The sequence below is a fragment of the Panthera onca genome, unplaced genomic scaffold, assembly GCF_046562875.1.
Source record: "Panthera onca isolate mPanOnc1 unplaced genomic scaffold, mPanOnc1 haplotype 2 h2.h2tg000212l_path, whole genome shotgun sequence".
In the NCBI taxonomy this organism is placed as follows: domain Eukaryota; kingdom Metazoa; phylum Chordata; class Mammalia; order Carnivora; family Felidae; genus Panthera; species Panthera onca.
The window spans coordinates 1-144,179 of NW_027675841.1; the positions used below are offsets into that span (position 1 = coordinate 1).

The 144,179-nt window shown below is 43.2% G+C and overlaps 2 protein-coding genes and 1 pseudogene across 3 annotated transcripts; all 3 read right to left on the reverse strand.

Moving 5' to 3' along the window:
• Positions 1 to 10,489: 10,489 nt before the first annotated feature.
• LOC132665658 (tricarboxylate transport protein, mitochondrial) lies at positions 10,490 to 13,910 on the reverse strand. Its single transcript, XM_060612993.3, has 9 exons — positions 13,654 to 13,910; positions 13,206 to 13,313; positions 12,947 to 13,046; positions 12,730 to 12,868; positions 12,168 to 12,252; positions 11,922 to 12,026; positions 11,602 to 11,717; positions 11,440 to 11,513; positions 10,490 to 11,221 (listed from the first exon to the last, which is right to left on the reverse strand). Exons 1-9 carry the CDS (start codon positions 13,736 to 13,738, stop codon positions 11,107 to 11,109), a joined length of 927 nt encoding a protein of 308 aa, XP_060468976.1. The 5' UTR covers positions 13,739 to 13,910; the 3' UTR covers positions 10,490 to 11,106.
• A 509-nt stretch (positions 13,911 to 14,419) lies between these two features.
• On the reverse strand, positions 14,420 to 117,069 carry LOC145715225 (clathrin heavy chain 2-like). 2 transcript variants are annotated; one of them, XM_081794918.1, is made up of 32 exons: positions 116,890 to 117,069; positions 106,046 to 106,253; positions 93,284 to 93,552; positions 76,420 to 76,581; positions 73,950 to 74,063; positions 69,443 to 69,616; positions 68,044 to 68,241; positions 66,824 to 67,024; positions 66,571 to 66,723; positions 65,844 to 65,966; positions 64,382 to 64,519; positions 60,701 to 60,865; positions 59,955 to 60,135; positions 58,454 to 58,617; positions 56,973 to 57,098; positions 56,293 to 56,435; positions 55,680 to 55,914; positions 53,550 to 53,672; positions 50,552 to 50,697; positions 39,790 to 39,973; positions 37,469 to 37,661; positions 36,691 to 36,848; positions 31,008 to 31,172; positions 29,562 to 29,669; positions 26,679 to 26,846; positions 26,453 to 26,602; positions 22,898 to 23,029; positions 22,420 to 22,530; positions 21,981 to 22,151; positions 18,833 to 19,054; positions 15,764 to 15,839; positions 14,420 to 14,958 (listed from the first exon to the last, which is right to left on the reverse strand). In XM_081794918.1, exons 1-32 carry the CDS (start codon positions 116,929 to 116,931, stop codon positions 14,840 to 14,842), a joined length of 5,022 nt encoding a protein of 1,673 aa, XP_081651044.1. In that variant the 5' UTR covers positions 116,932 to 117,069; the 3' UTR covers positions 14,420 to 14,839. The 2 variants fall into 2 exon arrangements, with proteins under 2 accessions (XP_081651044.1, XP_081651043.1); XM_081794917.1 differs by lacking the exons at positions 76,420 to 76,581; positions 93,284 to 93,552; positions 106,046 to 106,253; positions 116,890 to 117,069 and adding an exon at positions 15,175 to 15,214 and having other exon boundaries at positions 14,857 to 14,958; positions 73,950 to 74,064.
• Positions 117,070 to 137,623: 20,554 nt separating this feature from the next.
• On the reverse strand, positions 137,624 to 139,210 carry LOC145715224 (small ribosomal subunit protein uS12-like; annotated as a pseudogene).
• Positions 139,211 to 144,179: the final 4,969 nt, after the last annotated feature.

A 144,179-nucleotide genomic window follows, 5' to 3' on the forward strand; every position in this document is an offset into this window, starting at 1 on the left:
AGTTAATATTCTATTTTATGATAAAATGTTGGACAATTTTTTCCCCTAAGATCAGGAATAAGAATAAGGATGTCCACACTCACTACTTCTATTCAACATTGTCTTAGAAGTCCTAGCCAGTGCAATCCAGGAAGAAAAAGACATAAAAGCTATGAAGATCAAAAAGGGAAAGGTAACACTGTCTCTATTTGCAGATGACATAATACTTATGGTAGGAATGTAAAAAAAGAACAACTACTATAGAAAATAGTACGGCAGTTTCTTATGGAGTTAAGGATGCACCCATTCCATTCCTAGCGATTTATCCAAAAGAAGTGAAAATGCAGACTTGTGTTTGAATGTTAATAGCAGCTTCAAGCAAGAAATAACCCAATGTCCCACAGATTGATAAATGAATAGAATTAAATACAATGAAATACTACTCAGAAAAGAAAACTATTGATATAAGCACAACATAGATAAATCTCATAATCATTCTGAGTGAAAGATACTGGTCCCCTTCCCCCCTAAAATAATATATACTATATGTATCTTAAAAGTCTATAAAATGAGAACTAGGAATTTTGGAAGTGATGGTTTCATGGCTGTATACATATGACAAAACTCACCAAACTATACATTTTAAATGTATGTGGTTTATAGTAGTTGGTGCCTTAGTAAAATTGTCTCAGTAAAATCATTAAAAAAAAAAAAAAAGCTGTTTGCTAATTCCAAAATCTAGATCATCCTGGGGCTGGGCTTCATTGATTGGCTTTCCTCTTACACATGGGTCATTATTTTCTGTATCTTTGTATGTCTGATAATTTTGGATTGTATCCTGGACATTGTGTATGATCTATTGTAAAGATTATAGTATCTGTTATGTTCCTCTGAAGAACACTGATTTCTTGTTTTAGCAGACAGTTAATTTGGCTGAATGAAAACTGTAAAATTTGTCACCCTGGTAGTGTAAGGCAGTGGAACTCTTTATCCCATTATTTTAGCCTCAGCTGGGGTACTCGAAATCTGCTCTGTACATGCATAGTTCAGGCATTACCCAGAGATTTGGGCAGAATTTATATACAGAGTTTGGGGCTCTCCCTCTTTGGCTCTCTCTTTGTGACATTACTTCCCTCACTTTTCAGCTGCTATGGTTCTGAAGTCAGCCTCAAATTGAATGCCTCTCAGAAACAGTATTATCTTCCAGGCTCTGGTCATATTCTAGTCACTCTTACTGGGGACTTTCTGCTAATGGAAAACTCATGTTTTCTTCCATGTGTTGACTCCCTATCCAACACTATGCCTGCTCACTATCCAATGTCTTCAGATTTTAAAAAATATATTGTCCAGAGTTTATCATTATTATCCATAGGAGGATTGGTCCAAACCTAGTAGCTCCATGTTTACCAGAAGTGGAACTCTTCTCACTCATTTTAAATATTTTTTGAAGCTTATCTAAGTTGCTAAATACTATTCTTTAAGCCATCACTATAGATCCTGTAGTCTAAGCCTCCTTGACTATTATTCTATCTGGCAATCATCAATAGAATAATTTCCACTTTGCTCCTAGCAGTTAATTCAGCACCTGGCACCTGCTACTCTAGGATCCTGTCATCTCCTTTCCTACTAGGAAGCCAGTTCTGTAATGGCATCGTCCACATCACCCATGGAGGACAGCAGTGGCTTCTCACAAGTGCACTCCTTTGTGCACTTCAGGCCCTCCTGAAGATCTGGGGGAGCTCACAGGCAGCTTGTAACTTTTCTAATCATAAACCCAATTCAACATGCCCCCTTTCTGAGTCTTCTGACTTCTTCCTTTGCATTTTTTTCATGGCTGTTCTAGCATCTCTCTTTTGTTTGTTGTAGACCATGACTTTTCCCAAGGGCCATCCAGGCAGCATATAGGAATAATTGTTTCTTGGGGTTCCTGCCAGAGTCTCCTATGTCACAGGAGAGTACCCATATGTTGACCAGCTCTTCCTTATCCATTTTTGTGTCCTACTCCCTTGATCCATTGCCTTCAGGGTCCATATCAAGACATCCTCTTCTGGTTCTTGCCAGCTCTGCTCAGACAAACCTATAGCTCCCTTGCATACCATCTGTGCCCTCTCAGTGGTCCCAACATTTCAGTTAGTCTATGCTGAGATATGATCCTAGTTTGGGGTGTGGTGGCCTACAGGGGAGGTGGGGGCAGACCCAGAGACAAACATTATCTGATAAGGTGTCTGCCTCTTCTGAGGTGTGTGCAGAGTTCTCATGTAAGGTGGGACCATTTTATTCACCAGAGGTTTCAGGGGAGTCTGGAGTTCAAAGTGCTCAAGTGCATCCACCCAGATATCCCCACTCCATGTTAGGGTTCCATTTCTTCACCATCAGGGCCCTAACTTCGATGCAAAGAGGCTTGACTAGGTTGAGGTACCTACTCTGCAGTGCCTCATGTTCATCTTCCTCAGGCTGCAGTCTCTTGATATGTGCCAGGTGGCCTCTGACTCTTACTGTTGATTAATATCTTTGAACTTGCCATGCTCTTTCCTCAAGAAGTCAATAATACTTTGTGACAGCCACTTAGCCCCTTAGCTTTTGTAGTTACCATTTCCTCCTTACCTCTCTAGTGCTGGAGAAGTGCACTGGCTACTGCCTCCCTTTCCACTTGTCTCCCATCCCAATTCTCCCAGATGACAGTTTTCACCATCACACTGCTATTCAAGCCAAGGGCTATTAATTCTACACATGCCATAAGTGATGGTCTTTCACTGCCACCCAGCTGGTTAGTGATGCAATTTCAGAGTGCCATTGTTAGAGTCAGTTTCCCGGGACCACCCACTTCTGGTACCAACTGTTTTAGGCCAAGTTCCCTAGGAGCAAAGCCTGACATAGAGATTCTTATCCAAATGACTTATTTTTGAGGGTGTGCTCTTAGAAGGAGTGAAGAAATCTGTATTAGTTTTCTAGGTCTTCCTTAACCAAGTCCCACAATCTTTGTGGCTTAAAACAACAGACATTTTCCCACAGTTCTAGAGGCCAAATGTCCAAAATCAAGGTGTCAACAGGGCTGTGCTCTAGGTGAGACTCTGTTTCGTGGCTTTTTCTTAGCTTCTAGTGTTTCTGGCAATCCTTGGTGCCCCTTGGCCTGCAGATGCATTGCTCCAATCTATGTCTATCATTACACCATGTTCTCCCTGTGTGTCTGTATCTTCATGTGGCTGTCCCCTCTCTGTGTGTCTGCCTCTGTCTCTTCTCACTTCTTATAAGCATGTCAGTCATACTGGATCAAGGGCCCACCATGACCTCATTTCATTTACATCTTAATTACATCTTCACAGACCCTACTTTCGGATAAGTTCACATTCCATGGGTACCAGGGCTTAGAACTTCAACATCTCTTTTTTGGGGGACACAACAGAAGCCTAGGGTAACCATTCTGGTTTACGCATTGAAATTTGCCTCCTGGCAAACTCTTTAGTGTCAGGAAACTGAGATGGTTGGTCACCCTGAAAGCAGGACAGGGCAGGGTAAGGAGTGGAGAGTGCTAAACAAGATAGTGGTCTTGGTTAGGGCCAGTTTCCTGTAATCCAGTAAGGAAGCACTGGGGGCTTCACAGATCTGAATTGCCTTGAGGCAAAGCAAGGGTCAGCCTTTTATACCCTATGCCAGTCAGTCTTTGGCTAAGCTCTGTCCCCAGCTGCTGTATGGGAGGCTCCATCACCAAGGGTAGTGTTTCAAGATGGAGGCAGCTGTGCTCCATTAGCTGCCAATACTCAAAATGGCCGGACAAGTGGGCTGACCACCAAAGGGATCTGGACAGAGCCCCAGCTGCCTCCAGGATGCCACCCACAGGCGCACACACATCCAATTGTACCCTTGGTAGATGGTCCACCTTTCTACTTACCCACCTGGATAAATGCACATCTAGACACCTGTTCACCTTGGTAAATGCACACCTGTCCATTCAGGTTAAGTGGTCCAACCATCCACTTGTGCACCTTGTTAAATGTTCACCTACCACAGAGCCATCCAATCCTCAAAGTGAGTGAGCCTGCGCAGAGGCAGCAGTGATCTCTACAAACACAAATCCAATCATAGTGCTCCCTGGCTTCAAATCTCAGGATAAGAGGATCCTGATGATTAGTCCCCTTGTCTCTGTGGTCTTTCAGCCCCTGGACTCTGCCACTTCCGTCCATCTGCCCCATTGGCCTCTCCCTGCTCTCCTGCTGCCCAGGCTCCAGGTCAGCTCCTCCAACAAGCCGAGCACACAGCCAGCCTGGCCTCTCTCAGCCCCACCCTGGGGCTCAGAGGGGCCCTTCCTGCTCACCCCACCTGCAACACTGGAGACCTCAGGTCCCCTTCCCCTGCACATGCTCCATCAACAATCCTAGACGACACTGGATGCTCTCACTTCTGTTTTCCACATTGAAGAGCAGACCCGGCTGCTTCCAGGACTGGTCAAAGCTGGTCAGTGCAAAAAGAGAAGGGCAGTTGGGGGAGCAGGGCCTTTGGGGGGGGTCGGGAGGTGTTGAAGGAGTATCAGGGGCCAAGGGAGGAATATATCTGCAGATGAGCTGTGAGAGATCATTGGCCTTGGACAGTCAGAGACTGGAGTGCAAACAGGCCTAGCAAGGCCCAGGGTGGGTTTGGGAGTTAGGTTTCAGCAAGTGCAAAGATGGTGTGGTGTCAGAGGGGAGGGAGTATGCGGTGGCTCAGCATCCAGCAGAGATGGCAGCCAGGGTGGAAGCAGGGAGGGGGTCCTCAGCACAGCTCAGGGCTGGGGAAGGCAGACTCAGAATGGAGGTCAGGACTCTGGCTCCTTGAGGCAGCACCCCTCTCTCTTTCTCCAGCCTTTCCTCCTACCACCCCTCCCCTTCCAGGACCCCCTTTCTTGCCTCCCTCTCAGGCCAGGCAGGCGAGGCCATCAGGATTCCCCTGATTGCTTTCTTTCATCCCGGTGCCTTTCTCTGCAGCAAACGCCGCTAATGCCTCCTTTATCACGGAATTAGGGGATTTAGGGCCGATGGCACAAAGAGGCCCTCGATAGCGGCCGTAATCAAACGCCAATCGGCCTGATCTTGAGCGGGATGGGGAAGAAAGCGAGCGCCGGGGATTAGCGCGGGACCGAGTCCGGGCCGGTTAAGATAGTATCGGCGCGGCCACGGGGCTGAAGCCGCCCGGAGGGCCTGGCCGTGGCCGAGGAGAAAGGCCGGCTTAGCTGCTCTGCGCCAGGGATTCTGAAGCCATTAGCGGGGATTAGCGCCTGGGTTAATCTGCTTTGGCAGCTCAATTGTCAGCAGGGAGCGCGAGAGTGGTGGAGGACACCTCTGGCTGGAGTGGCCACGGGACCTCTGCAGTCCAGGCCCAGAGGCTGGTCTTGGTTTCCCCAGCTGACTGAGCTAAGCTTGGTCCTGAGGACCAGAGGGAAAGATGCACACCCCATCAGGACAAAGGGCTGATGCATGGACCTGGCTCACTTGGTGTAAGTGGAGCCAGGCGTTTGGCTCCAGCTTTCACCTTTTCCAGGCTTCTTGGGAAACCAGGGGACACAGTCCCTGACCATCCTTTCCTCCCTGGCCACCCTTCCCTTCTGTCCTTCCCATCTTGTTTGCTGCCTCCGCCATCCCTCAACCTCTGGCCTTGATCACCCCTTGGGAGCCCTGGGTGACAGCTTCCCCACTGAGTTTGGGTTCCTTAGAAAAGCACCCTCCCCATCATGCATGGCCAGGAAGCAGGTCAGACTGTGCTGATGGAGATAGGTGAGGAGCCACTGCTTGCAGACCTTCCATCTTTCCTTTAGGGGTCCCTTCTCAAGGTATGGATCCCTGAGGGGCTTATTTGTTGATTTAGTCAGGACTGATGTGATGCCACCTGCTGCCTCCCCACAGCTTATCTCCAGCCCCCTCTCACTAGCTGAGGCAGGGTGGGACTGTGTAGGCGTGGGCCTCCATAGATCAGTCCTTTGTCTCTGCTGGGGTTTTCCCCTCTGAGAAACAGGGCTGACTGAGAGGAGGAAAGGTCTGGCTAGGAGGCATCACTGTCCAGTTGTGCAGCCTGTACTCACAGGTTCCTTCTGTGAGGACCGCCCCCCCCCCCCTCGTCCCCATGCCCCTTCCTGGGTTGCTAATGAACAGGCCCCTGGAGTGGGAGACTCAGAGGGGTGTCTCTGACCATAGGCCTCCTCCTCCTCCATGGGGATGCGGCAAGGACGCTGCCTTATAGGAGACCATGGCTGGCAACAGATAGCTGGTCTGAAGCTGGCTAGGCAGGCAGGATGGGGAGGGAGGTAGCAGTGGAGAGGCTGGTGGAGCCCTCTTGGTCCCATCCCCTGACCCTATCCCCTTTCTTATGGCTGAGATTGGGGCATTGAAGTAAAAAGATGCAGAGGGAGGAAAACACACAGTCGAAAGTCCTTTCTTCCTTCACTTGGCAGACATCTCACCAGCCCAGGCTGTGTGGAGTGGTGACGGGTGAGCCACATGGGACTTCCTCACGCGCTACTATGTCAGCAGCCCTCGGCAGCGTCCAGCATGGGCAGTCGGTGGCCGGGTCTGGCGCTTCAGTGACTCGGGAGTGGACGACGGTGGTTGGGCTATTCTCACGCCTAGTGTTGGGGGGCTGCAGGAGAGGTTAGGGCAATGGCAGTGAAATACAAGGGCCAGGGACTGGTGGCAGTGACCTCGATCCGCCTCCCGACACCCTGGCGGCTCAGACAGCACAGCCGCCAGAAGCCGCTGGCACGTGCCGCGCCCCCCGGGGAACGCGTGTGCGAGCCTACGCCAGCCGGGAGCGCGCCCGTGACGCCATCAGTAAGAGCCGCACTGACTTCCGGACGCGGGTGTTCCCGGCCTCCGGTAGCCTCGGCTCGTCTTTGGACGCGTGCGGCGTAAACTGCTCTCACTGCCTGTCCTCGGGAAACCTCCTGGGTACCTTTTGCGCCCAGAGGCCCCTGTTCCCGGACCTCCCAATGAGGAGTGCTGAGAGAAGCCCTGATGGGTCTGCGGCCTTTAGCAGCCTGCCCGGGACGCAAACGAGTGACCATGAGTGTGGACCTTCCTCTCGGCCCTGGCAAGCACAGCCCCTTTCCCGTGACCTGGTCTGACCGGCCAGATAAGCCTCCGAGTCACAATTGCGGGCAGTTTATTTACCTTGACCCCATCACAGCCCTGGGGCGGGGCGGGGCGGGGGGGAGGTCCTCGCCAGGTCATCGGCGGCGTGGGTGGGAAAGGCGCTGCGGGCTTCGGTCAGCCTGTGTAAGGGTACCCAGGGACAGACAGACTGGCCAGAGAGCTTCGGCGACCCCAACCCGATCAGCGTGGGAAAACTGCCCAAAGCCCCAGTGCCTTCAGTGCTTTTCAGCCAGGGGTTGGGTGGCAGGCTACATTTGAGCACCGCTTAGGAGCAGAGGGGGTGGGATGGTTTATCCCTTGAAGTCATTTAAAGGAGAAGACACCCCAGTGGCCGAGCCTCCCAGGTCAGGCCTACTTAGTGGAGGATTAAGTGGGAGGTGGGTGTGGCCTGCCGGGAGACAAAAGTGACAGCGGTTGGGGAGGGTCAGGGCCTGACCCAATCTGAGCCGGGGAGGCGGGGCGGGGAGTTTGCCCTCAGGGATATTTGCCAGATAGGAGGGGATACACAAGACCACACCAGGGGCCACCAGGTTTTCCTTGGGTCACGCACATTGTTGGTCTAGGTCGAATTCATTTACAGTCCTGAGTGTCGTGTGACCCTCCCATTGTTCTTTCAGGCATTTCTTCATTGTGCATGCATCTCTGTCCTTGTCCCTGGGGTGTTCAGTCCCTGTTCCCAGATTTTGATGTGGCAGGAGCTTCTTAGACCCCCTGATTCTGTGCCCCTTACCAAAGACCTTCGTCCAAGGAATCTGCAAATATGTAGGAAGTAAAAGGACAAGAAAATACTCTGGCATCCTCAACTGAGATTGTGTTTGCTATAAAGGCTAAGGGCACACCCCGAAGAAACAGAATTCTCTTTGTTGGCTAAAAGGAGACAGACCTATTTGTCAGGAGTGACTGGCTTTTTTGTGTACTAAACTCTGATTGCCATTCATCACCTACACAAGGACATGGAAAAATCCAGGGGATGCCTGTGCAGTAGTGGCAGGGGTGGCCGGTGGGTTCAAGGAAGCAGGGAGCAGGGAAGACAGCTGCTTGAGGGCCTCTGACTAAAGCGTGCAGAACACTCATCTTCAGTCTCACAGTGGTGAGGACAGTGCTGGAGGTTGGCCAAACCTTGCCCCAGGAGTAGCCACCACCTCAACCTCTGCTCCCTTGCCTGGTCTCTGAGGCCATTGTCCCTCCTGGACACATTACATTATGATCCCAGGCTTGAGGCCATTGTAGATGGTGAAGGCTGCCTGTGGCTTCCAGCCAGGCACAGAGGCTCTGGCTGTGGATGGGATATGGTGAACTGGAGTCTCCACACTCCTCAGCTTACCTCTCTGATATGCAGACCCAGCCACCTCCTGGGGTTCCCTCCCCCCCCCCCCAGCCCCCTCCCCCACACCGCTGGTCTGTGCGTCTGTTTGTGGAGGGCCAGGCTGGAAGTTGAGTCTGTTCTACCTCCCAGTTACTTGGAAGATCTGTACACATCTCTGCCCCTTTGCCCCCATTACCACAAGGGCAAGGGGCAGCTGCCATCAGCCTCCTCTCTGCAACTTATGAGGTCTTGGTTAAATGCAGCTGGGCTCCTTCCAGGTCCCTGCCTGCCTATTCAGCTGCTCTCTGCCTGCTCACTTCCCTCCAGCCTTGCTGGCCTTCTCTCAGCCTGGACACCACAAGCACTTTCCTGCACACAGGATACCCCTCCCCTCCTGTTCCCCTTTCCTCAGGTCTTTGCTCCAAGAACTGAGGCTGCCTACTAATGCAGGTGATAAATGAAGGGGGTGGGGTTGCCTCCACCAGGGTGGGTGGCTCTTTTGTAATCACAGGCCCTGGGGACACAAATCCAGTTTAGTCTTTTCTGGCTGGGCTACTTGCTGTCCACGTAGTGCTGTGTGACACAGGAGAGGACACTTGGACTATGGCAGGGTCCCTGCCCCTCCTGGAGGGAGAGGAATGGGGGCTAGATTGTTCATGGGTGGGAGTCCCCATGCCCTACTGTCAGTGCAGCCTCAGCCCCATCCTCTCCGTGAAGGGTGAAGGGGACAGGCCTCTGGGATGCTGGTGTGCAGTCAGTGAATGGATACCATTCCTGGAGGTCACTATTGAGGTCACTGAGTCCCCTCAGGGCTCAGCTGCTGGGCTTGGCCTGCTCTAGAAACTACCTGGAACTTCTGCAAATAACTTCCTGCAACCCCAAGAAAAAAAAGCTACATGTTCAAGGGTTTACGGTGTTAGACATTGTTCTAAGCACCTTATGGGGATAGGTGGGTTCTTCTGTCAACCCAGTTCATATTAGGAAACTGAGGTTAGGTGACTTGCCCAAAGTCGCATAGTGACGAAATGAGAAGCCAGGGGTCTTTCTGTTCCCTACCACTGCCCAAAGATGCTGCCTGCTGTATATCTTCCTAGCCTTGGTGGCCTGTGCCACAGGCCAGCACTGCCCATCACAACAGCAAAGTTCCTGAGGCCCAGAGCCAGTGGCCTATGGCTGAGCTTGCATGCCCTGTGTGTGGGGGAGACAGCCTGTGGCCCCCGTGGGCAGGCAAGCTTTGCTGTGGGGCCCTTTCTCCTCAGTGGTGGCCAAGATTGGTTTCTCCTGAGAGCATTGAGTGTGCACAGCCAGTCCTTCAAAACTGTTTCCCTTGTGCCCCCTAAGCCCACAACTGGCCCTCAATCTGTCCCAGATCTCCTGTATCCCCAGAGTCCAGGGATCTGGGTGTTGTGTAGATTGTGGCAGTGGGACACTCTCCCCTTAAAGGAGCAGCTCTAGAGACCAGACCTGCTTACTGACAGTCTCTGTTGGCAAGTTATTTCCCAGTCTGAGCCAAACCCTTGAATGACTCTTACCCATGGATCATTTGGACAGGAAAGTGCCTTCTGCCCCCACACAGCCAGGGGCCCTGGTTTATCCCATCCTACTGTAGGGTCAGCCAGGGTAAAGGAGTGAGGAAAGGCCCCCTGCTCAGAGACTCAGGGGACCAGAAATTGGATGCCCCAAGCACTTCCCCAGAAACAGACCACTTCACAGAGAAACCATGGGTGGGGGAGGGTGGCGCGCCCAGCAGCACTCTCTCCCAGACTCAAACCCTGGTGTGGGGCAGTTCACTCTGCCCACTCAGTGCTGCCTTCCAGGTGACCCTGAGGGCATGCCCACCTGCTGACCCTGCAGGACCTAGCTCACAGGCCACAAACATGGCCTGGACAGAGTCTAAATGTTTCTTGGTTTGATGGTGCCAGGTCTCTTGGGGGCTAACACTGGCCATAGCTGGCTTACCCACCAGCCTGCCTGCTGCCCTGCTTCCCTGTCAGTGTCCTCAGGTGAGGGGGTATGCCTGCTCTTTGCAGAGGCAAGGCCGTCATTATTCACCTGTGCACAGATGGGCCCACACAGGGACAGGAAGCTGCAACAGGATCCGGTTTATTCGGCCTTGGGAGGGTGGTCCTGAGAGTGGCGGGTGCCACCCTGTCCCGGGCAGAGGGAGGGCCCAAGGGCCAGTTAAGGCCAGTGGCGGGAGAAGCAGGGGGCACATAGCCCCTGGAATGCGGTGAGGCCAGGCTGAGGCCCGGAGGCAGCTGTGGTAGGCCGGGACAGGTGCCCCTGCTGCCCAGGGTGGAAGGCACCGGGCTGGGACCGGGCCATGGCTACAGGGCCGTGGACCCAAGCCACATGGGCACCCCGGGGAAGCGGGGCACAGGGTCACATGACACAGAACATGAAACACAGGCACACGGCTCATGAGTAAGCACATGGACAAGTGGGCACAGATTCACAGGCCAGAGGGTCACCCAGCCTTGGCCAGACACATGGACTCAATGGTGGTGTCATACACACCACAGGGGACACACAGCACTAAGGGACATGTGGACTCAATGGTTACAGGGTACAGACCCAGGCCATGGAGTGCAAGGAATAGGGAAAAGGGGCCTTTTGGCACGACTGCACTGGAATCGTGAGACGAGGGCAGTGGGGACTGGTCTGGAGGTGCCTGGGGGCAACCCCCATGCAGACCCCCTAAGGGACTCAGTCTGTCTTCCACACTTTGTTGAGAAGCTTCACCACTTCATCATAGATGACAAACACGATGGCCACATCCAGGCAGACCCGGCCCAGGCGGGGGATGGTGCCCTTGTAGAATCTGGGGTTGGGGGGAGGTAGGAGGTGAGGAGGCAGAGGAAGTACAGCGTCCCTGGGAAGTGAGGGTGGGTCCTGACATTGGAGGGACAAGGGCAGGTGCCTAAAGGTAGGAGCCCTAGGGGATAGCCTGGGGCTGGCAGCAGGAATGGGGTGAGGCCCGCTTAGAAGGCCAGGGAGGGTCTGGGGTGGGGACCACAGCCCTGCCCCTCCCCCACTCACGCCTTGAGCCCCTCATTCCTCAGGATCTGCAAGCCACAGTCCCATGTGTTCCGGTATTTGTGTGCCTCCAGGCCCTGCAGGACAGCAGCACAGCACAGGGCTCAGTGGCTAGCCCAGCCCCTCGAAGCAAACCCTCCACCCCCTTCGTGGTCCCACCCCCACCTGCATCCGGGTCTTGATCACGTCCAGAGGAGTGTTCCCGAAGACACTGGCTGCGCCAGCAACAGCTCCAAACACTCCGGTTATCAGTGGGTTCATGGGCTTGTTGGGGTTGTCCCCTGGATGTGGGTGGGGGTTGCAATCAGAAAATTATGGGAGGGCAAAAGGGAGGGTTCTTCAGGGCTGGGAGGAGCATGCACCGGAGCCAATGAACGTGGGTGCCCCAGGAGGCAGGGTCCTGGCAGAGAGGACTGAAGAGGAAGAGCCTAATTCAGAGTGGTTGGAGGTGGAGTCTTGGGGCAGCGGACCCAACAGATACATACCTCTGTACCAGTTGCGCAGGGAGGTCATGACGAAGAAGCGGATGGCCTGGTTAGACCCCTGCTTCAGCACGGTGGCTGTGAGGCCCTGGTAGGTCCCCTTCAGCCCTAGGGGCAGGTAGGCATCGGAGTTACACTGGGGCCTTCGTGGGGGAGTGGCACACCAGAGCACCAAAGCAGGAAGGGGAAGTGCAGGCTGGCTGGCCAAGGTACCTGACCCTACCTGAGGAGGAAGACATTACAGCTCACCTTGTTCCCGAATAATCTCCCTGACCCCATGGAAGAATCCTCTGTACTTAGGGTTTGGGGAGGTCTGGTCGTGGATGAACTTCACCTGTGAGAGGGAAGCAAAGGCACTGGCTTCCAGGACGCCACTGAAGGGCATACCTGGCCCATTGGCTTGTGGGCCTAGGGCCCACAGAGATCAGACCAGGGCTGGTGATGCAGCTCTTCACCTGGAAAGAGCCACCCAAAGCCACCGAGGGACACAAGGCCCCAGGAAACAAGAGGGTTGGCCTTACTAAAGAGTCTCTGCAGTTATGTTTGCTGGTATTTGCCACAGCTTAGGCAGTAAACATGTGTTATCTTATGCTTTCTGTTTATAAAAGTTTTTTTAAAAACCCTAATGTCAGTTGTCCCATTGCCTTCAGGACAGAGTCCAGTCTCCACAGGAGGCCCTTCCTGCACACTCTGCCCAGCTTCTGCAGGGCACTCTCTACCTCGATGGTCTTCATGGAGCACTAGGGCAGGATGGTCCCCGCCACCCCATCACCCCTCTGCACACCTTATCACCTGCTGAGACCCTCCCCACCTTGATGGTCTCCATAGGGCACACGACCACCACGGCTTCAGCCACGCCGGCACCCAGGCCACACAGCAGCCCCCGTGTGCTGTCCAGGCGTCCCTGGGGATCTCGCATGTGGTTGCTGAGGAACTCAAACATCCCGAACCTGGGAATGGGAGGCAGTGGGATGAGAAGGGCAGCAGCCGCCAGGATGCCCTCCCTCGGCCACCGGAGACCACCTCACCTGACGGCCGCTTTGGGGATGGAGCCGTAGAGCAGGGAGCTGAGGCCTCGGTACAGGCCCAGGACGCCATGGCTGCGGACCGTCTGCCGCACGCAGTCCCCTGGAGGAGGGGGCGTTCAGCGACCCTCTACCGCCCTAGAGACCACCTTTCGCACCTCCCCACAGCCCGCCTCGTTTGCCCCCCGAGCGCAGGTCCTGGCCGTACCCTCCGGGTGCCAGCCCTCTCGGTGCCGTCCCCTGCCAGCAGCCCTCTACTCACCGATGCCCCGGTACCGCGGCGGGTGCGAGCGCTCGTCCAGCTGCAGCTGTGTCTTTACATACTCGGTGGGGAAGGTGATGCAAATCTCGATGCCGCCCGCCAGGCCGCCTGCGGGGACCAGAGACCCGGACCCTGAGACCACCTTCTGGCGGTCGGACTGCCCCGCCCACCGCCGCTGGCGCCCCGGCCCCTCCCCCGCCCCGGACTTTGTCCGGCTCCTCTGGTGTAGGGGAGGCCCGGCAGCCTCCCTCACCCCACCCACGTTGTCCTGGCTAGGTTCGGCGGGACTACCCGCAGGCTGAGTCCCCACGCTCTGGCTGAGGACCGGGGCCGCGCCCCCCGCCCGACCCGGAAGTGAGGCGGGGACTCTGCGTCCCGGGCCCACCCGGAAGCGCGGCGGGGCCGATGGAGAGGGCAAGCTGGGGGTCCGCGTCCCGGAGGGGCCCACCTGCCAAGATCGCCTTCCCTGGGTGCGTCAGCTTGGCTTTCCCAGACGCGGGCGCGGCGGCCGCCAGAGCGCGGGGCGCGGCCATGGCAGGCGGGGAGGCGGGGCGCCCGGCGTCGGCTTCGGGTCCGAGCCTCCGGCTCTCGGCGTTCGGTCGGCGGCGGCGGCGGCGGCGGCGGCGACGACAAACGGTTATGGCCCGGAGGGCGGGGCGGTCGCGTCAGCTCCCGGGCTCCGCCTCGCGTGGTCCGAGCCGGGCCCCGCCTCCAGCCCGCCCCGTTTTGCCGGCAGGGAAACTGAGGCCGGGGCGGGGCAAGCGAGGCAGGCGCCTGGGCGGGGTCGACAGCCCAGCCAATAGCGGAGCCCGGGGTCCTTGGGAGGCGGTGCTGTGCCGGGCCTGGAGCTGTGGGTCAAGGTGCAGTTTCTAAAACCCGCCCCGGCATCAGGCAGAATCCGGCACGAGAAGGAGCAGGTCTCATTGCAGCTGCCTGAACGACCGGATCCCCGGTTGGGGGTGGAGAGAAGGGCCGACCCACCCCGGGGACACAGGGGTCTAGCCCCATCCCTGAAGTTTGGCATTCCCACACCCGACGGTCTGTGAGGCTACCACTCCCGCTACGGGATTTGGAGCTCCGTGCGGAGCTCGCAGGAAAAGACCCCCAATATACCCTGGCTATCTCCCCCTGGGCAGACGCAGGTTCTCATCCCCAAAGAGGCCCCAGCCAATCTTTTGTCCCCTGCTACCCACACCAGCACCAAGCAGGGAAGCTTTGCCTTGATAAACCGACTTTAATATTCATGATAAGTAGGAGGCTCAGAGCTAGTTAGAAGGTTCGTTCAGTTGGGTCTGCAGAGTGGCCTGGAGGGGGCAATTCTGCCAGTGCTGAGTGAAGACCAGGTGTCCCTCCCACCAAGGGCAAGAAATCCTCGGGGAGAACGCCCCAGGAATGCCTGGCTCCAGCCAGAGGACCTGGAGGCAGAAGTCCACCCAAGTTGGTCTTCTTGGGCAGTGTCTCCCCTGGCCTCCTCAGGGTATTCCGGATGGCTCAGAGGCGGCCATCCCTGAGCCTCAGCAAAAATAAATAACGTCCAGGTGTCCCTGCCGCCCATCAGGGTCCTCTGTGCTTCTGCAGTGACATGCTCCTTGAGGTTAATAACCCCATAGAGGCATGTTGCCACTGAGCGCCCACTACACGCTGAAGCCGTACACAGGAGGCTGGGCGAAGGCAGGTGCAGCAGCATATCCATAGGGGAAGCCAGCAGGGGCAGGGCCTGCAGCAGGGCCTGCTGTCAGCATCAGCTGCTGGCCTGCAGAGGGAGAAGCAGAGGGTGAGCAGAGCTCCTGCTGCCCAGGAGAGGACAGGGGCCCAAGGAGCAGCGTGGCAGACCAGCCCTGACCACCCAAGGTTCAGGCACTGGAGAACAGGTGCCTGGGGGCAAGGACAGTGGGAGTTGCTGTTGTGGGGCCAGCCACAGAGGCTGGCCAGGCTAGAGGGTAAGCTAGTCCCCAAATGGGACACTTACTCAGCTCAACTGGCTGGGTCTCAATCATGCCCATCAAAATCTAAAAAAACCAGATTGACATTAATGGTGGTGGTGGTAGGGGCACAATGACCCTGAAGAAGACACAGTTGGCAGGAGACTTGAGACCAGGCTCACTTGCTACGTGCTCACCACACCCTCAGGCCTTTGTTAGTCCTGCAATGCACTCCAGAACCCAAAGCGCCTTGGTGCAGTGGACACCAACCAATTTGTCTGCTCAACAGCCAGGCCATCCAGGCAGGCTCTCAAGTCAAAGCCAGCAGCAGCCTTGCTGCCTGGGACCAGGCAGAGCAGCACACAGCAGCGGCTCAGAGTTGGGCAGTTGCTAGGCACAAGGAACAGGCAAGGGCACCCTCACAGAAGGCAGGTGCCCTCAGAAAATGGAGGACAATGGCCATGCTTCTTCAACATTCCTGGATACACTGACCTTCCCCACACCCAGCAGCCATGTGGTCCTTCTGTCCCCCACCCTGTCCATCCCCTCTCTGATCTGAAGCCCAGTCAGGGAATCACTTTCCCTACTCTTCCCTCCCTAGGAACAGGGGACTAGGGGCAATGGGGTGCTACCTACCAAACAAGAGAGGGGCGGGCTCCACCACATGTTCCTCTTGCTTGCGTAGGCTCTCCGAGGCATCCAGTCTGTCTACCTGCAAAGAGGCAAGAGCACTCGAGTGCCTGCCTGACAGGCTGCCTGCAGTCTGGGCCAGGAGGTGAATGTGGGGCCGGGAGGCAAATACACAGCCTCCAGGAAAGTCAGAGCTGAGGGTGGTTACAGGGCAGATGCTATATCTGCAGTGACCCCTGATCCACAAGGTGAAGCCTCTGTAACTGGGTAGACATGGAGTGCCCACTGGGGCCCTGGTGATCCCTAACTGCAATTCCAGCCCAGTGCTTTCCAAGTGGGCACTTGACTGCTTGGTGCACCAGAGCAATGGCCAGTGACTGCAGGCTACACATGCAGCACAGCTCACAGGGCTAGGTTCTCCTCTGGATACAGGGGTACTGCCAAGACAATGTAGCACTTCTTACATCCAGCTAGTCCAGGCTGCCCACCCCTTCAGAGGAGACCAGTCACCTCATATCTGGGACATCCCACCTGGCAGGGAGGATGTGTCACCTTAGAGGTGGGGGCAGGGACAGCCATCAGAGGTCAGGCTGCCTCCCTGCTTTTCCTCAAGGCTTCACAAGGGGCTGTCCTACGTGGTACCCACAGGCTGCAGCAGACACATGGATGGAGAGGGAACAGAGCAAAGTGGTGCCAGGGACCTGAGGAGCAAACAGCACTATGCGAGTGGGGGCAACAGCAACTGTGCGTCTGGGACCCCCCTAAACAAGCACTCAAGTCAGAAAGAAGAAAAAATTATGTGCCCTGTGTACACTCAGACCTGGGAGAGATCAGGCTAGGCACCAGAACCCTAACAGAACAGCCCTGTCACTGGCCCTGTGCGCTCCCCTCCCTTTCCCTCCTTGGGACCAGAGCTGAGGTGAGGAAGGAACAAGACAGTGCAATGGACTTGCAATCTATACTCTCTGCCTTCAGTTGGCTGACACTCAGGCTGAGGTCTAAGCTAGGCCTGTACCCTCCACTGGGAGAGCCAGGGGGTTTGGGCATGTGAGTTTTTCTCAGACGGATGGCCCTCAAGCTTCCCAAATGAATCAAGAGGCTCTGGGTGAAGTTCTCCAGTCAGGAAGGGGTGTGGTCTTCTTGTCTGGGCCCTTCCACCTCCGAGCAGTCTAGTCTGTCGGGCCCCAGCCCAGATCCCAGAGCTGCCTAAGAAACCCATATGGAGTCCATCCTATCCCCAACATGATAGGCACCAAGCCTGGTGCTGGTCGAGAGGCATGTGGGGCAGCAGTGAGACCAAGCGCCACAGTAGCTCTTGCCTTCTTCAAGGACTAGGGGACATGTCTGGGGACCCTGGGCCAGGGAGCAGTTCCTTCCAGCAGGAAGGCAGCTTTAGACCAAATACACTGTCCCATTCTGAATTAGCTATGCAGTCACAGTGTTGACCAAGGTGACACGGTTGCCAGGATGACCTCCATCACTACAGAGAGGGAGTGTGTTCCCCCCAAGTCCTTGGGGCTCCCTGGAGGTCCCAACCCCTGCAGTAATGAAGGTCTGAGTGGCACAAGTTCCTCTTATGTTAACTCATGGGCCTTGACTCTAGGAAGAGACTCAAGCCATATGCATCCTTCTTTATTCTGGAGCACAGCAGACAAACTGCTTCCAGGTTAAGACAACTTCTGGATGGGAAAAGCAGAAACCATGGAGCACTTTCTGAAGACAAGCTCCAACACAGCACAGACACTTCCTTTGAGGAGCTGCCATCCACTGTAGTTGAGGAACGAGGGACTCTTGTAAATCCAACCAGTCTATGTCCCCTAGTAGCCTGAAGATGGTCAGCACATGGTCAGCACTATCTCTCCCCATCCCCTGAAGAGTCCTGGGAGACCTCCCACTCAGATGTGCTGTGTAAATGGGACTAGGACACACTCTGGCATTCCCTCCTCCAGCAGCAGGGAGATGGCCTTGCACCCCTTGACAGGGGCTGGGCAGCTCCCAGGAGGCTCTGCAGGTGGCAGACAGAGTAAGCCCTTACAGGCCAAAGCTGGCAGCCAGACCCCACCACCACCCCACACCTGTGCTTCTTGTTTCTTCCATAAACCCCACACTAACTCCTAGAGGCCACTCTCCTCCCTCACACTACTGAAAGAGGCCCTAGCCTAGTGGCTTCTTGGCATCGTGGGGTGTCCTTGTGGCTAGAAGAAGGATAGGTGTATGGCTGGATGGGCCAGTAGGTGCTGCTGAGCGTCAGCTTTTCTGCAGCCTTAGAAACAAACCAGATTAGGTGACAAGGGTCTCTGGACAGTGCCTCAGCTAGGTCCCAGACAGGGACCTAGGGCTTCAACACACAGGGAGAGTTAAAATCAGATACTCTCATCTTGTTAAACAGCTCATCAACCTGCAAAGAAAGCCAGAGTGGGCCACCAAGGCCACAAACTGACATCTAGAGTGGCAGAAGCAACAAAGTAAGACATGAATATGGCCTCAGGACCAGGGAGACGTGGGTCTGAGCCCATGTCTTCATCTATCAGCTTTGGATCCGAACCCACACCTGCAGTCATAGAGGGGATGACTACCTACCTGTCAAGGTGTTAACATTCCTACTAAGTGCTTGGCAAAAGGGGGGTTACCACGACAGGTCTGCCAATGAATGCACCCCAAAATCCACTGGAGGCGTGCTGAGAGGTAAACAGACCACACAGAGCCCATGGACCGTGTGCTGGAGCTCTGCCAGCTGGTGCCACTGTTCTCACCCCACAGAGCCCTGGTCTGTGGGCAAACACACCCACTGTGTGCCCTGGCAGTGTGCGGGAGACCTGATGCAAGTCCCCTGTGGGGAGGGGCTCAGTTCTACCCAGAGCCCCCAAGGTGATTTTCTAGAAGAGGTTAATATTAGGCACAAAACCACTCAACTGTGAAGGCACGAGGCATCTCTCAAAGGTGGACAGGGCTGGTTGGACAACCTGGATTGGTCCCCCAGAGGCCACGGGCCATCAGAGGACCTCTATAGACCTGAGCTAGAGTCATAGCTGTGCCACATGGTGGCAAGGGAGCCACAGCAGAGCCCACACTTACTTTGCTAAGATACTCTCTCATCACCTGGATGAAGTAGGGCATGGCCAGGTCAACGAGGTTGTGTCTCCAGGCCAGCTCCAGCACCACATCCGGAGGAAGCAGGTCGTAGCAGGTGAAGAGAGAGGCCACGAAGCACTCCCGCTTGCCCTCTTCCAGGAACCACTGCAGCAACTTCTCAGCCAGCTCGGCATCTCTAGACTCTGCAGCATGCTGCATGGCATCCTGCAACCAAGGCAGACGCACAGCTCAGGTCCACTCTGCCTTGTGCTACCTGAGGCACTTTCTGAGTTGGTAGGACACAGAATGGTGCCAGGCCCCACAAAGGACATCCTCGCCTGCAGAAGGGTCCCTGTGCCTCGGCTGCCCTCTGGTAGGCTGGAGTACCAGCTCCAGGAGAGCCATGGAGGGCACCAAGCGTACTCCTGGCAGCAGACTCTCACAGACCTGCCGAAATACCAAGAGGGAGGTGGCACACACGGGTGCAGGTGCCCTGGGAGACAGGCTCTGGCCTTGCAGCCCTACTGGCATGCAGAGGGGGTGCGTGGGGTTGCCCATTGAAAGGGGATGGTAACAGAGCTAGCAAGGCTTCCAGTAAAGGCCGGGGTTATTATGCTTGGGTCAACAACCAGCGCTACCCTTCTGGACTCAACATGCAGCAGCTACAAGGGATAAAGCCAGTGCTCAAGAAATAGCAATTTTCAGGGGCGCCTGGGTGGCTCGGTCGGTTGAGTGTCCGACTTCGGCTCAGGTCATGATCTCACAGTCCGTGAGTTCGAGCCCCGCGTCGGGCTCTGTGCTGACAGCTCAGAGCCTGGAGCCTGTTTCAGATTCTGTGTCTCCCTCTCTCTGTGACCCTCCCCCGTTCATGCTCTGTCTCTCTCTGTCTCAAAAATAAATAAAAACGTTTAAAAAAAATTAAAAAAAAAAAAAGAAATAGCAATTTTCCCTTTCTTCCTGACATAAAAAAAGTACCTTCAAAAGTCCCTAATCGCTTTCACATTTGCAGATTTGTCTAAAACATAAAGAATCATACCCGCCTAGTGATAGCCATCAGTAAATTAGTAATTTCTATTTTCTAGCCACAATGGTGAGAAATGAATGACCTAAACTCTGCCAGTGCACGCGTTAGCTCTCTACCTCATCCCCATCCCTCAACCTCCTTCCCAAACCACTGGCAGCACTTGCCAGGGCCCTGCTCCAGGTCCTTGCCCTGCCCTTCACCATCCCTAGCCTGTGACTATACCTCTGCAGAGTGTTCTTCACTCATGGGCATGAGGGCCCCCTAACCCTCACTTTCCCATGTCCTGACATGTTCCCTCATGCCCCTCTAGTCTTGTGGCTCCTCAACAGTCCCAGCCTCCCACATGCAGTTACTCTGCCAGCTCCTCAGGTAGAGTGCACACTCTCCAAGGTGGCTGCCCTGATGGCTGAGTGACCACTGGGCTTTTACACCCAACCTCTGCAATCTGGAAAGCATGCTTATTGTCTTACAACTGTCCTAGAAGCCAGCACCGGCCACTCACTAACCCCCCAGGTGGCACACTGTGAACCACCCATCCTCCCAGGACTTCCATGCAGGGTGGGCTCTGCTGCCAAGGCATGACTGACACTTGTGTGTAGGGTCGGGGCCTGTGCATCATAGGCTCTGCAGCACCACCTTGGCCTCCACCTACTAGATGTAGTACCACACCCTCACGTGTGACAACCAATCCCCTGGGGGTCAGAGTCACCCTTGCTGAGAACAAGGGTATTGGAATGTATGCCAACATTTTTCTGCCTGTGGCTTTGTCCTTGTGGATTCTCTTCGTGGCACACGTTGCTCGGAGTGGGACTGGTTTGGAAGAGGACAAATGCCCTTTTGGCAGTTCTCACACACTGCTCACTTGCTCATTGTCCGGTTGATAGGGGTCATGCACTCAAGATGCTGGCGTGCACACTGGCAGGTTGGGGCAGCTGGGACCCCCTACCTGGGGGCAGCTTCCCTCTGGTGTGTTGGAGCCCTGCTGCCACCTCCCAGAGTCAGCGTGTGAGTACCCTGATGAGCTGTCTGTGAGCTCCCTCTGCAGGGTCCTGTAAGCACCCCACGAAGGACCACGAGCACTGTCACGAAAAGTGAAGAGATGTTACCTAACAGTCCCAAACTGGAGGTAACAACTTGGGATGAAGCCTGACATGCCCCTGATGTCCAGAGTTCTCTAGCCTCAGCCCATGTGCTATGAGAGAGAGATGCATGCCCACATCCTAGGAAGGTACTCAGGGAAGCCAAGGACAGTTCTGGGATTAACACCTTTAGGTGAAGCTCATGGCCTTGAGAAAAGGCTCCCCAGGGGAAACAGCACATGGAACCCTTGGAAATCAGCTTAGCCACACAGCACATTACAACAATGGCCCTCTTGTGCAATTGCACTTTACCCCACTGGGGAGATGTTGAGGTCAGGTGGAACGAAGGTAATGCCTTCAAGGGCCTGGGATCTCTCCAAGAAGCCCACCCTGGCTTTCAGATGCCCAGATCCAGATCCAGACCTGAGGATGGTACTTAGCCACTGCTTAAGGGCAGACACAAGTATTTTGAATTTGATTTTCACTTTGGTGTTTTTATTCCCCACATATGGATTGATCAAAAACAAAATAGGTGCCAAGTGAATGCTGCCACACTGTTTGGGACAGCGAAACTCACAAACAACTGCCAGGAAAGATTCAACTCCATGGGAGCTATTCTTTTGATCCAAATACCATTTTAAAAAAAATGTTATTTATTTTTAGAGACAGTGAGCAAGAGAGAGCACATGTGCATCCGTACACACAAGCAGGGGAGGGGTACAGAGAGAGGGATGAGAGAATTCCAAGCAGGCTCTGCGCTGACACAGGGCTCGAACTCAAGAACCATGAAATCATGACCTGAGCCAAAACCAAGAGATGGAAGCTTGACCAGTGGAGCCACCTGGGCGCTCCTTAATCCAAATAACTTTAAAGAAGCTCTATATTAATGACAGATAAGGATCCTTAGTCTGTGTTCTAAAAACACTTCCTCCTTAACATAATCCTCCCTGTCGCCCCACAAATGTCTCCTGGTAGGGGGCTGTGACCATCTCACACCCCCCAAAACATCAGGAAGCACACAGGGTGGGGAGGTCATTGGGACACCAACCTTGTAGAGATGGTCCTTCTTGCAGAGCTCCACGCTCTGGGCCCACCGGTTGTTGCCCTTGTATAGATAAGCCGCAATGCGCCTGAACTCAATCAGCTGGTGCTTCTCCAACCTCTGTGCCAGGGCAATGTTGTCAAAGTTGTCGTAGGCATCGATAGATGCCCTCAAACCCTAGAAAGAGGTGGCCTTTCCGTGGGTGAGGGACATAGTGGAACAGGCAACCAGGAATTACTCACTGGCCTCAGAAAGGCCCCTCCCCATCCATCCGTGGGGCCTATGGGGCCCACAACCCTTCCTCTGCAAGGTCAGCCCTCTGAGAAGAGGGCTGGTGCAGAGAAGGGCTCTCTAGTCCCCGAGTGCCCAACACTAGCTGCATGGGTCCCTGAGGCACAGAAGGAGCTGCAACTTCCCTCTGATAGAACACACACCCCACACCCACCTGGTAATCCTCCTCTTCTGTCAGTAGGTGGTTGAGGGCCTCATTCACACTCTTGTTGTTGTGGCTCTGGACTGACCGCAGGTAAGGCTTCACTAGGGGCAACTGGCCTGCCTGACGAGTCAGGAGAATGGTTAGGGCACTTGGGTAAGTCATCAGGGCACTAAGTTTGGGGCCCCATGGCACACTGATGGACCAGCGTGTACAGCCCAGTTCCAGGTCTCCTGGACAACTACAACTGGCATGCTCTACACACACTAACACATGAAGAGCTTCCTGGGTTACTGAGTAAATGTCAATTTCATTTATGAACATTTTGGCTGAAATACAAAGCTACATCTGAAACCTAAAAGCAGTTTGATACATTTAATATTTACATTTTCTGGGGACTGATTTAAAAAATTGATTATTAAGGTATTATCATTCACATGACCTTGGCCCAACACACCCTTCTCTGGCCCTGGGATGCTGGCTGACTCACCTTTGAAAAGAAGCCAACAGTCCGGGTATGGTCCAGCCGGGGTGCAAGCACAAGCAACAGGTCATTTATGAGCAGAGGTTTGTAATCCAAATAGAACTGCAGGGCTTTATAGTAGAGCTCCACATTAGCAACCTGCAGGTCAGGGAAGAGCTGAGGGTCAGCCCATGTCAATCCCCGGGTTGCCCCACTCACCTAAGATGCCGTACAATCCACCAGAACTTCTGGTTTTTGCCCAGGTGCACTTTATTAGTGAGGCTGGACTGCCCTTTTTAAGACCAAATGTGCCCCGTTTCCCATCTCTGTGACATTTTTCTCCTCAGCACTTGCATCTCAATGACCTAAGAGGCTGGCCTTTGTTTCCTGATTCATTGCAGTATCTGACGTGGGGTCGATGCTCAGCTAGTATCTGTTGAGTGAATGCATGAGGGGTAACAAGCCAGGATAAACCCAAACACCAAAACATGGTTTTATCCAAGCAAGATTCCCCCAGTCCTCCCTGGGAAGCTCAGGCTGAGCAGCAGCAAATCCTGTTATGTTTCCACTGCTCTCAGACAAGACACCACGATGTTCAGACCAGGCATCCTGGTAGGCAGAGGAGGGCTGAGTCTCTCCAGGCTGACCCTGTGCCCCCAGGAAGGCCACCCTCCCAGGCTTGCTGACTGTAGGGCCTTGTGTTCAGAGGAGAGCAAGGTGACTCCTGCCTCCAGAAGGACTGTGCCAGGTTAGTGGTGATGAGCATGTCCAAAGGAACATACAAAGGTGCAGGGGTACACACAGGGCATGGGAACACTAGAGCCATACTGGGTGGAGGGGGTGGGCGCATGGGAGCTCTCTAGTAATACCAGGTCCAGGTGAGCTAGCAGCAATGTGGGCCCGTGACATCTGCAGACCAAATGGTGGGGGAGATGACTGTCCATAGCTCTGCCCATTACTGGTACTCTTGCTGGTTACTGACTTTACCCTCCTCTCCCCTCCCTAACTTCGATGTGCCCCTCAGAGCAGAGCAGTCACTGTCACCACAGATTCTGACCTAGAATGGCCTCAGGGTCCGTGGTGCTGCCCTTGTGGGTGCAAAGGAGAGCAGTGCCCCCCACCCCCTCCCCTGGGCATACTGCATCAGAGCTCTCGAACTGCTAATCTTCCGGCCAGGCCCTTTTACTCAGTGGTATCTGGACCCGATCAATGGTCGCCAGCCAGACTAAATGTGTAATAAGCAGAAAGGACTGTGGGGACATAAGGTGGGGTGGATGGGCAAGGGCACACTGGGTAACTTTCCTTGACTTTTGATCAAGTCCTTGCAGCCTTCATTAAAGCATGACCAGAGTGTCCCATATCCTTCTGGTTGGATGGCTTAAGACAGAGCACAATTGGCCATGCTCTTCCCCCACTGCAGTGACTGTGAAGCTGGACAAGAGCCGGCCCCACCACTCTGGGTGTGGATCAATGGACATGTGTTGTGTTGGACTGAGCTGCTGATCTGGAGGCATCTGGCACCCTCTAAAGAATCCACTGCTCCCATCTAGGGCACTGGCATCTACACGGCACCCTCCTGTGGAGCCATGTACCAGGATGAGAGCACCAACACAGCCATACCCACTTGTGCAGTTGGTAAGGATGGCTACTACTACGCAAGGCCTAGGGACAGGGCATTATTCCTATTTTGAAGAAAAGAAAACTGAGGCTCAAGGGTGACCAGCTAGGGTGCGCTGGTTCCTGACACTGCGCTACCTGTGAGAGGCACCTGCTGTTGGCTGGGCACTTGCCACTGAACACTTGGCAGGCAGGAAACGTGTCCATTTTATGGATGGGGTCACCGAGGTTGATAGTGATGACACCAGCTCAAAGTGACAGAGATAGCAAATGGCTGAGCCAGGATGTAACACTGGTCACCCCTGCCTGGCCCTCCACCACTCAGTCCTGTGGCCAGGCTATTCTAAAGCTCTCCTGTTGTGTACCCACAGTACCAACAATGTCCTCTCAGGCAGGCCACCATGCCTGCTGGTGTCCTCCACCTCCTTCTCTCCTCCACATGTTGAGCTCATAGGAGTCTCCCACATGGCAGACAGGCAGAGGCACTGGTGTTGTACTAAGAACAGAACTCAGATGTCACCTGCATGAACACTGTTTTCCCACAAGACAGTCTCGTCCATGAGCATGTGACCTGGGACCCAAGACGCCATGCTGACCTCCATCTCTCTTCAGGAATCTGCTGATCCTGACCACCATCAGGGTAGATTGCACTTGGGTCATGGGCCACATCAGCTGCCTGGACAACTCCAACGCTCCAGACACCACTAAGAAACAAAAAGTACTGCCACCTCAACCATGGCACATCATCAATTTTAAAATGCACCCTGATAGCATTCAAGTTAATGTGAGAAAAGCACACCTAGAACTGATCAGGTATGTGTTTTCCAGCATGTTATTCATGTGTGCTAGGGCCTTCTCTTCTATTAGCCTGCCCTTCCATTAGCAACCTGCAGACCCTGTACAGGGTGGGATGTGTGTCAAATGGCCAGTGATCTCACTGATTATGCTGAATAGCACTGATGTGTGTGACCTCAGATGCTGAGACCTGGGTAGGTACCCCACCTGTCACCCACACCTCCACTCAGCAGTCATATGTGGAACAGAAGACAGATGGCTCTCTGATCCAGATGTAAGGAGCCCGTGCCCCCACCTTGGGAGCAACACGACAGAGACATGGTCAGAATGCTATCTTTCACTGACAGACAGCAAACAGGAGACCTGTGGGCAAGTTATTCATGAAAAGCCACTGGAACAAAATGAGGACACTCAAAGCAAAAGACCCAGAGACTGATGACAGAAAGCTTCACCTCCTAGGCTTCTAATATACACACAGAGCTCGCAAAGAAGGAGAGGCTTGGAGGCAAGGCCCACTCTGATCCCAGAAACAAAACAGCAGAGGCCCGCTTGGTGCATGCCCCCAGACCTGACCTCTTCCAACAGTATCTGGCAGCTAGTGGAATAGCCTGGCAAGCACCCTGGTTTAGCATGACTAGACTATGGGAGGATAGAGGCTCCTAGGAAGAGTGGGGACCCAGAGGCCAGTAGATCTGGGCTCATGACTCCACCTCTGTCAGGAGCCTGTGTTCTCTGGAGCTGGAAGTTTTGGAGGGGGAGATATAAAGAAAAAATATGCCAGAAGGTAGAAAATATGAAACAATATGATAGGAAATGATATAGACCGGGTCTGGAGGTGGGAGTCCCTCCAGAGGGCAGAAGGAAGAGCAAACGCCAGGGTCTGGCTGTCCAGGACCCTGTGTGAGAGCAGGGTGGGGAGAATGGTCCTGGACCTCACCCCCTGCCTGTTGCCTAGCTGTGGGGCCCTAGGCCAGTCACTACCCACCCTAAGCATCTGTTCCCTGTTCCCTTTGTGCAGATGGAATCACCACCACCTGCACAGAGGGCAGTGAGACTCTGACAAGATGATGGCAACATGCCCTGAGGTACACACACTGGCATTTGGCCCACCTGCCCCCAGGACAGGCTGGGCAACAGCAGGCAGGAGCGGATGCTTGGGCACTCTCTTACCTTGGCAATGACATCCTTGAATTGCCCTTCCCTCCAGGCATCAGTAGGGTGATTGATCATGGTAAGGACGGCATTATCGTACTCTTCGTACTTGTCATAGAGGAACACCAGCTCTGCCCAGAGGTGCGCCTGCTCGGCAGCTCTCAGCACCTGCAGGGACAGCCATGGGTTAGGCTTGTGCCACACATGCACATGGCAGCTAGAACCCCGAGGATGGCTAGATTACCTTTGGGATGTTGACTCGGGACCAGAAGAGCTCCAGGTGCTCTGGCATCTTCTGAGGCTTGAATTTGGAGTAGAGGATGGCCAGTTCTGTGAACATGCCCATGTGGGCCCGCTCCAGGCCCAGGGCTGCCTCCAGCAGGGAGATCAGTTCCTCAAAGTAGCCCCGATCCTGACAGACCAACAGATATGCTTGGGGTAGGGGTAAATGCACCTGGGGTGGCCAGCCTTGCTCCCTCTCAGTTATACACTCTGGTTCCAGCCTGCCAACATGCCTGAGCTCAGTCTGACTGGTTCCCATCACATTAATGCCAGAAAACCTCAAGGGTCATCCCCAGAGGGCTATTTCACACCCTCCTCACTCCCTGTCTTCACTCTGTGGATAACCTTGTTCCTGCTTCACTGAGAAATGGAAGCCATCAGAAGCAAAAGCTTATGTTGACCCTATTAGCATCTGTACCTGTTTGTGTTCCTGCTTAGGATCCAGCCAGCCTGGAACCCAGGCCCCAGCTCCTGCCACCTACTGGGGCTGCTGGGCCAGCAACGGTCTTCTTTTCTCTTGGCATCAGCTTCTCCCTCCACAGCTTGCCTTTAGCAAACATCCTGCTAATTCTCCCATCCAGAAATAATCTTTTTTAACCCCATGGTCCCTACCAGTGCCATCCCATTTTTCTACTCCCTTTTGTAGCAAGTTCCTCAGCAGGACCCTGTCTGGCTAACTGTCCCTCCCTCCTGTGCACAGCTACTCAGATGCCTTGTTCTCTGGAGCTTCTTCTTACTTTATCCCAACCCATGCTGGAGGGCCCTGGACTCGCTTTCTGCTCTTCTTTATCTGCTATCACCCCTCATGACCTCACTTAGTTGTGTGTCTTTATGTCCCATCTGTGTGCCATCTGTGTGTCCTATTTCATTTCTCTAGCTGGGTTTCTTCTCTAAATACCAGGCCCTGTTTCCATCTCCCACCTCTGGCACCTCTATATGAACATCTGATTGGCAGTTCAAACTTGGTATGTCCAAAACTTAATCCCTGTCCTTCCCTTCCACCAGCCTCTGCCTTTAGTCTTCCCCATGTCCACTGGTGAGAACTCTATCTCTAGTTGTTCAGGCCTGAAATAAATGGAGTCATCCTGGACTTTTCTCTCTCACCCACACACAATCCACTAACATATCAATTTGGCTGCACACTTAAAACACCCCCCAAACCTGATCGCCTGAGCACTTCTAACCCCACATCACCTGCCCCAGTGTTCTCCCGGCTGCCACCTGCCCCCTCCCCCTTTCTCCCTGCCCCAGGAAAAGTCTATTCTCAACATGCAAGCCAGAATGGCCCCTTACCTTCAGGTCCTATGTCCTGCTGTGAGTCCTTCATGATGATCTGTGTCCCCCAGGGCCCTTCCTCAAATACCTGGCACATTCCTGCCTCTGGACTCTGCCCTGGCTGCTGACCCTTCCACTCAAATATCCCCATGACCAGACCCCTCAATTTCTCCAGGTCTCTATTCAGTTTTGGCCTCTCAGTTAGTATGACCTTGATGGCCCCTTCATGAAGCTCTACCCAGGCACTCCACTGTTGCTGTTACTCATCACTTCCAAACATGACGTTTGTTGCCTGTCAACCTCACTGAATGTAAATTCAACTGAATGTGGGTTTTTCTGTTATGTACACTGATACCATTATCTAGAATAATGCCCAGCACATGGCAGGTACTCCACCATTTGCTGAACAAATGAAGTATTCTGTAAGCCACCAAACTGCTTTATTACTTTCTCTGTTTATAGTTTTACTTCTCTAACTTCTGTGGAATAGGAAAGCATATGTCACTAAGAAGTCATCAAGCTTAGCTTGGCATTTTATTTTATTTTATTTTTTTATTTTTTTAAAGTTTATTTATTTTTGAGACAGAGAGAGACAGAGCATGAACGGGGGAGGGGCAGAGAGAGTGGGAGACACAGAATCGGAGGCAGGCTCCAGGCTCCGAGCCACCAGCCCAGAGCCCGACGCGGGGCTCAAACTCACGGACCGCGAGATCGTGACCTGAGCTGAAGTCGGACGCTTAACCGACTGAGCCACACAGGCGCCCCTAGCTTGGCATTTTAGACTCCAGTGGTACCCATGCTCACAAGCTCACAGGCCCCTTGAACCCTGTGACTCACTAAGTTCCCTCCAGTCCTTATTGTCCACTCAGTGAGAGAGGCTGGGGCTTGAGTTCCATGGGAACAGTACTGCTGAGCAAAATCAAACCTTTAGTCTGCTATGCTGACCCCACTAGGTATGACCACACAGTTCCAGGACTCCCATAAGCAGAGGCCCAGGCCCCAAACACACTGATGTGTGTCAACCACTTGACAGTGAAACTTAACTATGACACTGACACGGACAGCTCCCACCCTTCAAAGTTCTCCTGGGGTTCCCTCCCCTGGACTGTCATATGTCCTCTGTCTCTATGGCACCTGATAATCATACCCTCTGTGGGCCACACACTCTGGGCGACTGGGGTATAGGCTGTGGCTCTGCCATGACTGGGTCACAGTGTTCCCAGCAAGTTACCCAATGGTTATCCACATGTGCAAGCCACTGTCTGGGCTTCTGAAGGTCCAAGGACCCAAGAGAAGGGGGCGTACTCCTTTTGTGTTAAAACCCCATTTGTGTTAAAAACACAAATACCAGCCAGCAGTGAGGTCCAAGAGATCTAACATACCAATATGATTTATGGACAGCATATGGATTTATGTCTAGCACATGAAAAGGCTTTCCCATAGAGACAGTGCTTCGTATGCCTACCCATGGATGTGATAAGGGAATGAGTGTCCCTTTATTTGGAGCATTTAAGTTGCACTAATCATCTCCACTGCCAGTAGAGATCACTTCTGGCCAGAGACTAATTACCTGGTAATAGCGTATCAGCTCCTCCAGCTCATCTGCGTGAATGACAATGTGAAGACCACACAGTTGTGCAAGGCGGAACTCCTGCCCATCCACGCATGCAAAGCATACCTATCGGAAGGAAGGCCAGACAGCATGAGTGTTCCCAAGAAAGGGCACAGTGCCACAACAGCTGGCTTCCAGGGATGCAACTACAAATGAAGAAATAGCAGCAAACAGCGTTTTTAAAGTTAGATTCTGAGTAAGTAAGTAACTGAAAGGTGAGCTGTGTGAGACTGGGAGGAACAATAATGACATTTCTAATCTGCAGGCCAAGGGGGTGTTTGAGACCAGAGAGAAGAGGGATCATGAATTACTTCTATACCCTGAGATGTGGAGGTCTCTCTGGGTGACAGGGAAGCAAAGCTGGAATTTCAGGTTTGGGACTTGAAAACAGTTTTACAAAGCTCAAGAATAACTGTCAATGGAGCACAGTAGATCTGAGTACTGTTTATACAGGAGGAGCTTTCATAAATATTTTTTAAACTGAACTTTTGTTTTAGGCATTCTGCAGTATGGGCACTTAATGACAAGCTCCGAGAAGTGGAAGAACCTCTTGGGCTTCTGCTCAAAAGGACTCAGAAAGGGCCTTTAAGCTGCTCTTCTTTCAAGGGCTAAAGAGAGACCTCATACCTATAGGCAGAGCTGGCAGAAAACCCAGAAAAAAAAAAATCACATAACCCAGCAAAAACTGGTCATTACCCTGAGACACAATTGTTACTCACTATTTTTCTTGTTATATAGCACTCACCAGATCTCTCTCTCACATACTCACAGAATGGAATTACACTTGACATTCTACTTACTACACATTTCTCACAGAATACTTGAAACCTCTTCTTCTGTAACCTCCTGTTCATTTTGGTAGCATTGCAATATGTACACTATTTAGCCATGCCCTTGATATTGGACATTTAGGTGGGTTTTAATCTTTTATTAAGTAATACTTCAGAGATTCATTGAAGCTAAATCTTTTGCACTTCTCTTTACAAACATTTTTCTACTCACAGAGGATTCTGATATCATCAGAGAGCTCGCTATAAGACAACATGCCCTACCAATTTACTACAAGAGACCGAAATGCCAACTTACATTGATTATACCACTAATAAGGTCATATGATTTTAAAAAATATTTTAAATTATGATATGACTTCTCATACTGATAATTCCATGCTATTAAGACAACTTCTGGGAGATGATTGGTCGAACACAGTGTTCTCTAGGGCCTTTGCCTCAACCACAAATGCTAGCTTATGAGGGTCTCTGAGCCTTCCTGAAGACTCAGAATCCTACCTGGACAAGGCAGGCATCCAGACACATCCCAGCTGGCACAAGAGTGTGGAGGAAGGAAGGATAAGGCAGGAAGGCCTGGGAGACTAGTGGTCTCCTGGAGACTTCCTATGCTTACCTCCTTCCACGTCCGGGTGCTGTTGGCTTTGCGGCTGCTGTCCACGGCTGCCTGATACTCTCCAAGGTGGACCAGGGTGGAAGCCAGGCGGGCAAAGTTAGAAACACTGCTGTAGAGCAGCTTGGCAGCCTCATACATTCCTTCCTCGTAACAGCGGTCTCCAACCTATGAACAACCGAGTAGCTTTCTGAGCCCTTCTTAAATGGTAAGATTCTCTAGAGTTGGTTTAAAGTTTCTAAGTGACAGGGGTGTTCTCAAAGAACACAGGTGTTTTGTTTTCAAAGAAGATGAGTATCTTTCTGATTACACAGCAGCCTGGGCCACCACAGAACTTCTGAAGAAGGAAGTGTGCCACTGAGCCTGTGGTCTCCACCTACCTGCTCCTGTGTATACTGGCTGTCATCTCCCACATCTGTACCCCAGTAGGCCTGGCCTCAGAGCTGTGCTCCTTGCTGCTTCAAGGCCAGTCCCCTCCTCCCCAGTAACAGCTGCCCACCAGAGAATAGCCTGCCAGGGATCACACACCAGCCCTCGTTCTTGCTGTCATCCACAGATCTCCCTCATTTCGAGACAGCTTTAGCTTTCTTTGACTACCTCTGCTCTGAGGACCTGTGTTCCTCATGACAACAGGGGGTTACTATCAGGTGCCACCCCTGGGAAGCCTAGCACAAGAACCCATTCTCTGCCTGCCACCTCCCTTTCTTTCCAGCTCACCGCCTCCAGCACCCCACCACTCCCATCTATACCCTGCCAACTCTCCTCCCAGCTTGCCAGCTGTTGGCAAGCCATGTGACTCTCCCCTCACTCCCTTGGTTATACTTGGCTTTGTTCACTCAGTCAAACCCCAGTCCTATTCAGAGTGGTTCTCTGTCAACTCCACACCTGGGACTGCAGAGCTAAATTCAAACAACTGAACCCCAAAGTGCTGCCCAGGCTCTCTTCAATTTATGACAGTGATCCCAGAGGAGCTCCCAACACTAGCAATTCTCAACCCAGGTACTTACTCCTTGTACACCATTTCCTATCTCCCCTCCCCAAATCCAGCAGCTCAAGCTGAGGAGACAGACACAACCAGAAGAACCCTTCCATAAGCACTAGGACTGAGCCTTTCCCCTAGCTGCATCTTTGGCCTTCACCTGGCCACCAAATCCAACTCCATTGTGCACATGACCCCAGCCCCTCTCCTCTGTAACCCCTGGCAGAGATTTCTCCCTCTGTACTAAATCACTCCTACAACCTTAAGGAATCACTTGTTTTCCCCAGCTCCAAACCAAACCAACCAATCTTCACTGAGATCTGAGTCCAGCTATCAGCTACCATTCTACTTCTACTCTTTCCTTCTGAGCCACATTTCTTAGAAGAGATGTTTCTTAAGAGTTGTTCCCAGTTTCATTCTGTCCTCTTGGGCTTCTGCAATTAGGCTCTTGCTGACTCCCTAACAGGGTCACCGCTGCTGCATCTCCAGCTCAGGATGCACAGCATCTGGCTTACCCATCACTCTCCCTGACAGACCCCTACTTGCTTCCCTGTGCAACCCCTTGCTTTTGTGTCCCCACTCCCAGCCACTTTCCAGCTCAACTTTTCCCTGTTGGGGTGCCTGGTCTCAGGCCTCAGCCTCTCCCCACTGCACAGTGTCAACTGCACACTGAAGGCTGCTACATTTATAGCTCTTGTCCCAAACTCTCCTTGGAAATTGTACTCCTGTACCCAGTTGGACAGATGCCCATGGAAGCTGAGATCGAACTTGTCTGCATAAGTCCTGACTGCCCCCAAGGCAGGCTCCTACATGGCCCCCACCTCAGTAGGCACAAGTCCATCTGTCCAGGACTGTCTCATGCCCCACATGGCATAGTTGCCTCACTTCCCCTTCTCAGTCACACTCCACCAGCTACCCAAGCTTACCACCAGCTCTCTGTCACTCACCTTAACTCATTTCTCTGAGTGGCCATTGATTCTGGCCTGGGCTACTGAACAGCCTCTTATCTCTCTCACTGCCTCTGACTCTGTGCTTCAGTCTGTTTTCAGGACAGCAACCAGAGGAGTTCTATTAACCCTTAAGACCAGATCATGGTCTCCTCTGCTCAGAGTCCTCTGGTCTCACCCAGAGTGGAATCCAGAATCCTGCTGGTGGCCCACAAGTCCCGACACGTCATGCCAAAAAACCACCTCTCCCCTCTTTGGCTTGAACTGTGAGCCTGTGTTTGACTGTACTGCCTCAGTCACCTGGACTACCTCTGCTCCTGCAACACACGCAAACACTACTCAAAGCACCCCTGCACAGGCCGTTCTCTCTGCACTCAGGTCTCCTCCCCCAGAGGGATGCAGACTCAAGAATTCACCTGCAGGACACCTTCCTAGCCACCTGTCTAGAAGGGCACTGCCCACCTTACCACATCACCTGTTCTACACTGCCCACCCCCCTCCCTGCTGCACTTTTCTTCTAAACACATACCATTTAACACATCACAAATTTCTCAAATGGATCTTAAGATCCACAAAGGGAGAAATCTGACTACTATTGTCACACCTGCATCCACAGTCTCTACCCTGGCACATGGCAGATGCTCAAGAAAAGTTTGTTGAATGGATGGATTAATGAAGTGTTGTGTCAAAGTGTATGATCCTTTAAGACTGTTGTTACTACCAATTTATAGACAATCCAGGGAAAATGAGTTAGTTGACATCATGGGAATGTAGTCACCAGAAGCCAGACTGTGGGAAACATAAAAACAGGTGGTGGGCTGGATCTGGCTGAAGCGTACTGACCCCACCTTGGAGGACTGTGGAAGGCAGGGAACAGGGCCTTAGGGACGCCATGAACAGAGGCGAAGAACAAAAAAAGCCATCTGGGCTTCCCAGTCTGGCCAGCTTCCAGTGGGAAATACCTTCTGTGTGACCCAGGGCAGCATCTCTGGCTATGATATACAATAGGCTCACTAGCCAGGAGAATTCTATTATGAATTCAGAGGGAGATTCTGGACAAGGTTTCATTTTTTCTTTTTTTTATGAATATAATTTATTGTCAAATTGGCTTCCATACAACACCCAGTGCTCATCCCAACAAGTGCCCTCCTCAGTGCCCATCAGCCATTTTCCCTCTCCCCAAATCCCTCATCCACCCATCCACACCACTCTCTGTATTTAATAGTCTCCTGTGGTTCGCCTCCCTCCCTTTCTGTTTGTATTTATTTTTTTCCCCTTCCCTTCCCCCATGGTTTTCTGATCAGTTTCTCAAGACCCACATATCAGTGAAAACATATGATATCTATCCTTCTCTGACTGACTTATTTCACTCAGCATAATACCTTCCAGTTCCATCCATGTTGCTGGGGACAAGGTATCATTTTCTAATACCTTTATTAATTTTCTGATCATAAAGGTAATTATAAAAGTTATGGTCACCGATTAAAACAAGACTTGGCAAACACAGGCAAGTGAAAGGAAATGGAATAGTACTGCCCAATCCGTAACCCTGAGTTCTTCACTATCACCACCTGGGACATTTTTCTAGGCAGGTAGATACGTTCATCATATTGTACATGCAGGATTTCACTCAGCTGGAACTTACTTTGAAAGGTTTTTCTATCACAAACAAGGCTCTAAATACTTGTAATGGCTGTATTATATTCCACTGGTGGATGTTGTTTACTTATTTTTTTTTGGACACTGGCTTTTAATTGTTAATAGTATAAATCATGCTGCAATAATTAAGTATTTATATGTAAGGCTCTGTGGGTCTTTTCTTCTTTCTTTGGATTTATTTTTACATCTAGACCTATGAGGCCCATGATTAGGAATATACATATATTTAAAACTTTTATGCATTAGATGAACTGATACTTTCCTTTGTGCTTTCTTCCACTGCTTATATTCTTAAAAATTCCTTCCTTACACAAAGATTCAAATAAATGTTTAAAACTTTTTTTAAGGAAAAAACTTCTCAACTTTTTTTTTAACATTTTTATTTATTTTTGAGACAGAGAGACAGAGCATGAGTCAGGGAGGGGCAGAGAGAGAGAGAGAGAGAGAGAGAGAGGGAGAGGGAGACACAGAATCCAAAGCAGGCTCCAGGCTCTGAGCTGTCAGCACAGAGCTCAATGTGGAGCTCGAACCCACAAACCGTGAGATCATGACCTGAGCTGAAGTTGGATGCTTAACCGACTGAGCCACCCAGGTGCCCCAAAACTTCTCAACTTTTACCTTTCATCTGGAATTTTAACTATAAAATTACATGATGAACTTTTAAGCCCTTTTATTTTTTTTTTTTCAACTTTTTTTTTTTTTTTTTTTAATTTATTTTTGGGACAGAGAGAGACAGAGCATGAACGGGGGAGGGGCAGAGAGAGAGGGAGACACAGAATCGGAAACAGGCTCCAGGCTCCGAGCCATCAGCCCAGAGCCTGACGCGGGGCTCGAACTCACGGACCGTGAGATCGTGACCTGGCTGAAGTCGGACGCTTAACCGACTGCGCCACCCAGGCGCCCCTTTAAGCCCTTTTAAAACCCCAACCTAATTTCCAGTTAATTGGTTCTTACTCTGAATTAAAGAATCAAGAGTCCACTTTTGTGTTATTTCAGTAAAGTGTGTGTTTTCTTTTAAGAGGGGTTAGAATACATTCCATTATCCCTTCATCTCTATCACTTTTTCTAGGGGTAACACTTTACCTGAGGAAATAGCAGACTTTACAGTTCTTTAGATCTTTTTTTTATTTAACATTTTTCCTTAAGTTGAGTTTAAACATTTTTGTGTTATTCATTTTTTTTTTTAAGTTTATTTATTTTGAAAGAGAGACAGAAAGGGAGAGAGAAAGGACAAGTAGGGAAGGGGCAGAGACAGAAGGAGAGAGAATCCCAAGCAGGTTCTCTGCTGCTCTCACAAACCATGAAATCGTGACCTGAGCTGAAATCAAGAGTCAGATGCTTAACTGACTGAGCCACCCAGGCTCCCTGATGTTATTCCTACTTTAAAAAATATTTTTGGGGTGCTTGGGGGGGGTGCTTAGTCAGTTAAGCATCTGACTTCAGCTCAGGTCATGATTTCACGGTTTGTGGGTTTGAGCCCCGTCGGGCTCTGTGCTGACACCTCAGCAGTCCTGACACTGCTTTGGATCCTGCATCTCCCTCTCTCTCTGCCCCTCCCTTGCTCATGCTCTATCTCAAAAAAATAAACATTAAAATTTTTTTAAAAAATATCTTTGGGGTGCCTGCGTGGCTCAGTCGGTTAAATGGCCAACTTTCGTTCAGGTCATGATCTCACGGTTTGTGAATTCGACCCCCACATCAGGCTCTGCACTGTCAGTGCCTGATTGGGATTCTCCCTCTCTGCCCCTCCCTGACTTGTGCTCTCTCTCTCTCTTAAAATAAATAGACTTTATTTTTCCCATTATGTTATTTGATAATTGCTGACATATGGAAAAGCTATTAATTTCCAACATATCTGTTTTACCTGGCCAATTGCTCAGTTCAATTTGCTCTCCAGCAAGAATAGCTAGAACACTGGCACATAGTCCTGACACTTTCTTCTCTAGGAGAATCATTCTGATGTGCACAGCCAGTGGCCTTAACTCCCATACCAGTGACAGTAATAAAGGACTTAATTCACTGTGTGGCATATTTGAGCCACTCTAGGGAGAAATCCCTGAACCTATGTGCAGCAGTTCATGGTCCCCAGGGCATGACCTACCTGTTGGATGTGGGCATTGTTGGGTCCATTAATACAATCTTCTAACTCAGACAGGCGACCAGTTTTAGCCAGGGCAAAAATAAGTTCAGTCTCTATATAGGATTCACGGCCCTTTTTCCTGGCCATCTGTAGGAATTTCACCAGATCTTCCCAATTGTCTAAAGACAGAAAACAAAAATAGGTTAATTCAGAGCTGCTAAATTTAAACAGGAGGCTCAATTCCTCCCATTCTGTCCTCAGCTAAGACGTTTACATTCCCACTCTGCTCTAGTGAGGGCTTGGGCTCCAGATAAGGTCTAGAAGGATTTGTTTGCCTGATAAGTAGAACTCCATCCCAGGTGGGAGAAACACAAAGGGCAGAACCACATGGGGGCTGACCCTGAGGATGGGGACCTGCATTTCACCAAGTAAAGACCTCACCAGGAAACAGGATGCTTATTCCAGCCCCTGGAGAAGTGAGCACCACAGTCAACTGCAAAGGCCAGAAGAAGCTCTGGGTCTAAGTTTCTGACCTTAAGATTACCACGATAATGCTATCCATTGTGCTTAAACTGTCTAGTCAACCAAAGAGCTAGTACCTAGTTAACATTCAACTGAAGAGCTAGTGTCATTAACAGAGTTTAACAGTTATTTCAGGTTCTTTCGAAAAATTTTCATTCAGCAGTGTCTCCAGTATCTCTGGATGTATAATATGTGCAAATTCCTGGGAGGGTGACATCCTTGTCTTGCCAGGCTTCACACCAGTGAGAAGCAGAGCCCTGGGGAGAGGTTAACTTACTGCTCCTACTGGCTGCCTGAACGACTTCCAAGTAAGAGGAAGGGTCGTCAGCTCTGATGTAGGAGTCGATGGCTTCCTTCACCAAGTCTTTCTGGAGCTGGGCGCAGGCCAGCTGACTCCACACAGCAGGTTCATTGCATCTCTCCGCAAACTCGTATGCTCGGTCTAGGTTTCCAATGTGCTCAATCAGGACCTAGGGGTTACACAAGAGGGTTCTCGTTCTCCACAACACACAGTCAGCTCCATGGAGCAGATGGATTTTTGTTTAGTTCTACATTTTGCCTAAAGCTGCGTGACCATTTCAATTCAGTCCAAAGCAACTGGGCATTAAGTATTTCTTAGATGATGAATGGAGGGAAAGGACAAGATCTATTATATAGGAGGAATATGCCATGCAGAGAAGAGACACTCCAACGAAAAGGCATAAAGAAATGGACAGCCAAGCTAAGCTTTTTGGGCCAGGAAGAGGATATGGAAGTTGCCTCCTGATCCTGGTAAGATAGTACAATGGGGCATATAGGGTGGAAAAAGGCTCAAAGAGCTACTATAGGGAGTGAGATAGCTCATCAGGCAGAAAACAGGCTTCAAAAATGAACTATTGGGACCTCATTAAGATAAAAATCTTCTGCACAGCAAAGGAAACAATCAGCAAAACTAAAAGGCAGCTGGTCCAATGGGAGAAGATATTTGCAAATGACATATCAAATAAAGGGGTAGTATCCAAAATCTATAAATAACTTATCAAACTCAACACCCAAAAAACAATTCAGTGAAGAAACGGGTAAAAGATATGAATAGATACCTTTCCAAAGAAGATATCCAGATGGCTAACAGACATGTGAAAAGATGCTCAACATCACTCATCAACAGAGAAATACAAATCAAAACCACGATGAGAGACCACTTCACACCGTCAGAATGGCTAAAATTAACAACTCAGGCAATGACAGATGTTGGCAAGGATGCAGAGAAAGAGATAACCTTTTGTACTGCTGGTGGGAACGCAAACTGGTGCAGTCACCCTGGAGAAAAGTACGGAAGTTCCTCAAAATATTAAAAATAGAACTACCCTACAACCCACCAATTGCACCACTAGGTATTTATCCAAGGGATACAGGTATGCTGTTTCAAAGGGGCACATGCACCCCAATGTTTATAGCAGCACTACGGACAATAGCCAAAGTAGGGAAAGAGACCAAATGCCCATTGACTGATGAATGGATAAAGAAGTTGTGGTATACACATACATACAATGGAATATTACTTGGTGATCAAAAATAATGAAATCTTGCCATTTGCAACAGCGTATGTAAAGCTAGAGTATATTATGCTAAGTGAAATAAGTCAGAGAAAGACAAATATATGATTTTACTCATATGGAATTTAAGATACAAAACAGATGAACAAAAGGGAAGGGAAGCAAAAATAATATAAAAACAGAGAGGGAGACAGACTGTAAGAGATTCTTAAATACAGAAAACAAACTGAGGGTTGCTGGTAGGGTGTTGGGTGGGCACAAGGCTAAAGGGGTGAGGGGCATTAAGAAGGACACTTGTTGGGATGAACACGGGCTGTTACACGTAAGTGATGAACCACTAAATTCTATTCCTGAAATTATTATTACACTATATGTTAACTAACTTGCACTTAAATGAAAAAACAAACAAAAAAACAAGAGAACACAGGCTTGAAGGACAGTCTGGAGGGCTGGGGTACAGCAGTTGCCCCTCCCCACCCCATATAGATTTGATCTCACAGCAAGGCCACAGACCATGTATGAACCAAAAAGGGGGGCTTATAGATCTGAGATTTCATAAGGAGATACAGAAAAATGGTAAGGGAAGAGGCAAGGACATAGAGAATTTTGGTAAGACAGCAACTAAAGTGATCTGTCCTGTGGTTTACAATCCATTTGGAAATAAAACCAGAAAAGGCCAACAGACTGGGAGGAAAGGGAGGAGGGTTAAGGGAAGGGCTCTTGGTGGGGTTGAAAACGGGCAGGAGGGCTGGCAGGACTGCTCTAGGGAGTTGAGGCAGCAGAGGGTGAAGAACTGCAGCAGTCACATGTGAGGGCCCCTGACAATCAGAACACCTCAGTCACCAGGGCTGACCACACAACCTTGCATCAGGTACCCAAGTCTAGGGGAATGACCAGGAAGTGGGGATAACTGCCAGACAGCAGGAGCACCCAACAGAGAAGAAGCCAACAGGCTGGGAAGATGGGTTACTGTTGAGGAGCAGAAAAGAGCACAAGAATCTGAGAGACATATCGGACAACCAGAAGGCACTAGGGTTTAACATGAAAGCACTCAGCAGCTCACCTGGATTGCTGATGCATTCACATCAAACTTGCGAAAGATGGCGAAGGCCTCCTCATACAGTGCGCTACTAACGGCGATGTTCGCAATGTCTGGGGCATCGTAGTTGTCCAGGCGGCTGATGTATTCCATGACCCGCGTACGGTCTGCCTTGATGGCAGTCAGGATCAGCAAATTCTGGAGATTCCTGAGAAGAAGGGGTGGTCAGCACAGTATCACAGGAATGAAAGCTGTACACAACACTCTTTCGAAGGTTGACCAGCACAAGACCTCCAATTTAAAAATATTTAAGGGGTGTCTGTGTGGCTCAGTTGGTTAAGTGTCCGACTTCAGCTCAGGTCATGATCTTGCAATTTGTGAGTTTGAGCCTCGTGTCAGGCTCTGGACAGCTCAGAGCCTGGAGCCTCCTTCGAATTCTGTGTCTCCCTCTCTCTCTGCTCCTCCCCCATTCACACTCTGTCTCTGTTTCTCAAAAATGAATAAATGTTAAAAATAAATTTAAAAAAAATATTTAAAATACATACACATGATTGGTGAATAGATACAATAGAATATTTATGAAGTATATGTGGTCCAAAGTCTTGAGAAAGCACCAGCTAGGAGAAATCAGAGCACCCCAATCACTGGAGGGTGGCTGTGGGTTCTCTAGGAGCTGCCTCTGCTCCCACTTCACAGATGCCTATTTTCCTGAACTGTGCCTCTATTAGTTCTTTGTGGTTCTTTATAATTCTACCATATAAATTGTGTATATAAACAATATAGGTGGTTTTTCATGTTTTTGAACTTTAATCATACTAAATACATTCTTATAAAACTTGTTTTCTTTTGCCTTATTAAAAATGTGGGAAAAAATGAATGTAATGCATATTAAGAATCATAAAAAGAAAAACAGCATGATCATCATTAATTGATTCAGAAAAAGCATGTGACAAAATCCAACACCTAGTAATGATAAAGACTCTCAGCAAACTAGAAATACAAGGAAACTTCTTCAATCTGATGAAGGCCATCTACAAAATATCCACAGCTCTCAATAGTGAGAGACCAAATGCTTCCCCCTAGGATCAGGAAGAAGACAAGGATATCCACTCTCCCCTCTTTTATTCAACATTCTACTGGAGGCTCTAGTCAAGGCAGTTTGGCAAGCAAAATAAATAAAAAGCATCTAGATTAGAAAGGAAGAAATACAACTGTCCCTATTTGCAGGAACATGATTGATAGAAATTCCAAGGAATCTATAAAGAAAAAAAATTCTAGGACAAATAAGTAAGCTTAGCAACATATCAGGATACAAGGTTAACCATTAAATTAATTGGGGTTCTATATACCAGCAATGTACAACTGTAAACAAAAAAAAACCCTGTACCTATTTACAATAGCTCCCAAAGCATGAAATATTTAGGTATAAATCTAATAAAACATGTACATGATCTAGATACTAAAAAATATAAAATGCTGATGAGAAAAGTTAAAGATCTAATGGAGAGACACACTGTATTCACACTAAACATAGTAAAAATAGCAACTGTCCATCCCCAAACTGGTCTATAGATCTCATGCAATTCCAATAAAAATTCCAGGAGGTTTCCCTGTCAATAACAGACAAGGCTAATTCTGAATTTTGAACAAGAATAAAGTTGGGTCTTTGACAAAGCAGGAAAGAATATCCAATGGAAAAAAGACAGTCTTTTCAACAAATGGTGTTGGGAAAACTGGATGGCAACATGCAGAAGAATGAAACTGGACCACTTTCTTATGCTGTACATAAAAACAAATTCAAAATGGATGAAAGACCTAAATGTGAGACAGAAAACCATCAAAATCTTAGAGGAGAATACAGGCAGCAACCTCTTTGACCTCAGCTAGAACAACTTATTACTAGACACATCACTGAAGGCAAGGGAAACAAAAGCAAACATGAACTATTGGGACTTTATCAAGTTAAAAAGCTTCTGCACAGTGAAGGAAACAATCAACAAAACTAAAATGCAGCCTACAAAATGGGAGAAGATATCAGGAAGTGACATATCTGATAAAAGGTTAGTATTCAAAATCTATAAAGAATTCATCAAACTCAACACCCAAAAAACAAATAACCCAGTTAAAAAAATGGGCAGAAGACATGAATAGGCACCTTTCCAAAGAAGACATCCAGATGGCTAACAGACACATGAAAAGATGCTCAACATCACTCATCAACAGGGAAACACAAATTAAAACCACAATGAGACACTACTTTACACCTGTCAGAATGGCTAAAATTAACAACACAAGAAACAATGGGTGTTGGCAAGGATGTAGAAAAAGGGGAACCCTCTTGCACTGTTGGTGAGAATGCAAACTGGTGCAGGCTCTCTGGAGAAAGCATGGAGGTTCTTCAAGAAACTAAAAATATAATTACATTATGATCTAGCAATTATACCAGTTGGTATGTACCCAAAGGATACAAAAATACACATTCAAAAGGGGTACATGCACCCCAATGTTTATAGCAGCATTATCAACAATAGCCAAACTAGCAGATGTGGAGTGATGGGCATTGAGGAGGGCACCTATTTGGGAGGAGCCCTGGGTGTTGTATGGAAACCAATTTGACAATAAAATTCATAAAAAAACAAAACAAAACAAGAGCCAAACTAGGAAGAAAGCCCAAATGTCCACTGACTGATGAATAGATAAAGAAGATGTACTATGTGTGTGTGTGTGTGTGTGTGTGTGTGTGTGTGTGTACGCGTATATCTTTTATATACACATGCGCGCACGCGTGCGCGCACACACACACACACACACACACACACAGAGGAATATTACTCAGGCATCAAAAAGAATGAAATCTTGCTACTTGCAATGATGTGGATGGAGCTAGAATGTATTATGCTAAGTGAAATAAGTGAATCAGAGAAAGACAAATACCATATGATTTCACTCATATGTAGAATCAAAGAAACAAAACAGATGAACGTATGGCAAGTGGGGGGAAAAGAGAAGAGAGGGAAACAAACCACAAGAGACTCTTAATGATAAAGAACAAACTATGGGTTGATGGAGGGAGGTTGGTGGGAGATAGGCTAGAAGGGTGATGGGTACTAAGGAGGGCACCTGTTGTGAGGAGCACTGGGTTTTATATGTAAGTGATGAATCACTGAATTATACTCCTGAAACCAATACTGCACTGTATGTTAACTAAAATTTAAATTAAAAAAAAGAATAAAGTTGGAGGAATCACACTACACGGCCAAGTGATTTTTGGCAAAGATGCAAAAGGAATTCAATGCAGAAAGGACCCAACAAATAATGCTGGAATGACTGGATATCCACATGTAAAAAAATGAACCTCAAGCTTAACTTCATACATTGTTGGATGCCGGACCATAGATTTAAAGGTAAAATGTAAAACTATAAAACTTTTAGAAGGAATCCAGAAAGAATCTTTGACCTAGGATTAGGCACAGAGTTCTAAACACCAAAACACAAACCATAAGAGAAAAGTTTATGACGTGGACGTGATCAAAATGGAAACTTTTAATCTGCAAATGGTGCTATTAGGAGAATAAAAAGACAAGCTCCACACTGGGAAAATATACTTGCAAATCCCATATAAAACAAAGGGCTTGAATTCAGACTGTTTAAAGAACAAAACTTGGGCGCCTGGGTGGCTCAGTCGGTTGAGCAGCCGACTTCAGCTCAGGTCATGATCTCGTGGTCCGTGAGTTCGAGCCCCGCGTCAGGCTCTGTGCTGACAGCTCAGAGCCTGGGCCTGCTTTGGATTCTGTTTCCCTCTCTCTCCCTGCCCCTTCCCTGCTTACACTCTGTCTCTCTCAAAAATAAATAAACATTAAAAAAAAATAAAGAACAAAACTTAACACTGAAAAACCAAATAACCCAAATAAAAAAGAGGTGAAAGATTTAGAGACTCTTCACCAAAGAGGATATATGGATGGCAGGTAAGCACAAGAAAAATTGTTTAACATCATTACCCATCAGGGAAATGCAAATTAAAACCACAATGACATCCTGCTATACACTTATTAGAATGGCTAAAATTAAAAATACCATTAATACCAAGTGCTAGTGAAGATGTAGAGCAACTAGGATTCTCTCACACTGCTGGTAGGAATGCAAAATGGTACAGCCACTCTGGAAAACAATAGTTTAGCAGCTTCTTAAACAGTTAAACATACATATAACAAATGGTTCAGCAACTGCTAGGTATGTTCAAACAAAAATCTGGTCACAAACATTTATAGCAGCTATATTCATAGGCACCCCAAACTGAAAGCAATCCAAATGTCCTTCGATCTGCATATCCAAGCAGATATGCAAACTGTTGTACACTCATACAACAGAGCACTATTCAGCAATAAAAGAGAACAAACTATTGATGCACACAACAACTTGGATACATCTCAAAGGTGTGAAAGAAGCCAGGTCTCAAAAGATTACACAGTATGTGATACCTTTTACATGACATTCTTGGAAAGGCAAAACTAGAATGATAGTGATAAATGACAGATGGTGACTGTCAGGGGTACAGGAGCTACAAATGTAAAGGGCAGCTTGCACAAGTCAGTTTCACAGAGTCAGGGAACTGTTCTGTACCCCAACTATGGTGGTTACTTACATGAATCTAGGCATGTGTGAAATTCCTAGTACTGTACATCCTCACAAAAGGCCAATTTTACTGTATAATAATTAAAAAGAAGCGGGGAAGAAGGGAAAAAAAGTATTAGAAATTAGGTCCAAGATTCACCCATGCTGTTGGATAAGCATTAATTTCCACTGTGACAAGGTACTCCACTGTATGACAGTACCACAGCCCTTTTACTGATGGGTATCTGGACTGCTCTGAGATCTTTGCTACTGGAAACTGTGCTGTTTTGTGCATTCTTGCATATGTCTCCTGATACATGTGAGCTGAGTTTCTTCAGGGTTCAGAACCAGGAGTGGAAACACCTTCTAACATGTACTGCTTTCCAAGAGGAACAAAACATTCCCAACAGGGCATATAAGAGGCCCAGCTGCTCGACATTCTCATCAAGGCTGATTAGGAGAGCTAGATCCCCACTGCTCTGCAGGAGGAAAGGGGCAGTACACAGCGGCCAGACTGTGTTTCCTTGATGATTGATGAGGCTGCAGTCCTGCCTTAGACTCACGGGGCTATCTCTCCTCTTGCTGAAGGACCATTCAAGTGCTTTGCTGAGTTTTCTATCAGGTTGTTATCAGGAGTTTTTCTTTTATTGTATGTTCTCCATGCTAGTTTCTGTTGGTTCTGTATGTTGCAAATGTCATCTCTGCTTGTAGCTTCCCTTTTTCTCATCTTAGTATGATAAAGTTCTTAAGTTTAACATAGTCCTATTTTGCAAGTTTTTCACAAATGGTCTATATATTTTTGCAACTGACTTAAGCATTCATTAGGCCACAAATATATTCTTCTTTTAAACGTAAACTCTAAAAACATTATAGTTTTAACTTTTACATTTAAATCTTTACAGAGTATAGGATAGGGGTCCAATTTTAACTTTCACCCACATGGGTAATCAATTGTCCCAACATTATTTACTGAAAAGTCTATTACTTCTATCTGCATAGCCAGATGTTACAAGTTAAGTTTTTTACATATGTGTGGGCATATTTTAGGGTTCTTTGCTCTACTGTTATGGTCCGTTTTTCTATTCCTTGCACAAACCACCATGTCTTAAATTTTGTAATTATTCTAGATCAGAGTAAGTACCTTGTCATCCCAAAACCTACTCTCACATCTTGGGTGATCTATTATTTGTGTTAGCAGCATCTTCACTATTCTTGGCCTTTTATCTTTTTGATTTAAAATTTAGTTTTTTTGAAAAATTTTAAATGTTATTTATTTAATTTTGAGAGGGAGGGTGAGAGACAGAGAGAGAGAGAGGAAGGGGCAGAGAGAGAAGGAGATAGAGAATTCCAAGCAGGCTCCACACTGTCAACACAGAGCCTGATGCAGAGTTCAAACTCAGGAACCGCGAGGTCATGAACTGAACTGAAACCAAGAGTTGGATGCTTAACTGACTGAGCCATCCAGGCACCCCTGATTTAAAATTTAAAATCTTCCTGTCAAGTTTCATAAGTAAACAAATAGAGTGTTTTAGGGTATTGCAATGAATTTGAGTGATGTGGGTAAAACTAATGTCTTTCAAGATGATGTGATCATTCATGAATTTACATCAAGTTGTTTATAATGGCTGAGTGGACAGATTGTAGAAGTTTGCTCTTTCATTTATTTGTCTTCTGATTTTCTTTAGTAACCATGTCTACTTGTTGAATATATGTAAATTCATTCCAGTAAGCTTATAATTCATATTTTTATTTTATTTTTAATTTTTAATTTTTTGATTTTTTTAAAAAAATCTTTTTTTAATGTTTATTTATTTTTGAGAGACAGAGACAGAGACAGAGCACAAGCAGGGGAGGGGCAGAGAGAGAGGGAGACACAGAGCTCAGGTTCCAGGCTCTTAGCTGTCAGCGCAGAGCCTGACACGGGGCTCGAACCCATGAACCTTGAGATCATGACCTAAGCCAAAGTCGGACGCTTAACCCACTGAGCCACCCAGGCGCTCCAATAATTCACATTTAGAAAAAAAGTTTATTTATTTGAGAGAGAGAATGAGCAGGGGAGGGACAGAAAGAGAGGGGGACAGAGGATACAAAGCAGCTTCTATGCTAACAGCAGAAAGCCCAATGCATGGCTCGAACTTGAGCCATGTGAGATTATGACCTGGGCAAAAATTAAATGCTTTAACCAACTGAGTCACCCAGGTGCCCCAAGCTTACAATTCACATTAACTGTCACTAGTTATATTGTTTTTATTTACTTTAAGAAATATATTTAGTATTGTCTTTATACTTTTTAAAAAACAATTTTTTTAACGTTTATTTATTATTGAGAGACAGAGAGAGAGCACGAGCGGGGGAGGGGCAGAGAGAGAGGGAGACACAGAATCTGAAGCAGGCTCCAGGCTCTGAGCTGTCGGCACAGAGCCTGACGCGGGGCTCGAACTCACAAACTGCGAGATCATGACCTGAGCTGAAGTCGGACGCCCAACCGACTGAACCACCCCAGTGCCCCTATACTTTTTAATACACTCATTTTTTAAATATACTTAAAAAAACCTTTTTTCAAGTTCATTTATTTTGAAAGAGAGACCAAGCAGGGTAGAGACAGAGAGAAAGATGGAAGAGAGAATCCCAAGCAGGCTCCACACTGCCAGAGCAGAGCCCTGACCTGAGCCAAAATCAAGAGTTGGATGATTAACCAACGGAGCCACCCAGGAACCCCTTATGTATACTTCTTAATATACTCATTTTTTAAAAAAGCTTGGCCCCTCAACGCAGGGCCCAAACTCACAATCCTGAGATCAAGACCTGAGCTGAGATCAAGAGTCAGATGCTTAATGACTGAGCTATCCAGGCACCCCTAGTATATTCATTTTTTAAGCTAATTGTTCTATTAATTACCTGGAGAGGTATGTTAAGATCTCCCCATATGGTGAATTTGCCTGGGTCTTCTTACAGATTTGTCACTTTTTGCCTGACATATTTTGAAGCTCTATTATTAGGTATATACAAGTTCAGAATTATCTTTCTGGTGAACCGAATATTTCATCATTCTATACAGTAGTCCTCCACATCTGTGGGTAATACATTTTAAGATCCCCCAGTAGGGGTTTGAAACCACAAACAGGGGGCGCCTGGGTGGCTCAGTCGGTTAAGCATCCGACTTCAGCTCAGGTCATGATCTCATGGTCCGTGAGTTCGAGCCCCGTGTCAGGCTCTGGGTTGATGGCTTGGAGCCTGGAGCCTGCTTCCGATTCTGTGTCTCTCTCTCTCTCTGCCCCTCCCCCCGTTCATGCTCTGTCTCTCTCTGTCCCAAAAATAAATAAACGTTAAAAAAAAAAAAAAAGAAAAAAAGAAACCACAAACAGTACCAAATCCTATTTTTTGTTATTTTTTTCCTGCACATACATACCTATGATAAACTTTATTTTTTTTTAATTAAAAAAATTTTTTTAATGTTTATTTATTATTGAGAAACACAGAGTATGAGCAGGGGAGGGGGCAGAGAAAGGGGGAGACACAGAATCCAAAGCAGGCTCCAGGCTCTGAGCTGTCAGCACAGAGCGCAACGCAGGGCTCGAACCCACAAACTGTGAGATCATGACCTGAACCGAAGTCGGTCACCTAATCAACTGAGCTACCCAGGCGCCCCTGATAAACTTTATTTTTTTATTTTTTATTTTTTTTTATAAAGTTTTTTTTTTAACGTTTATTTATTTTTGAGACAGAGAGAGACACAGCACGAACAGGGGAGGGTCAGAGAGAGGGAGATACAGAATCTGAAACAGGCTCCAGGCTCTGAGCTGTCAGCACAGAGCCCAACGCGGGGCTCGAACTCACGGACCGCGAGATCATGACCTGAGCCGAAGTCGGCCGCTCAACCGACTGAGCCACCCAGGCGCCCCGATAAACTTTATTTTATAAACCCCAGGCACACTAAGAGATTAACAACAATAACTAATAATAACATAGAACAATTATAATATATCATAAATGAAAGTTAGTGAATGTGGTTTCTTGCTCTCAAAATATCTTATTGTACTGGACTCAGCCTTCATCTTGTGATGAAGTAAGATGATAAAATGCCTAGGTGATGAGATGAAGTGAGGTGAATGATGTAGGCATTGTGACACAGTGTTAGGCTACTACTCTACTTCTGACACACTGTCTGCTTTCAGATGGACCATGGTTAACCATGATCACTGAAACCATAGGACATGACATCATGGGTAAGTGGGGGACTACTGTACTGGCTCTTTTTACTTCAACAATGGTTTTTACCTTAAAGTCTATTTTGTATGATACAAATAAAGACCTTATAGTATATACATATAAACATAAAATGTCATAGTATATTAACATACAATGTCAGTATAATACCAGAATTTTTAGGTTTGCATTTGCCTACCTTTATTTTTTTATTTCCAACTTCTCATTAACCTTATGTTATACACTCTGAGTCATATCATCCCATATCCTTTGGCTTCTACTGAAGCTGCTCAGAAGTCTGCTAATTCATATTTCTTTATAGGTAATCTATCTTCTCTCTGGGTGCTTAAAAAAGTTTTTGTTTTTGTTTTTTGATGTCCCACAGTTTGCTATAATGTGTGTAATGGTGGTTTTAAAAAATTAATCCTCCTAGGGTGCCTGGGTGGCTCAGTTGGTCGAGCTTCCGACTCTTGGTTTCAGCTCAGGTCAAGATCTTGAAGTTCATGGATTTGAGCCACACACTAGGCTCTGTGCTGACAGCATGGAGCCTGCTTGGGATTCTCTCTCTCCCTACCTCTCTGGCCCTACCCTGCTCACATGCTCTCTCTCAAAACAATAACTTTAAAAAAAAAAAACCTTAAAAAAATTAATCCTCCTTGGGATTTGCTGGTCTTCCTGATATTGAGAACTAAACTATCAGTTCTGTTAAAATCTCCATCATTTTCCCTCCAAACAGTGTCTCATTCCCTGTTCTCTCTGAGGCCCTGATTAGGTCTTCCTTTAACCTGTGCACCTCTTAAACTCTTTCACATTTTCCATCTGTGTGTCTTGGCTACATTCTTGCAATTTCTTCACATCTATCTTTCCATTCATTTATTCTCTAATGCCACTAAACCCATTTAGAGTTTACTTCAAATCCAACTATGTAAGTTTATTTTTATTTATCAAAGTTATCTGGCATTAAAAAAAATCTGCTTGATATTGTTTTTGGGTACTTAAACACATTACATTCAATTTTATATTCTGTGCCTGATAATTCCAATACCCATAGTCCCTTTAGGCAGATCTGAGTCTACCCTGTTTTATTGCTAGTTCTTACTAATAGAGCCTTGTTTCCTTATGCATTTTTTCAATATTTTTACTATTAGCTCATTATTTCTTGGAATGTTATCTCAGAATTCTCTGAAGCCTTGTTACAAGGCAGGCTCTTCTTCCTCCTTTTTTTTTTAATGTTTACTTATTTTTGAGAGAGAGAGAGAGAGCATGAGCAGAGGAGGGACAGAGAAAGAGGGAGACACAGAATCCAAAGCAGGCTCCAGGTTCTGAGCTGTCAGCACAGAGCCCTACGCAGGGCTTGAACTCACGAACTGTGAGATCATGACCTGAGCCGAACTTGGACGCTCAACCAACTGAGCCGTCCAGACACCCCTGATAATGAATTTTAAAGTGGAGATAAATGCTGGATGTGACCATACTGAAGCACATTTTATTACTTCCAAGGTGTCTGTCCATGCTGTTGTTTCTGCCTAGAATGTTCTTCCTACCCAAGCTCCTACTCATCATACTTCTACATTACATCTCCAGCAAATCTTCCCTAATACATGCCCAGATTTAATTTTCTTGACATTTGCTTTCAAACTTTTGTTAATGATTTCAAGAGTTTAACATACTTGGGACATAGTAGCCCCTAATGAATATTAGTTCCCTTTCTTAGCAGTGAGGTTAAAGAACAATGCAGGCCAGAGCAGCAAGAGGAAGGACAGTGTCCTGGAAAAAGCAGGATTTAGGTTGGGTTAGAAGATACAGGTAGGTCTGAAGATACAGAACACAGTGAGAAGACTGGCTACATGTCTGAGGAGCAGCCAATAAGGCTGGGCAGATAAGGTGAGACAAAACTGTAATGAAAAGTGAACATCAGGCAGGTGCTTGAATCTGACTGAGTTAGCAGCTACCCTCAGCATACCCTCACCTGTGCTCACTAAAGACTGAGTTATCCAGAACAATCTTCTCCAGCAGCTCAATCAGTTCATTAGGCAGATCAGCTGTCATGAAGGCCTTGACAGTGACTGAGACCTCTTCAGGATCCTGTGTTTCTGACAATGCTGTCTGTACCACCTGGTTTTAAAAATCATTTGAAAGAACTTGGTTAGTTAAGTCAATTCAAGACTATCCTTGAAGTTAAACAGAAGGGAAGGATACCTCCATGGTAGTCTGAAACAGACACAGGAGAACATAGGAGATTTCTCAAGGCAAAAAGAGAAGCTTGTCTAAAGGCATTAGTTTCAGGGATTCTGTTTGCTTTATTTTGGCAGTTAGTTTTTCTCTAATTGGGGTTAGACTCATCTCTGCCCCAATGACCATACTGTAAATTTACTCCAAAGCCAGTAAGAGTGCACTAAATAGGAAGCTGAAATGCATGTTTGCTTTCATCTTTGTTTGTTTGGTTTTTTTTTTTTTTTGGTCACTGTTCATAGCAAAATGGCTTCCATTTCTGTAATGAAGACACCACTCTTTTTTTTTAAATGTACTTTTTTTTTCTTTTTTAAATGTTTGTTTATTTTTGAGAGGGAGAGAGTGCAAATGAGGGAGGGGCAGAGAGAGGGGGACAGAGAGCCAGAAGCAGACTCTGCACTGACAGCAGTGAGCCCTACGAAGGGCTTGAATTCCCGAACCACAAGATCATAACCTCCTAAGTCTGATGCTCAACTGACTGAGCCATGAGCCACCCAGGCGCCCGTGAAGACACCATTCTAATGAAGGTCTTGCTAGCCTAGAGCACCACACTGCTGAGGTCCAGCCCACTTCCAGGCATGAAGTAGAATGTACCCTGCACTATAGAGCCCTCAGAAGCACGCCCTTAGAGAAAGACTGACAAAAGCCTGGCCATACACCCCTCATCCAATTATGGGTGTCTCACCTACAAGAAAACTCACAACTGGGGGAAAAGACGTTTCTTTCTTTCTTTTTTTTTCCTTTTAATGTTTATTTATTTATTTTGAGGGAGAGAGAGCATGAGCAGGGGAAGGGCAGAGAGAGGGGGTGAGAGAATCCTAAGCAGGCTCCGCGCTCTTAGCACAGAGCCCGATGTGGGGCTCCAACTCATGAACGATGAGATCATGAACTGAGCTGAAATCTAGTCAGACGCTTAAATGACTGAGCCACCAAGGTGCCCTGAAAAGACATTTTTCTAAAGAGTACACTTCCCAAATAACAGCAGGCTAGATGGCCAGCTTATTCTCCTTGTGTTTTGTGCCAGGGGCCTTTGGTGACTTCGGGATCAGTTTTGCCAAGTTTCTGGTGTTCATCAGGGGTAGGGAATAGCAATGCATTAATGAGAGAGAACAGACAGCTCAGAGAAGGTATGACACAGCTAATATGACATCTCTGGCCATAAACTTTCACCCTGCAAACAGGAGGGCTGCAATGGAACCAGAATCAAAGTCAGCCCAGTTCACCTTGCAAGTGGCCACTGTATACTAAATGGCACCATAAAATACAAAAGTTCTTCTGAGGAGTTTATAATAATCCTAACAGTTATGCAGAGTTGTTTGAGAAAAGGGGCTATCAGAGAGATAATTAAAAGGGTATACTTGAGGGAAAAGAGAAGTGTGACAGCACACAGAATTCATCCAGAGTAGGAAGTACCATTTCCTGCCATCATGGTATCTGCCCATTCTTAAAAACCTTAAGAGTACTTTAAATACACACTGGTTGTTTTAAGGGCAAAAATATATTTTTACCATCTATTTGAGTCAACAGGATGCCTAACCTAAGTTACCTCAGGAAGTTGCTTTTTCTAAGTAAACTTTCCATAATAAGCTTCTACTACAGACCTAAAAGCAGTCTGCCACTGCCATCATGTGGTCCCTCTAATTAGAGAGGCACAGTAGGTGAATGCCTCCAGGAGGCGGCTATGAATATTCAGTCACAGCAGATATAATGAGAGCACCAGCAGCTTCACAGACACAGGGAGACCAAAAGGTACCTGCTGGCTTCAGTTCAGTGCAGTGTTAAAGCTGCTCATCCCTGTGCCAATGCAACATAACCTACAAGACATGCCAGGTCAACACCTGGAGAAATACCTGTTGTCTGCAAATTTGTAGATCTCTAGCAGAATCTAAACCTACTCTGTCCCAGGCCCTTTGCTGCTCAATGTCTTTGTCAAGTCTCGATGAATCTGAGAGATGGGTAAGTCCAAAGTTGATATAATAAGATCCAAAATAACACAGGCTTCTATCCATCTAAAAGCGTTCCAAAATAAAGTTAATTAAGAAAAGGATAATGGCACAGACATGAGGAACAGTGGACAGAAAACAAGAAGGTGAATTTAGTGGAGATACAGGTGAAGCCCAACAAGTGTACCTAGTGGTTGGTAATGCATACAAAGGAGTCGGGGCACTTTAGCTGATCCACTCAGGACTGGAGCCCACTTGTTGGGACCAGGATATTGTTCCTACTTTGATCTTAGCCCACTTCCAAAAAGTGTGCCCAGCAGAAGGTGAGGATGGTGAAGTACCATCTGCTACCCGAAGCTTCAGGAAGCCCAGTGAAGCCTGCCAGGCTGCACCCAGGAAGAGCCCTGGCCTTGGCATTGTGCCCCAGCTCCGAGAAGGTGCTGGATGGTCACAAGGGTGCAGGGGTTCCTCAACAAAGGCAGATCTAGCTGAGACAATCTTGAGAGCCACTTATCTTGTGTCAATGGGGACTGAGCTAAAAAAATACTAAGGATCCAGCATGCAGTCATGCCATTAGATATTCCTTTTACTGGGGCAGCACATTCCCGCTTTGGAGATCAGGGCCAACTCTACTCTAATCAATGAACAACTCCAGAGAAGATTCACAAGATTGTCTGGTCATGCATCTAAAGATGTTTCAGACATAACGTCACAACTAGTCACTTTGGCCACATGATAATGAGAAGGCAAAACACAGGCATGCATATATACACTCCCATTTCCATTCCTCACCTGGTCAATCAGCTGTCGCCTGGAAGGGTTGGTCTCCTCAAGGACATGAGCCCAGAGCTCTGGATCTTTCCTGCGCACCAGGTAACGGGCCTCACTTTTGAACAGAGAATTCTCATTGCAGACCTGAAATGAGCATACTAGTGTGTGTAACGCAAACAGCCAACCAATGGACATTATGTGGGGGACCCACTCCAGTCAGTTCCCTCTGTCCCTGACACTTGTTTGGTGTCAGTTGGAACCCAAGCGAGTAATAGGACTTCGACACAGGATGAGCAGCATCCCAAAGGGGTGACAATGAACTCCTCAGAGCAATATGTTACCTCAAAACATGAGTTTCTCAGTTTACAACAACTTAAGAGTGGGTATGGGTGTGTGGCAGCTCCTCTCAACATCAACCTGTTGCCCTAAAGTGGTGCTGCCCAGAACTTTCTGAGACAATAAAAATGTTCTAGGTCTATGCTACGGAATGCAGTGTAGGAAAGAGAAACTAAGTTTTTAATTTTTAGCTAATTTAAATTTAAATAGTCACCATCTCTAAAGTGTTATCAGAATAGCCCAGAACTGATATAAAACAGCATATATGCTACAGTATTTCAAGGCCTATAAACTTTCTTTTTTTATTTTTAGAGGGAGAGGGAGGGGGGAGAGAGAGAGAGAGTGCACACATGCACAAGTTGGGGAGAGGGGTAGAGGGAGAGAGAGAATCCTAAGCAGACTCCACACTTAGCACAGAGCCTGACATGGGGCTTCATCTCACAACCCTGGGATCATGACCGGAGCCAAAATCATGAGTTGGATACTTAACCGACTGAGCCACTCAGGCATCCCAAGGCCTATAAACTTTAAAATATGCTTTCATTGATCGAACTTGAGACCCTTATTTTAGTGCTCTAATACATCTCCAAGAAACCAAACACCACTGGAACATTTCAATGTGTGAGACACTTGCTAAGGCCTGGTGGGAATCAGACTGGCTGGGTACCAGATGCCAGGCACAAGGCTAAGTGTGTGTGTCCACACACTGCGTGTGTGTCCACAGGCTGTTCACACATGCATGGCATGAGGCCAAGAGCAGGCCTACTCTGGCCTGCACTAAAATCTTACTTCTCCTTCTGATACATCAGACCTTAATGAACATTTTTTTTCTTGTCTGAATTCTGCCTTACTAAAAGGCGATGTCTACTGTATATCACCAGATAGGACAGATGGGTGCAAAGATCCCTGAGAGGTCACTGAACTGAGCTTTAATAAAAAGGTGGTAAATTCAGCCAAAATGTGGCTTATGGTATCAAACTAAAGTCCCAACTTCACACAAACCTGCTCCCTCGAGGCAGGTGCTATGTTAACCCAGCCTGCCACTTGGATGGCCAGTGTCAAAAGCCAGAGCAGGATGAGAAACTGTTGCACTGCTCTTGAGTTTTGGCTCTGTATGCTTGACTCTCCTTCCCTAGTTGCTGAGTTTCTACCATGTTGTCAGATATTCTGAGATGCTCAGGGCAAACAGACCAACTGCCTATGGATCTTACAGTCAAACAAACATTGGGTACACCTACATGAGATTTCTGGAGTTTTAGGTCACTATTTGATACTTAACTAACTGAATACATGTAGATGCAAGCCAGGACTGAGGAAAGTAGACCTGGGGGGTTGTTCCAAAGAGGGGTCAGAAAGAGCTCTGAGGTTGGGAAGAGTTGGTGAGGGCACGTGTAAGAAGCTGCCCTAAAAAGAAGAGCAGGTAGTGCAAGGGCAAATGGGACAGAGGCATCCAGGATAGAAAGGCAAGAGGGGAGGCAGTCAGACTGGCGAGGACAGGATTGCAGTTCACAGAGGACCTCCTGAGTCAGGCTAACAGGTTGAATTCTGCCCTCAGGACATTAGGTAACAAGGAGGACTGCAGCAGAAGGCTGACAGGTCAGACTCAGGGCCAGCCATACCTATAAGTACAATATACAAACAGGGCATAAGCAGGTAGCAAACAAGGCATCTGAATTAAAAAGAAACCAAGTTGTTAATAGAAATGTAACAAATGACCTGCAATTGTGGGGCTCAGAGGAGGCCCTCATGAGCCCCCACAGAGCCTGCATTTGAAGCCAGAGCAAAACCTGGCAGTTAAGTCTATCTGCTGCCCACCTTGATGAGCTCAAGGTCACACTGCCCCCGCTCATAGGCAACGCAGGCCAGATGTGGGTCCCGCTTCTCACAGTAGCGGCCCACCACGCGGCTGTCATAGTAAGCATTTTCTCTCAGGAAGCGCTCGGGGCTGTTGTTGCTGTCGATGTAGATCTTGGCAAGAGCATTGTGAGTGGCAGGCTCTTCACAGCCTTCGTGACTCCGGGACTCCAGCCAGGGAAGAAGCAGCTTTAGCCTTTGAAAGAAGGAAGAACACCGTAAGCGTCTCAAAACTAACATTCAAAACCTCCAGGGCAGACCCTGAACTGTGAAGGTTGCTTCTAGAAACAAACAAAAATCTCATTCCATTAACTTCAGGTTGTTCTAGGGACCAAAACAGACTTGAGTTCCAAACTGATTTCAATTGTTAAGTTTTTCCCAAAGATCTGCAATACCAATAGCAAGTAACTCACTACTGGATCTAAGATTTGTTACAAGAAAGACCAGCTACAGAGACAGTCAGTCTTGGGGCCTGGAGGCTAACTGAAAAGGGCTCTCAGGAAATCAGTCATAGGCTTAACCACAAACACTAGAACCCAGGGGCAAGAGAAGATACCGAGCTAGGATCCCTTACCTGTTTCTTTTTTCTACTTCAGCCACCAGCTCATCAGTGGAAAACTGTCCTCTCACCACCATGATTAAGTTTTTAATTACTTCCTCAGAACAATCCACATCAAGCAGCCCTCCAACCACAGCAGGGATCCGGCTAGGGTTGACCTAGAATGGTCAAGGTGGTGACTTCAGTGCTGCAGGCACAGGTCACTGCTACAAGTCCCCAAAGATTTGGACAACGTGGCTGTCTGAAAGAGCTCCTGTGGTAGATGGAATGCAAACTGTGAAGCTCTAGTCCCTAATGTGACTGTATTGGAAGAATGGCCTGGAAGGAGATAATTATGGTTCAGTAAGGTCAAACGGTAGGGCCCTAATCAGAGAAAAGGCCATATAAAAAACACAGTGAGAAGCTGGCCATTTGTAAGCCAAGGAGAGTGGTCTCAGGAAGAACCAACCCAAGGTGGTAGGGTCAGCACCTTGATCTTGGATGTCTATATTCTAGAATTGTTAGCAATAAATATCTATTGCTTAAGCCACCCAGTCTGTGGTATTCTGCTATGGCAGCCCAAGCTTAGATACCACCAGTCTCAGATACATTCAGGGGTCAGAGGCAGCCTCTCAGGTATAGACTATTACCAGCAACCAAGGCACAAAGGCAGCCGGGTGTCACCTGGGAGCCGGCAGTGATGGTCCCAGCAGTACCTTCTGAACGTAGATTTCGATGTACTTCTGCAGGTTGTTGCGGTATAAGTACAGGACAAGGTCATGTACAAAATCAAACCGATCACACACGATGATGAGAGGAAGCTGGTCTGTGAGCTTGGCCTCCTGTGTAATGAAAAGCACAGAACAAGGCAGGCAGTGAAGACCCCACAGAGCTAGATTGCAGGGACCATGAATCAGCACAGAGATGGCACTGCTTCTGTTAGCAGAGTGGCCCCAAGGAGACTCAAGGGTGAGACTTTGTTCTAGACATGCTGTTGTTTTAAGGTACATGTATTTGCTTTTGGGGATAAGGTGTTTGTCTTGGGAAACAAGTAACAGAAAGACAGTACTATTTGGTTAAAGAAGAAAAGAGCTCTGCTAAATTTGGCAATAACATTCCAAATTAGTCCAAAAGCCATTACCTTTTGGGTTAAGACAAGCAGCTCACTCATTATGTATAAATCTGACCCAGACCAGGCACCAGAAAAAGGACCACTTTTGAGAACACTTGCCGGTAAGGGCTGCCTTTCTGGACAAGCAGCCATACTCTATGGAACATCGGCTGCCTGTGCAGGGCGCTGTTGCCTACCCTGCAGTCCACCACAATAATGCCTCCCCTCATTTGGCCATACCTACATGACACTTCTCAGGTTCTCTTGCACCCTTGCAGTTCTGGGCGTGGCCATATGTTTCCTCCAGTGGAATGAGAATTGAAATGGCACATGCCACCTGCAGCCTCACCCATAAAAACCACCTATGCCAGGGGCGCCTGGGTGGCTCACTCAGTTGAGCATCGGACTTCGGCTCAGGTCATGATCTCACGGTCTGTGAGTTCAAGCCCCGCGTCTGGCTGTGCTGACAGCTCCGAGCCTGGAGCCTGCTTTGGATTCTGTGTTTCCCTCTCTCTCTGACCCTCCCCCATTCGTGCTCTGTCTCTCTCTGTCTCAAAAATAAACATTAAAAAAATTTTTTTAAAAACCACCTATACCAGCTTCTCTGAATTTTCTTTCCTTCCAGTTGACTAGGAAGGCAACTCTCAAGGTTGTAGGCTGAAGATGGCAAAACAGCCATCAGCCTAGTCCTTGAAAGGTGGTGGGAAAGCCACCCACTTACCTCTACACCCACCCCAATCTGTGCATCAGGAAGAAATATACTTCTTGCTTTTTATGCCACTAGCACTGAGTAGCTTATTTGTTTCTGTAGACTTTCCCAACCTAATTAACAGGGGCACAGTTGGGATGTTGCTGAAACATAATGCATCGATAAACTAACTCCCTCTATTCACACAACAGATAATTAAGAGTACAGCCTCAAGGGCTGTAAAATTAACAGTGGACTCCTATAAGAATTTTAGGCCAAAGTAGAGCTCTGCACTAAGGATCCAGGGAACACTGGTAGAGACAAAGCCAGCTTTCCAACTCTTGGGCAGCTGGCTGATGGTTTGCTCAAGGAAGGAGGCAATGCCAGGACACACTCACCTTCAGAAAATTCTTCACCCGCTCTGGGTTGTAGCAATTACTCTCCCGGCATATCCTCTCCACCTCCTTGATCTGTCCTGTCTTACAGGCAGCCTGAATGTATTTCAAGTGCACATCTGGATCTTGGCTGAAGTTCACAATTGAGCCCAGGAAGTAGAAGAGGCCTACAAAGAGAGACTGTTCCATCTTACGCCCTCATAATATCCACCTGCCTTCTCCACAGTCACAGGCCACTTTCCCTTGGCAGCCCAGCCCACAACAACAGTGCTTCAGTCTCCCAGCACCCATTACCCACTCACAACTTACAAAATCTATGTGAAGTTCTTTTGCTTTGGCATCTCCTCCAAATAGCTGGTCAGATTTCCATCAAATTTGGGAGGGATGTTCTTGTATGAAATACTATGTGTATATGGAATCCATCTGGGGGGGGGGGCGCCAGGCATACCCTAGGTGGTTATCTTCAAGAATAATTCAAATAGGCAACTTAAGAGGGCTGTGTGACTGCTGCTCTAAAAAGAAATGCCAGGGACAGGAAAGCAGAGGCTTCCAATGGGAGCCTCCAAACAGAGTCTGCTCCCTGACACCGAGCTGATGGCACACATGGAGCCACTGTGGACTGGGGTGCATGGTGAGTCACAGAGCAACACTGTTCATCAGAAGCTAACCATCTCCTAACTGTCACAGGAGCTGGCCAGGAGGTACTGGTGACAACAGCAGGACAAGATACACCAGAGAAGACCACTATCCCTGAGGAGGAGGTCATCGGTTATAACCTGAGGAAGGAACCAGAACCCTGAAGGCAGACAGTTCCCACTAACCTTACTCTATTGCCATCTCCCCGCCCAGTGCAACCTAATTCCTGCTGCAGCCTTTCCTGCAATGGTGTCTTGTGACAAGGGCAGCTCCCTGAAGGCAGCTTCACTCCTCTAACATCCCAACCTCACTGGGCACAGGGCAGTGGCTTAACACCTCACTGGACAAATGCTCTGCTTCTATCGCTGCCCCAGCCTGCCCCCAAGAGACCCTCATCTGGGAAAGCCATCCTCCTACCAGCAAATTCTTGGTGTGATGCCCACAAGAGGGCAAAGTAAGCCAACCACAATCAGGCCAGCCAGCCTAGCAGCCACACATTGCTCAGCCACCATGGGACTGTTACTCAGGGGAAGCCAAAGGGGCCACCCCTCAGAACCATGCACTCTAGTGCCACCGGCTCAGGCTTATTGGTGAACTCTACAGCAGACTGTGTGACAGATGCTCAGTTCTACAGAGGCTCCAGGGACACAAGGGGGATTCTAAGTGTCCCCACCCCAATGCCAACCAACTAAATGCTTCCTTTGCAAATGCCAAAAAAGCTACCTAAGCTGGGTAACACACTAGACAGCAGAAATCTTCTGCCATTGACCAATACATTGGCTTGGCTTGAAGGAAGTCTGTGAGGCTGGGCAGGCAGACACCAACACCTGAGCAGAAGGTGCAGTCGGCTGGAGGGTGTGAAGTTTACCTTCGTAACTCTTGAAGGATTCAAAGAGCTCCACCAGGGACTGTGTGCCCAGCTGCTCATGGTACTTGGAGGCTACCTGCACACACAGCTGAAGGTTCTGTCTGATGCTGGCAGACAGCAAAGCATGCAGACACGCCAAAGAATCCTCCACTGACAAGGAGCCAAAGAAGCTGATGAGCCACTAGGAAGCAAGGAAGAGTTAATCCACAACTAAGTACCATCCTAGATGTTTCCAACACTGGCAAAATAACTGGATCAATTTTTCCCACTGAATGTCAAAAATATAAAGAATTTTCACTTAAAAGGACTGTGGTAAAAAAGTAAGAGCTGGGAGTAAACTCAGGATAACTAACCTTAATAGTCATCAAGCTGTCACACACCCTGCAAAACCCCACAGGTGATACTAAAACTTATTCTGTAAATGTAAATGTAATACCTATTAGCTTCTGCTAATAGTTTCAGACAATCCTGCTAGAGCTGTCAATGTTAATAGGTTTTCTCTATTAGGCTAAGTCAAAGGTAGAAAATGGAAAGAAAGAGGTAACGTGGGTCCGGATGCATGGGTGAGCAAGTGAAGCTTGTGTGTGGGTTGAATGAAAACTGTGTATAGTAGTGATGAGGCTCATGCACAGGGAATACACATGCCACAGTCCCACAACCATGGACACAGGAAACTTCAGGAGCATGTGACCCTAATGACAGATGTGTGCCAATCACAACAGGAGTGCCCCAAGGGTGCACCATACCTCGGGATTGAGGAGGTGAGTGTGGACCACAGCCCTCTTGATGTCATATAAGTCAGTGTAGTGCTCCAGCGCACGCTGCAGGAGGCCTGCCTTTTCACAGAGCTGGGCGATGTGGGCCCGATCATAATGAGTAAACATCTGATTTCCAAGAATGGCATCTGCAACCTGTGAAATGGTGACGTCAGGAAGAAAAACTGAACAGTGGCAATAACTTTTTAAGAACAGCTGCTCAACACCCCCACGACACAGCTCCAGAACAGTGCTCATGAAACAGAAGGGCTTCACAAGGTCTAGATCCTTGCCCACCTCTGAGCAGAGCCCTAGCCATCCTTCCAAGTCACCTGGGCCTCTTCGAACAAGGCTCTGTCCTCCTAGGTGCAGAGTCAGATGTGTATAATAAGGCTGAGGCCTTGCCCTAAAGCATGTTACTGGGATCAGTACAGGCTATTGTTCCGACTTTTCAGCCATCACATTTGTACAGTTTTCTATGGCAAGGTCATGGTCAATGTGAGGGCGTGAGTCTACGAAGGCCTCCTTCTTTAATGAGCTCAATCGTTGGACTAGCAACAGTCACGATTAGACCTGGAAGTAATAAATCCTACTGGTGTTCACAAAATTTCTCCACTTGGTTAAAGGCAGAATTAGGTGTGTGTGGGGATGTCTGAAAAACAACTAACCCTCCTGGAAAGAATTTTGATGAGGCTTAATATCATCTTTAAATAAGCAACCTCTGGACTAAGAATGAGTGGGTCAACAACCAAACTTGACTCTCAGTATCTAATAAGTAGCTAGTCTTGATGAGACACACACTCTTTCCCATTTCTTCCAGGATATGGAGCACAAACCAAGTACATGGTGACCACAGACCTAGCCTAATACCATGTTGTTCCAGGATAATGTACATTCTGGGCTCTCTGCAGAGGAAATCCACACCAAGTGCTGAGAGCAGGGTTTTGTAATATCTGATGCTTATCTGATGCCCCCGCCCTTTGTTTCCTTAAGACTTGTCCTTACTATCCTCTTTTTTAAAAAAGGTTCCCCCTTATTATAGTAATAGTGCAGTTTAGAGAACTCAAAAAACACAGAAGGGCCAAGAAAGAAAATACCATCCAGCCTCTGAGATCCAGAGAGAACTGCCCCAATGTTTTGGGCATTGTGCCCATTTAGCCTACCCCTCTTTAGGGTTTGGGCTCTTCTTAGGGTCTATCTGCTCAGTTCCTGAATGGTGCTTAGTTTCTGTTTCAAAGCTTGCTAATTAATTAATTAAAGTTTATTTATCTTGAGAGAAGAGAGAGAGGAAATCCCAAGCAAGCTTTGTGCTCCAGCGCAGAGCCCAATGGGGGGCTCGAACTCACCATGAGATCATAACCTGAGCTGAAATCAAGAGTCAGACAGTTGGGGTGCCTGGGTGGCTCAGTCGGTTAAGCATCCGACTTCGGTTCAAGTCATGATCTCACAGTTCGTGAGTTTGAGCCCCACATTGGGCTCTGTGCTGACAGCTTAGAGCCTAGAGTCTGCTTCAAATTCTAGGTCTCCCTCTTTCTCTGCTCCTCCCCCGCTCATGCTCTGTCTCTCTCTCCTTCAAAAATAAACAAAAACATTAAAAAAAAAAAAGAGTCAGACACTTAACCAACTGAGCCACCCAGGCACCCCTTTCCAAGCTCATTTATTAAAAACTATCATCACACATAATCATCTGGTCATAAGAGTTCAACAGAACAGCAAACAGCAAATTAATAACACTTTTGTTTCCTAGAGGTGGGATATGACCCACACAACAGCAGCTAACTTGTGGATTTGAATAACCTGAAATCACAGAACAATATAATTAACAATTATTGTTTCCTAATCAAAAAACAATATATGATTATAAACAAAAAGAAATCGGAAGACAAGTGAGTAAAGAACAAAGTGAATGACAATCCTGTCCACTCAGACAACTGTGGTTAACAGCTTGATGTGAATTTTTCAAACTCCTTTCCTGCATACATATCCAAAATTAACCAAAAAAAGAAAAGGCATATACATGTGATTTAAATCACAGCCCTCCCGCCAATTTTCAGGTCAAGAAATGCACTGCCACAATGACATACCACTTCACACTCATTTAGGATAGCTATTTTTTTCCAACTTATTTATTTTTGAGAGAGAGAAAGAGCTAGACTGGAGGAGGGGCAGAGGGAGGGGGACAGATGATCTGAAGCTGGCTCTGCGCTGACAACAGAGAGCCTGATGTGGGGCTTGAACTCTCAAGCCACGAGATCATGACCTGAGCCAAAGTTAGATGCTTAACTGACTGAGCCACCCAGGTGCCCCATATAGCTATTATTATTATTTTTTTAATGTTTATTTATTTTTGAGAGAGAGAGACAGAGCATGAGCAGGGAAGGGGCAGAAAGGGAGACACAGAATCTAAAGCAGGCTTCAGGCTCTGAGCTGTCAGCAGAGAGCCCAACATGGGGCTCAAACCCATGAACCATGAGATAATGACCTGAGCTGAAGTCAGATGCTAAACCTACTGAGCCACCTAGGTGCCCCTAGATATTATTATTTTTTAAACATACACAGAAAATAACAAGTGTTGGCAAGGATATGAAGAAATTGGAATACTCATATACTGTGGTGGGAATATAAAATGGTGTAATGCTTGAAATATAGTATGGTGGTACTGCAACAAGTTACATACAGAATTACCATATAATTTGGCAATTCCACTTCTGGATGTATGCCCCAAAGAGCTGAACACAGGAACTCAAACTGATACCTGTACACCAATACTCCTAGCAGCTCTATCTGCAACAGTTACAGGGTGAAAGCAACCCAGTGTCATCAACAAATAAACAGGTACAGAAAATGTGGCATACACATATGATGGAATATTATTCAGACATAAAAAGGAATGAAATTCTGATGTATGTCACAACATGGATGAATCCTGAAGACAATATACTAAGTGAACAAGCCAGAAAAAAGGACAAATATCATATGATTCTACTTATATGAAGTATCTAAAATAGGCAAATTCATAGAAACAGTAAGCGAAACAGGAGTTACCAAGGGCTGGGGGAGGGAATGGGGAGTTACTGCTTAATGGATACAGATTTTCTGTTCATGATTATAAAAAGTTCTGGAAATATACAGTGGTAATGGTTGCGCAATACTGTGAATGTACTTAAGGCCACTAAATCATGCACTTAAAAATGGCTAAAATGGTAGGGGTCCCTGGGTGGCTCAGTTGGTTAAGCATCTGACTCTTGATTTTGGCTCAGGTCATGATCTCACAGTTAGTGGGATCAAGTCCCACGTCAGGCTCTGAGCTGATAGTGTGGAACCTGCTTGGGATTCTCTCTTCTGCTCATGTGCTCACTCTCTCGCTCTCTCAAAATAAATAAACATTTTAAAAAAACTTCAAAAAAATGGCTAAAATGGTAAATTTTGTTATGTGCACTTTACCACAATGAAGAAAAGAAAAACGAAAAGAAAAGATGTCCCAGGTGCAAAAGTCTCTATGAAAGTTTTGCACCATGGATTCTAGAACTTTCTTGCAGGAAAGTCTTGGAGAGTGCCCCCTGAGGCATGAGCACATCCCAGCCCAAAGCCACTGTGTTTAGGTGTGCAAGTCCCACAGAGAAGTAAAACAGGTGCTCTGTCCTATGGTTAGAGCCTAGAAATGTCACTTGCCTGGGGTGCGTGAATCAGGTTCATCTCCAAAAGGCGCGTCTGGAGGTGCCCCTCAGCTGGGCGATTATTTTTCAAGGCATCCAACAAGAAGGAGGTACACTGCTGAATTAAACTGTTTTCCATGAAAACGTCTACAATCTGAAACAGATTGAAAGCCACATATTGATCCAAAGGAAACTATTTTATTTTCCTATTCAGATAGCTCCTGAAATTGAATCTCATTTAGAAATTCAACCATTAGTTCCTTCCCTTGCATTTTCTCTCTTTTTTTTTTTAGTTTTTATTTTAGTTTTTTAGTAATCTCTACACCCAATGTGGGGCTCAAACTCACAACCCCGAGATCAGGAGTCGCATGCTCTGCTGACTGAGCCAGCCAGTTGTCCTGCATTTTCTCATTATCAAAATTCAAGTAATTCATAGCCATTACTTTCTAGGTAATTTTGTGAAATTATTATCACCCATATCATCCTCACCAACAGGGCATTTTTATTCAAGTAAATCAAAGGAAGTACTTTGAAGGGACTCAAGCAATCTTAACAATCTGTTACTTAATCAAATCCTAGAGGCAGTCAATACCTGGTGTCTAGCCCTTATACTCTCATTATTCAGGCACAGTTAGGAAACTGCAAACACTGACTTAGACATCGATCATTAAAGTTAAATAGAAGTTAAAGAATAAGACTTAGTAAGAAGTGATATATAGGTAATGAAGTTACTGATTGTGTAACTGTTTCCATATTTAAAGTACAGGAGAAAGTTTATATTAAAAATACTTTAGAAATATGAAATATAAACCAGATGTAATCTGGAGTCTTCTTTCCCCTTGGTATCTATGTAAATTTGGCTCAAACCCTTTCAACATGATCTCCAAACTACCTGCAAATTCCACTATGTATCAACCCAGTATGAATGCACTTACATCTATACAAGCTGTTGGTTTTGCCTTGCTTCAACCTTTGTTACATCTCTCTTTGTATTACCCAGAGCCCATTTTACCCAGTTTACTGAAGGTAACTTGACATGTGTTTATGTCTACACACTAAGTGTGTTATGCTAAAATAATGGTCTCATGTTCACCTAACTCCAGATGAGCCAAACACCCACAGGATGAAAGTCTACAGACCTGAGAGCACTTACCGTAACCAGTACACAGAGAGAGTTCAGGTGGCCTTAGTCAGCAGAGGATAATGAAGTGGGGCTACCATTTTAAAATGACATCCTCACTCCCCACCACCAACCACCACACAAAAGAAATAACATTCTCACAACCTGACAGATGAATCCTCTAAAATACTTCAAAACAAAGGTAAGTGACAGTATTCAAATAATAAAAGAATAGAAGACAAAATACATCAGATTTTTTTAGACTGGAAGACACTGGTAAGAGAAAAACAAATAAAAAGGAATCTTATTGACAATTATACAAAGCCATAAAAAGCTATCCCAAACAACTCATGCTCACCTGGTCAATATTGGCCAATGGCTCCTCATCTCGCACTAGCATTTGAGAAAACTGCAGGCCCTGGTCTGGGCTGATTCTCATCACACTCCTCAGTAAAAAGATCCAGTCTGGGGTATAGCCAACCTAGAGGCAAGGTAACACCCATCAAAAAAATAAAACACCTTGAGTATTTAAAAAAAAAGCTCCCATCCTTTGTTTTAAACCTGTGTTTACAAAGAAATGAGGAGCAATATTAGCATGCGTATGTGCAGGATCTCTGCCAAATACAACATCCACTTCAAGGCGCTGCCATGTATGCAGAGACACAATCAACTACACAAACAGCCTGGACCATAAAGAAGTCATCCAAACCAGTGTGCAAGCTCTGACGAAACCCAGCACGTCGTCCAGTGAGCTTTGGGCACAAGCTGCAGTGGAAGCCCGCTAAAACATGGATTTAACACACAGACGGTGCTGAGGGGCACGAGGGAGAAGGGAGAAAAAGAAAAAAATTACAGGAAAATCCCCAAGTGGAAGGGAACTGGAAGGACTGTAAAAATAAGACAGGAAAATAAAAAACTGAAGAGAAGAGAATCATTATCACCGAATGACAGATGCTAGCAGCAACACCGACAACTCATACCAAAGCACTTCCAGAGAAGGAAGGGTATTTTATAAACTTCAGAATCAGCAACCACCTACCACAAATTCATTATCTGTGAAATGCTAATGGTTAGGCATGTATTACCTTTTTGGCATAGAGGACAATTTTCTGGAATTGGCCTGTTTCTGCAAAACACTGGATAACCTTGCTTGGCACATTTGCCCGAAGATACACACTCAGAGCAAGTGTAGGGTCAGCAGTTTTAACCAAATCTCCAAGTTCTTCTGAACACTCCAGCTGTGGTGTGCCAAAGAGAGAGGGCAAGATTAGGACCAGAGGAACCTGTGATCTAGTTTAATAACTGTGCTGAGGGCTGTGATTTCATAAGTGTTTGTACCTTATCTTCTTTCAGCCACTTTTCTAAGAGTTGCTTGCGACCCTGCTGAAGCACTGGACGGCAAAGTTCTAAGGATTCAAGTTTATTGAGCTGACCCTGGTCAAGGAGGATTCCAAAGTACTGGAGCAAAGGAGAGGCCTGCCCAGGCTGGGCGGGAATACTTTGGAACTTCCGAACTGTGTCACTGGTACGCAGGACTCCCTATGACAAATGGAAATGTAGGTTGTTATGCTGTACTCAAAGGCTGTCCCTTTACTTAATTCGCTTGTATTAAAAAAAAAAAAATCGCTGGGGTGCCTGGGTGGCTCAGTTGGTTCAGCAGCCAACTTCACAGTTTGTGGGTTTGAGCCCCATGTCAGGCTCTGTGCTGACAGCTTGGAGCCTGGAGCCTGCTTCGGATTCTGTGTCTCCCTCTCTTTCTGCCCCTCCCCCACTCACCCACAGTCTCTCGCTCTCTCTCTCAAAAATAAATAAATATTAAAAAAAAAATTGCCGATGGAAATTCCACACAGAATTGTCAGGGACAGAAAGTCCTCTACCAAGGCAATGGCTTCCACCTTCAGCAAAAACCACAAGCACAGCGAGTCTCAGTCTCACAGGTGACTTCTAGGAAGAAACTTCCTCCCTAGCATGCTGCAGTGAGAATTAGGCTTTTAAATCAGCCTGGCAATAGTGAAGTTCTACCATTATTATGTTCTAATTCAAAATACTCAAAAGTCATGCGTGAAGACTAGAAATGGTTTGTTCATAAGTATCCCTTGAAAGAAGAAATCGTTTCAATGAAAAGCAACTCAAAACCCTTTATTTACTTAGGAGCAGATCTAGGCCTCGGACAATTTATCCTAATGAAATAAACAGAAAAAAATGCCCTAAGCAGTACTGTTACACTCTAGATGAGCAGAGAAAGTCGAGAGCAGAATATGACTAAATAAAACAGGGTACAACTACTTGATGTATAATACAGTTCTGTATTTCCTAAGCTAAGAAGCTGCATGAGAAATATGTATGTATGTACGTAGATGAGAACTGGAAGAGAATAAAAAAATGTTGTTGCAGCAGGATTGTGCTTTTTGTTGATTTCTCATTGTTGTCATGCCATTGGCACAAATTTTAAAGCTAAAACTACTAACAAAACAGCAACACACTCCAACATCAGTAGTGGAATGCTTTTATAATTTATTTCACTCTCAGATTGGTACACAGTGTTGTAGGGCCATTACCTTTGGTGCAGATGCTGCTACTTTGGCGGCTTCAGCATAGCTCCCCTGTGCAAAGAGGGTAGTGAATTTTCTCACGAATAACTCCTCCGCCCCAGCCAAGTTACTACGAATGGCCAAGCGCAGACCAAGGTCTGGATTTTGAAGCACACTGGTTGCATAATTCACAATGTTATCTTCCTCGACACAAACTGACAGCACCTATAAAGACCCAACAAGTGAGACTGGCCTAGCCTAGAAAAGTGCTCCATATACACATACTACTACATCCTGCTCTCAGGTACTGCAGTATCAGCAAAATTCTAAAGCTCAGGCTGAGTATGCCTAGAATGTTGGCTCTAACAGTGACAGAATGCACAGGAGCCAAACACCTAATGGCAACACAACAGAATATCATGGTAGAGACACAGCATGGGATTCCATGTAGTTATTTTAAAAGACTATAAAAATACCAAGTGAGAAAAAAAATAAAGTTGCATGGACATTGACCAGTGATGTGTTCAAGATGATCACTCTGCCAAAATGACCTATTTGGGGGTGTGGAACCGACAGTTTTTCTTCTTAAATGTTCTTTTCTTTAAAGCACAGATTTTCAGGGCGCCTGGGTGGCTTGGTCAGTTGAGCGTTTTTGACTTTGGCTCAGGTCATGATCTCGTGGTTTGTGAGTTTGAGCCCGTATCCAGCTCTGTGCTGACAGCTCAGAGTCTGGAGCCTGCTTCAGATTCTGTGTCTCCCTCTCTCTCTGCCCCTCCCCTGCTCGTACTCTGTCTCTCTCCCTCAAATAAACACTAAAAATAAAAAAAATAAAAAAAAAAAGCACAGATTTTCTTCTACTGTTTTTTTTTTAACTTTAGTTGAGAGGGGTGCCTGGGTGGTTCAGTCAGTTGAGCATCCAACCTCGGCTCAGGTCATGATCTCGCTGTCTGTGAGTTCAAGCCCCATGTTGGACTCTGCTGACAGCTTGGAGCCTGGAGCCTGTTTCAGATTCTGTATCTCCCTCTCTCTCTGCCCCTCCCCCACTCATGCTGTCTCTCTCTCTCTCTCTCTCTGTCAAAAATAAAACAAACATTAAAAAAAATTTAACTTTAGTTGAGAGAGGTAATTTAGGTAGCATAGTACTTGCTTTTCAACCCTCCCCAGTCAGTATGTGTCTGGCCTGGTGTGTATCAGAACTGCTGCTTCACTGAGAGAAGCTTCATGCAGTAAGGGAGCTACTCTCTTCTCAGAATCGATCCTGTGTTAGGAGTGATATAAAGTAATGGCAAGAAGTAGAAGGGAGACATGGGTATAAGTTGAATAACAGGAGGTAACTATACTTGACCACTGTCTTGGAGGAGTAAAAGTTAAGCTCTAGTCCCTAGTGAATGGAAACGGTAGGAGATGAACCCTCCAAGTTCCATACCTGTCCCTTTTTGTTGACACCAATAATTCCAGAAGTAGATTCATGTGGAGCAGTGACAAATATCGTGTCAGCACTGATACGGTTCATGTAGATGCACACGCCAGACTCTATGTCATACATGTGAAGATAGCCATATTTCGTGATCAAGTAAATAACACCATGTTTAGCTCCAATCTATAGGAAGATACAGAACAGATAGAAAGAAGCCAAATAGGGCAAAAGAGCTCACAAATGATGAAAGATCTTGAGTTATTAAGCCCAAGAGATCACTTACTATTGGTGGGGAGCATTATGCTGCTGAGATATAGATCCCAAGTTGATTCCAGTCAAGTCCTACCCACTTGAGAATAGTTTTATCTTTTTTTATTTTATTTTTTTAATACGAAATTTATTTTCAAATTGGTTTTCATACAACATCCAGTGCTCATCCCAACAGGTGCCCTCCTCAATGCCCATCACCCACTTTTCCCTCCCTCCCACCCCCCATCAACCCTCAGTTTATTCACTTGAGAATAGTTTTAAAGCCAATACTTTGGCCAACTCTTCTCAAATAAAGGTCCAATAAATTAGGCTATTCATTTATCTTTCAGGTATAACTATCCTCTCCTTACTTCCTTACCAAATCCTTTTAGAAGAAGCTGCAAGTTCATAAAATCAGGGGAAAGTTCTGGGAAAAGACCTCATACACTGTGTTCACATTTCAGCTTGCCCTCCACCACCATTTAGTAACCTTTGACCTTTGCCAAGTTGTATTAACTCCTACAGAAGATTTAACACATGAGAAATTCTGAAGGGGTGGGAGAAAGACTGATTAACTTGCCAAATTAAATTATTGTATGGGGCGCCTGGCTGGCTCAGTTGGAAAAACATGTGACTCTTGATCTCAGGGCTCTAGTTCATGAGTTCAAGCCCCACGTGGGGTATAGAGATTACTAAAAACAAAATAAACTTTAAAAAGTTATTATAAGGGGGCTGCCTGTGTGGCTCAGTTGGTTAGGCATCCAACTTCAGCTCATGATCTCACAGCTCGTGAGTTCAAGCCCCATATTGGGCTCTGTGCTGACAGCTCAGAGCCTGGAGCCTGCTAAGGATTCTGTGTCTCCCTCTCTCTCTGCCCCTCCCCCACTTGCACACTTGCTCACTCGCTCTCTCTCTCTCCCAAAAATAAATAAATGTTAACAAAAAAGTTATTATAGGGGTGCCTGGGTGGTTCAGTTGGTTAAGCATCTGACTCTTGATTTTGGCTCAGGTCATGGTCTTGCAGTCGTTAGATCAAGTGCCCCACTGGGCTCCACACTGAGTGTGACCCCTGCTTGGGATTCTCTTTCTCTCTCTTTCTCTCTCCCTCTTGCTCCCTCCCTCTGCCCCTCTGCTCCCCCTTGCTCCTCTGCTTGTGCTATCGTTCTCTCTCTCTCTCTCTCTAAAAAAAAAAAAATTATTATGAAACCTAGAGTAATTTTATTTGTTTGTTTATTTTAAAAATTAAAAGATCTCGGGGCACCTGAGTGGCTCAATTGGTTAAGCATCCAACTTCAGCTCAGGTCATGATCTTGTGGTTCATGAGTTCGAGCTCCATGTTGGGCTCTGTGCTGACAGCTCAGAGCCTGGAGCCTGCTTCAGATTCTGTGTCTTCCTCTCTCTCTACCACTTGCTGCTCACACTCTGTCTCTCTCTCTCAAAAATAAACATAAAAAAATTTTTTTTTAATTTAAAGATCTCCACTGCAAGATCAAGAGTCACAGCCAGCAACTGAGCCAGCCAGGCGCCCCAAACCTATCATTATGTTACTTTATTTTATTATTTTACTCTATTATTTTTTTTAATGTTTATTCACTTTTGAGAGAGAGAGACAGAGAGTGAGAGGGAGAAGGGCAGAGAGAGGGAGACACAGAATCTGAAGCTGGCTCCAGGCTCTGAGCTGTCAGCACAGAGCCTGACATAGGCCTGAACCCACAAACCATGAGATCATGACCTGAGATGAAGTTGGAGGCTTAGCCAACCAAGCCATCCAGGCACCCCTCAAAGTTATAGTAATTTTAAAGTATGGTAGGGGTGCCTGGGTGGCTCAGTCAGTTGAGCGTCCAACTTCAGCTCAGGTCATGATCTCGCAGTTTGTGAGTTCGAGCCCCACGTTGGGCTGTGTGCTGACAGCTCAGAACCTGGAGCCTGCTTTGGATTCTGTGTCTCCTACTCTCTCTGCCCCTCTCATGCTCATGTAGTGTCTCTCTGTGTCTCTCAATAATAAATAAACATTAAAAAAATTTAAAAAATCAAAGTATGGTAGCAAAAAATAAAGTGGGGTACTAGCATAGGAAGAAATAAAAACAAACAGAACTGAGAATCTTGAAGTAGAATCAAACATATAAGAATTTAACATGAATGAGTAGGTATTTCATATCACAATGTTAATATAACCAGCTGGCTATACTGGGATACAGGATGAGGGTAAAGAATTGGCTCTCCATCCTGTTCTTTATCAATGTAAATCCCAGATGAGTCAAAGATTTTTACATAACAAGCAAATAAAACTGGGGTTCCTGGGTGGCTCAGTCGGTTAAGCATCCAACTTTGCCTCAGGTCATGATCTGGCAGTCTGTGAGTTTGAACCCCATGTTGGGCTCTGTGCTTACAGCTCAGAGCCTGGAGCCTGCTCCGGATTCTGTGTCTCCATCACTCTCTGCCCCAACCCCACTCACACTCTGTCCCTGTCTCTCAAAAATAAACATTAAAAATAATTTTTTAAAAAGCAAATAAAACTAAGAAAGTAATAGAAGAAAATATGGTGAATATTTTCTTCACCTTGGGGTGTAGAATTCTTTTTAAAACATGACACCAAAGCCACATAAAAATGCAAAACTTCTACAAGGTGGAACACACCCAAATAAACTTCTGTTATGACTATGAAAAAATATTTATTTGAAATACATCAGGCATTAGTATCCAAAAACTACAGAGTTCTTACAAGTAAGATAAAGACCCCCAAGAGAAAAACTGCCAAGATCAGGAAGAGGTAATTAACAAGATGCATATGAGTGGTAAACTCATTCCACCTCAACATTAACCACAGGAAGGACATGAAGCTCATTGGACACTGTCCAGCTATCAGGGAGGTGGTGGCAGGAGTAGGAACTAGCCAGTGTGGTTGTACACATGCCCCTGACGCAGCAATTTCACATGTGGCAGTTTATCCTTGGACTGATGCACAAAGATATATGGACAATAATGCTCCTAGAAGCATTCACTATAAATACCCAATGGGGGATTGTCTAAATCAATTAGGGCACATCTACAGAAAAGATAATATAGACATTAAAATATTATATGCATTTTATTGGAGTGGTGTTGGTCTGCAACATAGTGAGAAAAGGTCATAAAGCCCAAGGCCAGTGCCAAGCCAATTCATAAGACTCTATTTGCGTATATGTTTGTAAATGCATGCATACAAAGATACTTCCAAAGGGGGCAGTCACAGTTATCAGTGGGGTAGGATTTCAGTGGATATTTAATTCTACTATTATGTTTATTGATATTATTGGAAATTAATGGACAATATGTATTTTTGTAAGATAGAGAAAAGGCCAATTTCACTTTGTGGGAAAAAAACTGCATTTGATCACATACTATTTCTAGAAATCTAGCTTAAAAAATATTAAAAAATTAAAAAAGAAAGCATCATTAAGTATTGTCAAATATTTGAGAACAGAAAAAAGCAAATAACTAAACTATCCTACAATTATACTACATCCCTAAAAATAAATGTTTACTTCCCAAGATATTAACAAAGAATGGCATACCTTATAGAAATGTCTACGATGTACTGAGTAAAAATGGGGGGGGGGGGGTAGACTGTATGATCTTACATATATAATGTGATTCCAATTTTGTTCAGAAAAGATGTGTCTAACTTTTTAAATATAATAAATAGTGAAATCTTTTTTTTTTTAATTTTTTTTTAATGTTTATTTATCTTTGAGACAGAGAGAGACAGAGCATGAATAGGGGAGGGGCAGAGGGAGAGGGAGACACAGAATCCGAAACAGGCTCCAGGCTCTGAACTGTCAGCCCAGAGCCCGATGCGGGGCTCGAACTCACGGACCGCGAGATCATGACCTGAGCCGAAGTCGGCCGCTCAACCGACCAAGCCACCCAGGCGCCCCAATAGTGAAATCTTTGATATATTTTACAGCCAATTGGTTCAGCTAGAGAAGACTGTTTTCTTCTTTATATTTTGGTACTACAGTGAACATTTAATCTTTCATAATAAAAAGGGAAAGGTCTGGGACGTCGGTATGTGTTGGACAAAGTCCTGTTTGTAGAAAAGAGTGCTCCTTTCCAGACTGTTGTTAAGGCAGCATGAGTTAAAACATGAACACTGACATTATCTTCTCTGTGTTCTAATGTATCTATTTGGGATTCTTCTGAAGCACAGGAACCTGCTATCTGCTGTTCCCCTCCACCCAAGATCTGTGATTTGTTCTAACTCATGTAGCAGGCAGCACATTCATACCTGCATAGCCACTGGGAAATCAGTCTGAGCCTCTGGAGGGAAAAACACATCCACAGCTTTCTTTACAAAAGGCTGGTTTCCTGCTGCAGGCTGTCCGACTTCGATTACGTGCAACTAGATAAGAGATTTAGGTCAATCCAAGGAAACATATTGGTGGCAGACTAATGCTAACTAATATACAGTTAAGTACAGCCATAGTCCATGCTCTGTAAGACTAATGATAAAAGTTACATTCAAACAAGACAAGAAAATCTCTTGGTTGGAGTGCTCATGCTATTCACTAACCTACTGCCCGCTACCAAGGACAATAGGAAAAACCAATGCCAGGAAACCTGAGCAAAGTTTAGTTCTAGCATGTTGGCTGAGTCACTTGCCCCCTCTCTGGCCATTAGTGTGAATGCCCATGAAACAAGCTCTCCTGGACATGGGCTCAGGCTAACACACATCAACTGACAAGATCATGTAACTGAATGCCAAACTCACAAGACAGTTGATCGTGCCAAAGGCCTGAGAGTTTTTTTAAGGTTATGCTGGGGGGCATAAAAATCCTTGGAGAATCAGAAAGAATGACAGTGGACAAGTTCTGTCCCTGCTTTTATCAGAACAGCTTCAAGTTCCTCTCATCTAATAAAAAGGTACCACAGCTAGAAAAAGGCTGGGGAAAAAATCATGAGTGGAGGTGGATCAGAGACGTGAAACAATGAGGGTTGGAGGGGGTGTCCAGTAGAGGAAACTTATGAGTATACACTTAGTTTGGATTTGGCCTAGCAGAGAGGGAGAAGGGAAACACCAAAGAGGCTTGAGGCAAGCAGAGAGATGGGCTAGAAGGGGAGGGCTGATGTAGCAAGTGAGCAGGGGCCACTGTGAGTTAAGATGCAGGGAGACTGAAACTCCTAGCATACGGGCACTTTAAGAGAGATGGTAGTTTGGGGAAATTCTTTTTGATGGGTGGAGTGGGTCTGAGGACCTATTATTCTCTAACCCAAATATGGGTAACAAGAGACTCATGTGCTACAGATGTGAGACTTGCTAGAGGCTGGACAGTGGCAACACAAACAGAATGGAGCTTGAGAACTCTGGTTTCTTGCTTAAGAGTTGGGAAGGATGGTGGCACTGCCAACAGAAGTGGGGGCCTGGGTAAAGAAGCCAGGCTTCTTTGGGAGGTGGTGAGAGAAGGGTGAGACTATGGACAAGTGGTACCTGCCTGTGAGAAAGGAACAAGTGACTGGAGTGCAGACAAAACTGGGATCCATATGAGACTAGAGAGCCATAAGTGCAGCTGGGCTGGATTAGAAGGAAGGCCTGTGCAAGGGGCACAGGCTGAGGAAATCACTGAAGGGACCCTCACCTGCCACTAGGGCAGGGGAGGGGAGATTCAACCACAGAATATAGGTGGCTTTTGGGACAGCTGCTGTGGGGGTCTCTGTCATGAAGACTGCCCTGAGGGGACCAGCCTTCCTGACAGCTGAGTGCAGGAGATAAGCAGGCACACCTGTCTTACAGGGGTGCTTGTTCTGTGCTCTTCTTCACAGGCAGCTCGGCCAGGAAGGGTTCTGTTCTTTCAAGGGTGACTGTGGCTGCCCGGCTGTCTGTGACGAGGTAGAAAGCCTCAGTCTAAGGTGACAGAGTAGGCTGATATTTTTGCCTGACTCCTATTTTTCTATTGGTTCTCAATTAAGGAGGGCATGATATTTATTACATGAGAGACAATTAGCCATATTCAAGATGAGGAAGTCTAGGAAGCCACATACTGATCCAGTGCTCTTCTTCTTTGGGGAATACTTCAGGGCTAGTGACCAACCCAAAATAATGAGTTCAGGAAGTATGATAAGAGTATACTGAGATAAGGACCATGTTTTCAGTCCACTTTCCAAGTGAGTGATGCAACCCTGGAATTGTAGGTCTCACTGACATCATGAACTCTTAGACCTCACAGCTCTGCCCATGGCACTCCTGCCAAACAGATGCTAGCCATGTACTCGAGCTGAATAAAACTCAACTTGCTCCCAGAGCATGGCCTTCTCCTTGCAGCTCCCACCCCAACCCCAGCACCTAGGCAGAACCACATAGGACCTGTGCCTTTCATCAGGATAGCATACAGTGGTTCTTTCACAGCTGTCGCCTCCATGAGACTACTGTGTGAGAGCAGAAACCACGTGTGCCTAGCCCATGCTCAGTAGACTTTGTGAAAGAGGATATTTAGGGCAAAGGGACCAATTAATTGATAGGTGACTTCACGTCACTGACTTTACAAAGACTGGCTGTGAAACCACCAACATGTACAATAGATGAGTTGTTCTAAATACTGTAAAAGCCTTCATTTATACGAAGCACCTGCAGACTATTCCCCACTCCCAATTATAAACTGGTTTTGGATCACTGACTAAGTGGCTACCAATTTACACTGTACAGACTCTTAACACTGACTCAGGACACTTTTCCAAGGGAGAAAAGAAAGTGGAGATCTTACCTTGCCCCCCGTGGGACTACGTACAGCAAAGCAGAAAAGGGTGGCAGGCTTGGCATTCCCTTCACTCTTGAACTCTGCAAAAGCAGCGGCATGGCCTTCTATGGGTTGTGAAACTTTCCTATCCACAGAGTAGAGTTGCATTGCCCCAACTACACGGTTTTGCTAAGAAAAGACATTTTGCAACGAAAGAGAAAAGAGAAGATATAAATTGTTAAATGTTCCTAAAATGAAAGTTTCACATGTTGACCTAGTTTCTCTAATAAAAAATAAGCCTATTAGATATTAAAAGACATGATATAACTCTAAATTTGATGTGTAAAGATGGCTGCAAACACCAGGGAAAAAATATGACTTCAAAACACTAAGATAGATGGTCCCAATTTGTTAAATGCAAAATGTGTGTATACACACAGGTATGCATATATGTATGTTTGTGTATATTTGAGTGCACATACAAGGTTTGTATATGTAAATAAATACATAAATATATAAATACACACACACACACACATTCTACACACACACATGTAAATATTCATTTAAAGTAAGGCTTGGGTGGGGCTCCTGGGTGGCTCAGTCGGTTGGGCTTCCAACTTCGGCTCAGGTCACGATCTCGCGGTCCGTGAGTTCGAGCCCCGCGTCGGGCTCTGGGCTGATGGCTCAGAGCCTGGAGCCTGCTTTCGATTCTGTGTCTCCCTCTCTCTCTGCCCCTCCCCCGTTCATGCTCTGTCTCTGTCTCAAAAATAAATAAAATGTTAAAAAAAAATTTTTTAAAGTAAGTCTTGGGAGGGGCGCCTGGGTGGCTTAGTCGGTTGAGCATCCAACTTCGGCTCAGGTCATGATCTCGCGGTCTGTGAGTTTGAGCCCCGCGTCGGGCTCTGTGCTGCCAGCTCAGAGCCTGGAGTCTGCTTCGGATTCTGTGTCTCCCTCTCTCTCTCTCGGCCCCTCCCCTGCTCATGTTTTGTCTTTCTGTCAAAAATAAATAAAACATTAAAAAATTTTTTAAAAAAATAAAGTAAGTCTTGGGAGGGGCACCTGGGTGGCTCAGTCAGTTGAGCCTCCCACTTTGGCTCAGGTCATGATCTCGCAGTTCATGGGTTCGAGCCCCACGTTGGGCTCTGTGGTGACAGGTCAGAGCCTGGGGCCTGTGTCTTCCTCTCTCTGCCCCTCCCCCCATTTGCACTCTGCCTCTCTCTCTCTCTCTCAAAAAAAAAAAAAAAATTAAAGTAAGTCTTGGGAGGACAAACTCTAAAGTATAAAGAGTAATTAAATCAGGAGATTATTGGCTAATTTTGAAAATTGGGTTTTCTGAAATTTATAAATAGCAAAAATAGTATTTAATAAAACCCAATAAAGCTAATATCTTTCATAAAACTTAGAACTTACATTTTCTAGCAAAGAATTTCAATACATTTGTACCCAATGTCAAGTGCTCAAAAAGCTAAGTAAATGAGACATGACAGCACCACAGCTCAAGCTCTTAGACCTCAACATTCAAATAACCACCCCAGCCAAATGAGCCCCATGCAATCTGGGTAAAATTCAGATCCTTAGTGTATCTGCCACCCACCTCCATTCCTTAAAAAGGGAAACAAAGGCAAAAAGGGAGGGGGGACAAAGGCTTCAACTTTTTTCTTTTTAAAGATCCTTTCCTTTGTACTTTTGTTTTTTAATTTTTTTTTAACGTTTATTTATTTTTGAGACAGAGAGAGAGCATGAACGGGGGAGGGGCAGAGAGAGAGGGAAACACAGAATCTGAAACAGGCTCCAGGCTCTGAGCCATCAGCACAGAGCCTGACGTGGGGCTTGAACTCACGAACCGCGAGATCGTGACCTGAGCCAAAGTCGGACGCTTAATCGACTGAGCCACCCAGACGCCCCTCCTTTGTACTTTTCTACTGGAAGACTTGTGTGAAAGTACTACACAAAATACCAATTCATGCTACAACATGGATAAACCTTGAAAACATGCAAAGTGAAAGAAGCCACTCACAAAGGCCACATATCATGATTTCCATATATGAAATATCCAGAGACAGAGTGGACCAGTGGTTGCCAAGGGCTGGGAAGAGGGAGAAGTAGGGGAGCAACTTGTAGATAAATACAAATGTGTACACTCTAACAACAGAATGAACAAGAAAATTTTTAAATGAGAGTAAGTATAGGATAAGACTCACCCTCCCAGGGGAGGGTGGGAAGATTGGAGACGATATAGAGATAATGCCTTTGAGTCCCAATGCTAGAGAAGACTAAACTAAAGCGAAGAAGAAAAGAAGCAGCAGAGAGAACACCTCAGATCAAGACAGACCTGGATTCCTGCACTGCCTGTCCTCATGGACCCACTCAGAGGCTCCAGGTGTAGCCTTGGGTCTGTGACCTGCTTCTGAGGCTTAGGCTCCTGCCTGGTAAAGTCTACCTCATGGGGGTGCTGAGTATTATGTGTGCTTTGGGAAAAGGCATGTTGAGGATTGTAGCTGACAAAGATTGAATGCAAAAATGCTTTCTTTTGTGCCAGGAACCATGTGAAGGGCTAAGGATAAGAAAGTGAATATGGGTGCCTGGGTGGCTCAGTTGGTTAAGTGTTGGACTTTGGCTCAGGTCATGATCTCATGGTTTGTGGGTTCAGGCCCTACATTGGGCTCTCTGCTGATAGCTCAGAGCCTGGAGCCTGCTTTGGATTCTGTGTCTCCCTCTCTCTCTCTGCTCTTTCCCAGCTTGTACTCACTCTCTCTCTCTCTCTCTCTCTCAAAAATAAACATTAAAAAGTTAAAAAAAGGAAAAAAAAAGAAGAAAAAAAAGGAAAGTATGACCCAGACCCTTCCCTTAAGGACACATGATAAGAGTTTCTAGCAAGGAAGCAAGCAATACAGGGTGCTGACTACTATGAGCCAGGATAGAGAGAAATGCTGTGACCTCACACAGTCTGTTGAGTCAGGGAAGGCTTCCTAGTGACACGGAGGCTGGAGTAAGAGGTCACAGGTGAAGAGAAAAGCTCTAACAAAGGGAAGTATTTGCAAATGCTTAGACAGGGGTAGGCAAACAATGGCATGTGGGCCAAAATCCACCCTCCTATCTCCTCCTGTCTCCTTACTATTGAGATTAAATTCACATAACATAAAATTACCCATTTTAAAGAGTTCAATTCAGAGACACTTAGTACATTCACAATATTGTGCAACCACCACCTCTATATGGTTTCAAAACATTTCCACTATTCAAAAAATCCCTGTGTATATTAAAAGTTAGGGACCATCTCCCCTCCCCCCAGCCCCTGACAACCACTAATCTTTTGTCTTGTAGATACCTAAATATTTCATATAAATGGAATCATAAAATATGTGGCCTTTTGTGTCTGACTTATTTCACTTCAGTGAGGTTTTCAAGGTTTATCCATGTTGTAGCCTGTATCAGTACTTCATTCCTTTTTAGGGTTGAGTGGTATTCCATTTCTGTATAGATTTTGATTTATCCATTCATCCTGTGGTGAACTTTTGGGTTGTTTTCATCTTTTAGCTATTACAAATAATGCTGCTACGAATATCTGTGTATGGACATGTTTTTGCATGGACATGTTTTCGTTATTTTTCCTGGGTACATGCCTAGGTGTGGAATTGCTAGGTCAAAAGGTAACTTTATGTTAAATTTTTTGAGGAACCATCAATCTGTATTCTACAGGAGCTGAATCATTTTACATTTCCACTACTGATGTACAAGGATTCCAATACTCCACATCCTTGCCAATACTTGTTATTTCCCATTAAAAAAATTACAACCATCCCAATGGGTGGTACCTCACTGTGGTCTTGATTTGCAATTCCCTAGTGACTACTGATGTTGAACATCTTTTTGTGTGCTTGTCAGCTATTTGTGTATCTCTGGATAAATGTCTGTTGAACTCTTTTTGCCCATTTTAATATTGGGACATCTTATTGTTGAGTTACAAGTGTTCTCTATATTTTCCAGATACTACACTCTTCTCAGATATATGATTTACAAATATTTTCTTCCATTCTGTAGGTTTGTCTTTTCACTTTCTTGACAATTTTGATTAAGTCCAATTTACCTATTTTTTCTTTTGTTGATTATGCTTTTGGTGGTATACCTAAGAATCCATTGTCAAATACAAAGTCATGAACATTTCCCATGACTTCTTCTCAAGGGTTTACAGTTTTGCCTTTTATATTAGATCTTTGATCCATGTTGAATTTTTATATATGGTATTTGGTAGGAGTCCAACTCCATTCTTTTGCATGTGAATATCCTGGTATCCTAGCACCATTTATTGAAGAGGACAGTCTTTCCCCACTGACTGGTCTTGCCACCTCTGTCAAAAATCAATTGGCCATAAATGTATGGGTTTATTCCTGGACTCTCAGTTCTATTCCACTGGTCTACATGTCTATCCTTATGCCCACAGGTTTGTTGTTGTTGTTGAATGCTTGTGTGAGTAGTAGTATAAGAAATACATATTTAGTCCTTGTCCTTGGCTCCTGACACAACTCCTAAAACCCTTGTAATTTCCTAAGTGATATGAGTGATAGGTGGGTCTTTGTCAGAAAAAAAGCTTCTAAGAACCTTGGAATCTCCAGAGTGATTAGAAGTGTTTTTTGTAGGCTAATGAGAATGACTGGGTGGCTGGGGGGTCTTAGATAGCTTCAGGATGGGGTCTCGTCACCAGAAGGACCAAGGCATACTTAACAGTTTTTTCAGCCTCACCCCACCCTGACCTCCAGGAAAGGGAATGGGTCTGGAGACAGAGTTAATCACCAATGAGCAATGAAAATCTCCATAAAAAACCCTGAATTTTAGAGTTCAGAGAGCTCCTTTTTAATATACATCCTTTTTAATGAACCAGTAATAGTAACTTCCTGAGCTATATGAGCCATTCTAGCAAATTATCAAACCTAAGGTTGCAGGAACCCCTGATTTACAGCTTGTTGGTCAGAGGTACTGGTGGCCTGGGCTTGAGGCTGGCATCTGAAGACATGGGGGCAGTCTTATGAGATTGAACCCTTAAACTGTGGAGTCTGTACTAATTCTTGGACCTCTAGCTGATGTCCACAGAGAATTAGAGAATTAGAGAACTGTTTGGTGTAGAAAAGCTAGCATCTTTGGTGTCAGAAGTACAGTGAGAGTAGAAGGTTGGATTTTTTTATTTGTTGGTTTTTATTTTTGCCAGTAAAACACAAATAAGTAACATTGTGATTTATAATCTTTTATTTATTTATTTTTAAATGTTTATTTTGAGGGAGATACAGAGCATGAGTGGGGGAGGGGCAGAGAGAGAGGGAGAATCCCAAGCAGGGTCTGCACTGCCAGCGCAGAACCCCATATGGGGTTTGATCTCACAAACTGAGAGATCATGACCTGAGTCAAAATCAAGAGTCAGACGATTAACTGACTAGGCCACCCAGGTGTCCCACAATCTTTTCTTTTAAAATATTTCTCAAACATGATGATCTCCTTATAAATAAGTATGATTCCTAAAGGTATTTTTAACAACTTTATTGAGATATAATTCATATATCACATAATTCATTCATTTGAAGCATACTATCCAATGTTTTTCAGTTTATTTACAAGATTGTACAACCATCGCTAAAATGTAATTTGTAGTACTTTCATCCCTTAACAGAAACCTCATTTAGCAGTCAATCCCCATTCCTACCTCCCACATTCCACCCCCAGTTAAAGCAACTACCTACCCATTTTTGATCTCCATAAATATTCTGAATGTCTCATAAAATGGAATCATACAATATGTGTTTTTTTGTGCTGGTATCTTTCACTTAGCTTAATATTTCCAAGGTTAAACACAGTATAGCATATATTAGTAGAGTTGACACTTGAGCAATGTGAGGGTTAGGGTCATGGACCCCTGACACAGTCAAAAACCTGTAACTTTTGACTCTCCAAAAACTTAACTACTAATAACTGTTGACTAGAAGCCTTAGCAATAACATAGTCAAAGAGCATACATTTTGTATGTTATATGTATTATATACTGCATTCATTACAATAAAGTAAGCTAGAGAAAAGAAAATGTTAAGAAAATCATAAGAGAAAATACATTTACAGTACTATATTGTATTTACTAAAAAAGATCCACGTATAGGTGGACCCTTATAGTTCAAACCCATGTTGTTCAACGGTCAACTGTACTTCATTTCTTTTTATTGTCAAATAAATATCACACTGTATGGAATATACATTTTATTTATGCATTTATCAGTTGATGAACATCTGGGCTGTTTCCACCTTTTGGCTAAAATAAATAATGTTGTAACTGATGGTTACCAGAGGGGAGGTGGGAGGGTGGTGGGAGAGTAAAATGGGTGATGGGGATTAAGGAGTGCACTTGCTATGGGCACCAAGTGTTGTACTGTAAGTACCCCTGAAACTAATATAACACTGTATGTTAACTGGAATTTAAATATAAACTTAATAAAATAAATAATGTTGCTATGAACATTTGTATATTAGATTTTAGTAACAATTTTTATCTTAAAGTCTATTTTATCTGATATTAAGATAGCCATTCAGCTTCTTTTGGGTACAATTTACATGGTGTATCTTTCCCATTCTTCTTTCAACCCATTGTATCTTTGAATTTAAACTGTGTCTCTTGTAGACAGCATAAATAGTTGGATCATGGGTTATTGTTTTATTAATTTTTTTAATATTCTGCCAATCTCTGGGGAGCCTGGGCAGTTCAGTCAGTTAGGCATCTGATTTGTGGTTTTGGCTCAGTTTATGATCTCACAGCTTGTAAGTTTAAGCCCTGCATCAGGCTCTGCGCTGACAGTGCAGAACCTGCTTGGGATTCTCTCTCTCTCTCTCTCTGTCCCTCCCCTGCTTGCATGCTCTGTCTCTTTCTCCCTCTCAAAATAAATAAATAAACTTAAAAAAAAAAACATTAAATATTCTGCCAATCTCTGCCCTGTAAGTGTTGAATCCATTTAATGCAATTACTGATAAGGTAAGATTTACTTCTGACAGTTTGCTATTTGTTTTCTGTCTTAGGTCTTCTTTGTTTCTCTATTACTTTATTACTACCTTCTTCTGTGTTAAATAGATAATTTCTAGTGGGTCATTTTGATTATCTCATTATTTCTTTTACGATTTTTACAGATCACTTTCTTAGTGGTTGCCTCAGGATTATAATTAACCTCTTAATTTATAACAATCTAATTTGGATTAATATCAATATAATATCTATAGTATACAAAAACTTTGCATCTTTATAGCTCCATTCCTCCTTCTTAGTTTTGTCATACAAAGTACATTATTCATATATTTTATATACCTACTAACACAGATTTATAATCATTGCTTTAGTAGGCTTTTAACTCACAAGAAAAAAAAAGTCAAAATCAAAAACTATACTTATGCAATCTTTTATATTTTCCTATATAGTTATTCATACCAGTGCTCTTTATTTATTCGTGGGTTTGCATTACTGACTTGGATCCTTTCACTTCAACCTGAAAGATTCTCTTTAGTATTTTTTATAGGGCAGATCTATTAGAGACAAATTCTCTCAGTTTTTGTTTACTTGGAAATGCCTTAATTTCCCCTCCATTATTTGAAGAATAATTTTGCTAGATATAGAATCCTTGGTTGACAATCTTTCATTGATTTTTTAAAGCACTTTGATTATATCATACCACTGCCTTCTGGCCTGGATAGTTTCTGATGAGAAATCAGTTATTAATCTTATTGAGAGTCCATTGTACAAGATTAGTTTACTTCTTTATAACTGCTGTCAAGATTCTTTGCCTTTTGATAGTTTAGTTATGATATATCTGGGTGTGGATCTCTCTGAGCTTCTTCAATGCATAGATTAATGGTTTTCATCAAATTTGCTAAGTATGGGGCCATTATATCTTCAAATACTCTTTCTTCCCCTTTCTTTCTCTCCTTGTGGGACTCCCAGTATGTTTATGTTAGCCTACTCAGTGGTATTCCACAAATCTATGTGTCTTTTTTTTTTAAAGCAGGCTTTATGTCCAACATGGGGCTTGAACTCACAAATCTGAGATCAAGAGTTGTATGCTTTACTGACTGAGTCAGCCAGGCAACCTCTAGGCTGTTTTTTTTTTTTATTATACAATATTTTTTGTAATTTTATTTTAGAGAGAGAGCACGCAAAAGCTCACATATTCATTTTAGATTCATTCTTATTTAAAATTTTTGATGCAACTGTAAAACTCACTTTTTTGAATACAGTGTTATTGATGAATACACAATAATGAATATACAATGTGGATACACAACGTTACATTACTTTCAGGTGTACAACATAGTAACTGACAAGTCTGTATGTTATGTGTTTTTCCTAGTTATTTATTGTTATGATTTATGTGGGGAGACACTGTTCTCACATTTTCCTTTAGTTCTTTGGGTATGCTTTCCATTAGTTCTCTGAACATATTTAAAACAGCTGATGTAAAGTCTTTTTGAAAGTAACTCCAAGCCTGGGCTTCCTCAAAACAGTCTCTATTGACTCCTTTGAGTATGGGTTATACTTTGTTTCTTTGCACATTTCATTTTTGCTGTTGTTGTTACAAGCCAGGTATTTTTAAAAAAATTTTTTTAAATGTTTATTTTTATTTTTGACAGAGAGAGAAAGACAGAGCATGAGCAGGGGAGGGGCAGAGAGAGAGGGAGACACAGAATCCGAAGCAGGCTCCAGGCTCTGAGCTGTCAGCACAGAGCCTGACGCGGGGCTCGAACTCACACTGCGAGATCACGACCTGAGCTGAAGTCGGACGCCCAACCGACCGAGCCACCCAGGCACCCCGCAAGCTGGGTATTTTAAATAACATAAAGTAACAATTCTGGAAATCAGATATTCCCCCTTTCCTGGGCTTACTGTAGTTGTTTGCTCAGCACATTTTCTGAACTGATTCTGTAAAGCTTGTATTCTTTGTCATATGTGGTCACTGCGGTCTCTACTCAGTTTACTGGTCAGTTAATAATTTGAAAGAGATTCTTTAAATAAATGCCTTGAGTCTCAGCCTTTGCTGAGATTGTGTGTGTGGGTTGAGACATGTCTTCAATATTCTGACAGGCAGCTTACAATATTACTTTAGCCTTTACATCCTGCCTGTACAGAGCCTCGAGATCAACCAGAGGTGAGAACTTAGGCCCTTGTCAATTCTTTCTTGGGAAGGTGCACAGCCCTGTGCATGTATATGGTCTTCCAGATTCCCAAGAATATATGCTGCAGCTTTTGAAAGTCCCCTATAAACACCTCATTCCACAGCCTTCTTTCTTTTTAATTTTTTAGTCAGCTTCTTATTTGCCTCAACTACTATCATTCCCACAGGCAGCTGGATGTTAAACAATTGCTACTGATGGTGTATGGTAAGTGTCCCAGGAGATAAGGCTGTTTGCACGGAGTAAGAAATAAAAGACAAGGTCTGTGAATGGAGATTTCCAAGAAATTGCTAGACATGTCAAATAAGGACATTTATCTGGGAAAGGTGCTTTTAGGGGAGCTCTAAACCATTCTTGCCTCCTTTAGAAGCTATTGCTGTATTTCACCAATTTGTGGAGCTATTGGTTCTCAAGGCTATCAACAGAAAGCTGTACAGAGGGGAATGGGAATAGCACAAGATAAAATGTCACTACACTTGCTGTTCTGAGATACAGCAAATGTTCTTAAATAAAAGTTCTCTGGATTTTTTTAAGCCTGTGGTTAACTTCCAGAACTCTGAAAAAGTTGACTTGAGAATTTTTGCCAGTGTTCTCACTGCTTTTATGGAGCAGATTTTCAAAGGTCCTTTCTCCACCAACCTGATGTTCTGTGTATAATACTTTGTGTGGATGTATATCTCATTTCTCTTGGGTATACAACTAGGAGTGGAACTCCTAGGTCACATGTTAACTCTACATTTAACTTTTTGAGGAACTGCCAAACTATGCTGTGCATTTTACACTTCCATTAGTAATGTTATGAGGGTTTTGATTTTTCTACATCCTTGGAAACATTTGTTATTGTCGATCTTTTTTATCATAGCCATCCTAGTAGGTATGAAGTGATACCACATTTTATGTTTGTTTTGTTTTTTAAAGTAAGCTCTACCCCCAATGTGGAGCTTGAAATCATGACCCTGAGATCAAGAGTTGCATGTTCTAGTGACTGGGCCAGCCAGGCGCCCCTCACATCGTGTTTTTGATTTGTATTTCCACAATGACTAATGATGTTGAATATCTCTTCATGTGTTACTGGCCATGTAGATAGCATGTTGGAGAAATACCTGTTCAAAGCATTTATCCATTTGTAAAACGAATTATCTGCCTTTTTATTATTGAGTTGTAAGAGTTCTTTATATATTCTGGATACAAGTCCCTTGTTAGATATCTGATTTTGAAATATTTTCTCCAAATGGTTATTTTTCACTTTATTGATGGTATTATTTGTAGCACAAAAGATTTTGTTTTATCTGTTTTTCTTTTGCTGCTTATGCTTTTGATGTTGTATCTACAAAGGTTCTGCTTAACTCAAGGTCACTAAGATTGGCTCCTATGTTTTCTTCTAAGAGTTTTATAGCTTCAGCTCTTACATTTGGGTCTGATCCACTCTCAGTTAGAGGTAGGAGTTCAATTTCATGCTTTTGTACATACAGATACCCAGAGTTGCCAAACCATTTGTTGAACAGACTATTCTTTCCTTCACTGAATTGTCTTGGCATCCTTACCAAAACAATCAACTGACCATAAATGTAAAGGTATATTTCTGGACTCTCAATTCTATCTCACTGATCTAATATGTCTATTATTATCTTTGTACTGTACTATCTTGATTACTGTGTGTAGCAAGCCTTGAAATTGAGAAGTATGCCTCCTCTTACTTTGTTTTGTTTTCATCAAGACTGTTTTGGCTGTTCTGAGTTCCCTGCAATTCCATATGTATTTTAGGGTCAGCTTGTATCAATTTCTACAAAGAAGTTAGCTGGTATTCTGATAGGGATTACACTGAACCTTCAGATCAATTTGGGGAGTATTAACATCTTAAAAATATTAACTATTATGATCATGAACATGAGATGTTTTCCCATTTATTTAGATCTTCTTTAATTACTTTCAACAGTGTTTTATAATTTTAATATAAGTCATACATACTTTTTGTTAAACTTATTCCTAAGTATTTTATTCTTTTTGATGCTATTATAAATGGAATTTCATTTTTTAATGGCCCATTGCAAGTGTATAAAAACACAATTGATTTCTGTATATTGATCTCGCTTTCTGTAACCTTACTGTACTTGTTACTTCTAGAGTTTTTTTATTGGATACCTTGGGATTTTCAACATACAAAATCATGTCATCTGCAGAGATAGTTTCAATTATTCCTTTCAAATCATAATGCCTTTTATTTTTTTTCTAATTGCTCTGGCTACTTCCTAGTCCAATGTTGAACAGAAGTGGCAAAAGTGGACATCTCTGTCTTGTTCTGATCTTAGGGGAAAACTTTCAGTCTTTAACTATTAAGTAAGATGTTAGCTGTGTGCTTTTCTCAGATGCCCTTTATCAGGTTAAGGAAGTTCCTTTTTATTCCTAGTTTGTTGGACATTTTTATCAAGAAAGGTGTTAGATTTTATCATATGACTTTTCTGTGTCTGCTGAGATGACCATATGGTTTTTGTCTTTTATTCTATTAATATTATGCATTATTTTAATTGATTTTTGGATATTAAACCTTACCTTGTGTTCTTAGACAAATCCCACTTGGTCATGACATATAATTCTTTTTATATGTTGCTGGATTCAGTTTATTAGTATATTGTTGAAGATTTTTACATCTATATTCAAAGGAGATAATAGTCTGAAGTTTTCTTTCCTTGTGATGTCTTTGTTTTTTATCTGGGTACTACTGGCCTCACAAGATGAATTGAGAGGTGTTCCCTCTTCTACATTTTGGAAAACTTTGTGAAGGATTAGTACTAATTTTTCTTTGAATATTTGGTAGAATTAACCAGTGAAACCATCTGGGTCAGAGTTGTTCTTTGTGGGTAGTTTTTTCATTACTAGTTGACTGTCTTAACTTGTTGTATAGGCTTATTCAGATTTTCTATTTCTTCCTGAGTCAATGTCAGTAATCTATGTCTTCCTGGAATTAGTCCTTTCATCTAAGTTATCAAATTTATTTGTATACAATATTCTTAGTATTCCTCACTAATCCTTTTTTTTCCCCTCACTAATCCTTTTTATTTCTGTATAGTTTGTCCCACCTGTTTTTGTAAATAAAATTGTACTGGCATGAAGTCATGCTCATTTACATACTGTCTATGGCTGCCTGTACTAAAACTTCACAGTTGAACAGCTGTGACAAAGATGGTATTTTTTTGGCCCCCAAAGCAAAACACATTTACTATCTGGGCCTTTATAGAAAAAAATATGCTGACCTCTGGCTAAAAGAATAAAGTAACACTTGAAGTACTCTGGTCAAACTGGAGCAAAAGGCTTTTGAGAAAGTATTAGAGGCAGGTATAAAGTGTGGAATGAATGAACTGTGATCTAGTTTTATAAGTCTTAGCTCAAAGCTTCATTCCAACCCCTCAGACATCATCATTTCTGGGGAAACAAACACATTTCCAGATCAGATTCAGTACAAAGATTGAGCTTCATGGAATAAAAAGGAAATTCAAAAACAAAAGTATTTTGGGCAACTAGGGGAAGAGTAACAAAGGCTATACTGTGAATAATTTTGTTTCTGGTTGAGGTCCTATAATTCCAGGGTACTCTTTCTGAAAGCAACATAAAGGTTCAAAATGCATAACTTTCCCCCTGACTCTTGAATAGCATGAAAGGCTATCGAAGAGAGATCTTCCAGCTCCCCTCCTGTCTTCACAAAGGGAGAGTAAATCAATTCTTTCTTCTTTCTCTTTCTTTTCTTTTTCTTTCTTTTCTTTCTTTCTTTCTTTCTCTCTCTCTCTCTCTCTCTCTCTCTCTCTCTCTCTCTCTCTTCTCTCTTCTCTTCTCTTTTCTTTTCTCTTCTCTTCTCTTCTCTCTTCTTTTCGAGGGTGAGGAGGGACAGAAGGAGAGGAAGGGAGAGAATTCCAACCAGGCTCTACACCCAGCATGCAGCCCAAAGCGGGGCTTGATCCCATGGCCATGAAATCATGATCTGAGCCAAAATCAACAGGCAGATGCTTAACTGACTGAGCCACCAAGGTACCCCCAATTCTTTTTTTTTTAATTTTATTTTTTATTTTTTAAAAGTTATATCCAAATTAGTTAGCATATAGTGAAACAATGATTTCAGGAGTAGGTTCCTTAATGCCCCTTACCCATTTAGCCCATCCCCCCTCCCACAACCCCTCCAGCAACCCTCAGTTTGTTCTCCATATTTATGAGTCTCTTCTGTTTTGTCCCCCTCTCTGTTTTTATATTATTTTTGTTTCCCTTCCCTTATGTTCATCTGTTTTGTCTCTTAAAGTCCTCATATGAGTGAAGTCATATGATTTTTGTCTTTCTCTGACTAATTTCACTTAGCATAATACCCTCCAGTTCCATCCATGTAATTGCAAATGGCAAGATTTCATTCTGTTTGATTGCCGAGTAATACTCCATTGTATATATATACCACATTTTCTTTATCCATTCATGCACTGATGGACATTTGGGCTCTTTCCATACTTTGGCTATTGTTGATAGTGCTGCTGTAAACATGGGGTGCATGTGTCCCTTTGAAACAGCATACCTGTATCCCGTGGATAAATGCCTAGTAGTGCAATTGCTGGGTCATAGGGTAGTTCTATTTTCAGTTTTTTGAGGAACCTCCATACTGTTTTCCAGAGTGGCTGTACCAGCTTGCATTGCCACCAACAATGCAAAAGAGATCCTCTTTCTCCGCATCCTCGCCAACATCTGTTGTTGTCTGAGTTGTTGATGTTAGCCATTCTGACAGGTGTGAGGTGGTATCTCATTGTGGTTTTGATTTGTATTTCCCTGATGATGAGTGATGTGGAGCATTTTTTCATGTGTTGGTTGGCCATCTGGATGTCTTCCTTGGAGAAGTGTCTATTCATGTCTTTTGCCCATTTCTTCACTGGATTATTTGCTTTTTGGGTGTGGAGTTTGATAAGTTCTTTATAGATTTTAGATACTAACCCTTTATATGATATGTCATTTGCAAATATCTTCTCCCATTCTGTCAGTTGCCTTTTAGTTTTGCTGATTGTTTCCTTCGCTGTGCAGAAGCTTTTTATTTTGATGAGGTCCCAGTAGTTCATTTTTGCTTTTGTTTTCCTTGCCTCTGGAGACATGTTGAGTAAGAAGTTGTGGCCAAGATCAAAGAGGTTTTTGCCTGCTTTCTCCTCGAGGATTTTGATGGCTTCCTGTCTTACATTGAGGTCTTTCATCCATTTTGAGTTTATTTTGTGTATGGTGTAAGAAAGTGGTCCAGGTTCATTCTTCTGCATCTCGTTGTCCAGTTTTCCCAGAACCACTTGCTGAAGAGACTGTCTTTATTCCATTGGATATTCTTTCCTGCTTTGTCAAAGATTAGTTGGCCAAACGTTTGGGGGTCCATTTCTGGGTTCTCCATTCTGTTCCAATGATCTGAGTGTCTGTTCTTGTGCCAGTACCATACTGTCTTGATGATTACAGCTTTGTAGTATAGCTTCAAGTCTGGGATTGTGATGCCTCCTGCTTTGGTTTTCTTTTTCAAGATTGCTTTGGCTATTCGGGGTCTTTTCTGGTTCCATACAAATTTTAGGATTATTTGTTCTAGCTCTGTGAAGAATGCTGGTGTTACTTTGATAGGGATTGCACTGAATATGTAGACTGCCAATTCTTTCTTTTCATGCCAATACCATCTTGGAAATTTACCATGACAGCATGTGTCATATAGGTTTTACCTGTCCGTGACTCTCTCACAATTCATCTCAGTATCTGCAGGCTCTGTGTAAGGTACACTCCTCACACCTCACATCACAAACATTACCAACACCTGAGCTGTCTGCAACCTCTGCCCCCCATAAGGGTCAGCAACATCCAAATCCTTTCAGTGGAAAGCCAAAGGAAGAGTTTCCAGAAAGGAGAAAAACTCCATAAACAGCATCTAATCTAGGGTTAGTAAAATTCCCAAGAGGCAATAATTCCAGCTAATAGATGATACACCACAGAAAATGACCTAGGTGTAAAATTACTCCTTTTATGGAATCTGGGCAATTAGACCCAAACAAACTGTTATGGGTGAACTATTATAATGTTATATCACATGTAGAAGCAATGGGAATATCTATTATTCCAGATGTGCTGTGACGTTTCCTACCAATAATATTGTCATTCCAGCTTAACTCTCAGCCCTGACAACCAGAAGTAACTGGGGCTGAATGGAAGCCATGGGCCTATCACGGAAAGGCTCTGTGGCTAAGCAAGTCCCTTAAATTACACCAAAGAACCCCCAGATCATCTGAGGAGACAAACCCGTCAGTGTAATACAAAGATGAAGGGTTAGAGCAGAGGTTCAACTCTCCCTCATCTATGCCTCATTCTGAGACAAATGCTAGGCCATCATCCAACTCTCCTCTCCCTGAGAGGCATCTCATGCACCTCCAGGTTCTAGCCATTTTATCTCTAAAATCTCAAGCTTTGCCTCAGGGCACCTGGCTGGCTCAGTCAATTAGAGCATGCAACTCTTGATCTCAGGGTTGTGAGTTCAAGCCCCACGTTGGGCATAGAGGTTACTTAGCAAAATAATAAACAAAAAATGAAAATAAAATCTCAGCCCTTGCATCTCCAGTTCATCTCTAGGCTCACTTCTTCTGGGCGTTGCAGAGTGGAGGAGACTTCCAAAGTGGAGAGAAGTACTCCTTCCAGCTTTGCTCACTCTTCACCCTTCTCATACATGTCTTTACTCCAGAACACACTACATGGCTTTATTCCTGTATCTGCCTGTCAACTAGCTTCCCAGCCTCCAGTCTTCATGGTGGTCCCTCCTCAATATCACTGACAGCATTGTTTCTATCCCAACACGCTGCAGAGAAGGAAAATAAATCATATCACTCTCACTTTAAAACCTGTTGCACAATTCCCACTGCCAGCAGCATGTACCTCAGTCTTGCCCCCACCCATCTCTCAGCCTTGCCCCTCTAGCTGTCTCTTATGCATCCCATAGGTATCAGCCAAGGTGGATGACCCTGGACTCACAGAAAGAGCCATTCTCTTCCACTTCCATGCCTTTGCACACAGTTTCCTTCTCAAGTGCACTTTTATAGCCGGCAAAATGCAGCTTAGAGGCCCCCTCTGTTATGAGCTCTTTCTGACTTAAGGTATTCTCTTACAGCTCCCACAGCACTTTCTTCGAATGTCTGACAGTTCTCTAAGTGCTAGAATTCCACATTTATACTTTCCCCACTAGGCTAAGGAAGACCATTCAATGGCTAGAATTAGCTAATAAAGATCTAAGACCAACATCCTATAGTATCAAGTATCTGGTAACTGAATTAGCCCCCAGGAATGAAAAAAGGAAGCACAGCAGAAAGTTACTGCTTTCATTATAAAAGTATACGAATTAGTAACATTCCATTAAAGCCCTAAAAAAGCCCCAAAACTACTTCCCATAAACCTATAAATTCCAAGTGCCTCTACCAAATTCCTCAACAATTCACTTCTCAAAACTGTGCCAGAAATAGTTTATAGAATGAATATCAGTAACCCAATGGAATACAGTATAGTTAATGGGCCAAAGTTAAATTACAATTCTTATATGACCCAAAGTTTGGATTTCTTGTTAATTTCTAATTCTTTTAGGCTGGGACCTATTTCTTCTGCCTCACACCTATACCAATTTTAATATTACACCTTTACACTCCATCAGACCAGTCCCTGAAGGCAGCCAAAAGCTTACCTGAGCTGAGATGCCAATGAGGAGCAGCCACTTCTGATACTCATCAGTCCGGTAGTGGATCATCTGGCACCCTGCCAGACTGGCATGTCTATCAAACATCTTCACAGGCTGAGAGTCACCTTCCATGCTCCAGTGGTAGACTGTTGTCTCAGTCACAAGGGCAACAGTATTCACAGAGACCCATTTCCAGAAAATCACCTCTTCTGCCATGGTATGAGACTTCATTTTACTCTTCATTTCAATATTAAAGATTTGAAGTGTCTTTCCAGCTAGTATTTGATGTGATGGAGATTAGAGAAGGATAAATTGAAAATTTGAAAGACAAATTCTTACACTCTTATTTATTTATTAATTTATTTTTATTTAAAGTTTATTTTACTTATTTTGAGAGAGAGAGAGAGAGAGAGAGAGAGAGCGAGCACAGGAGGGGCAGAGAGAGAAGGAGGGAAAGCAAACCCCAAGCACTATAAGCATGGAGCCAGATATGGGGCTCAAACCCATGAACAGTGAGATCATGACCTGAGCTGAAACCAAGAGTTGGACGCTGAACCAAGTGAGCCACCCAGGAGCCCCCATATTCTTATACTCTTAATTCTGAATCCTTTTAATATTATTTTAAGTTGTAAAACTTATAGCTAATCTGATTAAGAGGGGAAAGAAAGTTGCCTGAGTAGTAATTAACCACACCTTGATGTCTCAATATTGAGAAGAGCCTCCTTCAGAAGAATGTAAAAGTGTGTAAATGTATAATATATGAATAACAATCATAAATCAGTGCTTTTGTTTTTTATTTTTAATGTTTATTTATATTTGAGAGAGAGAGAGGCAAAGCGCAAGTGGGGACGGGGCAGAGAGAGAGGGAGACAGACTCTGAAGCAGGCTCCAGGCTCCGAGCTGTCAGCACATAGCCCAATGCAAGGCTTAAACTCAAAAGCCATGAGATCATAACCTGAACCAAAGTCAGACAACTCACTGAGCCACCCAAGGTGCCCCAGAAATTAGTTCTTTTGAAGCAACTATCAAGCGAATCAGTTTTAAATTGATTTTTTCTAGTTTTAAAATATTTTTCAGGATAAGGCAACAACAATAAGACAATCTTTCTTTGGCATCTCCAACTTTCAGGAAAGAATACTATCATCCCTTCAAATTAAACAACTTGTCCACATAACAGGGTCATTTAATCTTAAATTCTAGACCAGTGCTGTTAAATAGAATTTTCTACAATGTTGGAAATGTTCTGTACCAGCACTATCCAGTACAGAAGACACTAGCTACATGTGGCTATTAGGCATTTGAAATGTGTCTGGTAAGACACATTTAAGGAAAATGAATTTTTACTTTCATTTAACTTTAATTAATTTAAATTTAAACCACCTCATGTGGGTAGCACCCTAGCTAGAACTAGGTTCTAGACAACATGCTTTAGTATCCATCCTCTGGTAAGAGATTCATATTGTTTCCACCTCTGATAAAAAGCGCAGTTTTGATCTTTGTATCTATGCAAAACTTAGAACTAACATGAAATACTCCTTCCCCCCAAATTAGGACCAATGCAAAGATTATTTGACCGCTTTTTTTGGCACTGTACAGGATATCCTAGCTAATGCAATAAGGCAAGAAAAGTAAAAGGCATAAAAACAAAAAAAAAAGAAGTAAAACTGCCTTCATTCACAGACAACATAACTGTTTACAAAGAAAATCCTAAGGAATCTACCAATCTACAAAGCATTATCAGCACTACTAGGTGAATATAACAATACTGCAGGATATGAGGTCAATATACAAAAATACCAACAGAATTTCTGGATGCCAGCAGCAAACAATTTGGAAATAAAATTTTATTTTATTTATTTTTATTTTTTTTAATTTTTTTTTCAACGTTTTTTATTTATTTTTGGGACAGAGAGAGACAGAGCATGAATGGGGGAGGGGCAGAGAGAGAGGGAGACACAGAATCGGAAACAGGCTCCAGGCTCCGAGCCATCAGCCCAGAGCCTGATGCGGGGCTCGAACTCACGGACCGCGAGATCGTGACCTGGCTGAAGTCGGACACTTAACCGACTGCGCCACCCAGGCGCCCCGGAAATAAAATTTTAAACAGAACTGTAGTATCACTAAAAAGGAAAAAAAAAAAAAATCCCTCTCAATCAAGAATCCTATATCCAGAAAAACTGTCCTTCAAATATGAGGAAGAAATTAAAACATTCCAAGATAAACAAAAGCTAAGGGAGTCAGGTACCACTAGCACTCTTATAAGAAACGCTAAAGGGATTCCTGCAGGTTGAAAGGACATTAGATAGTAACTCAAAGCCATCTGAAGAAATAAAGATCTCAATAAAGGTAAATACATGGGTAATTATAAAAGCTAGTATTATTGTAACTTTGGTTTGTAACTCCATCTTTTGTTTTCAACATGATTTAATAGACTCCAATATTAAAAAATCAATGAGTAGTCTAAAAACTAGTATTATTGTACTAGTCTGTAACTATACTTTTTGTTTTCTACATAACTCAAGAGATGAATGCATAAAAAATAATAATTAGTTTATGTTTTTGGATACACAATGTATAAAGATGTAATTCTGCGACAATAAAAGAAGTGGGAATGGAGATGTAAAGGAACAGAGTTTTTGTATGTTATCAATAGATACAAACAGAGAGGGAGGGAGGCAAACCATAAGAGACTCTTGAACACAGAGAACAAACTGAGGGTAGATGGGGGGGGGGTGGAGGAGAGGGGAAAAGGGTGATGGGCATTGAGGAGGGCACTTGTTGGGAGGAGCACTGGGTGTTGTATGTAAGTGATGAACCATGGGAATCTACCCCAAAAATCAAGAGCACACTTTACACACTGTAGGTTAGCCTATTCGACAATAAATTATATTAAAAAGATAAAAAATAAAAGTTTTGCATAAAAAATGTTAAGCCAGTATAATTTCAAATTAGATTGTTATAACTTCAGAATGTTAAATATAGTCTCCATAGCAAACACAAAGAAAATAGCTGTAGAATATACACAAAAGAAACAAGAAAGGAGTTTAAATGTTTTCACACAAAACAAAAACAAAAACAAAAAAACACCAAGTAAACATAAGGAAAAGATAGTAATGTAAGAAATGAAGGACAAAAAAGCCATAGAGTATGTAGAAAACAAATAGTAAAATGACAGAAGTCCTTCATCAGTACACATTAAATGTAAATGGATTAAACTCTCCAATCAAAAGACATAGACTGACAAAACAGATACAAAAACGTGATCCAACTATATGCTATCTAGCAAGACTCATTTTAGATCCAAAGACACAAAGAGGTCAAAAGTGAAAGGATGAAAAAAGATACTCCATGAAAATTGAAAGAGAGCAGGGTGGTTAATTTCAGACAAAATAAACTTTAAATAAAAAAAATTGCAAACAAAGAAACACATCATGCTAAGTGAAATAACCCAGTCAAAAAAAGACAAATATTGTATGATTCTACATATATTAGGTATCTAGAGTAGTCAAAATTGTAGAGACAGAAAGTATAATGGTATATGCCAGGGACTGAGAGAGGAAGTTCCTCATTCCTTCCTCTCCCAGTTATTGTTTAATGGGTCCAGAGTTTCAGTTTTGCAAAAGGAAAATAGTTCTGAGGTGGATGGTAGTGATGGGTATACAACAATATGAATGTGCTTACACTAAAAAATGGTTAATATAATAAATTTCATTATATGTATCTAGCCACAATTTTTAAATATTGAAAAAAAAAGTTGGAGATTTCAATACCCCACTCTCAATAATTAGACAACTAAACAGAAAAATATATTTGAATACTGCTGTCCAATTCAACCTGACATCTTTAGAACACATCACCCAACAAGAAAATATGTTCTTTCCAAGTATACCTGGAACATATTTGAGGACAGATCATATGCTGGCTATAAAAAAGTCTTAAGAAATTTTAAAACTTGAAATCATATAAAATAAATTATCTGATTATAATAGAATTATTAGAAATCAATAATAAAAAAAAGTGTGGGATATTTCCAAATTCTGGAAATTCAACAACACACATGTAAATAACCCTTAGGGCAAATATACTGTTTTAAATGTCAAGATCTTAAAAGAAGACCTCAGCAGCTCCTGGCTAGCTCAGCATGCAACTCTTAATCTCAGGGTTGTGAGTTTGAGCTTCATGTTGGGTGTACAGATACAGTACTTAAATAAATACTTTTTAAAAATGTACTTACAAAAGAAGATCTCAAATCAAGTAAGTTTCCACCTTAATAAACTACAGAAAGAGCCAACAAAACCCAAAGGAACAAAAATACAGAGATTAAGAGTAGAGCAAAAATCAAGGAAAAATAACAGGAAAGTAATACAGAAAAATCAATAAAACAAAAAGTTGGCTTTTCACAACAATCAAGAAAACTGACAAACCTCAGACTGATCAAGAAAAAAAGACAAACCCAAATTACCAAAATCAGGAATAAAAGAGAGGACACCATTGGTGATCTTGAAGAAATTAAAAGGATTACAAGAAGAGTATGAACAATTTTATGCCAACACATTAGAAGACTTAGATGACTTGTATATAAATTCCTAGTAAGATAAATTACCAAAACTGACACAAGGAAGAAAATCTGAACAGATTTACAACAAGTGAAGAAGTTGAGTTCTTAGTTTAAAATTATCTCACAAAGAAAAACACAAACTCAGAAGCCTTTAACTGTTAAGGTTTATCAAATATTCAAAGATAATAGAAATAAGAAGTCTCTCACAAACTCAGAAAGCAGAAGAGGGACCACTTCCCACGTCATTCTGTAAGGGAATACTAACCAAAGACAAAGTCATCACGAGAAACCACAGACACTTATCACAAAAATGGAAGAGTCCTTAAAATATGAGTGAACCAAATCTAGCTATACATAAAAACAATTATACCCGATTACCAAGAGGGATTCGTTCTAGGAATGCAAGGTTGGTTTGTCAATTCACATAATATATTACACTCTAAGGGCCCAAAACCATATGATCATCTCAACAGATGCATCAAATGCATTTGAAAAAGTCAACCCCTTCTCATGATAGAAGCTCTAAACAAAATAAAAATATAAGGGAACTTCTTCAACTTAAAAAAGGGTTCATCTATCCAAAACCTACCGCTAACATCATATTCAATGATGAAAGACTAAATTATTTCCCCAATTTCAGAAATAAGTCAAGGATGTCTGTTCTTGCCACTTCTTTTTTTATTTTTATTTTGACAGAGAGAAAGAGAGAAAGAGAGAAAGAGAGAAAGAGAGAAAGAGAGAGAGAGAGAGAGAGAGAGAGAGACGGAGGGAGGGAGGGAGGGAGGACAAGAATGCACACACACAGGGTAGGGGCAGAGAGAGAGGGAAAGAGAAAATCCCAAGCAGACTCCTTGCTGGCAGCACAGAGCACAACGTGGGGCTTGATCTCACCACCACAAGATCATGACCTGAGCCCATATCAAGAGTCAGACACTCAACCTCTGAGCCACCCAGGCACTCATGTTCTTGCCACTTCTATTCTGCCAATGCAATGTTGAAATAAACTGAATAGAATCCAGATGAGAAAGGAAGATGTAAAACTGTCTATATGCAGATAACCATGATGTGGTATATCAAAAATCTGAAGAAACACACTAAAAACTCTAAGAATAAAGAAGTTTAGCAATTGTACAGAATACAGATGTGTATATAAAAATCAGTTATCAAAATGGGTGAAGGGGAATAGAAGATACAGACTTCCAGCTATGGAAGATATAAGTCCCAGGGATAAAAGGTACAGCATAGGGAATACAGTCAATGATATAATAGCACCGTATGGTAACAGGTGGTAGCTATACTTGTGGTGAGCACAACATAATGTACAGACTTGTGGAATCACACTAAGTTATACACTTGAAACTAATGTAATGTGTATCAACTATGTGTATCATACTATATCAGGATTTGTACACCAAAAGTGTAAAACAGGAACATCTGGGTGGCTCAGTCAGTTAAGTGTTCAACTCTTGATTTCGGCTCAAGTCATGATCTCAGAATTGTGAGATAGAGCCCCATGGCTGAGCATGGAGCCTGCTTAGGATTCTCTCTCTCTCTTCTCTCTGCCCCTCCCCTGTGTCCTCTCTCACTCTCTCTCTAAAATAAAATAAAAATTCGGGGCACCTGGGTAGCTCAGTCAGTTGGGTGTCTGACTTCAGCCCAGGTCATGATCTCACAGTTCATGAGTTTGAGCTCCACATCGGGCTCCGTGCTGGCAGAGCCTGGAGCCTGCTTCAGATTCTGTGTCTCCCTCTCCCTCTCTCTCTCTCTCTCTCTCTCTGCCCCTACCCCTGCTCATGCTCTGTCTCTTTCTCTCTCAAAAATAAATAAATGTTAAAAAAATGTTTTTAAATAAAATAAAAATTAAAAAAAAAAGAAAGTGTAAAACATCATTGACTGAGTATCTAAATAAACAGACATTCCATGTTAAATGACTAGAGAACTCAATATTGTCAGATGGCAATTCTTGCCAAATTGATTAATAAATTCAATGCAATCCCTATCAAAATCCTATCAGGCTATTTGTAGAAACTGATCCTACAACTTAAGTGGAAATTAAAAGGACCTAGTTTCATAGTTTCAAAAACTATTTTGAAAAATATGAAGTTGGAATACCAACACTACCTCATTTCAAACTTACTACAAAGCCATAGGGGCACCTGGGTGGCTCAGTTGAGCATCCGGACTTTGGCTAGGCTCATGATTTCGCGGTTCATGAGTTCAAGCCCCACACTGGGCTTGCTGCTGTCAGCACAGAGCCAGCTTCAGATCCTCTGTTCCCCTCTCCCTCTGCCCCTTCCCTGCTTGTGCTCTCTCTCAAAGATAAATACACATAAAAAAAAAAAAACTTACTATAAAACCATAGTAATCAAGTATTTGGCACAAGGTTGGGCATATGGATCAATGAAATAGAACTGAGTCCAGAAATAGGTCTTTCTATTTATATGGTTAACTGATTTTTACCAAAGTTGCCTAGATAATTCAATGGGGAAGAAGAGTCTTTTCAACAAATGGTGCTGGGACAACTGAATGCCCTTACTCCACCGAAAAAAGAAAAAGAAAAGGAAAAAACAGAAAGAAAGAAGAAAGAAGAAGAAAGAAGAGGAGGAAATGAAGAAAAACCTAACATTCTTATCTCATGCCATACACAAAAAGTAACTTAAATCAGACTATGGACCTACATGTAAGCGTTAAAACCATAAAACCATTAGAAGAAAATATAGAAAATCATCATGACTTTGCACTCCTAGGGTAAGCATTCCTGGGTAAGACTCCAAAATCAAGATCCATTAAAGAAAAAAAGTGGTAATCCGGACTTTATCAAAAATAAAAAATGTTTTCTTCAAAAGATATATTAGGAAAATAAAAAGAAGAGCTACAAATTAGGAGAAAATATATGCAGATCACACAGTTGATAAATGATTTATAACCAGAATATACAAAGCACTCTTAAAATTCAATAATAAGACAAATAAGCCTATTAAGAAATGGGCAGGGCCACCTGGATGACTTAGCCAGTTTAAACATTCCACTCTTGATTTGGGTGAGCCCAATAAGTGAGTCATGATCTCACAGTTGGTGAGAATGAGTCCCGAGTTGGTCTCTATGCTGACAGAGCAGAACCTTCTTGGAATTCTCTCTCTCCCTCTCTTTCTCTCTGCCCCTCCCTCGCTTGTGCTCACATTGTCTCTCTAAATAAGTAAACAAACTTAAAAAAAAACCTTTAAAAAATGGGCAAAAGATTTGAAGACATTTCTCTAACAAGATACATGAATGGCAAAAAAAAAAAAAAAAAAAGACATATAAATGACAAATAACAACATGAAAAGAAAAGACACTTAATATCATTAGGCATTACAGAAATGCAAATTAAAACCACCATGAGGTATCCATAGGTAGCCTCTGGAATTACTTTAATAAAAAAGACAATATCAAGTGTTGCATACATGTTACAAAAACTAGACTCCTCATACACTGTTGGCAGAAATGTAAAATGGTACAGTCACTCTAGAAAACAGTTTGGTAGTGCCTTAAAGAACTAAAAAAATTTACTGTATGATCCAGCAATTCTACTCCTAGGTATTTACCCAAGAAAAATGGAAATATACATCTACAAAGACTTGTAGGAAAGTGTTCACAGCAGCAATATTCTTAATGGCCAAAAACTAGCACCAATTCAAATGTCCCTAAACGGATAAATGAATAAACAAAATGCGATATATCCATGGAATAATAAAGTTGGAATTTTACTCAACCATAAAAATGAACTAACTACTGATACAAGTTACAATGTAGATGAACCTGAAACATACTATGCTAATTGAAGGAAGCCAGATGTAAAAGATTGTATATTGTATGATTCCTTTATTTGTAATGTCCAGAAATGGCAACTCCACAGAGTCAGAAAACAGATCAGTAGCTGCCTAGGGCTAAAGGTAGAAGTGAAGAATGACTGCAGACAGGAACAAAGGAACTTTTTGGGATAGCAGAAATTTTCTAAAACCAGAGCATGGTGATAGTTCCACAACTCAATAAATTTTTTAACACTGACTTTTATTTTTTATTTATTTCTAACTTTTATTTATTTATTTGAGAGAGAGAGAACGTGTGCAGGCACTTGGGAGAAAGGCAGAGAGAGACGGAGAGAGAGAATCTTAAACAGACTCCATGCTCAGTGCAGAGCCCAACTCAGGGCTTGATCTCACAACCATGAGATTATGACCTGAGCTGAAATCAAAAGTCGGGCGCTTAACCAATTGAGCCGCCCAGGCACCCTGACAACTCAATAAATCTACTAAAAGTCACTGAACTGTACACTTATAATAAATGAATTTCCTGGCATGTAAATTATACCTGAAAAAAATGGTTAAGAAAGAAAAAAGTGACTGGATTAGAAGTTCAACTATAGGATAGAGGTACCTTTTAGTTTCAAATAGCCGGGGATCATATAAGAAATTTCCTCTAATTCAAAAACTTGTCAAGTTGTCACTAGACTGGTTAAAAAGGACTTGTTTTACATGAGGTACAAAATATTTAGTGACACAAAAAGAATTAAAAAAAAAATAAAAGGGACCAACCTCCTTTGGGAATGAATCCTCTGTCAGATTCCAATTGTCAGGGTGAAGAATGTGCTACCGCAAGGGGGTACCATCCCACCACCTCTCCCCTCCCGACCTGGGTCAAGTGCTAACTGCTAGGCTGGCACTGTATAGCCTATACTCAATCTACCTCTAAAAATTAAGGGGAAAAGGTAGAGTTTGTAAAAAGAAACACAAATGACTACTCAAAGTGCTATGTTTCATAATAACAGTAAGAAATATACTCGGGCCAATAATGCAAGTAGTCAGGAAACTTCTTTATAGGGGCATACAAGATCTCTGTCACATATTTGTCTGTTTTTACAACTTTTTAAAAATATATAAACCATTCTTAGCTTGGGGCTGTACAAAAACAACAGGTTACCTATCCCTCACTTAGAGTGTTAATGTTTCATTAAGATGATGAGCAACAGATGAGGAATTCTACCCCCATTTCCTGTCAAGGGTAAAAATGTATCTCTGGTTTTAAAATATTCACTACAAAAGCATCAGTAGAGACAGTCTGAAGAAAGTGTGGGTAAGTGAATCTGCTCCAGGCTTCTCCAGAAGGATGGGCAGTGGCATGGGCTGAGGACCTCAGGAGCTCTCAGCCAGATAAAAGGACAGACTGCAAAGGCAGACCTTTTTATTTTTTTTTAACGTTTATTTTTGAGACAGAGAGAGACAGAGCATGAATGGGGGAGGGGCAGAGAGAGAGGGAGACACAGAATCGGGAGCAGGCTCCAGGCTCTGAGCTATCAGCCCAGAGCCCGACGCGAGGCTCGAACTCGCGGACCGCAAGATCGTGACCTGAGCTGAAGTCGGACACTTAACCGACTGAGCCACCCAGGTGCCCCAAGGCAGACCTTTTTAAAAAAGAGGTACATCTCATGAAGAGCCCTTTTCCTATCACAAGACTTCACCAGCCAAAATGGGTAGTCTGTGAGATTTAAGACCAGGACCCTTGACTTCACTTTCATGCTTTCACACTGGCACCTATGGAACTAAGTCATGTGAAACAATAAAATTATAATTAAATTAAATTAAATTAAATTTTAAATTTAATTAAATTAAATTTAATTTTTAAATTTAATTTAATTAAATTTAGCCATTGTACAAATATCTTTTTTTTTTTTTTTAAGACACTTTTGCTTATTTTGGTCTAGGGTCTTTGAAACACACCACCAACACTTGCCAAAAATTTGTACTACAAGGGTCCAAGGTTATCCTAACAGCCACAAGATTGTAATAAAAACAGAATAAATACTTAAAATTATATAACTTTGGTTCCACAGCTCACACTTCCTCATGCAAAAGAAAATAGCAGTCAACTGCCATAGATGAAGCAATTCATATGAACACTGAGAATGAGAAAAAAAAAAAAGAGCAGCGCCTGCCATCAGGAAGCTGGCCAGACCTCACAGTCAAACCATACTGCTCTCCTAGTGGACATAAACCATCTCAGAGGACACCAACCTCAGACAAGTCCCTCTGAGACCATGATAAAGTGAGACAAAGCAAGGCTGCTTCAGAATCTTATCTAAGTACAGACAAAAACAAGGTAACTGGGAAACCCACAAAATACCAAACAGCCATTCTCTTGGCTGAAATGCATGACTGCTACTTCTTTAACCAATTCCAGCTTTATCCTCACTCTAGTCTGCCCTTCCCCTATAGGTAAGATTTACTGAGACACCTAATCATAAAATTACCCCCACTTTCTAACAGCATCCAATCTTTCTTTTTTTAATGTTTATTTTTGAGAGAGAGAGAGAGAGAGAGAGAGAGAGAATGGGGGAAGGGCAGAGAGAGGGAGACACAGAATCTGAAGCAGGCTTCAGGCTCTGAGTTATCACTACAGAGCCCAATTCGGGACTCAAACTCACGAACCATGAGATCATGACCTGAGCTGAAGTCAGACATTTAACTGACTGAGCCACCTAGGTGACCCTAACAACATCCAATCTATAGCAAACTCCTGTTTCCTTAGACCATCCCCCAAATCACCCAACTGAAGCCCAAATCCTACAAAAGTTTCTTTCTAACACTCTCTATTAATACTGTGACACCTCCCAGCTCCCCATGGTGTGATTTCTCTCTCACTTAAACAAGTAGTAAACCCAACTTGTTCAACTTCGGGTGTGTTGCCACTTCGGTTGGAGGGATTGAGAGCATGTAAATACCGAGTTCTCTCCACTCTCCTACCACACTCCAACAACTCCCTCTAGGAGATCCACAGTGCACACCGGTATAGAGAATCATATTAGAGGACCAGGAAGACTAAATTGCTGGTTGTCTCTCAGACCCGCTTAGTATACCAAACAGCAAACACCACAACAGATAAGGTCTCTCAAAAGTATTGCAAAATAGGGGTACCTGGCTGGCTCAATTGGTAGAACATGTGACTCTCAATCTCAAGAGTCATGAGTTCAAGCCTGACATTAGGCATGGAGCCTACTTTTAAAAAATTAGTTAACTAAAAAAAAAAAAAAAAGTACTGCAAAACAGAAAATGCAGAAGAACCAAAACAATCATGAAGAATCCATAGGGGTGCCTGGGTAGCTCAGTCTGTTAAGCATCCGACTCCTGATTTTGACTCAGGTTATGATGCCACAGTTCAGGGATCAAGCCCCACATTGGGCTCTGCTTGGAATTCTTTCTCTCCATCTCTCTCTGTCCCTCCACCAGGGGCACTCTTGCTCTCTCTCTCCAAATAAATAAACTTTTTAAAAATAAATAAATAAATAAATAAATCCATAAAAGTTAGCAATTTCTTCAATTAAAATTAGTTTACATCTTTTACACTACATGTTCAAAAAAATACTTTGATGAGAAATAGAGTTGACAGAAAAAAAGTCATCTGAATAAAAAAATTTAGCTATTTTTTTTAAATAGAAAGGTTATAACTCCCATATGTCCATTTACTTACTGAAAGGACAAAGTAGACCCTATTTCTGTAACAAAACAGAAGCACAGGCAAAGCTAATATTTGGCATTCACAAATTTTAGCTCCAGAAAGAGTTTTCACTTTTCAAGGTAAGTGATAATACATTTTGCATTAAATATTAACAAGTCCACTATATACATAATCCTTTCAATTTCCCAAATCATAGATTCTATATTCTCAAAGTAACTAGAAGATTTCAAGCATCCAACATCCCCCTGAGTTCAGGGGAAGTAAAATTCTATTTATCAACAACTATACTGTCCTCAATGTGTTTCACAAGAGAAGCAGTACCTTGGCATACTCTAGGATCCCTGGAGCGCCACTGTAAAGCAGCCCATTATGAGGTCAAGGGCACCACATAGCCCAACTGGTAAACATGTGCAGAGTAGTGTTGGCCTTTCCAGATGTAGCAGCCATGAGGATGAGACACTGGGCATGCACTCCCTCATGTATGTAGCAGTATGCATGATGTCACAAAAAGCCCAGGTGCTCATGGGCCTCTCATTAAATAAGGTATGCAAAACAGCCTTGGCTAAAACTTTTGTAATTAAGTTTAGTATTATCGATAATTAAGTTTAGTATTATCGATGACACTTGGCTGTAAATTTATTGACAGCCGTCTGATATGTAAGGTAACAAATCAGGTAAAGTGAGGTAAAATTCCTTTCTGAAAATACTATCAGGCTTACCTTTCAAAGCTATCACCTTAGAGGCTGGATTCATGATGGCACTTTCTGCAGAGATGGGCCGTCTGATTGGTGCCATTGGATCACTCATGTCAACAATCACTACCTGTGCCTGCTCACCAACCTTTTCTCGGACACATATAAACTTATCAGATTCCATGGTCAGTGTGCTGAATCCAATGTTGGCTGGATTAATTCCCAGGTTTTGGAGCTAAAGAGAAAAAGAAAACATTTGATTAAAATTAAGTTTTTCCTCTCTGAAACACAGTATATCTAGTCCATTATTTAGCAAAGTCTAATAGAAGGAAGAAAAGTAAAACAAGAGTTTAGAAAAAACTTGGGGGCACCTGGGTGGCTCAGTCTGCTGAGTGTCCAATTCTTGGTTTCCGCTCAGGTCATGATCTCATGGTTCATGAGTTTGAGCTCTGTGTTAGGTTCTGCGCTGACACCACAGAGTCTGCTTGGGATTTTCTCTCTCCCTCTCTTTCTCTGCCCCTCCCTTGTGCTCACTCTCTCTCTCTCTCAAAATAAATAAACTTTTTAAGGAAAAGGAGTTTAGAAAAAACTTGTCATTAAATAACTGAGGCAAACATTGACTTGTATTTCTATACCTTTAATAGGTACAGGCAATGCATCAACAGGAGGCTGTGAGTCAAATCTCAAGGGGCTTATAATCATACAGACTGATGAAAACACACAAGAATAAGGATAATGCCAGGAAGAGGGAAGGATGCCTTGAGCAATACAGACAGGTAGACATCAGCTGGGAGGGGGTGGAGGAGCCCACAAAGAATAACTCACAGATAAACCCACAGTTGAGGAGAGCCTCAGCAAGAAGGTGGTCTTGGAGAGGTGAAGGCAGGGGAAAAGAGGGGAAAGGAAGAAGACAAAAACCAGTTTCTCCAAAAGCAAACAGTAACAAAGATCTAGCCAAGAGTTTTTCTTTTCCTTAAAGCAACCCCACATATCATATTTGATTTAATTTCTCAGTCAGTTTAAATATTTCTTGGCATGTCCAAGGAAAAGTCAACAGGTCTGGTACATCTTTGGAGGTAGATGGATTGCTTGACCTTGTGTAAAACTTAAATCAGGCACCTTTCTTCAAAGGTCACTTTATACATAGTGCTTGGTTTAAATAAGAACCAAGTTTATTAATGAGATAAACTTCAATGAAAAACCCTGGGAAAACACACACTCAAGAGAACCATGCTTATATCTATAAAATTCCCCTGCCCCAATTTACCTTACAAGGCACCTTTGTTTCTAAACATTTTTCTGCTCAACCCAAACCTTACTGCTATTGACTAGACTCTTAGTTACCCTGTGTGATCTTGTATAAAAGTTTATGCTAGCAACAAAGATTGGGAACCACTTGTTAAAAATAATGATCAGTCTTTAGAAGAAGCACAAATAAGGCTATTCATACTGCCAGTATAATTCTTTATTCTACATTTTATTCCCCAATGAACTCCTTAAAAGCAAGGATTATATCTTATTTGTCTCTTGTGGTACAGATTCTAGCACATATTTAATATTCCAGCTGCTGAGCAGGCTGCAGGACAACAGGTCACCTTATCTGACCTTTCTGCTAACCCAGGAGGGAAGTATGCTATGCACAACTTACACTAGTACAACACAAGACTTTTAGGTTAAGAAATCTTCCCAAAGCCACACTGCTGATTAATGATGGAGACAGGTGTGAATAAAGCTTGTATTCTAAACCACAATACTGTCTTGTTTGAAATTCACATTTTATTTTCACACATCTGAAGCAGGAGCTTAATGTAGTAAATGCAGTAGTATAGTGAATCAAAGTTGAGACTTTCTCACAGCAAGTAATTTTCATACATTAATTTCATGAGTACTGAACGCATGCTACCTGCTAATCACTAACTCTGAAAACAGTAAGATATATAAGATATAGTCACACCATCCAGAGCCCACAGACCATGGAGACTAACAATTATCAGTAGGTTGAACTATATGAAGTTGCTGATAGGGAGACAATGAAAAGTTCCTTTGGGGGCAGAGAGAGGGAGAGAAACAACAGGGTGAAAGAATGTTCCCAGGAGACCTACCTAGTCTTCCTTTTTTTTTTTTTTTTTAATTAAATAAGCATTATACTATATAAGCATATAGTAACATTTGGAGAGCCCCCTAACACTCAAGCACCCAACACCCAACACTGTTAAATCTTTACATTTAAAAAAAAAAAAAAAAAATCTTTACATTTCAGAGCCATACACTTAAGTGGGCCTACATTTTCTAAATTTTCACTTTATTCTTAGTTTGGGGATGTTGGGTTAATATGGCAACATTCTGATTTCAACTCCAAATATCATCAAGAATTTGTACCCAATCTCTTGAGTACAGTAAGTTCTTAAATATTAATGATTATGTCCAGTTCCTTACACAAAAGCATATACACACATTCAAGGTACTTGGAAAAGGTAAAAGTACCTCACAAAGGAAGACGCTGTTTTAACAGCTGAGAACAGTGTACCCAAAAATAAGTCAGAGGCTATTAGAACTAGAAGGAAGAAGGTGGTTCTCAACCAGGGGCAGTATCCTGCAGTCTCTGGAAACAATCAGGGGCAATCTGAATTGTACAATGACTAGAGAACACTACTAGTATTTAGTGGGCTGGGGCCAGGCATGCCAAACACAGGACAATCCCACAAAAAAGAACTTTTACATATAAAATAGCAAATACCACTGAGTTTTACTCTATATGCAGAAACAGAGTCCCAGAGAAGTGGTGTGCCCAAAGTCATGTTTTCTCATTAGTTAATAGCTACAACTAAGGACTCCTGATTCCTAGAATAATTATTCTGAAAGGCAACACAGCTACACATTTAAAACAACGTATATACAAGTTAAGCAAAAGTACACAAGATATTATTTAATAATCTTTTTCAGTTCTTAAGACCTGCAATTAAATGAATCCAAATTCAAATCTGACACTGGGGAAAACATAAAAAGAAATTACTCATCCGACAACTCTGTGGTTTCTATATTTAAGGGGCTTAGGGACAACAGTATGACTGGGAAGGCTGCAGCTGTGTTTATACAGGGCTGTTGGTGAAAACACCAACTGACCATACCAAAGAGCCAGAATGTTCAGTTGCAATAATATCCCAGGTTTTCATGTCTCTTGTCTCTGAAGATGCTAGTCCTTTCTCCTTCTGTATATGTTTCCTCAGGCTCATTCACTGCCTTATCACAGTGCCCATCAGGTGGACATTCAATAATTAATTAGTAAAGAAGTTACTAGTTTTAGGCAGTCAAGAAAATAATTTAATTTTTAAAAATAGATTTTGTATGTCAAACTTACCACAAGCTTTCTCTTAGCTTAAAGAGGGAGCCTTGTAAATGAGGACCTATGAAGAATGAGGACCTATGAAGAATGAGGACACAGAGGTCTTTTCTAGAACTATCCTAAAATTCTAAGACTAGATTAGTTCAGAACAGTTTAAAAACTACATCTGTGTAGTGCTTTACAGAACCTCTCTCAAATTACACCAATGTAGGTTTTCTGTATTTTAAAACCAACACATAAGACCCTATATTTATACGTGTTAAATGTCAACTAGTTGGATGCCTGCCTGTCAAGATCTCCTTGAATACTAATTTTGTCACTGAACTTTGCTAGCCCAGCTCTGCGGCATCCTTCTTCAGCCAGCCAAGAGTTATGGTAATCTCTCCCTGGCATGGAGGCCACCAGCAGGCCTTAAGCAAGAGAAGCAAAAGAAGAAAATATGGAATAGACTGAAAGCAACAGATTCACGAAGAAAGCAATGAAATACTTACAGGATGGGGGGCGGGGGGCGGGGGACAGGGTGTCAACAACTACTGCCCCAGAAGAATATCAGTAAGCAATACTGTCAAATATATGCTGCAATCTTTATATAATCTTAAAAGAAAGATCTTCAAATTCTGTTAAGTTACAAAAGTAAAAGGAGGGAATTTCATAGCAGGATTGAAAGAGATATGGTTTCCTTAATAGTGGTTTCTTCTGGGAAAAGGGACCCAAAGTTTGAACAGAAAGGTTTAATTTTCATTTATACTATTCTTCCTATGTGTATGTATTACTTTAAAACTTGTTCCAAGCAGACTTTGCCCCAGCTACAGAATGTTTAAGAAACTGGTGGAGAGGGACCTTGACTAAGATCTTAGTACATAGTAACTCTTTTAATCCAATAAACTCAAAAAGTACTGAGAATCTTGTGCAGTTCAAGGATTCTGAACATTTAAATATGTTCTATGATCATAATTTATTCTTCCAAAGAGGACTTGCCCAAATTGATTTTATTCATTCATTCATATATAAAATACATATATGTGTGTGTGTGTGTGTGTGTGTGTGTGTGTATACACATACACATACATACATACAGGGAGAGAGAGAGAGAGAGAGAGAGACAGCACACGAGCAGGGAGAGGGGCAGAGGAAAACAGACTCTTAAGCAGGCTCTACGCTCAGCATGGAGCTCAACGCAGGGCTTGATCCCATGTCCCTGGGATCATGACCTGAGCTAAAAGCAAGAGTCAGACACCCAACTGACTGAGCCACCCAGGCACCCCTTGCCCAAATTCGTTTAATATTTGCTCACTTACCATACCACTGTTGTGGACAATCTCACAAAGGCTGACCCTTCCACACACCCTGGGTGACCACTTTGTAAATAAGAAAGTCAGAAGGTAAATGATTGGCCTAGTATCTACTTCCAATACAAGGATCATCAGTCTACCAACAGGCAAAATTTAACAGCTTACACAAGACCTTAAAAACATTTATATGGGTGCACAACAATTTCAGTACACAAGGAGCCTGCTGTTTGTCTTAGTGTACCAAAAACCGTTTCACAAAATGGCAACCTAAACCAAACATGTAGTAGGCTGTGAGTACACTGTCACCTTTCAGAGTGACTCCCCAGGGGTCTCTCCAGCAGACGCAGGTGCTCATGAATTGTTTTCAGTTCAAGCTCAATCTACTCTTTAGAGTGCTGCCTTTCCTACTCACATGTAAAAGGCTTCAAACAACAAACTCTTTAATTATGAATGACTAAAGATTGATTCAATCCAGCTGCGTGTGAGACTCATCTGGAAAGAAAGGCCAAAGTCCTCACTTCTCAGAGATTCTGATTTAGTGTTTAATGTAGGCACCTACAGAGATGGGCTGGGAAGCACTGATTAAGACTAGTGACCACCTTGCTCCTATAAGTAAATTATATGTAAAATAGACCACCTCGGCAGACTCTGTATGTTTTTTGTTTGTTTGTTTTTTTATTTTTATTTAGACTCTGTATCGTTAAGAACATCACCTCAGAGATATGCTACATAATTGAAACCTTGAGGGAACATGTTTATATGTTCTCTGTTTATTGAGCTGTGCCACATTTCAAAACTCTTACAGCCATTCCTCTTCTGAATCAAGGTGTCGTTAGTTCCTAGTCCTGTCTCTATTTTCAGCACAAACAGCAACAACCTTCAAACTTAGATATCTGAATATAAAAAAAGTTCAAACAGTACAGGGGCGGCTGGGTGGCTCAGTCAGTTGAGCAGCCCACTTCAGCTTAGGTCATGATCTCACCGTTTGTGGGTTCGAGCCCTGCATCGGGCTCTGTGCTGACAGCTCAGAGCCTGGAGCCTGCTTCAGATTCTATGTCTCCCTCTCTCTCTGCTCCTCCCTTGTTTGTGCTCTGTCTCTCTCTCTCTCTCTCTCTCTCAAAAATAAATAAACATAAAAAAAAAGTTCAAACAGTACATATAATACAAGAAAAATATTTCTGCAGAACTAGTCATCCTCTCAAAACCAGGGTGACAGGATAAATAAAGCTAAATAAATTGCTGCAATCTTAAGCTGAAGTGGAAGGAATGCTTTATTACAATGCATTAGATATAAAAGTACAGCTTCTGCTTTGGGCACACTCCTGAAAAATTGACTGTAGAATAAAAGTTCCTATACACTGATTTCTACTTTCCCACTGACCATTAGAAAACTATTGTTTTTCCTCTGGGGAAAATCTGGCCCAAGAATTTTCTTTAACTATAGTTTTACAAACAAAACACAAAAATAATTCTTTTATGAGGGACACCTAAGTACCTCAGTCAGTTAAGTGTCCGACTCTTGATTTTGGCTCAGTTCATGATCTCGCAGTTTGTGAGATGGAGCCCCATGTCAGGCTCTATGCTGACAGCATGGAACCTGCATGGGATTTTCTCTTTCCCTCACTCACTGCCCCACTTCCACTATCTCTCTCTCAAAAATAAATAAACTTAAAAAAAAAAAAGAAAAGGATTTCCAGGGGCTCCTGGGTAGCTCAGTCAGTTAAGCATCTGACTTCGGCTCAGGTCACGACTCACAGTTTGTGGGTTTGAGCTCCACGTTGGGCTCTGTGCTGACACCTCAGAGCCTGGAGCCTGCTTCAGATTCTGTGTCTTCCCCTCTCTCTGTTCCTCCTCTGCTTGCTCTCGCTCTCTCTCTCTCTCTCTCTCTCTCTCAGAAATAAACGTTAAAAAAATTTTTTTAAAGAATTTTCATATGAAACAAACCAAAATTAAAAACAGGAAAAAACCCAATTAGATTCACAAATATTAAGTGATGTGATAGACAGAAACCATATTACTTAATGGGGCAGAAACAAAACGTCAGTGTGACAGGCAGGAGTACTCTCCACAAAGTAGACTTACAGTAAATTGTCACAGGTGAGCTATACGGAGTGTCTAGAAAGGCCTACCAACTTTGTCATTAGACAATCTACATTTTAACTAATCAGTCATCAGCTATACAAACATTTTAGTATGAAATTGACTTCATTCCTTCAAAGATTTCAGGGCCTATTATGTACCAGGCAGTGACAATACAACTGCAGATAGAAGGAGATCCTGAGCCTGCAGTCCAGTAAGGAAAGTGACCACTTATACACCATACAGTTACCTCCATCATGAAGGAAGCCCCAAAGCCATGGGGGCGCACAGGAAGGGCTCCTAATTCTGACAAATCAGGGACAGCTTTCTATCATTCAAGCAGATAGATACCAGAGGGCTAAGTAGGACTTGGCTGGGTAATGTCTGAGGGGACGAATGTTCTGGAAAGAGGCAACAGCATGTGCAAAAGCCCACAGGTAAGAATACTGGGCTCCAGAGAAGGCCCTGGAGGACAAGATGGGGGAGCAGCAAGAGAGCTGAGCAGGTGCTGGATTAGGCAGGGCTTTACAGGACATTTGGGAGTCTGGCATTTTCATCCTGGAAGAAGGAAGCGTTCATTGATGAACTTTAAGCAGATGTTTAACCTTTGCGATCTCTTTGCCTGTGTGCTAGAAAACAGAGGGCAAGACTTGAGGTAGGTGACCAGAGACAAAGTTAGTGCAGTCATCTAGGTGAGGAATGTTGGCATAGTCCGGGGTCATATCAGTTATGATGAGAACGGCAGAATGATGCCCAAAATAAATAGAAAGAAGAACCAAAAGGTTAGGAAGAAGTCATGGCTGTCTCCTAGGTTCATGGCTGGACACTGGAGAAGATACATGTTTGGTGAGAAAGAAAAACCCTATTTTGGAACATGTTATGTTTGAAGAACCTACGGATCATGCAATGGCCTTATCTAACAGAGAGCTGTCATAATGCCAATAACTGACAAGAACAGAACATTTTATTATGTACTGACACTGTCCCACACCTTATTTTATCACATTTATTAACTCAAAACCTCACAATAACTCTATCAGGTAAAAACTATACCTTTTATCTCTATATTACAATTACAGAGATGGAGGCACAAAATGTTTACAAAATTTCCCTAATTCACTTGACCAGTAAGGGCCTGAGTCCAGATTCAAACCCTTACATTTGGCCTCAGTCTGTGCTTTTCACCAAAGGCTGCTATTGTCTCTCCCACATGCATCTCTGAGGCTCAGCAAAAAATATGCAGCCTGCATGGAAACACTGAGCATATGGGAATACATACAAATCACCCAGTAGAGCATACAGAATGAAAAGATAAAGGGGCTCAAGAAAGACCCCAGGCATATGCCTAAGAAGAGCCCACAAAGGAAACTGGGGTGTGGGCACAGAGGTAGGAGAAACCTTTGGGACACTGTGGTATAACCAAAAGCAATACAGAAAGGGACATGAGGAGGCAGTAAAGCACAGTGTCAAATGCATCAGATGTCTGTGATGCTGGGGTTGGAGTTTATTATTTTTTTGTAGCAGGGATTGGCAAACTACAGACTGTTTTTGCATGGCCCAACTAAAAATGGGTTTTGCATTTTTTAGATGGTTTAAAAAAAAAGGAGGAAGGGGGTGCCTGGGTGGCTCAGTCAGTTAAGCGTCTAACTTTGGCTTGGGTCATGATCTCACAGTTCATGGGTTCGAGCCCTGCATCGGGCTCTGGGCTGGCAGTGCACAGCCTGCTTGGGATTCTCTCTCCTTCCCTCTATTTCTGCTCTTCCCCAACTCATGCTTTCTCTCTCTCTCAAATAAATAAATTAAAAAAAAATGTTTCTCATTTTTAAAAAAAGGGAAAAATATGTGACAAGAGACAATATGTGGCCCTCAAAGGCCTAACATACCTACTATCTGGTCCTTTACAAAAAAGTTTGCATGACGACTTGTGACCTTGGCAAGAACAGGTGCAGGGGAACAGTGGAGGCAAAAATCAGACTGCAGGTTACTGAGGAATATAAGGGAAGTGATGGAAGGATAAAGTAATTCTTCCATGATGTCTAGCTGTGAGGTAAGAGTGTCAAGGAGATAGGAGAGAGGGAGAAGTTTGTTTGCCGTAAAGATGGAGGCAATACCAGGGAAGAAGCCACCACAAGGGAATGGATGAAAACATAGGAAAGAGAAGATGCTACTGAGCAAGGCCCTCCTAAAAGGGGAAGGATGTAGGATCTAGAACACAGAAAAGAGGAGGAACCCCACTTTTGAGATAAAAGGAAGGCAGAAAAGAGTGACTGCAGACAAGTTTGTAAGGCTGCAGGCATGAAGGTGAGGAATATCTCAGTTTATGGCTTTTGTTTCTCCAATCATTTGCTGCCAGCAAGGGGGAGTAACAGGATCAGGGATTTAAGGAACAAGCGGAAATTTTGAAATGTCTGCAGCTACAGAGTGTACAGTCTAGAAAAACAAGGAATGCAGAGCAACCTCAACACCCGGTTAATGCTGGAGACCACAAACCACATTTACATGACCTGTATGCTGCAAGCCACAACTATTTTCCAGATAACAAAATGTATCGCTTCAAGAAATGAACTTCGACAGGAATTTAAATGCCTTGCAGCTTACTTGCCTTTCGAAGAGAACATATTTATGTGGCTAAAGCACAGGCTTTGGAATCAGAGATCAGGGTTAGAACCCAAACTGTCACTTATTAGTTGTGTAATTTTACTTGAATTACTTAACCTCTCTGTGCCTCAGTTATGAGAAAGATTAAATGAGATTTATAAAATACATTAGTATAGTGATTTACAAAAGAAATGGCTCAATAAATGATCATATTATTATATCGTTATAATGAGCAGCAATGATAGTATTTTGATATTTCACATTACTGTCAGGAGATGGGTATTCAGGAGACTTCTACCTCCACACATCTGCAGCTATATCACTAACCAAGTGACCACAGCAGGATACTCTGGTTATCAAGTTTCCAATCTGCATAATAAGAGGATCTGACTGTCACTATCAGGGCCTTTCCCATTTGGATAGAGTTAGAAGTGCTCTGTGCTGTGAAAACATGACCTTCCAATCCACCCCATTCCTTGGAATATCACTGTGTAGTACAAAGACCTGAGTCTGAATCCCTCTCTTGTTTCCTGAATGACTGGACCACTTATTTGACATCTTTGTGCCTTGATTTCCTCACCTAGAAAATAAAATAAATCATATGGGTCTTATGGGATTGTGATGATTTAACAAAAAGCATAGAGACAATGGAAACTATTCATCTAGCCCCCACCTCCTCATCTATAAAATGAGAATCATATCAGCCTTCACAGGTGTGACATGTACGTGTGATGTGAGTGAAATGTACACTGTGCCAGTACAGAACCCTTGGTCAAACACAGGCAGCCAATCTTTATTTTCGTGAGGCACAACTCTATTAGGAGAACTTAAGATACAACAAACTGGGACCTCATTAAAAAGCTAAATTTGGGGAGGGGGTATCGCATTAAAAGGTGTTATGAAAACACACCATGCTCCCTTTTCCTCTTTGGTCACACGATTTGATCATCCTTCCCCACGAGACCACCCCAGTGGCTGGGGTAGTCAACAGACGCAAACTCAGGTGTAAGGGTCGAGAGATGCAAAAACGGGGAAATTAGGCTCAGACACAGATTTTAGTGGTACAAAGCTTGCGACTAGAATCCGTGTGCACCGCTCGTCAGTCTGGTTAAAGCTCCCATAGGCACTGAAAGGGGACATTTCGGCAGATCTTCGGTTCCCATCACCCGGCGCTCTCAGCCTGCATGCCATCGAGGTCGGAGCCGCCCAGGAAGGACTATCGTCGCTACCGGATAACGGGTTTCTGCGACCAGCACACCTGGCGGGGCCGCACGTGCGGGCCACCGCGCCCTCCCACTGCACCGGCCGGCGCGCCTCGACACCGACCAGCACTCCCGCCCCACCACCCCCCCACGCCAGCCGGCCCGAGTCTGTGCGCTGCGTCGCCTCCACCCGAGTAGGGGTCGAGGGCCAGGGGCTGGAGGTCTGGGCAGCCGGCCAGTCAGAGGCTCCTGCCGGGTCCCTGGAGAGGTGGGGTGGCCGGGGGCGCGGCTGACAGAGGGAGCGCTCGACCCGCAATGGAGTCTGCCCGGCCTCGGTGTCAAGAGCCCGGGCCTCACCTGGAAGTGCTCCTGGAAGCGGATGGGGAGGATCTGCGCCATGGCGGGCGCGGTGCCGAAGCGGCAGCGGAGACAGAAGCGATGGTGGCGGTGGCTGCGGTGGCGGCAGCTCCCCTCACGCTCTGAGACGAGCGGCAGCGGCAGCTGCCGCGCAGGCGCATTACCCCGGCCCGCGTCCGGCACGCGTGCCCTACCGCATAGCCCCTGCGCGGAATCACTCCGCCCGCCGCCTGAGGGTCCGCGAAAAGTAGTTCCGCGCGTAGCCGCACTTCCGGAACCCGGCAGTAAGACCGGGTCTGCTCTTCCCTGGGGTGGTGGTCACGGCTGGTGTGCGCGGGAGAGTGGAGGGGTAGTAAACTAACGCCTGGCCGATGGCCTGGGCAGGTGTGCGCGGGAAAGTGGAGGGGTTCCGGGCTAACCCCTGGCTAGTGCCCAGGAGGGTGTGCGCGGGAAGATCGACTAAGTCTCTGGCTGCAGCAAGCCACTGCTCAGGGCAGGTGTGCACGGACGGGGACTAGGCGTGGGATGCCCTCAGCAAATTTCCTGTGGGATAGGGTTTTCAAACAGGTAAACCAAGACTCGGGACTGCCCTTGCCTAGAGCCTACCATATGTAGGGGGTGGCGGGCAATGGGGGAAGTTCTACCTCAAACTCTGGACAGTTGAGAGACACCCTTTTATTCAGGCACAGATGTCCCAAAACCACCGCGAAAGGAATCTCAGAAGTATGTGTACCCCGCTCCTGTAGGGAACCTTTCCTGGCTCATGCAGTTTCTAGACAGTGCTATATGAGAATATCAGTGCGGAGAGCCTGCAAAGATCACATCTAGCAGCAGATGACCAACCCAAGGCCACTGAGGGTCACCTGGATTGTCTGTGGTCACGCAATAGTAGTAGCAGTTCCGGAACTAGAGTCCACACCTGCTTTGCCCAGGGGTCAGTTGCTTTCTGAGGCACCATTTGACGATGTGTTTTGCATGCAGATGGCTCAGCTGCAAAAAAGAGGTTTGTCAGGGAAGGGAAACCTTTGGTATTCCGTGTACGCATTCCCACAGTGTAATGGATACCCTGTATGCTTCATGTTGCTCACTGGTAATTTTAAGAAATTAATAGTCAACCGTGAATAACACAGTGATTGTGCAATTATTTGCTTTATAATCTAGTATCATCCAAAAATGTGTTAAAGAAGAAAACAGACTGCTTACTTTCAAATTAAATCTCTTTTCCAGTGTCAGCCAAAACCTTTGCAGACTGCCCTTTCAACATCTGTGTAGCCTCATCATCTAACAATAGAGCCGACTTTTGCCATGGGTAGTACTACTCAAATCTCTCCATGTTGGCAGTAATGCCTGTGACCCCAAGTACTCTGTACACCAAATGCTTTAGCATTAATAGTATCATTCCCTACACTACCATCTTCCCCCCAGGGAGGGTGAGGCTTAGGGTCAAAACTAAAAACTTACATCCTAGAAGAATTTCAAGAAAATTGTGGTTAAGCAAAATGAAAGGATTGTTAATAAGTCTGGACCTCGCTGTGTGTCTATACTTCTAAAGGAACTAAACATTCTGATTTAAGGATTCTAGTACTCTCACTGCTGGTGAGTGACTTACGTATTATATACTTACATATATAACTGTATATACATATACATATATATATATATATATATATATATATATATATATATATACACACACACACACACACACACACATATATATGTGCATATAAATTGTTCATCAGCAGGTCAAAAACTTGGATAATGCTGTGATGGAAGTGTATGAGGAGGGCAATTTTGTGATATTTATGCATGTACACTTTAGTGTTCTACCAAGTGTATCTATTTTACAGTTACTCTTGCAGACCTTCATCCTACAAATAAAATTCCAAGGAAAATTAGCAGTTCATGGTAAAGATAGATAGATAGACAGACAGACAGTCCCAGACACATAACCACTCAGGGAAACAAGCCACTACAACAAAGAACCAGGAAGACCAAGAAGCAAATACAGACTCACAAAAGTTGAGAAAATGAAATTATCACAAACAACTTTTTCATTATTATATTCAATATATTACAAGAGCTAAGCAACAGCTTAAAAATACTTGTGGGGAAAAAATACATGCAGGAAACCTGAAACTAAAGAATGACCAAGCAGACTTGAAAAAGAACCAAATAGAAATTCTAGAAATGGAAAATGTAATAGAGGACAGTAAAGCCTTGGTACAATATTGTAAGTGGGCCCCAAATTCTCTAATTGTATTGTGAGGTAAAATGAGAATAGAGGAAGGACAAGGATGTGAACTGTATCAGTCAAAATCCAGTTAGGAGACAGAAACCACACTAGTTATTTGAACAGAGGGAATTGAATATAAATAAGAGTTAACATGAAATGAAATTATTAATTAAATAACTGCAAGGGTAAAATAAGAGCTCCAAGTTATCATGGAGTTACAAGTGTAGGAATTAGCTACCACTCCTAGAGCTCAAGGATGAATAGAAAGAACCTGGAAATATTCCAACTTAGAGGAAGTCCTCTGCAGAGCTGGAACTCAGGCCTTTGGGGAGAGGGGCAAGCATCTCTAAGCCTAGAGGAAGGGTCTCTATAAGACTTGTACATACACTGCTAGTGAGGGGCAGTGGAGCCAAGACCCAGACCTCTGAGAAAGAGATGCCCTGAGGCTGGTTCTGTAAGTCTTGGAAAAACATCAGACTGGATTCAGCCTCTTCTGTGAGAATAATCTGTTCTGTCTTGTTGAAGAAGTGTAGCTGAGGTGATGCTCATGGAAACATCCTGTAGTCACTCTCCAGTGTCCTGATGGGCAAAGTCTAATGGAATATTTGCCAGCACAGACGTACAGTTTCCAGAGTCTCAGCCCCAGCACCACAAGGCAGTTTATATAACCGGGGGGGGGGGGGGGGGCAAAAGGAAAGAGAGCTGAAAGACAAAACTTAATAACTGGCACAGGAAACAACATGTATCCCAATTAAAATTCTCATGAGACTTTCAGATAAGTGAAATAAAAAAGCCCATAGAGGACTTCTGTTTCCAGAAAGCATCAGAGAACTAACAAGGGAATGAATAATTATGAAGCCAATATCCAAGAAAAAAAAGGAAATGAGAGAGGTTGGCCTGGCCTTTGGGATGCTTTCTCCTGAGGAACATCTGCCAAGCCCAGTGGAATGACTGAGAAGCTAGGACTCCGAGCAGCATTTTTATCACACTTATAACTGTAGGGGGACAAAGTTTAAGTCTGGGAACCATCAAGGAGGTACCCTCATGTATGGTTTGGCGACCACAAATTGTTTGGGATGCCATTCAAATCATGTTAGTCTTTGCCAGCAGCAAACATAAATTCTCTTGGGAGACAGATAACCTCATGATAGGCCTCACATTGTTTCTGCCATTATTCATATGCAGTGATCATGCTCAATCAGAAATAAGTAGATATCCAAGGAGGTAAGACAAATGATTGTAAAACAAGAGAAATAACAGAAAAACAGATCTATAGAGGTCTAGATAATGCAGTTTTCCCAAAGACTTTTTAAGGGCTGTACTTAATTTTATCAGACCTGTGAACTATAAAGATACCCAAATGGGGGCACCTGGATGGCTCAGTTGGTTAGGTGTCTGACTTTGGCTTAGGTCATGATCTACGGTTTGTGGGTTCCAGCCCCGTGTCGGGCTCTGTGCTGACAGTTCAGAGCCTGGAGCCTGCTTCGGATTCTGTGTCTCCCTCTCTCTCTGCCCCTCCCCCACTCACCCTCTGTCCCTCATAAATAAACATTAACAAATTAAAAGAAAAACCAAATGGAAATTCTATAACTGAAAAATATAACTGAAATTAAAAATTCAGTGGATAGTGCTTGTTAGCAAGTTATACGTAGCTGGAAAGAGAAAACTAATGAAGTTAGAGTTAGGTCAGAGTATATATCCAAATCAAAGCACAGAGAGAATAGGATAGGAAATACAGAATATAGATGAATAGAGAGGATACAGTAAGAAGATCTAACATACATGTAAGTGGAGTCCTTGAAGTGGAGAGGATGAGGCAGAAGCAATGTCTGAAAGAATAATGGCTTGGAGTTTTTTTAAATTGATGAAATAGATCAAGCCTCAAGTTCCAGAATCATTACATATTTCAATCAGAATTCATTCAGAAAAAGCAGATCACACTTAGGCATATCATAGTAAACTTGCTGAAAGCTTTTAAAAAATCTTAAAGACAGCCAGAGTGAAAAGACAGATTACTTTCTAAGGAGCAGTAATTAAGCTGAGAACTGACTTCTCAAACAATAGAAGCCAGAACACAGAAGAACCATATCTTCAAAATGTGAAGAAAAAAAAGTTAACCTAGATTTTATATATGAAAAAAAAATCCTTTAGGAATGGTATTTGCAGACAAATGAGATCTGGGGAAGTTAATTACCAGTAGACCTGAACAACAACAAAAAAAAAAAAAAAAAAAAAAAAAACCACAAAACACTACTAGATTTTCTTCAGGCAAAAATAAAATGACCTCAAATGGAGAATCTGAGATAAAGGAAGAATGAAATTCAATAAGAAGAATGTGTTGGTAAATCTAAATGAAAGATGACTGTATAGCATAAAATAATAATAACAATGCCTCTGGGATGAAAAAAATATCAGAATTAAAATTAAAATGTATGAAATCATAGTATGTATCTCAGGAGTGGAATAAGCTGATATAAAGTATTCTCATATCAAAATCCAAGCATCATCTGAGAAAAGGGTATGGAGAATTTAGATTTGTAGTAGATTAAATGACTGGTCCCATGTCTTAATTCTCTGTTGTAGGATTCATCCGTACTCTTGCCATGGTTTTGTCATGAACTAAAGTGCCTCTTCACACCTTGGTTTCAGGTGTAGCCCTGTGACTGTCTTTGGCTGATTGAATGCTGGCAGGCATGATTGAAACAGAGGTTTAAATGCCCTCTATTGTTGGGCTTGCACTCTTGAACTTCTGCTGTATCCATGAGTACATGTCCCCAGTAGCGCCGGCTTTTCAGCTTGAAGCTCAGAATGGAGCATGTGGAGAAGAGCCAACCCCAATCTGAAGCCTGGATGCAAGATTAGTCAAGATCATCCAAACCCCAACCAACCCACAGACCTAGAATGAGATTAAAAAAAAAAAGTCCATGTGGTTATAAGCATAAGACATAGAGAGGTTGAGGCTGTTACATTATTGTGGCAATGTGATAATTGCATTATTGTGGTATTATTAACAGATACAGAAATTGGTACCTGGAAATGATGTACTTACATATCAAAACCCAGAAATATATGGCATTTCTTTGGGACCAGGTGGTGTGGTAGTAAGAAGCTGTTTAACAAAACTGAAAAAATGGAGATCTGTCTTATTAACTGACAAAATTGACTCTGGTATATGTTACAGGTTAAACTATGCTCCTCTGAAATTCATATGTTGAAGTCCTAACCACCAGAATATCCGAATGTGACTGTGTTTGAACATAGGGTCTTTAAAAAGGTAATTAAGTTAAAATGATGTCATATGGGTGGACCTAATCCAATCTGACTGGTCTTTATGAAAAGAGGGGATTAGGACACACACACAGAGAAATGACCATGTGAGGACACAGGGAAATGAAGGCCATCTACAAGCCAAGGAGAGAGACCTCAGGAGAAAGACCCTGTTGACAGTTTTGTTTTTGTTTTTGTTTTTGTTTTTGTTTTGAACTTCCAGAATTGTGAGAAAATAAATTTCTGATGTTTAAGCCTCCCAGTCTTTGGTACTTTGTTATGGCAGCCCTAGTAGACTGACTATCTTGTGAAAAAGCAAATGTATCTAATGAACTTTTATCAATGGGTGAAAAGAATAAGGCAAATATTGAAAACACGGATTGCTTCTAGCTTCACTCAATAAGGTTCTACCACATACACACAAAAATGCCCTCAGAAAATGACCAATTTGCAAGCTGAATTTAAAAGCAATGGTGAGAATGCCAAAGTTGCAACGATGGAAAATGAGACTTTCTAAATCAATCAAATGTGCACCACGCAACCTCAGGAAGAAGTCCATATCTAAAACTTGGCCAGTAAGACATTGGCCCAGGGTAAATATCAATCGAAGGTGTAGCTGTGACATATTTTGTTAGGGTGGCACCTGGTAGAGCCTTTCAGCTGGATAAGAGCGCTCCTATAAAGATTATGTTTCTGTAGAAGCCTAATGTGCTCAAAGTAAATTCAGAGACGTTTTGAAAAGAATTTTGGGAATGGTTTTTGGCACGTAGAGTTCACTCATGACTTTGGCACATGGAATCAAATACATGGAAAGCCCACTGTAATGTATGAATGTTTGTGTCCTCTCCAGATTCATATGTTGAAATCCTAATTCCAAGATGATGGTAGTAGGAGGTAGGTCTTTGGGGTGATTAGGTCATGAGGGTGGAATCTTCATGAATAGTAAGATTAGTGCTCATAAAAAAGAGGCCTGAGAAAATTCCCTTGACTTTTTTACCCTGCAAGGACTCTGAGAAGTTGGCAGTCTGCAACTTGAAAGAGGGCCTTCACCAGAACCCAACCATACTGGCACCTCATCTTGGACTTCCATCCTCCAGAACTGTGAGAATAAATTTTTGTCCTTTACAAATCACCCAGTCTGTGGTATTTTGCTATAGCAGCCCGAAGACTAAGACACCCATAAAGGTTTTGGAGTGGTATTGGTAAAAGCACTGCCACACTAGACTAAAAAGACAGCGATGCTGTTTGAGATGAAAAAGATGTCTGGGCCCTGAACTTTCTGCAGGCTGAGTATGCTAAGAAAGCTATCAACCACTATAAGAGCATTTTCTTTGATGTCTTCTTCAGAAGTGGCCAAGGAGAATGATCTCCCAGAGGGTGGAGCCAAGAAGAGTGGACAATGGTGAACTGGGGAACTGTTCACAAGGAGTATTTCCTACTCACAGGGTAGGGATGCCTGGCAACTTATTCCCAGAGATATGTTGTAATTTTTAAGGGCCAGTGACCATTTTGCCTCTCATTCTTCCACTTTGCCACTCTCATTCTTTGCCACTGGGAGTATTTATTGCAGTACTCCTGTCCCTTTTCCACCAGTGTATGTTGGGTGGTTGGGACAGGGAGAGGGGGCAAGTAACTTGTGTAAAATTTTAGTGTGTACATCTATGTACAGCTGATGTAGATCTTGAAATCCTGGACTTCAAGGGTCATGCTGTGATTAATGGAGATTTTGAGGTCTCAGGATGGGATGAGCATATTTTTCATGCTGAATTAAAATGAATATTTGTGAACAAAAGTGTGGGTTGAGATAGTTTGGATTGTTATTCAAGTAATATTTACTTGCTACCCAATCTCACTATTGAGATGAAGTACAACTTTCCCATGGCAATTTTAGGTTTAGCCATATGACTTATTTGGGCCAATGGAATGTAGATGGAAATGACATGGCATGAGTTCTATAACTGGTCCTTTCAAGACATCAGTTACTTCTGAGAGCTTCCTGCTCCATCATGAGCAAAACATGCCCCAGGTAGACAATGTGTCTCCTGTCTGAACCCTCAAAAGAAGTGCATGGACAAAAGACAAAACACAGATCCTGCCCAAGGTTAGGAATATAATAGCATAAAAGCGGGACACCAGATATTGCCCTCAGGGTCAGGATGACTCATCAGCAAGCCAGCTCCACCCTGAGAGGACATCAAGAAAGCTGCTTGGGTGGTTTAACAGGGCAAGGTGGGGAGGACAGAGCTCTCTCTAAGAAGTTGTAACGATAAGCCAGGCCTCCTATACACTGACAGGCCAAATCTGTATCTTTTAATTTGTCCATAAAACCCCAAGCCATGACTTTAGTTTGTGGTGCTCCTAGACTGGTAGTGCCACCTAGGGGCCTGGTTAAAGCAATTCTAGTGACCTTCAGAGAGGCATCTTCATCCTACACCTCAAAACTGTCTTACTGATAATATTCCAAGGAGATTAGTAGCTCACAGTCAACTAATCACCCAAGGAAATAAAGTACAATAGGATAGAACAAGAAGAAATAAAGACAGCAGAAACAGATCCACAAATAACTCAGGGGTTGGAATGATCATTCAGATGGCAAAAAAAAAAAAAAAAAAAAAAAAAAAAAAATTACAGTATCTCAAGAATTAAAAGAGGACTGCTTTGTGATCCAGTAATTCTACTCCCAGGTACATGCCCAACAAAAATACATAGATATATTAATTAGAAGATGTGTATTAAAACTAGAACATTCATTGTAGTACTATTTATAACACCCCCCAAATTGAAACCACCCAAATGCCAACTGACAGCAGAATAGATGAATAAATTGTAGTGTGGTCACACAGTGGAATATTATAAAGCAATGAGAACAAATGATCTAAAGCTACACACAATGTTATGGAGGAAGTTCACAGACATAATGTTGAATAAAAGAAATCAGACATAAAAGGGGATATTTTGTATGATGCCATTCTTTAAAGAGAAAAACAGGCAAAACTAATTTATGTATAAAAAATAGGTTGGTACTTCTGTTTCGTGGGTTTTGTGACTGGAAAGGGAAGGCAGGATAGGTCAGGGATGCTGTTAATGTTCTTTTTCTTGTTCTGAGTGTTGATTAAATGAGTGTTTTTCTTTTGCGAAAATTCGGTGACTTATTCAATTGTATTTTGTATGGCTACATAACAAATTTCCCCAACTAAGCACCTTAAAATGACAAATAATTACCTCATGCAATTTTTGTATCAAGAATCTCAGTTTTGTACAAGAATCTTGAATTTTGTACAAGAATCTGAGTGAGGGGCACCTTTAAGGATCCAACTTCAGCTTAGGTCATGATCTCACAGCTCATGGGTTTGAGCCCTGCACTGGGCTCTCTGCTGTCAGTGTAAATGAAGCCTGCTTCAGTTCCTGTCTCCCTCTCTCTCTGCTCCTCCCCAGCTTGTGCTTTCTCTTGGTCTCAAAAATAAATAAAAACATGAAAAAAAAAAAAAAGAATATGAGTAAGCCTGCTTCAGGATCTCTCATGAGGTTGTCCTCAAACTGTCAGCAGGAGCTGCATTGATCAGAAGGTTCAACAGGAGCTAAAGCATTCACTTCCATGCTAATTCACGTGGGTGTCGTCGGTTCCTCACTGGCTATTAGGTGGAAGCCTCAGTTTCTCCAATGGGTCCCTCCAAGGAGTGCCTGAGTGTCCCCATGACTTGGTAGCTGTCTTGTCCCAGAGTGAGTGATGAGAGGGAGAAGGAAAAGGTGAAGGAGAGAAGGAGGGGGAAGAGGAGAGGGAGGAGAAAAATCCCAAAGTCTTTTTTAACAAGGTATCAGACTGACACACTGTTATTCTGCTTTACTATGTTATAAAAAGTGAGTTACTAAGTCTAGTAATTTGGACTTAAATTAGTAGTCATGGGCTTGGAAATTAAGCTTCAGTTTTTGATGGGAGGCGTATTGTATTAGCTTGGGCTGCTATAACAAAATACCATAGATTGAGTAGGTAGCTTAAACAACAGAAATTTATTTCTCACAGTTCTGGAGGCTGGAAAGTCTGAGATCAAGGTGTCACCTGATTCAGTTCCTGGTGAGGGCCCTCTTCCTGGCTTGTAGATAGCTGTCTTTCTGCTGAGTCCTCACCTGACAGAGGTGCGTGAGGGAAGAGAGAAAGGGAAAGCAGGAGGGAGAGCATGTAATGTGCCCTCTGGTTTCCTCTTATAAGGGCACTGATCTCATCATGAGCACTTCACCCTTATGACTTCACCTAAACCTACTTGCCTCCTGGGGTGCCTGGATGACTCAGTTGGTTGGGTGTCCAACTTCGGCTGGAGTCATGATCTCATTGTTCATGGGTTTGAACCCAGCATCGGGCAATGTGTTGACAGCTCAGAGCCTGGAGCCTGCTTCAGATTCTGTCTCCCTCTCTCTCTGCCCCTCCCTTGCTCACGCTCTGTCTCTTTCTCTCTCAAAAATAAATGAACATTAAAAAAAGTTTTAAATCTAATTTCCCCCCCAAGGGCATGCGCGTGCACACAGACACACACACACACACACATTTATAATAAGGAATTGTTTTTTTTTTTTTTTTAACGTTTATTTATTTTTGAGACAGAGACAGAGCATGAACGGGGGAGGGGCAGAGAGAGAGAGGGAGACACAGAATCGGAAGCAGGCTCCAGGCTCTGAGCCATCAGCCCAGAGCCCGATGCGGGGCTCGAACCCACGGACCGTGAGATCGTGACCTGAGCTGAAGTCGGACGCTTAACTGACTGAGCCACCCAGGCGCCCAAATAAGGAATTGTTTCATACAGTTAAGGAGGCAAAGGCAGAAGCAGACTGGTCTCAAAAAAAAAAAAAAAAAAAAAAGGAGGCAAATTCTCTCTTACTCTGCCTTTTGTTCTATTCAGGCCTTCTGTGGATTGGACCAGGCCTGTCCACACTGGGGAAGGAATTCTGCTTTACTCAGTCTATCAATTCAAATGATAATCTCATCCAGAAACACCCTCACAGACACATCCAGAATAATGTTTAATCGGAGATCTGGCCATCTTGTGACCCAGGCTAGTTGACACATAAAATTAACCATCACAAAAATCAAGGAATTTGTGAACATATTTTTAGAACCACTACAACATGTATGTATGTATGTATCTTCATATATATGTATACAATATTTCATTACAAATTGTTGTAATAAAAGAATCTAGAAAATATCTACATGGAACAGTAAGCCAAAAGAAACAACCCAGCAAGTTTGTTTTTTTTTTTACAGCTTTATTGAAATATCTCAAACTAGACATATTTAAAGTACAATTTGGTAAGTTTCAGACATATAAATATACCCCCATGAAACCCGAAGCATAGTCAAGATGATGAATCTATCCCTCACCCACAGAAGTTTCCTTGTGACCCTTTTTTCATGTTTTTTTAATGTTTATTTATTTTTGAGAGAAAGAGTGTACACATGCATGTGTGAGCGGGGGCGGGGGCAGAGAGAGAGACAGAGGATCTGAAGCAGGCTCTGTGCTGATAGCAGAGAGCACCATGAGGGGCTTGAACGCACAAACCATGATATCATGACCTGAGCCGAAGTCGGATGCCCAACTGATTGAGGTGCTCCAAGGATTTTATATAAATGGAAGCATATACCTTATACTATTTTTGGTCTGGCTTCTTTCATTCAGCATCATTATTTTGAGATTCACCCATTTTGATGCATGTATCAATCTTGTATTATTTTTATTGCTGAATAACTTTCTGTTATATAGATAGGCCACAGTGTGTTTATCCACTCATCTGTTGATGGACATTGTGGTTGTTTCCAAGTTTTTGACTACTACCAGTGAAACTGCTATGGAACATTTCTGTACAGGCGTTTGGATGTTATGCTTTTACCTCTCTTGGGTAAAAACCTAGAAGTGGAACAGATGGGTCATACAGTAGTTGTACCTTCTACATTTTAAGAAACTTCCAAGCCCAACCTGTTTTCCAAAGGGGTTTTATCATTTACATCTGCCAGCAGCGTGTAAGAGTTGTTTTCCCTACATACTCATCAACACTTGATATGGTCACTCTTTTTAATTTTAACCATTCTAGGAGATGTGTGAAGGTATCTTATTTTAATTTTAATAATTTGCATTTCCATAATAATGATGCTGAACATCTTCTCAGATACTTATTTACTACCTGTGTATGTTCTTTGGTGAAATATCTGCTCAACTTATTTGCCCACTTTTAAATTTTTTTAATGTTTATTTATTTTTTAAGGAGAGAGAGACAGAGTGTGAGTAGGGGAGGGGCAGAGAGAGAGGAAGACACAGAACCCAAAATGGGCTCCAGGCTCTGAATTGTCAGCACAGAGCCCAATGTGGGGCGCAAACTCACCAATGGGGAGATTATGACCTGAGCTGGAGTTGGTCACTTAACCGACTGAGCCACCCAGGTGCCCCATATTTGCCCACTTTTAATTGGCTCATCTTACTGAATAGTAAAATATCTTTGGGGAGGCTGGGTAGCTCAGTCAAGTGTCTGACTTTTGATATGTTCAGGACATAATCTCACGATCCGATCCGTGAGATCCAGCACCATGTGGGGCCCTGTGCTGACAGCTCAGAGCCTGTTTGGGATTATCTCTCTCCCTCAAACTGTGAGAGCACGACCTGAGCGAAAATCAAGAATCAGACGCTTGGGGCACCTGGGTGGTTCAGTCCGCTGAGCGTCAGACTTTGGCTCAGGTCATGGCTGAGTGTAGGACTTTGGCTCAGGTCATGATCTCCCCGTTAGAGAGTTTGAGCCTTGTGCGGGGTTCTGTGCTGATAGCTTGGAGCCTGGAACCTGCTTCAGATTCTGTGTCTCTTTCTCTCTGCTCATTCCCCATTTATGCTCTCTGTCTCTCAAAAACAAATAAACATTAAAAAAAAAAAGTCAGACGCTTAACCAACTGAGCCACCCAGCTCCCCACCCCCCCAAATTTTTTTAAATAGTAAAATATCTCTTTTTTTTTTTAAGATTTATTTATTTTTGAGAGAAAGCACGCAAGCAGATAAGGGGCAGAGCCTGATGCAGGGCTCAAACTCATGAGCTGGCTGTGAGATCATGACCTGAGCCGAAGTCCGATGCTCAGCCGACTGAGCCACCCAGGTGCCCCAATAGTAAAATATCTTAATATTCTAGATATAAGCCTTGTATTGATTATACATTTTACAAGTATGTTCTCCCAAACTGGGGCTTGCCTTTTTGTTTTCTTTACAATGTTGTGAAGAACAAAATGTCTTCATTTCTTTTGTAGTAAAACATACATAGCTTAATATTTATCATTTAACCATTTATAGGTATTTAATTCAATGGCATTAAATGTATTCACAATGTTGTGTATCAGATTGACTATGTATACCCAAGATTTTTTCATCATTCCCAACATAAACTCTGAACCCATTAAAAAATAACTTCATATTCTCTCCTCCCCAGCCCCAGAAACCACTATTTTATTTTTTGCTTTTATGAATTTGCCAATTCTAGGTACCTCATACACGTGGAATAGTATAGTATTTGCCCTTCAGTGTCTGACTTTTTTCATTTAGCATAGTATTTTGAAGGTCCTTCCATGTTGTAGCATATTTCAAAGTTTCATTCCTTTCATGGTTGAATAATATTCTATTGTATCCAAATTAGAAAGAAAGAAATAAAATTATCTCTGTAGGTAACATGATCTTATATGTAGAAAACCCTAAGGATTGGGAAAAAACTATTATAACTAATAAATTTAGCAAAGTAGCAGGATACAAAATCAATAAACAAATTAATTGCATTTCTACTCACTAACAGTGAACAATCTGAAAAAGAAATTAAGAAAACAATTCTGGTTACAATAATATCAACAAGAAAAAAAAACACTGAGGAATTAAGTTAACCAAGGAGGTAAAAGACTTGTAAATTGAATACTATAAAAACATTGCTGAAGGAAATTAGAGAACACATAAGTAATGGGAAAAAACAACTCATGTTCATGGATCAAAAGACAATATTGTTAAGATGTCAATACTAGTTAAGTGTAAATCACTAGTTAAGTGATTTACAGATGCAACGCATTTTTTGTTTTTCAGTGTACAAGTTTTCTACTTCCTTGATTAGATTTATTCCTAAATATTAATTTGGGGGAATGCTATTAGAAAATCAAAATCATGATGAGATAACACCTCACAAAGAAGACATCTAGATAGCTAACAGAAGATATCCAGATGGCTAACAGAAACATGAAAAGATGCTCAACATCACTCATCAGAAGCAAAATACAAATCAAAACCATAATGAGATACCACCTCACACATGTTAAAATGACTACAATTAACAACACAAGAAACAACAAATGGTGGTGAGGATTCAGAGAATGAGAACACTCTTGTATTGTTGGTGGGAATGCAAATTGGTGCAGCCACTATGGAAAACAGTATGGAGGTTCCTCAAAAAGTTAAAAATAGAACTTCCTTATGACCTAGCAATTGCACTACTAGGTATTTGGGTACATACCTATAAAAATGCAGATTAAGGGTTACACGCACCCTGATGTTCATAACATCATTGTCAACAATAGACAAACTATGGAAATATATATATAATATTGCTCAGTCATCAAAAGGAGTGAAATCTTGCCATTGACAACAATGTGGATGGAGCTAGAGTGTATTATGCTAAGCAAAATAAGGCAGGCAGAGAAAGACAAATACCATGATTTCACTCATATATGGAATTTAAGAGACAAAACAGATGAACATAAGGGAAAAGGAAAAAAAGAGAGAAGGATACAAACCATAAGAGACTCTAAAAGGTAGAGAACAAACTGAGGGTTGATGGAGGGATGTGGGTGGGGGATAGGCTAAATGGGTGATGGGTATTAAGGAGAGTGCTTTCTTGCTGAGCACTGGCTATTACATGTAAGTGATGAATCACTAGATTCTACTCCTGAAAACAATACTACACTATATGTTAACTAACCAGAGTTTAAATAAAAATTTGAACAAACAAGAAGCAAATTAAAACAAAAAACAGAATCTCTTAATTTTCTTTTTGGATTATTGCTGGTGTACCATAAAACACAACAGGTTTTTGAGAATTAGTCTCATACCCTGTAACTTTATTAGATTTGTATATTCACTTTAGTAGCTTTCTTGTGGATCACTTGGCATTTTCTATATATAGGGTCATGTCATCAGCAAATATAGTTTTACCCTGTTCTTTCAATTTGGATGCTTTTTATTTATTTTTATTGTTTAACAGCACTGGCTAGGACTTCCTCTACAATGTGAACAACAGTGGTGGAAGTACACATCCTGAGCTTGTTTGTTTCTGATCTTAGGAGGCAAAGCTTTCATTTTCAGCCACTGAGTATGACATTAGCTGTGGACTTTTTAATGGATACCCTATATCATATTGGGTCATTTTACTTCTGTTCTTAGTTTTCTGAGAGTTTTTATTATGAAAGGGTTCTGGATTTTGTCAAATGCCTTTCCCATACCAATTGGGATTTTTTTCCCCATCTTTCTGTTAGGGTATGTATTACATTGATTTTCTTATCTTGACTCACTCTTGCATTCCTTGGATAAATTCCACTTGATCATGCTGTTGGATTTGATTTAGTAATATTTTATTGAGGGTTCTTGGCATCTGTATGCATAAAGAATATTGATCTATAATTTTCTTTTCTTGTGATGTATTTATCTGGGTTTGGTTTAAAGATAAGGCTGGCCTCATAGAGTGAGTTAGGAAGAGGTCACTGCTTCTTTAATTTATTTGGAAAATTTTGAGAAGGATTTTTGTTAATTCTTCTTTAAATGTTTGGTAGAATTCACTAGTAAAGCCATATGGCCCAGTATTTGTCTTTGTTGGGAAGTTTTAAATTATTTTTTTAGGTTTTTGTTTTGAATTCCAGTTATTTAACAGAGTGTAATATTAGTTTCAGGTGTACAATTTATTGATTCAGCACCTATATACAACACCTGGTGCTCATCGCAAATGTACTCCTTAATCCCCATCACCTATTTAACCCATCCTCTCATCCATCTCCCCTCTGGTAGCCATCAGTTTGTTCCCTATAGCTAAGAGTGCGTTTCTTGGTTTGCCTGTCTCCTTTTTCCCCCTATGATGTTGGTGAAGATGCAGAGAAAGGGCAACCCTCTTACACTGTTGGTGGGAATACAAACTGATACAGCCACTCTGTACCAGTCCTCAAAAAGTCCTTAAAAATGAAGGTCCTCAAAAGTTAAAAATAGAACTCCCCTATGATCCAGCAATTGTACTACTAGGTATTTATGCAAAGATACAAAAATACTGATTTGAAGGGATATACATGCACCCTGATGTTTATAGAAGCATTATCAACAATAGCCAAATTATGGAAAGAGCCCAAATGTCCATCTACTGATTAATGGGTAAGAAGATATGGTGTGTGTGTGCGTGTGTGTGTATAGAGCTATCTCTCTCTCTCTCTCTCTCTCTCTCGAATGGAACATTACTCAGTCATAAAAAAGAATGAAATCTTGTCACATACAACAACATGGATGGAGCTGGAGAGTATTACGCTAAGTGAAATAAGTCAGTCAGAGAAGGACAAATACCATATGGTTTTACTCATATGTGGAATTTAAGAAATAAAACAAATGAACATGGGCAGGGAGGAAGAGAGAGGCAAACCATAAAACACTCTTAACTATAAGAGAACAAAATGATGTTCCTGGGAGGGAAGATGGGTGGGGGGATGGGTTAAATGAGTGATGGGGATTAGGGAGGGCATATGTGATGAGCACTGGGTGTTGTATGTAAGTGCTGAATCACTAAATTCTACACCTGAAACTAAAAAAAAGAAAAGAAAGGAAAGAAAAGAAAATCTGGAGGCATCACAATTCTAGACTTCAAGTTATATTACAAAGCTGTAGTGATCAAGACGGTATGGTACTAGCACAAAAGTAGACACAGAGATCAATGAAGAGAATAGAAAACACAGCAATGAACCCACAACTACATGGTCAATTAATCTTCAACAAAGCAGAAGAGAATGTTCAAAGGAAAAAAGACAGTCTCTTCAACAAATAGTATTGGTAAAACTGGACAGCAACATTCCAAAGAATGAAACTAGACCACTTTCTTATACCATACAGAAAAATATATTCAAAATGGCCTAAAGATTTAATTGTGAGACAGGAAACCATCAAAATCCTAGAGGAGAATACAGACAGTAACTTCTTTGACATCAGCCATAGCAACTTTTTACCAGATAGGTCTCCTGAGGCAAGGGAAACAAAAGCAAAAATAAAGTATTGGAACTTTATCACAATAAAAAGTTTCTTCATAGTGAAGGAAACAATCAACAAAACTAAAAGACAACCCATGGAATAGGAGAAGATAGTTGCAAATGACATATCTGATAAAGGGTTAGTATCCTAAATATATTTTTAAAAAACTTATAAAACTCAACAACCAAAAATCAAATAACTCAATTAAAAAGTTGAGTGGGCAGAAGACACGAATAGACATTTTTCCAAAGAGGATATCCATACGGCCAACAGACCCATGAAAAGATGCTCAACATTACTCATCACCAGGGAAATACAAATTAAAACTACAATCAGGGGCACCTGGGTGGCTCAGTCATTAAGTGACTGATCATTGATTTCTGCTCAGGTCATGATCTCATGGTTTGTGGGATCAAGTCCCGCATCTGTGCTGTCAGCACAGAGCCTGCTTGGGATTCTCTCTCTCTCTTTCTCTCTTTCTCTCTCTCTCTCTCTCTCTCTCTCTCTGACCTTCCTCTACTCATGCTCCCCCACTCTCAAAATAAAATAAACATTAGAAAACTACAATGAGATATCATCCTACACTTGTCAGAATAGCTACAGTTAACACAAAAAACAACAGGTGTTGGGAGTATGTGCAAAAAGGGGAACCCTCTTACACTGTTGGTGGGAATGCAAACTAGTGCAGCCACTCTGGCAAACAGTATGGAGGTTCCTCAAAAAGTTAAAAATAGAACTACCCTATGATCCATTAATTGTACTACTAGATATTTACCCAAAGAATACAAAAATACTAATACAAAGGGATATGTGCACCCTGATGTTCATAGCAGCATTATCTACAATAACCAAACTATGGAAATAGCCCAAGTGTCCATGGACTGATGAATGGATAAAGAAGATGTAGAATATATATATACAAAGAAATAATACTCAGCCATAAAAAAGAATGAAATCTTGCCATTTGCAATGACATGGATGGAGCTAGAGAGTATAATGCTAAGCAAAAAAATCAGAGAAAGACAAACACCATACGATTTCACTCATTGTGAAATTTGGGAGGTTTTAAATTATTAATTAAACCTCTTTACTTATAATAGGTCTTTTGGGATTTTCTTTGAGTCAGGATAGCTAACTGTGTGTTTCAAGGAATTTGTCCATTTATTCTGAATTATATAATCTGTTGACATACAATTTTTTACAGATATATACTTATATTTTTTTTATCTCTGTAAGATTGGTAGTAATGTCCCCAGTTTAATATTTTTAGTTTTTTGCCTCTTCCTTCTCACTCTAAAGCTGTCAGTTTTGCTGATCTTTTCAAAGAACTAACTTTTGGTTTCATCATTTTTCTCTATTATTTTTCTCTTCTCTATTTTAAATTCATCCTAATCTTAATTATGTCACTATTAGCTTCTATTAGCTTTGGATTTAGTTTGCTCCTCTTTTTCTAGTTCCTTGATTTGGAGAAGTTAGGTTATCAATTTGAGATCTTTCTTCTTCTTCTTTTTTTTTTTTTTTTTTGAGAGAGAGAGCACAAGTGAACAAAGGGCAGAGAGAGACAGGAAAAGAGAGGAAGATAATCCCACTAGGGGCAGAAAGAGAGAGAGAGATGGAGAGGGAGAGAGAGAGAAGTGGGGCTCATGCTCATTTGAAGCAGGGCTCGAACTCATGAACCATAAAATCATAACCTGAGGTGCAGTCAGATGCTTAACCGACTGAGTTACCCAGGCATCCGATCTTTCTTCCTTTTTAATGTAGGTATTCACAACTGTAAATTTCCCTTGAGAACTGCTTTTGTGGTATCCCATAAGTTTGGATATGTTGTGTTTTCTTTTTTATTTGACTCAAGTACTTTTTATTCCCTCATGATTTTCTCACCTTTTTGTTGTTGAAGAGTGTGTTGTTTAATCTCCACATGTATGTGAATTTTTCTCTTTTCCTTCTGTCATTGATTTCTAACTTCATCTTTTTTTTTTTTTAACATTTATTTATTTTTGAGACAGAGAGAGACAGAGCATGAATGCAGCAGGGTCAGAGAGAGAGGGAGACACAGAATCTGAAACAAGCTCCAGGCTCTGAGCGGTCAGCACAGAGCCCGACGCGGGGCTCGAACTCACGGACCGTGAGATCATGACCTGAGCCGAAGTCGGCCACTTAACCGACTGAGCCACCCAGGCGCCCCTCATCTTCTTTTTTTTAAATTTTTTTTCAATGTTTATTTATTTTTGAGAGAGAGAGAGAGAGACAGACAGAGTATGAGCGGGGAGGGGCAGAGAGAGAGGGAGACACAGAATCCGAAGCAGGCTCCCGGCTCTGAGCTGTCAGCACAGAGCCGGATGCAGGGCTTGAACCCACAAACTGCGAGATCATGACCTGAGCCGAAGCCGGACTCTTAACCAACTGAGCCACCCAGGTACCCCTCATCTTCTTATTGTAAGCAAAAATACATTGTATGATATCTATTTTAAAAGATCAATTAGGCAGATGCCTGGGTGGCTCAGTTGATTGAGCTTCTGACTTTGGCTCAGGTCATGATCTCATAGTTCGTGGGTTTGAGCCTTAAGTCAGGCTGTGTTGATACTGTGGAGCCTGCATGGGATCCTCTGTTCCTCTCTCTCTCTCTGCCCCTCCCCTGCTCGTGCTCTCTCTCTTTCTCAAAATGAGTAAACATTAAACAATTTTTTTAAAGAATCTATCAGGACTTGTTTGTGACCTAATTTATTTAGGAATTTTCCAAGTGCTCTTTAGAAGAATATATATTCTGCTGTTTTGGGTGGAGTGTTGGTTTATGTCTGTTAGGTCTAGTTGGTTTCTTGTGTTGTTCAATTGCTTTACTTCCTTATTATCAGCTGTCTGGTTGTTCTATCTCTTTTTAAAAGATAGCCTTTGAAGTCTCCAACCGTTATTGTAGTACTATTTCCCTTTTCAGTACTATCAATTTTTCCTTCATATACTTTGAGGGTCTGTTACTAGGTTTGTAAATAGTGTATCTTTTTTCTGTAGTAAACCTTTTTTAACATACAATATCTTTGTCTATTGTAATCTTTTTTCTTTAAAGTCTATTTGTTTGATATTAGTATAATCATTCCAGCTCTCTTTTATTTACTATTTGCATGGAATATCCTTTTCTGTCCTTTCACTTTCAACCAATTTGAGTTTTTGGACTGAAAGTGAGCCACTTATCGGAAGCATATAGTTGGATCATGTGTTTTAATCCATTGTGTTAATCTCTCATTTGACTGCAGAGTTTAATTTAGTTACATAAAGTAGAAACTAATAAGGAAGGAATTCTGCTATTTTGCTACTGCTTTCTTATATGCTTTATAGGACTTTCATGTATCTCATTCTATTATTGCCTTTTTTGTGTTCAGTTGATTATTTCTGTAGTAAAGTTAAAAACATTTTTTAATGTTTATTTATTTTTGAGAGAGAGGGAGAGGGAGGGAGGGAGGGAGGGGCAGAGAGAGAGGGAGACACAGAATCTGAAGCAGGCTCCAGACCCTGAGCTGTCAGCACAGAGTCCGACTAGGGGCTCGAACCCACTAGCCATGAGATCATAACCTGAGCTGAAGTTATAACTGACTGAGCCACCCAGGCACCCGTCTGTAGTAAAATCTTTATTCCCTTATATCCTTTTGTGTATGTTGTATAAATACATTTTTGTCCTTACCATGGGGATTAAATTTAGTATCCTAAATTTATAACAATCTAATTTGAATTTATATCAACTTAAATCTGTTCCTATACAGCTCATTCTTCCTCCTTTTACTGATGTCAACAATTATATATTTGTATTTTTGGTGCTCAATGCCATAGATTAGTAACTCTTTTTATGCATTTGTCTTTTAAATAATGTGGAAAATAAAAAATGGAGTTACAAGGAAAAATTGCAATAGCACTAGCTTTTATAATTGTCACATACTAATCTTTATTTCCTTTTTTTTGGTAAATGAAAATTTATTATTGCCATGTTTTCATCATCAAAAGTTATTATCTTGGTCTTTCTTTCTTGCCTTTGTATAGGGCCAAAAGAGAGACATTGGCTATTTTAATAACCTTAAAGTGAACTCCAGGAATGTCACTGACAGCATGACCTTTGCAACCAAACCCAGCAACCAGAACCTCATCATTTTCCTCAATAAAATTCAAACAACCACCATTGAGTACAAAGGCTGTGATTTTTTTTGCCATTCTTTTTAAAAAAATTATTAATTTATTATTATTGTTTTTTAACTTACATCAAAGTTAGCATATTATACAACAATGATTTCAGGAGTAGATTGCAGTGATTCATCCCCTGTGTATAACACCCAGTGCTCATCCCAACAAGTGTCTTCCTTAATGCCCCTTTCCCATTTAACCCATCCCCCCACGCATAACCCCTCTAGCAATCCTCAGTTTGTTCTCTGTATTTAAGAGTCTCTTATGGTTCATCTCCCTCTCTGTTTTTATATTACTTTTGTTTCCCTTCCCTTATGTTCATCTATTTGTATCTTAATTCCACATGAGTAAAGTAGTATATTTGTCTCTGACTAATTTTGCTTAGCATAATACCCTCTAGTTCCACCCATGTAGTTGCAAACTGCACGATCATTCTTTCTGATTGCTGAGTAATACTCTATTATATATATATACCGCATCCTCTTTATCCATTCATCCATCTATGGACATTTGGGCTCTTTCCATACTTTGGCTATTGCCAATAGCACTGCTATAAACATTGGGGTGCATGTGCCCCTTTGAAACAGCACACCTATATCCCTTGAATAAATACCTAGTAGTGCAGTTGCTGGATCATAGGGTAGTTCTATTTTTAATTTTTTGAGGAACTTCCATACTGTTTTCCAGAGTGGCTGCACCAGTTTGCATTCCCACCAGCAGTACAAAAGAGATCCTCTTTCTCTGAATCCTTGCCAACATCTATTGTTGCCTGAGTTGTTAATTTTAGTCATTCTGACTGGTGTAAGGTGGTATCTCATTGTGGTTTTAATTTGTATTTCCCTGATGACGAGTGATATTGAGCATTTTTTCATGTGTCTTTTAGCCATCTGGATGTCTTCTTTGGAAAATTATCTATTCATGTCTTTTGCCCATTTCTTCACAGGATTATTTGTTTTTGGGGTAAGTTTGATAAGTTCTTTATAGATTTTGGATACTAAACCTTTATCTGATACGTCGTTTGCAAATATCTTCTCCCATTGGGTCAGTTGCCTTTTAGTTTTGCTGATTGTTTCCTTTGCTGTGCAGAAGATTTTATCTTGATGTGGTCCCAATAGTTCATTATTATTATTATTATTATTTTTATTATTATTATTATTGCCATTCTTGATTAGCTGGAACCTGACACACTTCCTAATGGCAGAATTTGGCTATTTGGCTTCAAGGACTACTTTTTCCAGCACAATTCTTTTGCATGGAAAGTGCCACCAAAAGTGTTGGCCTTCAGGGCTGTGCCAAAATGGGCCTTCTGGCATGTTTATCACTTCTGATCTTGTCGTTGGCTATGGAGCTTCCTGGAAGTATGAAAACTATGACACTTGCCCATCCTGCCAGCACCACAGGCCTGAGCAAAAGAGAGAAGCAGCACAGGAAGGATCCACAAGTTTTACCAATCTTTATTTCTTCATATAGTTTTGAGTTACTGTCTAGCATTCTTTCATTTCAACTTGAAGGATTCCCTTTAGCATTTCTTGTGGAACAGCTCTAGTGGTAACATACTCCCTCAGTGTTTATCCGAGAATGTCAGAATTTCTCCCTCATATTTGAAGGAGTTTTGCTGAATATAGAAATAATAATGGACTTTCTTTTTTTTTTTTTTTTCTCTTTCAGCACTTTGAATATATCAGCACACTACATTCTGGCCTCCAAGATTTCTCATGAGAAATCAGTTGATAACCTTATTGATATTCCTTCTGGTGAGGAGCTGTTTCCCTCTTGCTGTTTTTAAGATTGTCTTTGGATTTTCATAGTTTGACTATAATGTGTGGGGGGTTTTGTTGGCTTGTCTATACTAGTTGGAATTTGTTGAGTTTCTTAGATTTGTAGATTCATGTCTTAAACCAAATTTGGGAAGTTCTCTATCCTTATTTCCTCAAATATTCTTTCTGCTCCTTTCTCACTATTTTCTACTTATGTGATTCCTACAACATATATGTTGGACTGTTTTATAGTGTCCCACAGGTCATTTACGCTCAGTTCACTTTTCTCCATTCCTTTTTCTTTCTATTCCTTAAACTAAATAATTTCAATAGCCTTATCTTAAAGTTTGCCAATTCTTTCTTCTGCTTGCTCCAATATACTTTTAAAACATTCCAGTGAATTTTTATTTCATTTATTGTACTTTTCAGTTCGAGAATTTCTTTTTAAATTTCTACCTCTTTTTGATATTGATGTTCTCATTTTGTTCATACATCATCTTCCTGTCTATTCCCATGTTTTCCTTTAGCTCTTCTAGCATCTTTAAGAAAGTTTTTAACTAGACTTCATGCCCAGCGCAGTGCCCAGCGTGGGACTTGAACTCATGACCCTGAAATCAAGACCTGAGCTGAGATCAAGAGTTTGACACTTAACTGACTGAGGCACCTAGGTGACCCAAGAAAGTCATATTTAATGTTTTGTCTAATAAGTCGATGTCAGTGGTTCCTCAGAGACAGCTCATGGTGATTATTTTGTTCCTTTAAATGGTCTATACTTTACTGTTTTTCTTTTTCCCTTTTGTATGTCTGTGATTTTTTGTTGTTGAAACTGGACATTTGAATTTCATAATGTGGAAACTCTGGAATCAGATTGTTCCCCTTCTCCAGAATTTTCTCTCTCTCTCTCTCTCTCTCTCTCTCTCTGTTTTTAAAGTTGTTCAAGGGTGTCTTTGCTTGTGATTAGCCTGAGATGAAAGCTCGAGATCTTCTCAGTTCTTTTCTGACACTCTGTTTCCATGGGTATACATAGAAGTTTTCTAAATTTCCCTGTATACATGTCTGATTTTGAATGTCATAATCCTTAAATGTCTGACTCTCGAAGGGGAAAAAAAAGGTAAAAAGAAACAGAGAGAAAAAATACCCCAGGGACTGTTCTTCAGTCCCTTGCTAGGAATTTCAACTGGTGCAAGTTAAAACAACAGTGGCCAGCCTCTGGGCTGCATCTCAGTGGTCAGAAGCAGCAGTCAAAAATCAGAATACTGGGACACCTGGGTGGCTCAGTCAGTTGAGCATCCTACTCTTGGTTTCAGCTCAGGTCATGATCCCAGGATCATGGGATTGAGACCTGCATCAGGCTCCATGCTGAGTGTGGAGCCTGCTTGAGATTCTCTCTTTCTCTCTCTCCCTCTGCCCCTCTCCCTGGCTTGTGTACATGCTCTTTCCCTAAAATAAAAACAAAACAAAAATACTTGCCTTAAAAAAAAATCAGAATACCAAACACCAATATTTGGGGACAAAGTCCTTATTGCCCACAGTGGGCACAGTGGGAATTGCTTATTGCAGCCCTTATTGCTCACAGTGGGAATACCAAACACTAATATTTGGGGACAAGGTCCTTATTGTCCATGGTGGTTCCAGAAAGCCACACCAGGAACATAGATTTGCCTGCTTGCTGTAGGCTTCAATGGATGGAAAATGGGTAGCCATTACTGTGCTAAAACTGAAATTAATAAAAATAAACTGCAATTTACTAGCCAAGCTTTCCCCAGGAAGCTGTAATCATCCATATAGACTTGAGTTCCAAAATACTTACATCAGATGATTTCTGCCAGTATAATTTTTGTGGAAAGACAGATTGTGGAGAGACAGATTCCTGATTCTTCTTAGTCTTCTATCTTCCTTTACTTCACTCCAATGTTTTAATGTTGATGACATATATTTTATATTTCTCTTCATATTTCATGCCTTTGTGTTATCATTAAGAATCCCAGTTGCTTTTATAAAAAAATATTATATTTAGGTCTTTACCCCATTTTGAGATTAAAAAAAATGATATGGTGTGAACTGAAGTTCATTATTTAAACAAGTGGATGTCAAATTGTTCCAGCACCATTTGTTGAAAATACTATGTTTTCTTTATTGAGTTACTTTGACAACTTTGTTGAAAATAAATTTACTATATACCTTTGGGTCTATTTCTGCATGCCCTATTCTATTCCATTCATCTATTTATATGTTTTTGTATAAATATCATACTGTCTTAATGACTGAGCTTTAAAAAACTTTTTAAATATTTATTTATTTTTGAGAGAGAGAGAGAGACAGAGAGTGAGTGGGGGAGGGGCAGAGAAAGAGGGAGACACAGAATCTGAAGCAGGCTCCAGGCTCTGAGCTGTCAGCACAGAGCCCAATGCGGGGCTTGAACTCATGAACCATGAGATCATGACCTGAACCAAAGTCGGCCGTTTAACCAACAGAGCCACCCAGGCACCCCAATATGACTAGCTTTAAAGTAACTCAAAATCAGTGTAGGTCTTTCAACTATGTTCTTTTTTTCAAAATTTTTTGGTTTTTCTAGTTCCTTTGCATTTTTGAATAAATTACAGAATCAGTTTGGCAGTTTCTCAAAAAAAAGCTGATTGAAATTTGATTAGGAATAAATTTAATCTATAAATCAAGTGCACACTGGGGTGCAGTTCAGGGGAAACTAAGTGCGGGGTTCTAGAGTCTTGTCCTAGTGGAGTCACACAGGACATGCTTAGTTTCCCCCAACAAAAGATGTCACAACCTGCGTGAAATGTTGTTTATCAAGAGAGGTCATTAGAAACTAAATGCCCAAGATTTTGATTGGGGTATGATCACAAGATAACTTTATTCTGGTGAATAATCAAATTCCAGACTGCCAGGATGAAAGCAAGTGTTCAGCATATACCATATTGTTTGTACAAAAAGTTTAGATTCAACAATCCTCTATTACCAGTTAATGGTAGAAATTCTCCTGAAATCTAAGTTTCCAGACAACAGCCGAGGACCAACCTTATAAGATGCTATCAAAGCATAGCAGTCAAACTAGCTATGTTAATCTTTTTCTACACTGTTACCATAATTTATTTTCTAATCTTTCACTTTTTAACTTTACTATTTTTTTTATTGTGTTAAAATACATATAACATAATTTTTCCCATTTTAAGTGCACAATTAGTGGCATTAGTTATATTCACAATGTCGCATACCATCCATTCACTTTTAACCTATTTGTTTTATGTATAAAGTGGGTTTCTTATAGGCAGTATTTATAGCAGTTTGCTGTTTTTTATCCAAAGTGAAAATCCATGCCTTTTAATTCAGAGTGTTTATACCACTTATATTTTTCATACCATTTATATTTGATTATGGATTAGCTTGGATTTAAGTCTACCACCTTGCTATTTTTTTTTCATTTGTCCTATCTGTATTTTTTACTACTTTTTCCTGCCTTGTTTACTTATTTTTGTTCTTCCTTGTTTGGAATGAACAGTGTATTTTTATAATGCCACTTATCTCCATTGTGGCTTTAATAAGTATAACTGTTATTTTTGTTTTATTTTTAGTGGTTGCACTAGACTTTATACATATTTAACTTGTCACTGTTTACCTTCAAGTAATACAATAGTATTTCACATATAGCATAATAATTTAATGGGGTGCCTGTGTGGCTCAGTCGGTTAAGCCTCCAACTTCAGCTCAGGTCATAATCTCGCAGTTCGTGAGTTCAAGCCCTGCATCCGGGCTCTGTGCTGACAGCTCGGAGCTTGAATCCCACTTTGGATTCTGTGTCTCCCTCTCTCTCTCTGTTCCTCCCCAACTCACACTCTCTCTCATGTCTCTCTCTCAAAAATAAATAATTTAAAATTTTTATAAAAAAAATAATTTAAACATACTTCAAATTTATCCCCTTGTAATCTGTGCTATTGTTGTCATACACGTTATTAAATCCCACAATATATTATTATTATTGCTGTCAACCTGAAGCCAGCAAATTATGATTCACTATCCAGTTGTCTCCATACCATTTGTTGAAAAAAACTTCTCTCCTCCATATAATTGTCTTGACACCTTGTTGAAATCTTGTGATGTCTTTGTCTGGTTTTAGTATCAGAATGATATTAGTTGCATATTCCATTGTATGTATATACCACATTAAAAAATCTATTAATCTGTGATTGGACACTTAGGTTATTTCCACTTTTTGGCTATTGTGAAGTATGCTGCTATGAACGCTGGCATACCCTGTTTTCAATTCTTTAGGGTTTATACCTTGGAGTAGAATTAATGGATCATATGACAAGTCTATGTTTAACTTTTTGATGAACATCTTCAATGATTTTCAATTATATATATACACACACACATACATACATACATACATACACATACATATACACACATATTAAAGTTATATCATTAGTGGTCACTCTAGGACTTACTATACACATTTTAACTTATCAGAGGCAGGTTCAGATTTATACTAACTTAATTCCAGTAAGATACATAAACATAACTATATAGCACTATTCCTTTCCCCCTTTTTGTGATATTACTGTTATATATATTATACCT

Coding starts and splice junctions, on each gene's coding strand:
- LOC145715225 (XM_081794918.1), bottom strand. CDS start 116,931: ATGGCGCAGATCCTCCCCATCCGCTTCCAGGAGCACTTCCAG. Junction 57,099..58,453: donor GGGTGAAGAATTTTCTGAAG/GTGAGTGTGTCC, acceptor TTCATTACACAG/GAGGCCAAGCTCACAGACCA. Junction 29,670..31,007: donor GCACCCGGACGTGGAAGGAG/GTAAGCATAGGA, acceptor TCCTTCCGATAG/GTATGCTTTGCATGCGTGGA.
- LOC132665658 (XM_060612993.3), bottom strand. CDS start 13,738: ATGGCCGCGCCCCGCGCTCTGGCGGCCGCCGCGCCCGCGTCTGGGAAA. Junction 11,514..11,601: donor TGATCAAGACCCGGATGCAG/GTGGGGGTGGGA, acceptor GCTGTCCTGCAG/GGCCTGGAGGCACACAAATA. Junction 11,222..11,439: donor AGGAATGAGGGGCTCAAGGC/GTGAGTGGGGGA, acceptor CCCCAACCCCAG/ATTCTACAAGGGCACCATCC.